Source organism: Amblyomma maculatum, chromosome 1 (assembly GCF_055883805.1).
Source record: "Amblyomma maculatum isolate TAMU_Amacu chromosome 1, ASM5588380v1, whole genome shotgun sequence".
In the NCBI taxonomy this organism is placed as follows: Eukaryota; Metazoa; Arthropoda; class Arachnida; order Ixodida; family Ixodidae; genus Amblyomma; species Amblyomma maculatum.
Window position 1 is genome coordinate 444765783 of NC_139344.1, and position 144179 is coordinate 444909961.

The 144179-nt window shown below is 46.5% G+C and overlaps 1 protein-coding gene, 1 long non-coding RNA gene and 2 pseudogenes across 2 annotated transcripts; 2 read left to right on the forward strand and 2 right to left on the reverse strand.

Moving 5' to 3' along the window:
• The first annotated feature begins 21267 nt into the window (after positions 1 to 21267).
• Positions 21268 to 21885, forward strand: LOC146209600 (uncharacterized; annotated as a pseudogene).
• A 28846-nt stretch (positions 21886 to 50731) lies between these two features.
• LOC146209601 (uncharacterized) lies at positions 50732 to 67493 on the reverse strand. Its single transcript, XR_014706707.1, has 4 exons — positions 67465 to 67493; positions 64373 to 64495; positions 60170 to 60266; positions 50732 to 51074 (listed from the first exon to the last, which is right to left on the reverse strand). It is a non-coding gene; the product is annotated as an uncharacterized LOC146209601 (long non-coding RNA).
• An 8621-nt stretch (positions 67494 to 76114) lies between these two features.
• Positions 76115 to 100329, reverse strand: LOC146209602 (4-vinylphenol methyltransferase 2-like). Its single transcript, XM_084587429.1, has 5 exons — positions 100269 to 100329; positions 93115 to 93308; positions 87374 to 87719; positions 83772 to 83928; positions 76115 to 76423 (listed from the first exon to the last, which is right to left on the reverse strand). The coding sequence occupies exons 2-5, from the start codon at positions 93306 to 93308 to the stop codon at positions 76254 to 76256; spliced, it is 867 nt and encodes a 288-aa protein (XP_084443555.1). The 5' UTR covers positions 100269 to 100329; the 3' UTR covers positions 76115 to 76253.
• Positions 100330 to 110285: 9956 nt separating this feature from the next.
• Positions 110286 to 116908, forward strand: LOC146209603 (uncharacterized; annotated as a pseudogene).
• The last annotated feature ends 27271 nt before the right edge of the window (positions 116909 to 144179 follow it).

Here is a 144179-nt window from a genome sequence, read left to right on the forward strand (position 1 = left end):
GACAGCCGACAGAGAACCGGACGCACCAGAGATCGGCGCCACAGACGGCTCACTGTTACCCTCCAACGACGAAGGAGAGTCAATGACGAAGGAGGATAGGCGAGCATCTACTGGCAGTATCTTCTCCATTGACTCCACAGGAGGCATATCCCGACGTCCTTCAATGACAGGTGGTTCTCGGGCAGCAAGCGCAGCACTCTGAGTGGCACTCACAGGCGGGCCCGGATCCGGCGGTTTTGGCTCTGGAGACGATGGTTCTTGATGGCCAGTCACTGCAGATTCTTCTGAGTTGATGTGAGGTGCAGAAGGCTGCTGATCCCCATCAATTTGAGGTTCACGACCTAACTCACCAGTTACATGAACAGCCTCTGACACATTCATGATATGTTCGGACGCCACGTCATCTTCTCGTGACCACTGGCCTTGACTCAGTCTATCGGCATAACTTAATACACAGTTCTCCACAGTATGGCCAAAGCGCCGGCATTGGGTGCATCGAGGCGTTCGGCACTGACGCCGCACATTACCTACCCGGCTGCACCGAAGAAACAGTGGAGGTCTCCCTGAGATAAGCACTAATGCCTGCACCCAATAAACATTAAGAGTGTGAGGAATTGTACTTGCTGACACTCCGTCCTTGAGCGTGAGGGAGATTTCACGGTTCGCCGTTTCCATGTGCTCCATCCCTGGGCACCGCCACTTTTCACGCTCCACAGATTGAATCGTTCCATAAGGCTCGAAAGCTTCCACAATCCTCCGGTGCTTCATATAGCGGGGAAGCCAAAGGAGCTTAACCTTGCCATTCTTTGTATCCGGGTCGAACACCATGCACCGAAGTCCTTTCACAGGGAGCTCTGCTTTGTTAATTAGCTTCTGCTTTGAAGAACTACTCTCGCAGGTAACCATCCACACGTGGCTCATTTGGTATTGACCAATGCACAAAATTTCCCGGAGGTCCAAAATCTCTGCAAGTGCGTCTCGAAAGTCAGGTGCCCAGTACGGGCGACCCTTAAGGTCGGCATGCAGGAAAACGGTATTAAGGACAACATTACCGGTGGGCAGGCGTGGAAGGACAACTTTGTACGTTTCGGTAGTGTCCTGAGGAGTCGAAAGACCTCGGCCAACGGCCGATGCGCTGTTTCCAGCAAGCAACATTTTCAGGCTCAGCCACTCGGGGAACTGGTAACGTTGGTAACGTATTTGCTTCTTATGTCTGGACTGCATTCATAAGATTGGGACTTAATGTTTTGAAGCATGTTACGAAGTGTACAGGCCATTGCGGCTACTCTAACAATTACAACTTCTTGACCATTAGAACTTGCATCTTATGTTCTGGATACCTATGCGCACTATTTTGTCCACTGGAGTCATTTATCATGTCGAGTTTGGCATCGCTGGCAAATTTATCAGCGCTGCCTCTTCCGTGGTTTCTACCTTGGGCGTAATCTTCGCTGAACACGGAGCTGTAGCACGAACCTTTAAGGAAAAAAACTGCGACCAAGCTTCAATACCGGCAAGCGCAGCAGCGCCAACACTATTTTACTGGCAAATAAACCTTATTTGTATTGTGAGCACTGTGTGGCGCTTCATCTTCCACACTGCTGAACGTGCTGCTTCATCTTCATCCTGCTCCCTCTTGTAGATACCCATCGTCATCGCGGAGTGTGTTTGGCTGCAGTGTGCGACCAAGGCTTCAGGTCTGTAATAAAGCCTGATTCCCCAAGTCCGACCTTCGCGTTACCTTACACGTGGTGGAGGTGCGCCTTGATTTCCCCGCTGCTTCGTCACCTGCATCCACCTGGAGCTTCGTTCTGGCCGCCGTTTGACCCCGACCACCATCGTCATGACACAAGAGGGCCACTCCGCTATTCCGGCTGCTACCAACTCGACTCCAGCTCCCCTTGCCACTTGGACTGTCAGTAGCCGTCAGCGCGACCCGCAGATGTTCGCCGGTCTCCGCGGCGACGACGCTGATGACTGGCTCGACAGCTACGACCGGGTCAGTGCTTTCAACCGATGGGACGATTCTCTTAAATTAATTAATGTCTCCTTTTATTTGACGGATGTGGCCAAAACGTGGTTTCTAAATCATGAGTCGACGATTCCGGACTGGGCTACCTTTAAACAAAAGTTACGCCAGATTCTCTGCGCTCCTACTGTTCGCACGGAGTCCGCCAAGAAGAAGCTAGAAGCCCGACTTCAGCGGCCTAATGAGACCTACACCTCTTATATAGAAGATGTACTTTCACTTTGTCGGCGCATCAATGACACAATGCCAGAGGCCGAGCGGGTCCGGCACGTCCTTAAAGGTATTGGGCCACTCGCCTACAACGCCCTGGCCGTGCAGAACCCTACCACAATCGATGCCATCATATCCACTTGTCAACGCCTTGACGAACTACAGTCAATACGCCTGCAGCCTGATCCCACTTCATTTGGTTTCACTGCCGAAGCTGACCTCCGTGTGCTTATTCGCGAATTAATTCGTGAAGAGCTCTCGGCTCAAGGTAATTTGTGCCGCCCTGCATCTGAGCCACATAATTCAAGTGCCGGCCTGCGTAGCATTGTTAAAGAAGAGCTGGCCTCAATGACCTATTCCCCGCCAACATCGGTCGCTCCTACCATTTGTCAGGTGCCAACGTACGCCCAGATCACGTCCTTGCCGCCCGCAGTTGGAGCGCCTACGCCACCGGCGCCTACCACTGCTCATGTCGCTGCATTGGCACCACCTGCCGCAGCGCCGACATACTACCCCAACTGGCGCCCAGCCCGCCCTGTGTGTTATTACTGCGGGTACCGAGGCCATATTTCCCGCTTCTGTCGTCGCAGGCTCCAGAATGAACGCCGCGGCTACGAATCATTTGAAGCAGACTACCCTCCTCGCTTTTCCGGCTCTAACCACCGTTCATTCCCCGATTATCCCCGACGTTCATCACCCCCGCCAGAAAGCCCCGCTCCGCCTGCTGGTTACAGGCCTTCAAGACGCCGTTCTCTTTCGCCTTTTCGCCGCTGAGCCTCGCCTCTCCGTCAAGCTTCTCTGACGACCCCCCGCCTGTCGGAAAACTGACCACTGCAGTTTTAGGAGGGAAAACTGCACTCTTCGGCCATCCCAAAAATCCTCCGGAACGTCCCTGGAATATTATTTTAGTGCGGGTTGAAGGATTATCTGTTGAAGCTTTGGTTGACACGGGCGCCGCTGTTTCTGTGATACACACTGACTTGTGCTCCCGCTTGCGAAAAGTGAAAACGCCTTATGATGGACCTGAACTCCGTGGAGCTAATGGTGCAATAATTCGGCCTTCTGCTAAGTGTACTGTGCGAGTTTTTGTTGACGGTGTCCGCCACCATGTACAATTTGCCGTGATGTCACCGTGCGCTCACCCAATTATTTTAGGCTGGGATTTTCTGTCTGCCGCATCAGCCAGCATTTCGTGTCGCGACAGGATCATTTACATGAACGAGAGCGATCCGTCTTCTGAACATCCCGAGCCCCGTTATCGCCTGCTTGCCGCTACTAACTCAGTGTTGCCCCCTGGATGCGAACAACTTGTCGCGCTTACTTCTGCTGACATTGATAACGGAGATGTGCTAATCGTGCCTTCTGATCGCCATCTGACCCGCGGAATCGCGCTACCACCAAGTCTTGTTCGGTTTGAGCATGGCACAGCGCTTGTCGCTGCTTCGAACACTTCCCCAGAGCCCATTGTGCTGACTAAAGGGACATGTTTTCCTTGTGTCCTGGACATTCACCCGGTGTCCCTCACCACCCTTACCGCCCCCTCTTCCTCACCAGCAGCTTCTTCCGATGCTTCTCTCTGTGTTCTCTTTGGCACCATCAATCCTGACCTTCCTGCGACTCACCGCCAAGCTTTGCAGGAATTACTTCGAAAACACCAAGCCTCCTTTGATGTCACTTCTCCGACCTTGGGCCGAACGTCTTCTGCACAGCACCGCATTATTACAGAAGGTACTTCTATTGTTAGCCGCCGCCCTTACCGTGTTTCCTTATCAGAACGTAAAATCATAGAAGATAATGTGAATGATATGCTCCGGCGAGACATTATTCGGCCATCAGCTAGCCCCTGGTCATCTCCGGTCGTCTTGGTCAAAAAAAAGGATGGGTCCGTGCGTTTTTGCGTTGATTACCGCGCACTTAACAAAGTCACTCGAAAAGATGTTTACCCTATGCCACGAATTGACGACTCCCTCGACTGTCTTCAGGGCGCCGAATATTTCTCCACTTTGGATTTGCGTTCCGGTTACTGGCAGATACCGATGCACGAAGCCGACAAAGAAAAAACAGCATTCGCTACTCCCGATGGGCTTTACGAATTCAATGTCGTGCCTTTTGGACTTTGTAATGCCCCCGCTACGTTTGAGCGCATGATTGACACTGTTCTTAGAGGACTTAAGTGGAAAACATGCTTGTGCTACCTGGACGACATAGTTATTTTCTCTGCGACTTTTTCTGATCATTTATGCCGCCTTGATCAAGTATTAACGTGCCTGGCATCCGCCGGTCTCCAGCTGAACACAAAAAAGTGTAATTTCGCCAAGAAAGAAATCAAGATCCTGGGCCACCTCGTCAGCCGCGATGGCATTCGACCCGACCCTGACAAGCTTGCTGCAGTTTTGAACTTTGCACGCCCTCAGCGGACTAAGGAACTACGCAGTTTCCTTGGCCTGTCTTCGTACTTTCGCCGTTTCATTCGAAATTTCGCTACCATTGCTGCACCGCTCCACCGCCTCCTTACAGACCGTACTACTTTCAATTGGTCCGAAGAATGCGAAAAAGCTTTCCAAACCCTAAAGAATGCCCTCACTTCGGACCCTGTTCTCGCTCACTTCGACGACACTGCTGCCACCATTCTTCACACCGATGCCAGCAGCCTCGGTATCGGCGCCATACTTCTGCAACGTGATACCGCTTCTCGGGAAAAGGTAATTGCGTTTGCCAGTCGAACTCTAACACTAGCGGAACGCAACTACACCATCACTGAGCAAGAGTGCCTAGCCGTCGTTTGGGCAGTTCAGAAATTCCGCCCCTACCTCTACGGCCGCCATTTCACGATCGTTACTGATCACCACGCTCTGTGCTGGTTATCAACCCTCAAAAATTTGACTGGACGCCTGGGCCGTTGGATTCTGCGTTTGCAGGAGTACCACTTTGATGTCATATTCAAATCGGGACGCAAACATCGAGATGCCGATGCTCTTTCCCGCTGCCCGCTATCAGAATCGCCACCTAGTGCTTCCTCGAGCCTTCCTGCGCGCACCCTCGACGTCCCAATGTCGTCCAGAGCCCCAACCTTAACCTGTGCTACTCTTGCCGCTGCTCCAGATCGCTACGCCATTATTTCAAACCAGCGAGCAGATCCCTACTGTATTTCCCTAATCAACCTTCTCACCGGTGCTTCTCACCCTCCTACCGCTAGGATGCGCAGGCAACTCCAAAAGTTCAAACTTGACAACGGCGTGCTCTCCCGTTATATTTATTGCTCCGAAGGCACCCGTTGGGTCCCCGTTATTCCGAGAGCGCTTCGCACCCGTATCCTGGCGGCTTTCCACGATGATGCTACAGCCGGTCACTTAGGCTTTCATAAAACTTACCACCGCGTGAAAGCCCGTTTCTTCTGGCCAGGCCTCGCCTCAAGTGTGGCAAAATACGTCGCCTCTTGTCTGCCATGTCAGCGCCGCAAACGGCCCACTTCTCCTCCTGCTGGCCTACTACAGCCGCTACCTTGTCCTGCTACTCCTTTTGCCGTTGTTGGCATAGACTTATACGGGCCACTTCCATTGTCCGCACGAGGTAATCGCTGGATCGTCACCGCCGTCGACCACCTAACACGCTACGCTGAGACCGCTTCCCTGCCTAATGGCTCAGCACATGAGGTCGCGACCTTCTTTTTGGAATCGCTCGTACTGCGCCATGGGGCCCCTCAAGTGCTTCTCAGCGATCGTGGTCGGACATTTCTGTCGAAGATTGTAGCCGAAGTTATTGAAGCCTCAACCACACATCACAAATTGACCTCCAGCTATCACCCACAGACCAATGGGTTGACTGAGCGGTTCCACCGCACGCTTTCTGACATGTTGTCTATGTATGTCGACCAGGACCACCGAAACTGGGACGTAATACTTCCTTTTGTTACGTTCGCCTACAATACGGCTGTACAGCGGACCACAGGTTACACCCCGTTTTTCCTTGTTTACGGCCGTTCTCCCGCTACCTTTCTTGACGCCTCTTTTCTTTCTACACATGCCAGTTCCTCATCCTCTCTTCCTGACCAGTTCCTTTCCCGAGTGGCCAAATCACGCCGGCTTGCTCGCGTCAACACGGAAGCTAGCCAGGAAGACCGCAAGTACCGCTATGATGCAACCCATCGCCAAGTTTCGTTCCGTCCCGGCGACGAGGTGTTACTTTGGACCCCATTACGCACTCCTGGCCTTTGTGACAAGTTACAGCACCGTTACATTGGTCCTTACACAGTTCTTGCAAAAACCTCCCCGGTCAACTATCGCGTCTCCCCTGTTTACCCTCCTCCGGACTGTCGTTACCGTGGCACTGAAGTTGTCCACGTTTCACGTATGAAACCTTTTGTTCGGCGCATTCCTGCGGACTAATTGCGGCCAGGCTGGCCGCTTGAACTGCGCGGGCGAAATAGTGTGAGCACTGTGTGGCGCTTCATCTTCCACACTGCTGAACGTGCTGCTTCATCTTCATCCTGCTCCCTCTTGTAGATACCCATCGTCATCGCGGAGTGTGTTTGGCTGCAGTGTGCGACCAAGGCTTCAGGTCTGTAATAAAGCCTGATTCCCCAAGTCCGACCTTCGCGTTACCTTACAGTATCTAAACATTTCGGGAAGCGAGGCGATGACTGAGGGTTCGGCTAATCTATACGCAGAGCAAGAAGGAGCTCGAAAGCTTAAGAAACACGCAAAATATCATGCATTATAAAGAATTCATTGCTTCTCGTGCCCTGGTCGCGCACATGCTCCCAGGACGGTCCAGTTCCGAGGCAACGCACGGCTGGGGTACGTCCGCGCGTCGTCGTCGCCGCAGGCAGGGTACCCCTGCTGGTCTTTCCGAAGCGGCCTGCTCGCAGGAGCAAGGAGGTATTGGAAATGGAGCGGCCGTGCTTGTAGGCGGTGTGGCAGTGCGTCGCTTCGCGTACACAACAATATCCTTGCCCGTAACACCCTAAAGCATATTGTCCAAACATAGCACCCCTTCGCTTCGCAAGAAGTGATTTGCAATGGCACAAACACCTAAGACTCAATGTGTAAGCGTGTTTTGAATGAAACAAATGTCCAAAAAGTTGTTTTTCTTTTTACAGTGCATGCTAAACAGAAATGAAAACATTGTAAAGTATATACATTCGCTTAGTGATGTATACTTTCTCTCATTTGAGAAAGTCAATGTATTTCCACATTAGCTCCTATACAAAAATACTGTGTTTTCCAAGCACAAAACTTCTTGCGTAATCTCAAATGAAAGTCTGTTGCAGATCTCATGTCAAAACAAATAAAAGTTGTTTCTTAGGCAACATACTACATATGCTAAACAGAAATGTTAACATAGGGCTCTGAAAGTGTGCAGTTAACAAGGAAAGAATATATATTCACTTAGTTATGTATACTTTTCCTGATTTGAGAAAGTCAATGTATTTCCACATTAGCTCCTACCCAAAAATACTCTTGCGTTTTCCAAGCACAAAACTTCTTATGTGATCTCAAAGGAAAGTGTTGCGGATCTGATGTTAAAAGACATCTAATCTTGAATCTCCTTTGAGTGATTGATGACTCATCAAAAACACATTACGTGCGTAACAGAAATTCAACATCTATTTTTGTAAGGGTCCACTCTGTGAGAAGGATAGGTACGAGATTGCCCGATAAGAGAACGCGCGTACGGTTACGTCTGCTACCTGGTTTCCTCCTCGTACCAAGTGGGCCGGAGCCAAGACTGTTAAGCGGCAAGGTAGACTTCCTGCGTAGGAGCTCTTTTTCAGTAGCCGGTAGGCCAGGTGCGAGACCCAGCCCTGTTGGACGTTCCTATACGCTCCTCCAGAGCCCATTATGATTGCCTTGGAATCGCAGTGTTAATTAGAAGCCCTAAACTATGGCGCATGTCAACTATAGCACATCTTTCTTATTTCACTTGACACTTTTGTTCCTTTCTTTCCAGCTCGGTTTAGGCGTCCACCGAGACGTGTGATAGATACTAGGACGTTTTTATTGCTAACCATTTTAACTTTATATTTAAGCCCCGTCGCAGTGGCACACTGGTTAAGAAGCCCGACTACTGTGCCTGAGTGCAGAGTTCGAACCCGACCAACAACAGCTGTGTTACGATGGAGACGAAACGGAGAGGCATCCGTGTGCTGTGCGATGTCACTGCACCTATCTCCTTTGCCAAAAGTAACCGAACATCCCCGTCGTTAGGCGGAGCAGGCACAAGGCCGAGGGGCGGCGATACCGTCGCCGTCGCTGGCCCCTGCTCTCCTTCGTCGAGTGTAAGCTGACAAGCATAAGCACGTTTTCTCGCTCTCCTTCTTGGGATGATAAAATTTAAGCGAGTATCATGTGCGGCGTCTCATTATTCGACTTAGGAACGCTGTGCTACTCAGGAAGTGCGCTCCGTTTAGCATTAGTCGCTCAACGTTACTTTTTGGTTTGCGCACCGTGGTTGGTGCTGTGAAGCTGCGCTCTTCGTAAGAATGCCTTGACGTTTAATATCAGTACAGTGTGCCCATAGTTGTAACGAATGGACAAATATATGCCTTTCTACTAGTTTGATTTGTCGGAAAAGTAATGCATGGAAATAATTTCGAAATCTTGGTGCGCATTTAGCGCTGTTTTCAATCGTCTGTTGTGATCACGATCGAATTTGCTGGGACGCTCCGTTAAGCTGAAGGATTGAAAAATAAAAGATTTTCATCTGTTTCAAGTGCTCCTCTTGCTTCAGGCCATATTTCGCGCTTTTTGGTAACGTGCAATAGGTGCGTAGTGTTTTCCGCGCAGGTAATTACGTTCTCGTGTTAGCTTGAGGCGAATCTCTTCGTTTAATGAGAGCACTGCATGAAAATTATCATTATCCCACCTGAAACATACGTCGCTCTTTTTCTCGATAAGTACGGCCGTTTTTTATTTTGTTTTTCGGGTCACCATGCGACCAACTTAAATGCAGTTAGTTCTGGAAACGAAAAAAAGCGGAAACGCGGCATTTGGACTGCGAACTATTTTTGCTCACTCGTTATTGCGTAACAATTTGATTGGTAGTTTCGTGCCCGCCGGCAAAGTGCAACACAAGATCATGCAAGCGCGCAAGCCTCAGACTTTCGCTTTTCCTGAACTCTGGGTGCAAACAGATGAAGCTTCCGAGAGTTTCAATGCAAGTGGAAGCAAAACTTTTCAATAGCAAGAGGCTATTGTTGGATAATATGCTAGGGAACATATACATCACTTCTTCGCTATTTCCAAATATTTTTGTGCCATTTAGGATCTCGGCTCAGATTTCCGGCCTTCACTTTGGTGTTACAATGGAAAAGAAAAACGTTACGCGCAGCTCTCCCTTAACAAGCGGCGGCAAATGCGACATTGGTGGATGCGCTTCATTACACAGGCAAAAATAGCCGCACTTGCAACACCGAAAAATATTGCCTCGTTTTTCATTTCTCTCTAGTTCGTCGAAGCGAAGCCATTGAAGACTAGGAATGGCGGGAAATACCACACCGCGGTTTCGATCGGGTCCTATCTATGAACTAACACTCAAAATGAGACAAAAACAACCGTTTTCTAAATCGCTTTTAACGAATAGCTTAGCTACACGGCTCCAGCCCAAAATGAGCGTTGAGTGAGGTTTGCTGTGCACAGAGCCCTCCATAACAAGCACAGTGCTCTACTGGCACGAAATCGATTGCCGTGCATGCTACCCGCCTATATTTTATCATCCCTAGAAAGAGCGAGGGAGCAGCCTTACTTCAGAACTCTACACTAGCAGCCGTGGAGCAGCGGCCACTTACGGCGACTGCCAGGCGGCTGCTCGGCCCAGCGCTTGCTCCGCCGGGTGGCTAGGCTGCTCGGTTACTTTTGGCAAAGATGGTGCGTTAAAGATCCCCAGGTGGCGAAAATGACTCGTGAACCCTCCACTACAGTCCCTCTTTTCCATTTCGCACCCACCTGCCTCCCTTCCTTTATGGCGGAGTAAGGTGTCCTCAAAAAACTCCATGACAGATATCGCACATTTCTTCTCCTGTCAACTTATGTAGCGAAAGCTTAGCATGGCTAAAAGCTCAGCTAAAAGCTGCTAGGTTTGTGCATTTTGTCGGTGCCTCTATATTCCGCTATTGCGGATGCGCAATTACCATGACAACAGGCTCAGTAAGAGCCGAGCGCTGGCTGCCCGACCCCCGGCTCCTCCTGCGCTCGGTGCGTAACGTGGAAAAACTGCTACAGCGCATGCGCCGTAACCATGGCAACCAGCATCGCCGTACCACAACTGTTCCGCCGCTGCTCTCGCCTAATTAGAGGAGCAGCGGAATCACAGCAGATGCAAGCGTGTACGCGGAGAGGAGCAGAAGGGATATTTCTGCATGGGCATGCTCGCGATTCCGCGAAGAGCTGACCGAGTGTAGGAAGAGACTATTTCACTCCATGTTACTTTTCGGCACTTTTGGGGCGTCTTTAGAGGTTTCTCCTTGTTGCACCGCAGAATTCCTCTCCGTCGAGCTCGCCCACCTGCAACAAATGGTCGGTTGCCTCCGTCCAGAGTTCGATTGGCTACTGCCGCCCGTTGAGCTCCCTGTACCAGGCATTGCTGGTCCTCGCAGCTGCCGCTGGACAGCAGTCTCCCATTGCTTCGCAGTCGTGGTTTCTATTTTCGGGACCACATCTAAGGACATGCATGCATACATACATACATACTAACATACATACATACATACATACATACATACATACATACATACATACATACATACATACATACATACATACATACATACATACATACATACATACATACATACATACATACATACATACATACATACATACATACATACATACATACATACATACATACATACATACATACATACTGTTACGTGGGAACTCGATGTATTTACAGTATATTTACAGCACAGTTATAACTGGCACAGCAGCGAACAGCAACACGGAACCAGTTCCACTTCTTCACCTTGTCTCTTCCGCGAGGAAAGAGGACGCACTTCGTCGTCGTCATCGCGTAGCATGGCCCCCCGGCGGTGTAAGCGTCGTCCCGGCGCTAAACTGGTAAAGAAGGCATGAATTTGTATGGCTTCAGGCGCGAAACATGGACAATATCAGTTGTGGGGCGAGAGGAGGAGGACGCAGGCACAAGAGGGGTAAGTTCATACGTCACATCAGTCACTTCGCGCACCACCCGATAAGGGCCACTGTAGGGGGACCGAAGTTTCTCCGAGAGACCGATGAGGTGTGCAGGAGACCACAAAAGAACCAAGGACCCAGGGTCATGGGTTACGTGGCGATGTCGCCTATCGTAGGCAGACATCTGAGAAATCTGAGAGGCAAGGAGCCGACTACGGGCTACTTGGCGCGCTTCAGTGGCTTGCGCAATGGCGTCACGTGCGTAGGTAGTTATGGGGCGGCCAGCAAGCGGAACCAACGTGTCCAAAGGTAAAGCGGGGTGCCTGCCAAAGAGCAAGAAGGAAAAACTCCTCATGTTGTGCTTAGAAGAGTTGTAAGCAAAGGTGACCTATGGCAGTGCTAGGTCCCTGTCGTGGTGATCAGGTATCATACATAGATAACATGTCCGTAAGTGTGCGGTTGAAGCGCTTGGTAAGACCCTTGGTTTGGGGATGGTACGCGGTTGCGAGCTTATGCTTCGTAGAAAATGAACGCAGGATGTCAACAACTCGCGACAAAATGTAGCGACCGCGGTCGGTGATTAATTGACGAGGAGCGCCGTGACTGAGAATTACGCTGTGTAGAAGAAAGTCAGCGACATCCGTAGCGCAGCTCGTGGGTAAAGCTCGGGTGCTGGCATAGCGTGTTGCATAATTGGTTGAAACTGCGATCCAGTTGTGACCCGACCGTGACGTCGGGAAGGGGCCAAGAATGATGTCGTGAGGACAATGCTGCAGAACTGTGAAGAGGACGGTAGTATGGTGGCCAGAAATCGTTACGCGGGCAGTGCACAAGCCAATAACCTTTGAAGTTGCTCCATCTGCAACACGCACAACCTGTATAAGGGCAGGGGTCAGCACTTTCCGCAAGCGAGAACGGAGTTCTGGGCTCATGACAGAAACTTTGCGCACCAGTATCAATGAGGGCTTGAACGGCTGTGCCAATCGAGAGCACGGTGAGCAAATTACGGCGTGCACGAAGAGATTTGAGATCGTGGTCTCTACTGTAGCATCACCACTAGACGTTGCAGCGCCTAGTTTTCCGCCAGAGAGCGGCCATATGGACTGGGAGATGAAAAGTGACTGCGGTGGGGCGAACGGGACTGACGGCGGGGGGGGGGGGGGGGAGGGTGATCGGTTGAGGCGTGAATACTCGGTATCAGCGGCTGTGCTTGAAGGGTCGTGACGAGGTGGGATAACGTAGATAGAGGAGGATGGCAGGCGGGACCTTTGTGGCTGGAACCAACGATTTCGGCAATAACGGGCGACATGGCCGACGCAGGAACAAGTCGGTTATCAGATGTGCGCCATTCGTCAGAATTGCGTCTACGCTGGGCCACATAGGCAGGTCGGACAGAATAAAGGTTGCAAACGTCAGGATTATAAGCAAGTCGGCCAGGATAAACTCTGCGAACGTCGGCGTCATAAGGAGGTCGACCAGGATAAACTGAGCAAACGTCGGCGATAGTGGGCGGGCTGACGGCAGCAACGGAGTTGAGTCCGAAGGTGGCGAGCTCTCGGCGGACAACGGCCTGAATTAGAGGAACGTCCGGGTGGTGGCCGTCGGCTAAATGTGGCGGCAAGGTAGCGGGAGCTATGGCCTCGAGTTCGCGGCGCACGATACGGGTTACATTTTCGGTCGACATTGGCTGGTGTTGGGACGGTAAATCTTGATACGAAGAAGTCGGAGCAGTATTTGGAAGGCGGGCGAATGGGCTATGCGACGACGTTTGGCGTCTTCAAGACGGTGGCATTCTTTGATGATGGCATCAACTGTGTTGCAATCTTTGTACACAAGCAGGTTGAATGCATCGTCTGCGATGCCCTTCACGATATGACCAACTTTGTCGGACTCCGACATGTTGTATCTGCTTTGTGGCAAAGGGAGAGGACGTCCTGGATGTAGGCCACGTATGACTCAGTAGCTGTCTGGAGACGGGTCTCGAGGGTGCGCTGTGCTATAAGCTCTCGACCAAGGGGCTTTCCAAAAAGCTCGTGGAGCTTCTCTTTGCAAGTATCGCAACTGGTGAGCTGATCTTCATGAGTCTCGTACCAGGCGAGCGCAGTTCCCTCGAAGTAAAAAACAACATTCGCTAGCATGAGGGTCGGGTCCCAGCGATTATAGGTGCTCACACGTTCGTCCGTGCGTGCGTATCCATTCGTCCAAGTCGGCCAGTATCGCGCAGGTGGGTGAGAATGACCGATGGCAAGGCCCCTGTTGGTGGGGGGACGGTATTTTGAGGCATCTTTGGGCAGGAAAGCAGGCGACCGCTGTGGAGTTCCGTCGTGCGGAGGCTAACGCCGGGATCAACGGCCGCACCTCCACCAAGATGTTACGTGGAAACTCGAGGTATTTACAGTATATTTACTGCACAGTTACAACTGGTACAGCAGCGAGCCGCAACAAGGAACCAGTCCGACTTCTTCACCTTGTCCCTTCCGCGAGGAAAGAAGACACACTTCGTCGTCGTCATCGCGTAGCAGTTCATACATACATACATACATACATACATACATACATACACACACACATACATACATACATACATACATACATACATACATACATACATACATACATACATACATACATACATACATACATACATACATACATACATACATACATACATACATACATACATACATACATACATACATACATACATACATACATACATACATACATACATACATACATACATACATACATACATACATACATACATACATACATGATCAATTATTTACAGACCCATGTGATGGGAGTAAGGCGGATTTTTCGTCGCACGTATGCATGTACTGTAGGTTACTTTCGTTTAGTAGGTGTAGGTTTGGGCATCAACCTCTCTGTAATGGTCTATAAATTACAGCTTACCTTGAGTAGAAATCTTGTGGAATTCTTTACTGGGCTCCGGCTCCGCTCTCAGAGCAAACAACGCTCCGCAGCCCAGACCACTGTGGTGGCCCCAAGAACAACACGAACACCGAGGACCAAAAGGTTAACCGGTTTAATGGCTTCCTCGGCCGCGCGCGCGCGTGATCAAGAAATGCTATTCACCTGAGCAAGTCCGTCTCTCTTCCTGGGCGCGTCCGTTGAGCTGGCCCGTCCGGTCTGCACTCTCGAGCTCGTTGTATACACCACAAACGCACTACACTCTCTACCCGAAACCACACCCAGCCAACACACACAGCGCGCGCCTCCCTTGCCACAGCAGTCGAGGGAGAGAGGGGGAAGGAGGCTGCCATGTGATGTGGAGAGGAGAGGCCGCGCTTGACCCTCGCCGGCGCGTCGTAGCCAGGAGGGGAAGGGAGCGGTGATATGTGCCTTCCCATAATCTGCGTGGCGATAAATTTTCACATTCTTTTGGTTCTATAATGTTTGTTATGAGCAACTATCCTTTGCCTGCTGGCGTGGTCTCTTCCAATGATCGGAAAGTACCATATCCTCCAGTTATCCGGCCAGCCTCTTGGTTCCTTGCCCCAACCTCCCACCCCGTGTGGCCTAGTACGCACATGTTCTGTGGTCATGTCGTTTTCTTCGTGGTTTCTGAGTATGTCTCGCTTTGAGTAGTATACTGACCATGTGATGATCTATCGTATCTTTCGTGTAATTTCGCCAGGCGGTTTCAGGATCCGTAAGTATTGTTAGTGACTACCCGGTTCAATAGCCCTCCGCCACCGCTAAAGCGAAGGCAACATCCTCGTTCTCTGTTACAGTGCAGTCTCGCATAGACGCGCTGGTCATTTCACGTAGGGACGAATCGACTCACATGTTCACTGAAATTCTGGTTTTCATTGCTCACCGGGAAGCGTCTGAATACACCGTCTTATTTTGAGGCGTGTGTTTTCTCAATGAATTCGGCACTCGCTTCTATTTTGCCTTGGTGGTGATAGGGTGCATGTTCCTAAGGATTGGAGCTACCATGAGGGACCTGCGAAGCTCGTCGGAGATAATTTCTGTCCTCGCCATTTATCGCATTAGAGTCTGTGCATGAGCGCTTTTCCAGTCGTTCTATGCAGTAGCCGGCTTTCTTGCGACTTAGGCTGCGCCTCGTGTAGCTCCTGGAAGCTGTTTTGTAATCCAAGGGCCATGAGCGTTTTTGTACTTGTGTTGCGCTGTAGTCGGAGCGCTGTCCTACGCCCTTTGCGTACGAGGGCATCCGCTTGATGCATTTCGCACATGCTGAGGCCCTGAGAAGGTAGGCTTTACGTGAATTGTATAACTACCATATTTTGACTAGTTCTAGTGTGTCCTCTTCGCGCATGCAGAGTGGAGGAGGAAAGCTTCTGTAGGCTTCGCATGTGCAGGACACGAAAGTGGATTCGATAGGAGTAATTTCGACAACCTGGAGATCATAAAGGGGCAATAAAGAGAAAAATAAAGTGGGCTTGATAGATAGAATGCCAATTCCTGATTACAAAAATCTACTTACTGAAAACAGAGCTTTTATAAGGTAGTAGAAAGGAAGAACCGAAATACAGGTATTGCCAACGCAGCCGAAACGGTCGAGACTCGCAACTACAAATCACGTGACGCGCTAGGAATTCCGGAGGCTGGCAAATGCGAATTGTGTTGCCCGATTGAATGCATTAGTAGGTTTTGTCTCGATAAAGATAACGTGCTTTTATCATACGTAAATGACGGCGAAATGACAACGTAAACGTTGCAAGGCAAACACACAAATATACTTGCAGGCGCAACAGGCGCCCACTTCAGTTTCGGTTATGTTCCGATTCCGGCACTTCGTGCGTTCTCGGAGTTTCGTTTTGGACCTGCAACGCTTGAAATAGGAGCTTGGAGCAGCAAATGCGCCTGGCTCGTTCACATTTGAGTGTTCGGAGGCGACAGTGAGAGAAATTCGCTGCCGCTGATACGCTCCTTCATTCGCACTTCTGAGCCAACTTATCGCCGCAGTCGCCCCTTCGACTGCGAGCTCCTGTTAACCCTGATCTGACCGCTCGACGGCAGCTTCGTACGCCACGAAAAGCATGCATTTGCTAAGCGCCGAAGGAAAAACGCAATATCATTCAATAGTTCACTACATCATGGCTTATCTGAGCCACATACTGTGGCAACAAGAGCTTCAACGTGCTATTTGCAGGCATCGGAAAAAAAAGGGGCATACCTACCACCGATACCAAGGAGAGCGTCAATGTTATTCCAAATGTCATTGTTCCCCATTGCGCTCGTCGCACGGCGAAAAAAGGACCTGGGATAAGACTTAAAAACTAAAAAATAACGAAGCACCACAAATATAATAAAAGGTAAAAAAAATAATTTTGTAGAAAAAAAAAGCGACACCACCAGTGGGATTCGCACTCACTACTACTTACTCCTTAACGTTCCGCGCTAACCACTCGGCCATGCCGAGGATTTTTTTTTCTGACATGGTATTTATTACACGTTGTTATGTACAGAAAGGATTATGTACACAGGCTATTTACAAAGCACTCAGCTGTTGCTGCGCTTCACAACGGAAAACACAACTAAAAGGCAGGCAAAGATAAACACCGTGTCACCAGCGGAAACCAATCAGGTTGAAAGTCATTTTCATCATAAATGTCCTTCAGTTGCAGCATCATTCTGCTAAAATGGAGTCTAGGTGGAACAACAGCTTCAGCGTTGCGATCCAACATGCGTGTCTTCCACAAGCTATGGCGTCCTATAAGAAAAACATACCATATGATTCGTAATCAGATAGTGTAACAGCAAGATACCGCACACTGTACAAATTTAGAACAAAGTCTTTCCTTAGAGTTCTTTGCAGCACTTCCCACAAGAGAATTGTGTCTCTGCAATTAATGAAACAGTGCTCAATTGTTTCAGGCACATCCCACAAACGGCAGTTTACAGAAGATACAAAAATATTTTTCCTAAAATGTTTTCGTGCAAGGAGAAATCTGCATTTTACGCACCCTCTTTAACACATCATGACCCTTAAGACCAAAGTACAAAGAACGATACAGTGGTGGCGGAAAAAGCTTTGCTGTCAATTCCTTGTATAGTATCTTGCGCGAAACAGGCTATAAGTACTCATTCGAGAATCGTACTGTCAAAAACCTCACCGAAGCATAAACTTCTTGTCTAAATCCTAGTGACTGTGGGCGGTCAGTAAAATCTGAAGAAACCACTAAGTCGGGAAGCAGATTTATGAAATAACTTGTAGGAATGTTCTAATAATCAGACGTGAACAATCATGAAAAAAAGAAGAGGTAACATACAGATGCACTACACATGCAGCCTGACATACAGATGCACTAAGCCGAGCCCTATTGCCCAAACAGGTCTGAATAGGTCATCACGCCGAATTGGTTCAAAATTTGATGACCAATTAAACGTCGTCAATATTCGGTGAAAACGCTGGATGTAATGTCTAGCACAGTTGGGGACCTGAAGCACGCAATAAATATTTGTCGCCAAAAACATGTTTCAGGCCGGAGCTCTACCGAAGATTGAGGGCTGATAGGGAACAAATTTATTAGCGTAACGTTGGACAACTGGAACTCGCTCTATACAGTAATTTGCCTTGACTTAAATGCATGCAGTGAAACGGCCAGGTAGTTAGGGGCACATATGACCATTCAACTCCTGCATAAAGGGCGGTCGGTCCAAAGGTCGGAACTGTTGAAGTGATTCATCTGAGCACCAGAAACAATGCCAAATTGTTCTATGCTGGATATAGCTTTTTCTATGCTTGGTTTGCCAGTGCAGAAAAACGCAAGATCAGCCGCATATGCAAGCACTTTAACCTCAAGGAGAGGGAAGCCATGGATGCTACTGTTATGTAAAACACTCTGACACGGCTCCCAAGTAAAGAGCAAAAAGCAGCCAAGACATCGGACAGCCTTGCTTCACAGAAGAGCTGATTGGTACGGGGCTTGATAAGTGGCCATTTACAATTAGGCGAGTCGAACGATTTCTATAGCAAAGTTGCACCTCCTTCAGTACTACAGAACCAACATTCGCTCGCTCCAGAAGAGAAAACAGGAATGAATGACGAATTCGATCAAATGCTTTTGCGAGGTCGACCTGAAGTAATGCAACCTGATCATGAGAGCAGAAGTACGATTTGAGGATTGTGCGCGCAATATGTAAATTACTTTGCATGGCACGGCTCCTCAAGCCACACGTCTGGTGAGGGCCAATGAGAATTGAAATCGCGAACTGTATGCGATTGGGTAAAATTTTGGCGAAAATCTTGTAATCCACATTTGCCAGTGTGATCAGTCTATAGCCTTCCACTCAGCGTAATTTTTCTTCATCAGTGCTCTTTGGAACTAGGACTTTGTGGGCATTTTGTAAAGGTCTCGGGAAGGGCTTCTAGAATCAAAACTCATCACCAATACATCTAGCAGGATCGGCGCAAGAACATTTTTAAAAGCTTTGTAAAAGTCAGAGGAAATGCCATCAGGACCAGGCGTTTTCGATAGATTTAGCTAATCAATAGACCCCTTGCAAAAATACGCCTCTTGTGGCTGCCACTGGCACTAAAGCGCGCCGCCGCCATGTTGAGGGCACGCCGGAATCCGGAGGAAGGTGCGTTTCGGTGACCGCACGGATAAACAACGAAACGCCACGCTTGGCTGTCGAAATTGCTGGAATCCGCTGGCTTTCACTCCATATCAGAATGGTCAACTCCTGCTGTGTTCCGCAATGTCACTGAAAATGGCGAAAAGGTACGTACTACGTCTGCGCTTTTCCTGCCGCTGTCAACCGATGTCAGTTTCCGGATATTGTGCTTCGTCTCGGATAGTGATGTTGACTCACGTCGCTTTGTTTTCTGAGCTATTGCAACAAAAGTTTCTGGATTTGTGTGCCCCGAAAATGAAAGAAATGCACCTGATTCGCGAAAGCAACAAAGATACCAAAAATAAATGGCTGACGAACATTGTCAACTGGCTGTGCAGGAACGTATTAGGAAGCAGCCGTGCGGTACTTCACAGAAACATTAATTTGCATTTTAAACATAGCACACCATTGCGGTGCCGATGGAAACGCCCCTGAACGACCCTGCGCTCGTTCGTTCGTGCGCAGCCGAGTATACACACCGATGAAATCGCGCGCGTGACCTCTCGATGCGATGGTGTTTTGTTAAAGCATCCTCCTGTCTCGGGCGTCCCTCATAGCCTGAGTCGCTTTGGGACGTTAAACCTCATAAAAGAAAGAAAAAGAAATGTCTATGGACTCGCATCACATAGCACACTTGTTTACGCCTCGCTCGAATCGAAATGCGGTAACTGCAGAAAATATTGCTGAGGCTGCCCGGAGATTGTAGCAAGACGCTTTTGCCACACCATCGCCGCATGTGCTCAAGCGCGTGATTTCGTTTATGGTACTGGGTTTTAACGTCCCAAAGTGACCCAGGCTACGAAATACGCTGTAGTAGGGGGAGGGAGGAGGCTCTGAATAATTTCGAACACCTGGGGTTCTTTAACGTGCACTGTATTTCTCCTTCATCGAAACGCGGCCGGGTTCGAACCTGGGTACTCCAGTTCAGTAGTTAGCGCCCTAACCACTGAGCCACTGCGGCGGGTACGGCCGATTTCATCGGTGTGCATTTATCAGCTTGATCGATCGAGTTAACTTGTCATAACCTATTTAACCATTCATATGAAGCCAGCAGTCATTGAAACGAAGGAAAGCATAAGAAATGCTCGTTTTATTCATTTACTAATAAGAAGTGTAAACATTTCTACCTGAAATATTTTAGGAAAATTGTTGCACTGCCAATGACCCGTTGGCAAGCACCATAAATAAAAAAACACATTGCCTTACGCTTTCCTTCGTTAAGGGCTGACTTCTGTCATAACACTCTTTTGTCTACTATTGTATGCATACCAGCTAACAAGCCAAGTCACTCACAGTGTCATTCATACCACCTTTTGCAGATCTTTTACCACAAGTTCCCAAGAGACAAGCTGCTTCTCAAGAAGTGGATAGTGGCTATAAAGAGAGATCTAGGCCCTAATTTTGTTGTAGATCAGTCGACTAAGGTGTGCTCCAGACACTTTAAGCCAGATGATTTTGTCAACAACGTAGCAAGTGGAAGGCGTTTCCTGAAAGAAAATGCTGCTCCTTCTGAATTCCCATTTTCCAGGGCAGTGACCAAACGGCGGCCACCAAAGCAGCGCATTCTGCTGCGCGTCAACAGTGACCAGTCGCCTAGCACAAGTAGTGCACAGTCAGAAGAAACCTGTGCTCATGGGAGTACTCAAGATGACGAGGATCTGAGAAGCCATGACGACACTGCGGACTGTGACTCTGTACCCATGGAATTGGGAGAGAAACCACTGGACTCTCAAGATTGTTCTGCATGCCCCAACATAAGAGCAGAGCTTCAGGTCAAGTGTGAGGAGCTGAAGGGCCTCTATGCTTATGTAACACATCTCAAGAAGTGTCTAGAAGACGTGAAATGTGAACTTCAGGAAGAAAAAAAAGAAGAGTTCTGAGCTATCAAAAGCGAATGAAAATCTCCAGCAGCAGTGCGAAATGGCCGTGCAGCAAGTGGAAGAACGTCGAACACTGAACGAAAAACATCAGCCAAGAATATTCACTCTCGACAGGTTCAAGAATGACGATACCAGTATGCAGTTCTCTACGGGACCGCTCAGCTACTAGCATTTCCAGAAGTTGCTGATACTGTTAAAACCGGGGGAAAATGCATGCAATGTGTATAACAAGAAGCAATGCCTGTCCAATGATGTCAGAGGTCGTCCTCGCAAGCTTTCTCCAGAGGAAGAGCTATTCCTCACACTGGTGAAACTCAGGACAGAATCTTTCCACCCACACCTTGGGCACATTTTTGGCATCTCTGTTAGTACGGTGTCAAGAGTGTTTTCTAGCTGGGTGAGCCTCATGTATGTGCAGCTGGGAAAAATTCCTTTGTGGGCGCCTCGAAGTGTGATCGACAACCACATGCCTACTGCTTTCCGTGACCGCTACACCTCTACAAGAGTGATTATTGACGCCACCGAGATTAGGTGCGAGGTATCAAGTTCTCTCGTAACACAGTCAGGAACATATTCAAACTATAAATCCGCAACACTTTCAAGGCGCTTTTTGGTGTAGCACCGGATGGTCTGTTGACTTTTGCATCAGAGCTTTTCATGGGATCTCTGTCCGATAGAGAAGTAGTGATAAGAAGGGGATTTCTGGACCAAACATTTTCTCCTGGGGACTCTGTTATGGCCGACAAAGGCTTCAAAATCAACGACCTGCTTGAAGAAAAAGGCGTTGGCCTGAACATTCCCCCATTCCTGAGAAAGGGCCAGTTTGAAAAAAAAAGATGTTCAAGAAACAAAGGATATTGCATCAGGTCGCATCCACGTCGAGCGAAGAATACAGCGCATTAAGTGTTACCACATGTTTGACCGCCCCACTCCGCTATCCCTTTGTCCACTGGTAAATCAGATATGGGAAGTCTGTGCAGTGCTAAGCAACATGCAAAGTCCTTTGATTATTGAATGTGAATGATTTTTTTTCAAGTGTTTACTTCAAGGATGCCTTAAGTAGATGCATTTATTCAGACCTTCAGCTTCTTTACGTAGAAAGGCAGCAGAGTGTCGAAATAGAAATTGTCCAGCACACTTGCCATACTCTTCCACTTGTGCTCACAGAAACGTAACCGTTGCACAATGAGGAAGTGTGGGCCAAACACTACAAAGTCTGCCCATTGTGTATGGGTTACACCCATCTGACCGTGAACCTGCATGAAGTAGTCGTGGGCCTCCTTGAGAGCAGGTGTGCCGTTTTCATCAAACGTCATGAAAAAATCTTCACGCAGAAGGTCCTCCTCCTTGGCATCTCGCAGGGAATAAGGGCATTTGACTTCAACAGTGCCCCACGGGAAGGGCTCATGGGGGTCGAAGGCAATGGCATCAGGTGATGCACCAAGCCACGGTTTGCCTGGGTCAACGAAAATGCCGCAGTTCATCAGTTCCACTGGATAGCCTGCTGAAGCCATTGTTTCCTTGTATCGAAGCATTGCGTCGCTTTCGTTTGCGATTCCATACCTGAAATAAAGCAGACAGGTGACATTACGAATGCAAACATCTTTCTCAGGTTACTTATGTAAACAGTTGCATAGGGCACATGCTCTGACAAGTTAACTTCAACATATACACATACCTGACAGCCCTAACACGAGACAAGTCCTTTACAGCAGTCAAATTGGCCAGCCCCTTCTCGGTCCACTGTTTTCGGTTCATCACCACTCCAAAATTGGATGCTGTCAAACGGAAGGAGCGTGCATGCATCCATGTTGGGCTTAGCCGTTGCTTTCTTGACGCCTTCTCCAGTTGCTGGGCCTCGGCTGGCGTTACAACTATTTAAAAAAAAAGAAAACTTTTAGCATGCTGTGCAAATACTACAGAGAAACCGCATGCCACAAATACTCTATTATGTGCCACATGTTTCAAAAATAGTGTCCAGTTTTTGAGAGACGGGACATTTTTATGTCAAGAAACGAAACAGAGGTCATAAGAAAAGATACCTCGAGTACTGTTGCAGTAGGCCCATCCACTCCGCCAGGAACAACCCAAGGTATGACGTCTCGGAAACACTCAACTGGTACAAAAACACGTCACGTGTTTCAGGGTCCCTCATCTATTCGGTTTTAACAGCCGTTAACGTGCCAAAACAAAAGGTTACTTACGTTATGCTCGAATAGTTTGCCAACACAGAAGACGCGACGACGTAGCTCTCGGTGAGAAGCTTGTAGGCCCTTCGTTGACATTTCGTCGTCGCCGTCAACCGAGACACATACGCATCAATATGCGCACGGCGAAGCGGCGGCAAGTCCGCGAGGTTTTTTTCCCACGCACACACTGGATAAACGATGCCGGTCATGGTGATGGACACATTCACAAAGTATCTTCTTCGCAGCAGCAGCGGCTTAGCGCTAACAGCGGGCGGTGTATTCGACTCGGCAATCAGCAACCGGCGCGCGCAGGGCTAACAAGAGAAATGAGAGGCTGCCCCCTACATGGCGGAAGTCTTCCCAGAGTGCTTTGCGAATCGAAATCGAAACCAAAATCACGGGTAGGTGACGTATCTTTGCAAAGGGTCTATTGCGATGTCTACCTCTTGCTGCGTGAAGGAGCTACTAATTACAGAACAATCATCTTCTGATAAAGGGTTCAACAGGAATGTGAAACGCGAGTTAATGTCAGAATTTCTCACACGAGGATTGATACTAAAGAACATCGAGTAATAATCCACGAAAGACAACGTAACCTCATCCGTACTCGTAACAAATGTCCCATTACGCATTAATCGCGGAATCAGCTTTGCAGTCGCATGATGACGTTCATCCAAGCAAAGCTTGCCGCGTCGAATGTTCGCAGTGCGAAGCACGCTTGACATGAGATCGATTTAAGGCACGCATGTATCGTTCCGCATCATGCCTTTGTAATTCCCTTTTTACACTAGCAATTTCGTCAGCATATCAGCCAGGGCATTCACATTCTGGTTCATAGAGGTTACACAAGGTTTTGTGAAGTGCCTGATCCTGATGTTTTCTGTAGAAATATTTATAGAGCCAAGTTCGATTGCTATCGCACGTACTTCTTGCTTTACCATTTCCCAAGCGGCGAACAATAGTAGACTTTCGGAAAAAACATGATTGCAGCTGTGAGCATACACAAATGACCAATACTTGATTATTTACCAGCGATGAGTTTAACTTCCAAAGTTTCCACTGCGACCTTAACTTTGAATGGTCGTTGCCACCAAGCCGGGCCCCTAACATGCACTGAACAGAAAATGAAACCGGTATAGTTTCGCATATAAACCCGCGGGAAACTACTATGCAAGATGCATAAATCCGGTCCTCACGAGCGTGATAATGCCCCTGAATGCGGGTGAATGTAGAAGCACAGCAGGACACCCCTGCATCAACCAGTCCTGCATCTTCTGTAACAAGGAGCAAAGGTTCACCGCTTCTGTCAGTGCGTGCGTCTGGCCTAGAACGATCTATGGGGTTGCAAACACAGTCGAAGTCGCCCATTAACATAAGATGTCGGTCACATACTTAACCAGCCAAAAGACGAGACACAGGATCAAAGAGGAGACAGGACAAGGCTGGACTATCAACTGAATGTTTATGATCGGAAGAAAACAACGAAATTCAATTCAAAACAAATTTCGAAGTTGTTGGCGGCAGGCCTTCCAACTATCCATCTCGCTCGTCTGTCAGAACGTGTTTTAACGCGATCGAGGAAGAGTAAAACGGTACAGGGTGACGTTGGTGTGGCGACGCGACGAAATAAGGTGGCTGCGATAACTTACCTCCACGGCGTTTCTCACCGACTTAAGAAACTGGCGGCAAGGTACGACGTTGACGTTGTATTTACAGCGAGAAACAAGATAGGAGGCTTGTGTGCTAGAGTTAGAAAGGGGCTCGACAGTGTACCTCGTGATAGTTTTCGTTGTGCAGTGTCTCATAAGAAAAAGTTCACCACCTGCAGAAATAATGTGGTCTACCGCATTGCGTTGAATTGTGGCCGGTGCTACTACGGGCAGACAGGCAGATGTCTAAATGTGCGCCTGACGGAAAACTCTAATTCTCTGGGAGGGAAGGCGAGTTCCAATCTTGCGCTACATGTGCAATCCCGAGAGTGTAGGTCGAAGCATGACCCGTCCCTTTGTGCGCCTGACTTCAATAATACGGGTGTAGTTTACAGCAATGGTAATCAACTCTGCAGGGAGTTGGTTGAGGCATTTTACATTGCTAAAGCCGAGGACAAGTGTGTGGCTAAGGCGTCGGTTAGCCTTCATTGTAAAGAATTTGACCTTTTAGAAAAGTCGTTAGTTAGGCCTTGACTTTGAATTGGCTTTGTATTTTCGTCTTCATCTTCTTCCCAGTGTCTTGCATTCCACCGGTTGGGTTGTGCGCGAGCTTTTCGGAAGGACTCTTCGTTGTTTTCTTCCGATCATAAACATTCAGTTGATAGTCCAGCCTTGTCCTGTCCCGTCTTTGATTCTGTGTCTCGTCTTTTGGCTGGTTAAGTATGAACCCATACCAACGTGCCCAGTCATCAACCTTGTTGAATGTCGGTCACATTCAAGTAAGCTGGCTATGTGTTCAAAGAAACTTATGCGCGGAGTCACAGTATCGAAAGCATAAAAGTTAATTATCCAACATGGCTTTCTACAGAGTAGAGGATCGCAACATATTGTTACGGGGATGCACTTAATGTAACAGCACTGCGATGGGCTGAACTCGGCGCTGAGACTTCAGTAGCCGTGCAGTGTCCACTCTGTGAGCGTCGTCGTCTTTCTCAACGCTTTGTGTCGTCCTCTTCGTCAGTGAGCACATCACTTTGGTACCGCGTTTCCAGGTAACACTACCCCCCTCGGCAAAAGGCAACGTCCCGGGGCGTATTAGGCGTGCGATGTGGAGGGGGAGTAATATGGCTTTAGGCGGGCGACATGTACGATTTCGGAAGTGGGTGTAGCAGTCGGTGACTTTGGGTGGAGCGGTGAAATCTCATAGGTAACGTCGGTCACTGGGCGTAGTACACGGTAAGGACCTGTGTAGTGGGGCAGAAGTTTTTGACACAACCCCACACGACGGCACGGAAGCCAGAGCAACACTAGAGATCCGGGAGGGTAGTGCACATCGCGGTGGTGAGCGTCGTAGCGGCGTTTTTGAGTTTCTTGAGAGATGGTGAGATTCTGACGAGCAATCTGGCGAGCAGCGTCGGCTCGGGCGATGGTATCGCGGGCATATGTTGTGACGGGGCTAGCGGCGGAGAGCAAAGTGTCGAAGGGCAGTAAGGGGTCTCTTCCAAAGAGAAGATAGAATGGAGAGTACCCAGCAGTGTCATGACGCGAAGAGTTATATGCAAAGGTGACAAATGGCAGACTAATATCCCAGTCGCGATGACTGTCGGATACGTACATTGCGAGCATGTCGGTGAGTGTGCGGTTAAGACGCTCCGTAAGGCCGTTCGTCTGAGGGTGATACGCAGTGGTGAACTTGTGCCGAACGGAGCAAGAACGAAGTATTTCCTCCACAACTCGGGAAAGGAAACAGCGGCCACGGTCGGTAAGGAGTTGACGGGGAGCACCATGGTGTAGTATGACGTCGTACAAAAGGAAGTCAGCAACGTCTGTGGCGCAGCTGGTTGGAATGGCGCGAGTGATCACGTACCGCGTGGCATAATCGGTGGCCACAGCGATCCATTTGTTTCCCGACAAGGACTCGGGGAAGGGCCCTAGGAGGTCAAGGCCAACACGAGAAAATGGCTCAGTCGGGATAGCAATCGGCTGCAGGTGTCCAGGTGGTAGCACAGGGGGTTTCTTCAGGCGTTGACAGAGGTCGCAAGCAGCTACATAACGTTGGACAGAGCGGTAGAGTCCAAGCCAGAAGAAACGCCGGCGCACGCGGTCGTATGTGCGTGAGAGGCCAAGATGACCAGCTGTAGGAGCGTCGTGCATTTGTTCGAGAACGGCGGAGCGTAGGTGTTGGGGAACGACCAGCAAGTACTCAGCACCATCAGGTCGCATGTTGCGGCGGTATAGCGTATTCCCATGAAGGAAGAACAGGGCGAGGGAAGAGTCACGGCTGTGTGTGCGGAGGCGGTCGATGAGAGAACTGAGGGTTGGGTCCAACCGCTGTTCGTCGGCTATGTGGGAAAAGTCCGATATAGAGAAGACCCAGGGGTCCGACTCAAGGTCAGTACAGGAAGGGGGATCGACGGGATAACGGGACAGACAGTCTGCATCCTGGTGAAGCCGACCGGATTTGTATTCAACGGAAAAGGTATACTCCTGCAAGCGCAGTGCCCAGCGGCCGAGGCGGCCAGCAGGATCCTTCAGGGAAGAGAGCCAACATAAGGCGTGGTGATCGGTAATTACAGTGAAGGGTCGGCCAAACAAATAGGGTCTGAATTTTCCAACGGCCCAAACGAGAGCCAGGCACTCCCGTTCCGTAATAGAATAGTTCTGTTCTGCTGATGACAGGAGACGACTGGCGTAGGCAATAACGCAATGTTGGCCGCGTTGTCGCTGTGCAAGAATGGCACCAATCCCGTGGCCACTGGCGTCGGTGCGAAGTTCCGTCGGGGCAGACGGGTTGAAATGGGCCAACACAGGAGGATTGGTGAGAATAGCGATGAGGGTGGAGAATGCGTTAGCCTGTTCTGGTCCCCATGAGAAAGGAACGCCTTTCTTCAGCAGATTGGTGAGAGGACGAGCAACAGCGGCAAAGTTTGGGACGAACCGGCGAAAATAAGAACACAGTCCTATAAAGGTGCGGACATCACGGGGTGAACGGGGACATGGAAACGCACTGACAGCGCGAACTTTGTCGGGATCGGGTTGCACGCCGGTGGCATTCACCAAATGGCCAAGCACTTTAAGTTCGCGGCGACCAAAACTGCACTTCTTTGAGTTCAGTTGAAGTCCGGCACGGCGGAAAAGTGCCAAGATGGAAGAAAGGCGACTAAGATGGCTTTCGAACGAGGGCGAGAAGACAATCACGTCATCCAAGTAACATAGACAAGTCGTCCATTTGAAGCCGCGGAGTAAGGAGTCCATCATGCGTTCAAACGTAGCAGGGGCGTTGCAAAGTCCAAAAGGCATAACCTTAAATTGGTAAAGTCCATCGGGTGTGACAAAAGCTGTCTTCTCGCGGTCTTGTTCGTCAACAGAGATCTGCCAGTAGCCGCTACGAAGGTCGATGGAGGAAAAGTAGCGGGCTCCATGTAAACAGTCCAAGGCATCATCTATTCGCGGCAGCGGGTAAACATCTTTCCTTGTAATCTTGTTCAGATGTCGATAGTCGACACAAAAGCGCCAACTGTCGTCTTTCTTTCTAACGAGCACGACAGGAGATGCCCAGGGGCTGTTCGAAGGTTCGATGATATCGTTGCCCAACATCTTGTCGACCTCCTGCTGGATGACTTGGCGCTCAGAAAGGGACACACGATAAGGCCTCCGATGTACAGGCTTTGCATCGCCGGTGTCAATGCGGTGAGTCACAACTGATGTTTGGCCCAGAGAACCGGCAGCAAAGTCAAAAATGTCGGAGAAGGACAACAAAAGGTTGCGCAGGTCCTGAGCGTGTTCGGGGCTGAGGTCAGAGGCAATCATTGCGGAAATAGGGTCGGTAATTGTGGTGGAGAGTACGGGTGTTGGAAGGACGCTTGAATGTGGGCCAGGAGTGAGTGCACAAATGGTGCAGTCTGTGAGAGGGGACAAGGTAGCAAGGGATATTCCTTCGGGAAGAACTTGGGGTGACAGACTGAAGTTCAGGATAGGAAGGTAGGTGCTGTTCTGTGTAACGCGTACGATGAGATGAGGAAGAACGACGTTGCGGTCAAGAAAGACCTCGGTGATAGGGCAAGCAAGATAGTCACCGTCAGGCACAATATTAACCGGCCCTCGGCGTCGCTATTATAGATTAGGCCCGAACAAGGCAGTGTCTTTCGCAGAAACAGAAAACAGCCTGCCGACAAGCCTACAACATCCGCAACAATGACATTCAAATCTGCCAAAAAGGGCTGTAACGCACATTCTGTCTCCTCCTCGCTCTCTATCATCGTCTCTTTGGCTGCCGCAATATCTAGACGCCTTCTGTGCGAAGTTGCATTTGTCTCTGGCAAGACCTGAGACCGCGTACATTGAGAGTAGCAAACACTATCTCTTCAGAGACCGCCATGGTGACAGCATATAGTTTTGCCTGCAAATACATTTGCCTGTCGGAAGACGGCTAATCCGCCTGAAGCCACCGCCAGGCCTCCTCGACCGCGAACGCTGGCACTTCCCTTTATGCTTCGACGCTCGACCGCGACGGCGATGCTTGTTGCCAGCTTGATCGTCGTCCTCATTGGACTCGGAGGAGCATGATGCACCACGTTTCAAGACTGGCTCGGCGGCAGCAGCCAGCCCGTCAGCCACAAGAACCGGGCACTGGTCTGGCCGTTGTTGCACAGCAACGGCCAACGCGGTCACAACATCCGCAGAGGCACACGCTGGGTGTTCAGGAGCGAGTGGTGGCTCTTCGGCTGTTGGTTCCTTGTCAGAAGCTTGACATGGCATCACGTCCAAGGCCTGAGACGCTGCGTTGTTCACATTACCCTCGGACGCATGAGCAGCATTTTCTTCCTCAGTAGCCTGTGGAGTGGCACTTGAACACTCGGCCACAACACTAGCAGGAAGGCCGCCAGACGCATCAGTTATCTCAGAGGCGTACATGATGTGCTTCCGTAATGCATCTTCAGGAGGCCGGACTCGGTGCCGAAGCTTGTCCGCGCATGTAACCACATATTCCTTTGCTGTGCGGCCGAAACGCCGGCAATCTTCGCAACATGGCGTATGGCACTGCCGACAAATGTGTCCTACACGGTTGTAGTGGAGGCAGACAGGTGGTCGGCCAGATATCAAAACGAGGCTCTGCACCCCACACACAGTTAGCTTATGTGGGACGTCACCAACGCTAACCCCTTCGGCAAGAGCGAAAGTCACATCCCGACGGAGCATCTTCATCTGTCCCATGTGGGCAACTGTCCAGTTTTCCCTCGAAATCGAGATGACGTTGCCATAAGCTTGTAGTGCATCACGAATAAAGGAGTCATACAAGCGTTCAGGCAGCCAGATAAGTTTCGCCTTTAGCTCCTTCTGTTCCAGATCCACAACTACACAGCGACGGTTCTTAACCAGTAAATCTCCACATGGGACTAGTTTTTTCTTTAAAGGGTGCCGATTTACATGTAACCATCCAGACATGCGATATTTGAACTTGTCTGATAGAGCTCATTTCTTTCAAATCCACTACGTTCCGAAGCACGTATCTGAAGTCTTGGGCACGGTAGGCGCGGCGGATAAGGTCAGCATGCAGAAAAACACGGGACGACAAGCTTACTAGTGGGGAAATGGGGAAGGACAACAAGGTAATCATTACTGCTGGCAATAACCTGCGCAGTAGCTCGGCGAGAGGCCGATTGAACTTTTGCAGCGGAGAGCAGCGTGAAACGCTACCACATGGAAGGCGGGAACTATTTCTGCATATTATGTCACAGCCGCATTTATAATAGAACATGATGTTTCGAGCTGTACAGACCATTACTGCCGGTCTGAAAATTACAACTTCTTGACCATCGGAGCATGCTGCCAGCTCTTATGACTTGCAAATAATGTTCTGGATGCCTATGCGCAGTATATTGAGCACTGAAACCATTTTAACATGTGGAATTTCACCGCGCTGGCAAATTCAGGGGCGCCGGCTCTTTGGTCATACTGTAATACCGTGGACGTTTTTTCTGAGAGCATGGAGCTGCAGCACTAACCTTGAAGAAAAAAGTGTGACGAAGCTTCAAAACTAGCAAGCGCAGCAGCGAGGACACTATTTTGCTGGTAACTAACTCTTATTTGTATGTAAACATTTCGGAAAGCGTTCCGATCACCAAGAGCTCGGTTTGTTTATACGCAGTGCAAGGAGCGCAAAAGCGTGAAAAACACGTAAAGTACAAGTAAACTATTATGCATTACAAGCGCTCTGTTTTTTATTTATTTATTATTTAAACTGCAGACCGCTAGGTCCAAGCAGGAGGGCACAGATGCATATGGACCAGAGGAAACAACAACAACAAAAACTGATACCAGTAGTAATTTTATGCTCGTTCGTTGCCAATCTTCGGAGCGGCTGAAGCCTCTCCAAACGTGGTCATTCGGCAGCGAAGCAGTAGACGATGATCAGATGTTGGTCAAAAAGAGAATTATATTTACAGAAGAAAAATAGTATACATTGCCAAACTGGCAAAAATAGTATACATTGGCAAATTACAATAAAAAGAGTCACACAGACGACTGTAACTTAAAACAAAGTAGACTCTCACACAGAGAAGTCACTCTACAAGCACTTATTTTTCTACCGAGCATTTCGGTTAAAGCCTAGGAACTGTAAATGCGTGCTAAGCACGGAGCCTCAATCTTGACTGCCAAAACATGGTCCGAGGACCGCTTTTTGATGACAAACATCAACAAAGACCCGAGGGCGGTCACCTTAGGTGATCCGCCCCGAAAATAAAGCAGCCAATCAAATTATTGAAAAACATGCCACAACCCCCGTGGGTTGGGAATAATCTTGGACCCAGGTCCCTAATTACGCCAAATAAAAATACAACACTCAAAAAGCACACTCTCTCCACTCGCCGGTCCTCAAACCCTCTCACAAGGCGCCTGTCTTTCCCTCTCCTCCTCAGAGTGTTTGCGACGCGACCTTACACCTGACGCCTTTGTGAAAGAAACGCCGCGGGGAATCTGGAGACTAGGCCACCCAGTTGTCCCGTTCGAGGAAAAGGGGGGGAGGGGGCACTGTCCCAGAGCAGTGTACAGTCGCAGTTGCTCGCATCCGATGTCTGGCGACACAGCGGGAGGCCGCTGGGCTGATTCCCTACTTGGGAGGGCCAAGGGTCGCGCCTATTGTCGCCTTCTGCAGGACATTTAGTGAGCGCTTGTGGCTGTGCAAAAGGCTTCATTAACGGCGTCTCCCTGCACCCATGCTTGGCGCCACGGCGGGAGATCGATGGACGAGCCAGCCGTGTTCGCAGAAGCGTGCCGCTGTTGTTCCCGGCTGATAAGGATGAGTCTGCCGTTCGCTTCTTGGCTACGCCTCGGGGCAAAGGGGCGAAACAAACCAAGCCTCTCGCGCGCCCGCACCCCAGAAGAGGGGAGAAAAGGAGAAAAAACAACAGCGCTCGCTTCTTGGCCTCGGCGCGTGGGGGGTTCGACCGCCAGCTCGACTCCACGTGCGAGTCGCTTTTCACTGCGGCCTTACATCAATTTACACAATATTAGTCGCACTGCATCGCCATCTGCAAGATATTCTTCTAGTCTCATATTGTCTTACTTTATGGGACCATCGCTCGGTAAATTACTCTGTTCATCGTTTTATTTATTTCGGCGGTGGCTGTCACTTATTGTGAGTAGAAGGCCGATTGCGAGTGCACTGTTGTCACGTTGACCCCTGAGGGATGCTAACCGGTCGACACCGCGGGCCGCGCCGGCTAGCCACAAATCATGGAATCTCCTCTTGCGTCATAGTGTGCGTCATTCTGCCCTACTACGTAGAAGGAGAAAACAGTTTGAATTCCACCGGCTGGAACAAAAACAACTTCAACTTCTTATCTCAATATCTCAGCAGTAATTCGATTTTTTGTTGTCGGATATGCGCAAACAATGTCACGAAATGCCGTTTATTAGATTTTCATAGCATATTTTGGTGTCTTTAGTGTCCCTTCAAAGGTGCACTGACATCGCACAGCACCCGCATACCTCTCATTTGCTTTCATCGAAACACATTCGCCGGTGGTCGGGGCAAACCCGGGTAATCAGGAACAGTAGTCGGACATCTTAACCACTGCGCTTTTACATTGATGGATTCATTTAACTAGTCGGTCATCTTAAACCAATCTACCACTTTACAATCTAGAAAAATTTAGGAATTCAGCATAGCATGGTATTCTATTCCAGAGTTCAGCGCCATCAACGCCGGCACCGAGCAAATGGAAGGGTAAGCGAAGCAGGGTTTCTTTCAGATCAGCCGTAAGGAAGTCAGTCAAGGTGCTTTCCACTATTGTTATTCACAATTTAAATCATTGCAGATGTTTACTTTAAGTTGCCGCATTTGCGTTATTTGGCGCCGCCTCTTTAAAGACGTCCGCGCATTAGCCTGACGGAAGGGAAGGGCAAGGAGCTCACGCGAAATTTTCATCACAAATTAGCATACTTTTGACGTTGAAGGCAACACAGTAGTTTATTTTATTATGAGCATATTCGACGACTCTAGCTTTAATATTTCAATGCATGCTTCATTTGTCTGAGATATCAGGAAAGACGCGAGCAATTTGGAAATGATATCAAATTTTTCATGTCTGTTTTACAGAAACATGTGAAGTCCCATCAGGGTCCTCCCTGTTATTTTATAGCATAACTTACACAAGCATTTTAGGAAATGTAGCGCAAAGAAGAAAAGGACAAAAAAAGAAGGATACACACACGAGCGCTTTGTCTTCTTTGCGCTACGTTTCCTATATTGCGAATGCACCAACTCGCCCAATTCAGCATTCCTGGGCAACTTACATAAGCATTTCCATTCAGCCCGTAACTGAGCTGCATAGTTCAGCGCAGAGGTAGCTTCATAATGCAGGTACAGGCAGAGCTGCATTCTCTATCTTAGTTTCTGCTTGGATTAGCGTGCTTCCCTTTTTGGCGGTAGGCCCAATTGAACACCTTAACTTCTCTATCTCGGAGCAAGCGGGTGGAGAGCCCTCAGGTACAATCAAATGGCAAACAATAAAGTGCTAATAATACGAAAGCGTTATGCGCGTCACCAGCGGCGAAATCTCCCACCAAAACTTTGCCCTAAAATGATACCGGAAATGGGAGCCTATGTAGTTATAGAGCAAAAATGAGAACGCTTTCGAATCATATTTCGACTAAGCGTGTTAGCTGTCTTTCGGTCTATACCATCGGACGGTCTCTCCCGAGGAGATTTAGAGTAAGGAGATGTACGGTACCGCCTTCACGTCCATCGTCGTGCATCTGATATGACGCGCTCGTTGCACGCATTGTTTCACGTTTCTTCAATGCGACAAATGGCACGTCTTCCCGAAAAAAAACAAAATAACGATGTTTTCTCCTCCTCTTCTGCGACTACTGGTTCGTCCGCCATGACCCTTCGATGGCCTACGACAAAAACTGGTTCGGCCGCCAAAGACTCCCAAATTATAGTTTTTAGGAACTCATGTCGTCAGTCCGAATCCCTCGAAAAGGTTGGGTCTTTGCTCGACTAATACATCTATGCTTCATATTGTACCTAATCGTCTTCGACCATTGCGATCCTCTGTGTTCAACTGCTGGATGAGACCTTTGACATTGATATTCGCTCTGAGTGGCCCAATCACGGCATCCGTCCGGCAGGCATATATATAGCTTAACGAAAGCATAGTGTGTAACTGTACACAATTTGGCCGCTAGCGGAAGTGAGGAGCTGTGGTGATGTTGAAAGATGGCCACCAAATAATCTGATATATAAATCTGCTTATGTGATGGCGTCACAGCAAAGCTACCTTTACCGTCCACTTGTTGCGTGATAACATGCGAATAAATATAGAGGTAAATTATAAATAGCTAAGATACCGTCGAGAAATGTTGAGGCCAAATTGTTCATGTAAACCTTGCTTGAAAGTCTGCAACATGGCTACCCTTGTCATGATACGCGTAACGTCACAACATAGCTTCTCATGGCGCTTAGCCTTGTTGTGTGATGGCGTCACAACATGGCTACCCTAGATCTGTGATATACATACCCCAAAACATGATGCGGGCACATTATACGAGAGGTGGTCACCTGGCTAAAACTGCAGAACATACACTTCAATGCTGCGACAATTTGATCCTGTTGTGTATCGCACAAACCGACAGTCGCAAAATGGACGAACCGGATAAGTGCTAACAGTTTTAAAAATATGGGAACGCTCACGCTTCGCTGCTCGTGGTACGACGCGATGGTGTTTCACGCGCACACACACAGATGATGAAAAGAATAAAAATTAGAAATATATAAATTGAAAAAATCAATATATTTCTAATTTTTATATTTTTTTTCTCTAACGGCTTGCAAAGCGACGACGTCGCCGCTAAGCTGAGACGTCGCTCCTTGAAACTTGGTGCGTCCTAGTGTGCGTTCCGCAGTACGAGCGGTTTTGCAATAATTCGAGTCTCCAGCCCGCTTCTGTTGCATTCCCGCTGCCTCTCATGCCCGCACCTCGGCATTTTCGCTCGGTCTAACCCCCATCGCCTCTCCACGCCTATGCTCCGTCTTCGTCTTCTCGGGTTCACTTTGTCGATCCTATCGCCAAGGATGCTTCGTAGTACCCAGGCCCGCGGCGCAACGCACGCAAACACGTGGATAGAGACGCAACACAGACGCACACTTGCAACTGTAATATAAAACGGAACTCGCACTTCCTCTTGAACACTCAGCCACAACTTCCTCCTCTACTCCCAAGTACATCCTACTGGCACACCTCTTCTTTCCCAAGCAGACGTCTGGCCAACAGTAATGTTAGCAGCACAATCATCCCAGTCCATCACTCACATGGGCCAAGCATGACAGCCACAACTTCCAACACATAGACACAAACTATACAAACCACCATACATCTGCAGTTGCCACGTAGGACATTCACGTTCACTCCTAGAACATATTGCCACACCGCTGTCCGTCATCTGGCGCCACCAAATGGCCGAACCATGTCTTGTCACGCGGCTGAGCGTCGTCTTTGTCTCTCCAGCTTCGATTCATTAAAAGGCCCAGCACGGTTGTTCTGCTATTTTATACACTTGTTGATGACATTTGGTACATTGTACAGGGTAAAAGTCCATGTACGCCGCCCCCGAAGACGACAGTGACGCTTTTCATCGACGCGCCGACGCCACTCCCGTCCACAAAGCGAGTTGTCGCCTCCGAGGCCTTCAACCCGAGTTTGAACCACTGACCACACCTCTGGGAGCCATGAAATCTACCACGGGCAGCCAGACAAGTCAGTATTCCAGCAACGCCCCACCGTTCGTCATTCTCGCACCTCAATCACCGCCATCATTTCACGGTGACCGGTTCGAGGATGGGGAGGACTGGTTGGCCAGTTTTGACCGTGTGGCCGCGTTCAACCAATGTGATGACGAGTGGAAGCTACTGATTGTCTACTTCGCGCTGCAAGACTCGGCCAAGACGTGGCTTGAGAACCACGAGGCATCCTTTGTCAACTGGGCAGCCTTTCGCCGTGAGCTTCTTGCAATGTTTAGCTCAAGTGCGCGCAGGGAAAACGCAGAGATTGCCATTCGTTCGAGGTCTCAGCAGTCTAATGAGAGCGTGGCCATGTTTGTGGAGGAATGACGCGACTTTTTAATCGGGCCGACACTACCATGCCTGTGGCAACGAAGGTACGGCACCTCATGCGCCGGGTGAAAGAACAGTTGTTCGCCGTCCTCATTCGCGGCCCTCCAAGAACTGTCGCAGATTCCGCGAGAGAAGCTGCTAGCATGGAATGTTCAGTGCAAGAACGAAGTACCCAATATGGCCGTCAGGCAAGTGTAGCGGCCACACCCTACTGCGCGTCCATGCTAGCAGTCAGCGACGAGGCATTGCGGGAGCTTGTGAGGAGCATTATCCGCGAAGAGCTGCAAAACCACCATTTGGATGCTCAACCTGCAATGAATTCTACCCGGGACGTCATCCGTAATGAAATCAGGCGAGCGGTGCAGCCACCACCAGCACCACTACCGGAACCATGCATCATGACTTATAGTGATGTGCTACGTCGACCTGCGCCCGAGCCACACACATTCCGCCTCGTTTGCGGACCACCGCCTCGCTACCTGCGCCCCGTCGAGCAGCAATAAGATCTGCGCCCCGTCGAGCCGCAGCAAGACCAGCGTCCCGCTATCAGCAAGGCGCACTTGTGGCGCATGCCCAACAGACGGCCGCTCTGTTATCACTGCGGCAAGCCTGGCCATATTCTTCGCAAATGCCTATACCAGAGAATAGGACACAACTGCGCTGTTGTGTCCTCCTCTTCTTCTGTGCCGTCTTTACGCTGTAATAATGATATACGTAACCAACTCGCCCAAAATGTATCAGAGAATAGGTTTACGAGTATTTCCACCAAACGCGTCTCGACCCCGCTATGGCGAAAGACCACAAGAGATTGAGGAATACCTGGCTGCTAACGAGATGCACCCGACGTCACCGCAGCGGCCGTCGCGATCGTCATCTCCGAGGCGTTTTAGTCACCCAGTCGATACTCCTCCTCTGGGCAATTCAGAGGCACGTCGCCTCGCCAGGAAAACTAAACAAGGCTACCTCCGGGAGTGAGGCCGCCGCTACAGCTCAGATTAAACAGCCTTCGCCCGCCGATTTGACGCGACGGCCCAAGCGGCGACGACCCGACCCGACGAACTTACCGACGTGCTGCGAACGCATTGTTTCCGGGGAAATTTTTCTAACTGCTGACAGTTATGATGTGACCCCACTCGTGGGTACCGGTGCCGATTTTTCTGTCATGAGCAGCCAGCTAGGGACGGCACTCTGTAAGGTTCGCGCGCCTTGGTCTGGGCTAATGATGCGCACCGCCGGCGGCCATGTGATGAAGCCAATTGGCATGTGCACTTGCCGCGTAGAGATCTGCGGTTTTACTTTCACCGGCACCTTTGCCGTATTACAAGAGTGCTGCAAAGTTGCGATTCTCGGAATGAATTTTCTTCAAGAGTATGGTGCTGTTATAGACCTTCGGGAGCAGCTCATGGTATCGTTTTCAACCAAGCGAGCCGTTGATCACAACACGGACTTCCGGAAAACAATGTTGCGCGTCTGTGACGACCACATAACGATCCCTCCGCGTGCGAGCAAGTTCGTCACAGTCGAATGTGATCAAAAAACCAGCACGCGTGGCATTGCTGAAGGTGACATGTCACTGCTTCTCACTCGACAAGTTTGTATAGCTCGGGGCCTTGTCGAACTTGTACGTGGGCAAGCCGAAGTGCTAGTGACAAACTTCACGTGTGAACCTCAACATTTGACGGCGAACATGACGGTGGCTTATTTTGAAGAACTTGGAGATTGTACAGGCCAGTGCGCTTTATCCAACCCGTCACACCTCAACAATGCGACGTCTACAGCCATTCAGACCGATGTGAACCCGCACCTCTTGCCCAGTCAGAAACGCTGCATAGAGAATCTTGTCAATTCGTTCCGCGATTGTTTTGCACCAACCCCCAAGGTCCGACAGACACCACTAACGAAGCACCGAAATATATTTGCCGCCGACCAACACCCACTGTACGAGCGTCCTTACTGGGTGTCTTCAAAAGAACGTGACGCCATCCGCCACCAAATAACAGAAATGTTCCAGGACGATGCTATCCAACCGACAACGAGCCCCTGGGCTTCGCCGGTTGTCCCCGTCGCGAAGAAGGATGGAACCTTGAGGTTCTGTTTGGATTACAGACGCCTCAATAACGTCACGAAAAAGGATGTGTACCCCCTGCCGCGCATTGACGACTCCCTCGATCGCCTTCGCCATGCCACTTACTTTTCGTCACTTGACCTATGTAGTGGATATTAGCAAATAGAGGTCGATGAACGAGACCGTGAGAAGACCGCGTTTATTACGCCGGACGGTTTGTATAAGTTTAGAGTGCTCCCGTTTGGCCTGCGCTCGGCCCCTGTCAAATTTCAGTGAATGATGGATACCGTACTCTCTGGCCTGAAGTGGCAGTCATGCCTCGTATATCTCGACGACGGGATTTTCTCGAACACGTTCGACGAACACCTGAAACGTTGGCGCGCTGTTTTCGAGGCCATTCGATCTGCCGGTCTCTCTTTAAACCCGAGAATGCCACTTTGCTTTTAATGAACTGAAATTTCTCGGCCACATTGTCAGCGCTCGAGGTGTTAGTCCAGACCCAGAAAAGACGGCCGCTGTAGCTTCATTCCCCAAATCAAAGGATAAACGAAGCTTGCGTCGATTTCTCGGCCTCTGCGCGTACTACCGTCGCTTTGTCCACAATTTTTCCAACATAGTGGAACCTCTGACCCGCCTGAGAAAAGACGTTGACCCGTTGTTTTGGGGCCCTGACCAGGAAAAAGCCTTCACCAAACTCAAGTCCCGCCTCCAATGTACGCCTACAAAGAGGCCGACACGGAACTGCACACGGATGCCAGAAACGTTGGCCTCGGTGCCGTCCTTGTTCAGTGGCAGCACGGTTCGGAACACGTCATTGCTTACGCCAGTCGTACTTTGTCCCATTCTGAAGTTAATTATTCAACTACGGAAAAGAAGTGCCTGTGTGTTGTGTGGGCAGTCATGAAATTGCGTCCGTACTTGTACGGCTGCCCGTTTCGTGTCGTGAGCGAACATCACTCGCTCTGTCACTTGGCAAACCTGAAAGATCCATTGGGTCGGATTGCTCGGTGGAGCCTCCGGTTGCAAAAATTTGACGCTACTATCGCGCACAAGTCCGGCCAGAAACCCAGTGATGCTAACTGTCTGTCCCGCACCCCTACTCCCTGCCACACAGACGGCTCCAACGACGATTCCGCTTTCCTCGGTGTTATCACGACGCCCACTTTAGACCGAAAGCAGCGAGCCGACTCTGAACTTCTAACCCTCATTGAATACCTCGAAGGCACCGTGTCGTCTCCTCCTCAGCTATTCGGGCGCGGACTGTCCTCATTTTGCTTGCACAATGGTGTGCTCAGCAAGAAGACCTACGGTCCAACAGTAACTGCTTATCTGCTCGCAGTACCCTCAGCGCTTCATGACGAAGTTCTTAGTGCGTGCCACGACGACCTTTCTTCCGGCCATCTGGGTTTTCTCGCACATTGGAACGGATACATTTAAAGTACTATTGGCCCAGGCTAGCTGCCGATGTGCACCACTACGTCCGTACCTGCCATGAAAGCCAGCGGCGGAAGACGCCGCCTATTAAACCAGCTGGGTTCCTGCAGCCTATCGATTCCCCGAAATTCCCATTTCAACAGGTCGGCACGGACTTACTGGGCCCATTCTCGGAGTCCTCCATGGGTAACAGACATATAGCGGTTGCGACTGACTACCTCAGCCGCTACAGTGAGACCAAGGCCATTCCCCATGGTACAGCAGAAGTTGCTAATTTCTTCATTCAAAACATTGTGCTTCGTCACGGTGTCCCAACAGTCATCTTAACTGACAGGATAATCTCGTTTACGTGTCGGCACTCACGAGTGAGGTCCTTCGCCTCGGTGCGCCACCCACTGCAAGTCAACAGCCTACCATCTTCAAACTAATGGACTGACTGAGCGGCTTAACAAGACAATTGCCGCTATGATTTCAATGTATGTAGACGACGATCATCGGAACTGGGACCGTATCCTGCCGTACATCACGTTCGCATACAACACTGCGCTCCAAGAAACTACACGCTTCACTACATTTCATTTGGTTCATGGACGCGAACCATTGACTATGCTGAATGCCATGCTTCTTCCGGATTCCGCTCCCACCACTGTAATGGGGGCTGTTCAATTTATTCGTGACGCAGAAGCCGCGCATCAGGTGGCCCGACAGCGAATTCGGCACCAGCAAGAACATGACGCTCAGCGCTACAACCTGCGACACAGAGAGGCGATTTACACGCCAGGCAACCAAGTCTGGGTATGAAGCCCAATACGGTTGCGAGGGCGCTCTGAAAAGCTTCTGCGGCGTTCTTTTGGACCCTACGAGGTGCTGCGTCGCCTCTGCGCAGTTACCTACTAGGTGCTACCACAAGGAACTGTCCGCTCCTCTCGACAGCCGAAGTCTGAAATAGTTCACGTAGCCAGAATGAATCCATATTATAATCGTTAAACCGTTTGTAGGGTCCCAACCTGAGCCAGAGACTCCCTCGTATTATTTGCCCCGCTTATCTATCGTTCCCCTACGTTTGAGGCATCGGGTTGATGCCTCTTGAAAGGGGGGCAGTGCCACACCGCTGTCCATCTTCTGGTGCCACCAAGTGGCCGAACCATGTTTTGGCACGCGGCTGAGCGTCGCCTTCGTCTCTCGAGCTTCGATTCATTAAAAGGGCCAGCTCGATTGTTCTGCTGTTTTCTACGTTTGTTGGTAACAATATAAACAACGAGTCCAGTTCTTGAGAATGTAACGACCTAACACATAAAGGCCATCCTTCTTTCAAACACTGGAAACATGGGCCAACCTAACCAGCAGCGGTTCATTACATACCAGAATGGGTTTCTTCTTCACGGGCACAAAATCTTTCTTATACCTGGGTCACCTTCCCTTCAGAAGGCCAGTCTTCCGAAACGTCCTCAGTAAAACATCATGTAAATCGAAAAAGCACCTTGAATGAAAAAACATCCCTCGCCACAACTCAAGAGCCTTCCGCAATAAAGGAAATTTATTTTCTCTGTAAGGACAGTAAGGCTTTACCAACACATGTACTATCTTTCTTTTGTATCCAAAACGCCTGTAAAATTTTCCCGGCAATCTTGTCCCTACAGACACCTAAAACCTGAACCTACTCAGCAATAGCTCACACTTGCACTTTTGACAACGAAAAGGTACTTTACCCCTTTTCATATTCTAGAGATTGCTCCTGCTCCCTTGACCTATTATAAATACCCCTCCCGGTCTGGCCTACATATACTTTTCTACTCTTCAGTCCAATGTCATACACCACTCACAATACACAGATTACAAAACGCTTGGCATGCCTCTTATCAAATTGGTCTTTCTTACTCTTCTTATTGAACATAAACAACCCAGTTGCTTTGGCGCAGAAACCACAACCGGAACGTAATACCTGCCTCACACCTCCATCAAGTCAACGCGCCACTCTGTATATGTAAAGAACTACTTGTGGGTGTTTATTTCCAAACTTTGCTGCATCTCTTTTTTTTGCCTCACAGTTTTTGAAGAAGAGTCTCTGCCAGTCCACAAATAACCCCACCTGGGAATCCGGCCACCTATGGTCTTTGTATTTGTATATAATGCTAGCTTCAGCTATATAATCACAGGCCTTTAACGGAGCTGACTCCAGACAAAGAGCAGCAGTATCTCATTTAGCAGTTTTTAAATGGACTGACCCGTAAGGAAGTAGCTATGTTTTAGTCCGAGAAAATTACTCCCAGTACGCTTTACCATTACAAATATTTATATTAAAATCTAGGAACTGCAACGTGTTATCCACTAGTAGCTCATAGGTAAATGCAAGCCCTTTTTCTTGTATCCTAAATATATAAAGGCAATTTTCCACTCCTTGCGTCAATTTAGAGTCCTTATTTATGATCCCTAAGAAGTCATTAGCATACTGAAACGTTTTACTACCGGAACCATTAAAGAATGCAGAAATCGCTTTGTCAACTGGTTAAAAAGGATGTTGTATAAGACTGAGGCAGCACATGGCCCAATACAAATGCACCTTCTCTGCACATACATATCTGTCCGAAACGACATGACATTGGACTAAAGTAGAAATTGAAATGGGAAAGAAAATTGTCAACATTAACTTCAGGAGAGTTCTGAAAACCTAGAGTACCATTACATTAAATACATTCCCGAACCAATTCAAACAATTCTAGATGCTCCATCGCATAGAGCAAAATCTCTACATCTACAGAAAAAGTCCCCAATATTAGTTTGATCTTTTAAAATGTGGGTCACATCAAAAACATTTTGGTAGCAAAGCCATTATCAAACTCTAAACCTCTATAGAAAGCGGCTCAGCGGCTGCCACGAATCAATTTTAGTCACAATACATATAAAAAGCGAGTCCGGTTTTTGAGTCTTAACCGTAAAAAAAAACTTCAAGGCAGCCCTTAGGATACGATTATATGTGGGGTGGCAGACACTCTTCAAAAAAATGAAAGGCAAAAGAAAGGGTTCAGAAAAGATGGGAAATAAACGCCCACAAGCTGTTCCTTAAATTCATAGAGTGGCGCATTGCCTGAAGAAGGTGGCAGGCAGGTATGTTGTTCCAGTTGTGTTTTCTGCACTAAAGAAACTGCTTGGTTTGTGTGCAACAATAGGAAAGACCAAGAAAGCACGATATGATGAGAGGCATGCCAAGCGTATTGTAGTGCGGTGGTAGTGGTTCATGAGATTCCACTCACATGTGGAAAAGTATATATAGGCCATACTTGGAGGTGTGATAATGATAGAACAAGGGAGCATGAGAAATCACTATAGTATGCGAAGAGGTCAAATTTGCCCCCTTCATTGTCAAAAGTGTAGGCATGAGCCGTTGCTGAGTAGGCTTAGAAGAAATGTTCATTCTTGAGGAATGCCTTTGAGATTTTGCTAGGGATTTTTGTTCCTTAGAGGTGCTTGTTGGATGGACATGATATTTTAACTGAGGATGTTTCAGAAGATTGGCCTATATAAAGACAAAGTGGCTCTGCTATAAGCAGAAATTGTCCCTTTGAAGCAGAAAGCCATTTTGGTATTTAATGAACTGCTGCTGGTCAGATTGGCCGAGGTTTCCAGTGTTTGAATGGAGGGTTGCCTTAATTATTTTTGGCCGTTATAATCTAAAGAACCGGACTAGTTTTTTAAAAGTTCTAGAAGTGAACGTGAACGTTATACATGGCCGCTGCAGATGTGTAGTTGTTTGTCTAGTTTGTGTCTATGTGGTAGAAGTTGTGGCTGTCATCCTTGAACAATGTGAGTGATGGACTGGGATAATTTTGCTGCTAACGTTTATTGTTGGCTAGACATCCTCTAGTGGGATGACTTGGGAGTACAAAACGTTGTGGCTGTGTATTGAAGAGGAAGTGCATGTTCCGTTTCGTATCACAGTTAGTAGTGTGCGCCTGTGTTGTGTCTCTATTCACGTCCTTTTGTGTGCGTTTCCCCGCAGGTCTGGGTACTATGCAGTCCCAACTTGCCCCTCAAGCTGTTACGCATCGTATATCCACCATCCGCAATTGTAGAATGTTGCCAAGCTAGAGAGGCTTAGGTTCACCACCCGCAGTATTAAAAGACGACAAGGATTCATACGGTCGCCCTTCATTAGTAGAGGGCAGCGCATTCATCACATATGTAGTTCAATAAACGCGCTCGCTTGATGTCTATTTATACACCAACAGAGTGCTTGTAAAGTGACTCTCGCGGCGCCACAATTGAGTGGAGCTGAAAATCATGTATAGTCTTTGTACTGTGATAGTCAGCACTTCAGCCATCGACATGCACCAGTGCGTTGTGCAACGAAGACAAAGAAGAAGTACGCTGGGCTCGCCGTTGCAAGGTCCTCTCCTCACAGCTCTCCATCTGAGCGTCAATAAACACCCTATTACAATTGGCGGAGGTGCCGGAAACGATCCCATCCAAACTGGAACTGCGAAGCCGTACACTACCCTCTACAACCGCCATGCAAGACGAGTCCACTTCTACGCTGCCGGCCGTTCCACCCACGATCATGTGTTCTGGCGTCGTGCGCCAGCGTGACCCTTGCCTCTTCAGTGGCACGGCCGACCAAGATGCCGACGACTGGCTGTCATCGTATGAAAGAGTAAGCAGCTACAACAAGTGGGATGACTCATACAAGCTCAGTAACGTCATATTCTATCTGACGGACGTGGCGAACCTCTGGTTTCGCAACCATGAGGCTGACCTGTCATCTTGGTCGACATTTTAAAAGAATTTCGCGGAAGTGTTCGGCCGCCCGGCAGTGCGTAAGCTTCGTGCCGAACAACGTTTGCACGATCGTGTTCAGCGCGCTGATGAGACCTTTACCAGCTACATAGAAGACATCGCTGATCTCTGCAAACGAGTCGACCCGGCCATGCCGGAAGCGAACAAAATCCGCTACATCCTCGAGGGTATTTCTGAGGACGCCTTCCAGATGCTGGTAGCGAAAGATCCCACCAGCGTTAGTGAACTCTTGAAGCTTTGCCAGAGCTACGACGAGCTCCGCAAGCGGCGCGCTTCTAGGCGCCGCTCCAGTGTGTGCGACGAAGGCGTATCCGCATTAGCCCTGGGTGGTTCGCCAACCTCTGAACGGAGCCCGCTGAATCAACAGATCAAAGATTTTATTCGTGAAGAGTTCAAACGTCAAATCTCACTCCTTCCCCATTTTCAAGACTCGGGCCGCCTCGTTCCTGAACTGGCTCCATCTTTGGCCCCTACTATACGCCGTGTCGTGCAAGAACACGTCGCTGATGTCTTGCCGTCCAACCCCGTGCTGCCGCCTGTGACGGCACCTCTCACGTATGCCCAAGTAACGGCTAGGCCACCACCTTCGCCCACGTCTGGCTCCTATGTGCAGGTCCCTGCCTACCGTTCACCGCCGCATGCTGAGCCTTCTTTCCAAGCCCCACCCTCAAGGTTCCGCCCACATCCTATGAAACCTTGGCGTACTACGGACAACCTTCCGATTTGCTATGCCTACGGTCGGCCGGGCCATGTTGCACGCCTTTGTTGCCAGCGCCTCCAACCTTCACAGCCTGACATTCGACTTTACCCGTACGATACCGATTCACGCTCGCAAATGATTCCGCCCGGTTCTCAATTTGTCTCACAAGATCGCCAAACCTATGCCACTCGTCGATCACATTCTCCTCGGCGCCGATCGATTTCTCCAATGCTGCGACGTTCTACTAGCACCGTTGAGGGAAACTAACAGTCGCAGTTCCGGGGGCAAGAACTGCGCTTGTTTCGAAGTCCTCAAGTCCTCCGTGTCGTCCCGCTAATGTTATCAAAGTTTCTGTAGAAGGCGCCACAGTTCTCGCTCTCGTCGATACGGGTGCAGCCGTCTCCGTCATCAGTGAAGCGCTCTGCCGTCAGTGACCACTCCGATTTCCGACTTTTCGCTCCGCACCGCCTCATCACAGCACATTCACACCTCCTCATCTTGCACAGCCCGTGTGCTCATTCAAGACGTCTTGTACCCCATCGAGTTTATTGTTCTGCCGAACTGCTCGCATGATATCATCCTCGGATACGATTTTCTATCGACTCATCAAGCCGTTATTGACTGTGCTCGTGCGCAAATTGCCTTCGCCCCACTCGGTGATGCCCCCTTCTGTGATACCCCTCCCCGCACTGCAAAACTTCTCGTCGCCCATGACACCGACATTCCTCCGTTCTCTGCTGCCCTCGTACCACTGTTTTGTGAGGGGGTAACTCCTTTGACTGCGATTTTTACACCTTCCGATGCCGCCTCCCATCATCCCTGCCTCCTTTTTCCCTTCGCAGTTCTCGAAATTCAAGACGGCAAGAGTGCACTTTACGCCTCGAACCCATTTTCTTGCCCAGCAGTCCTGCTCCGTGGCGAATGCATTGCACGTCTTGAAGAGCTTGATCCCGGTCATATCACCACTCTTGCTGACTCAACCCCCTCCTTCGACGTTAGTCTGTGCTCTTACGATGCTGCGACCGCTTCGACGCCCACCGATGTTTTCCAACATGCTATTGATGCTGATCTTCCACTTGCGCAACGTGATCAACTTGTCGCCCTCTTGCAGAACTTCGCTTCTTCATTCGACCTTCCTCAAACTGACTTGGGTCGCACGTCTGTCGTAGAGCACACCATCGACACCAGCAAAACCTCTCCTTTGCGCCAGCGCCCCTATCGTGTGTCGGCTTCGGAGCGCTAAGTAATTGCTGATCATGTGGACGACATGCTCCGTCGTGGTGTCATTCGGCCATCCCACAGTCCCTGGGCGTCTCCAGTTGTTTTGGTACCTAAGAAAGATGGCTCCTTCCGGTTTTGTGTCGACTACCGCCGGCTCAACAAGATCACGCGCAAGGACGTCTATCCTCTGCCACGCATCGATGACGCACTGGACTGCTTGCAGGGCGCCGAGTTTTTCTCCTCGTTGGATTTACGATCTGGCTACTGGCAGGTGCCAATGGATGACGCTGGCCGCTCTAAAACTGCCTTCGTCACACCAGATGGATTATATGAATTCAACGTCATGCCCTTTGGGCTTTGCAACGCCCCGGCCACATTTGAACGCCTCATGGACACTGTGCTTCGTGGATTCAAGTGGCGAACCTGTCTTTGCTATCTCGATGATATCGTAGTCTTTTCTACCGATTTTCAATCCCACCTGCTCCGACTGAAGGACGTTCTCACTTGTCTCGCTACCGCCGGCCTCCAACTGAATCTGAAGAAGTGCCGCTTTGCTGCTCGCCGACTAACTATTCTAGGTCATGTCGTTTTTAAGGATGGCATTCTTCCCGATCCCACCAAACTTCGTGCAGTTGCCGAATTCCCACGCCCAAAATTACTGAAGCAGCTACGAAGTTTCATCGGCCTGTGCTCCTACTTTCGCCGCTTCATCTTAAATTTCTCCTCTATTATTGCTCCTCTCACCCAACTCCTCTCCGGCAGCTCCGACCTCTCCGCATGGACACCTGCTTGTGATGACGCCTTCAACACCTTACGCCGTCTTTTGGTTTCGCCTCCCATCCTCCGCCACTTCGACCCGAATGCGCCAACTGAGATTCACAGTGAAGCTAGCGGTATTGGGATAGGCGCCGTTCTCCCCCAACGCAAACCGGGTATCCGAGACTATGTAGTGGCGTACGCAAGCCGCACCTTGACCAAGGCAGAGTCAAATTATTCTGTTACGGAAAGAGAATGCTTGGCCATTATTTGGGCCATCGGCAAATTCCGTCCATATGTCTATGGCCGACCATTTTATGTGGTCACTGATCATCACGCTCTGTGCTGGCTGGCGTCCCTCAAGGACCCGTCCGGCCGCCTTGCTCGCTGGGCTCTTCGCCCAGAGTATGACATTCGTGTCATATATCGCTCAGGCCTCAAGCATACTGACGCGGACGCTCTTTCGCGCTCACCGCTGCCTCCCTCTTCGTTGTCTGATGAGACCTGCCCCTACGATTTGTCTTCGCTTGCCACTATCGACATGGCCACGGAACAGCGGCGCGACCCGTGGATATCTACACTTCTGGACTTTCTTTCAAGTCCCTCTCCAGGTCGTTTGTCTAGGGCGCTTGCCCGCCAAGCTCACCATTTTTCAATTCGTGACGGGCTGCTCTATCGCCGCAATTATCTTCACGACGGAAGGAAGTAGCTTTTAGTCATCCCCCGTCATCTCCGCGCCGAAATTTGTGCTGCTTTCCATACTGATCCCCAGTGCGCCCACGGCGGAGTGTTGAAAACCTACACGCGCTTGCGTCTACGCTCCTTCTGGCGTGGAATGTACCGCTTTGTCCGCCATTTTGTCCGCTCTTGCCAGTCTTGCCAACGCCGAAAAACTCCTCTCAAGTCTCCTGCTCCATTGCAGCCGTTGCCCTGTCCTGCCCGTCCGTTTGATCGTGTCGGCATAAATCTATATGGTCCCCTTCCTACAACTTCAGCTGGCAACCGCTGGATTATCGTGGCAGTGGATCATCTGACCCGCTACACTAAGACATCATCACTGCCCTCTGCTTCTGCACGCGACGTGGCTGCGTTTATTCTGAAAAACCTGGTTCTTCGCCATGGTGCCCCTCGCGAACTGCTCAGTGACCGCGGACGCGTTTTCTTATCAGACGCTCTTGAGGCTCTCCTGAAAGAATGCCGCATCATACACCGCACCGCTACCTCGTACCACCCTCAGATGAATGGACTGAAAGAACGTTTCAACCGCACTCTCGGTGACATGCTGGCTATGTGCGTGAACACCGACCATTGTAATTGGGACCAAGTTCTACCGTTTGTTACTTACGCATATAACACCGCGGCACAGACCACTACTGGATTCTCTCCATTCTTTCTCCTTTACGGGCGCGAGCCACCCTGTACCATGGATACACTTTTTCTCTACCGCCCTGATGTTCCCGAATCTTCCCCGCTATCCGATGCCGTCACATACGCAGAAGAATGCCGTCAGCTCGCCCGCTCCCTCACAACAGAAAATATGTGGCAACAAAAATACCTCCGTGATACCGGCGAAGCTTCGTCATATCTCCCGAACTCTCTGGTGTGGCTCTGGGTGCCCTCCACAATCGCTGGCCTTTCAAAGAAATTTCTTGCTCGCTACCACGGGCCATATAGGGTCCTCCAGCAAACATCTGCAGTCAACTACGTAGTTGAGCCCGTCACGCCCTCTGTGACTTGCGTCGCCGTGGTCGTGAAACAGTTCACGTGAACCGATTGAAGCCATTCTATGACCCGGCTGTGCTTTCCACGCCATAAGTCGCCAGGATGGCTCCTTTTTTTAACCTGGGGGGAAAATGTACTGTGATAGTCAGCACTTCAGCCATCGACATGCACCAGTGCGTTGTGCAACGAAGACAAAGAAGAAGTACGCTGGGCTCGCCGTTGCAAGGTCCTCTCCTCACAGCTCTCCATCTGAGCGTCAATAAACGCCTTATTACATCTTATCCCTACTGGAAAAATTGTACGAGATTTGTACAAGACTGCTGTACGCAATTATTGCTGCGTACAGCCTAGGTGAACGTACAGCCTAGGAGAACGTACAGCCTAGGAGAACGTACAGCCTAGGAGAACGTACAACCTAGGTGAACGTACACCCAACGTGGCCGTACAGCCTACGTGAAGTGTACGACATACATGGCATGCATGACTGCGTAATCCCATCACAAAACTAAACGCGTATATATGCAGAGCTGTATGTTAAGAGCTGCCACTGGTCTGTGGGCCAGATGTTTCATGTCCTATTTTCTTCTGCTCCTTGAGGTCTGCTGCATGCCAAAATTTAATCAGTTTATCACCACCTGATTTGCCCGTCCCCTTCGCAGGTTGAATTGGGAAGTTGCGCTTTCTTGTCATGTATTTGACATCGTCGATCAAGTGCAAACCTTAATATGTAGCAGGAGTGTAATGTCACACAATTTATGTTTGGAGACTCTTCAGTCTGCGTTACAATTCTTGTATTTGCATCAAAATGTTTTGAAAATATGTATCATAGTACTGTTGCATGACAGGTGTGTAAAAAATTAGAGCAGTGCAGAATCTGCATTGGAGTAATATGAAAGCACGGATGCTGCTGTTGGTTGCTTAATTCACTTCTTGTTTACCCATTTTAGTCTTTGGTACTTTCAAATTGCGTGCCAACACCCTCCTATGCCCCTTTCCGGCTCTACTTCCGGTTGCGTGTCACATCCTTGACGTCACCCTAATTGACTGATTTGACTATTTTAGTCTTTGGTACTTTCAAATTGCACGCCCAATCCCTTCCTATGCCCTTTTTTTGGCTCAACTTCAGGTAGCGTGGCGTCAGCTTGACTGGTTTAATTAACATGTATTTGATACATCTCGGCCGCACCCTAACTGACTGACTTAACTATATTTTAGTATTTGATACATTCAAATGTGTCGCCAAGCCATTGGATCACGGTAGACAAGCGGAGTTGTGAACAGCGTTTAACGATCTGGGGGTGGCACAGTGGTAAAGCGCTTGGCTGGGGATCCAAGGGATGGAGGTTAGATTCCCGGTGGAGACAAATTTTTTTTTTTTTTTGAGGAGGAGTCGCACACCTCTTAAGCGTTGCTAGGCAATGCTGGCAGAGCTTGGCGAGGAGGCTGCACAGCTGGCCTTGGCTGTGACGTCACACGCATGCGCAGAACTAGGCTATGTGAAGCCACGCGAAGCTGCAGTCTGATACGCGTAGACAAGCTTTCACTTCAAAAGGTACGGCATGCAAAAACCTGTGCGTGGTTACCGACCCGCACACAGCGTGAGGATTGTTCGAGACTCAGGATTCAAAAGATGCAAAACAGCAGTGTGATCTTAGAGGACGAGAGACATTGACATAGGAATGCTACCATGCTATAGTGATACTCTGCATGGTTGCAAGGCTCCTACACCACTCCTCATGTTTGTCTTGCGCATAATACTAATATCCCAGCTTTAGGCCTTGTGCAAGGCCTCAATCAGTGTTTGCTGCAGTTGTGACAAAATGTTTTGCCGAAATGATGCCCTCCATGAGATATGCCTCATGTGTAAAGCATGCATGCTTGGAAAAGACACATGTGGTCACCTGGATTGGCTTTATTCATGCCATGTCTCAGCATGGCTGACACACTGCGGTCACAAATCATCTGCTTTCGGTCCACCAGTTTGGAGCTTGGATATAGGTTCCCTTGTTCTGCTGCTGTTGACCTGTTGGGTTCGCGCTTGGATACAGGTTTTCACTGTGCGACGTCTGCAAAATGCAAAAAAAAAAGCAGGACTATATCCCAGATCCAAAATTCAGCTCATGTCTTTCCAAACATTTTGGGAAAGGGACAAGTAGGTGCTATACTATTATTTGACAACAATTCAATTCAAAAAGATCGATTCTGAACTACAGAAATCTGAGGAACTGACACGAGCACACAGACTGTTCAGCATCAGACCCCCACAAAATTTAATACCTCAGTCGAACAGATATTTCAAGGGCCTTCGAACCATCTCCTATCGATCAATCAGATAAATGAAGGGGAAATGAGGGTATTCGTTATAATACATGAAGAAAAGAAGCCAACAGTCGGCGAGGCCAAGGAAAGCACTGGGGATTGTACTTTTTTTTTTCAATTTTTGCTTCGGTAATCACACAAATTAGTAATGTAATCTGTTTAGGGCAAAGATAAACACAAAGTAGAAGCAAAAACAATGTGCCGATGGTGGGGACCGAAGCCACGACCTTCGAATATCGCGTCCGGTGCTCTTCCAACTGAGCTACATCGGCCGCTGTTCCACCTGCTACTTTCTTACGTATTAATGTTGTCTCTATACGAACCTTGAGAGTGTTCACCAGCGCCGCCCTCAACCATAGCGGTGGACGTGGAATGTCCTGTGTTACCGCCAGCGTCACATAGAATGTGATCAAGAGCGAGGGCGAAAGCTGTGCTTTATGCTACCTATGGCTTCAAGACTTCCAGAACCGAGACCCCTGTAGGCGACAAGCAGATAAATGAAGGGGAAATGAGGGTACTCATTATAGTACATGAAGAAAAGAAGCCAACAGTCGGCGAGGCCAAGGAAAGCACTGGGGATTGTACTTTATGGGTTTGGTCCCCACCATCGTCACATTGTTTTTCCTTCTACTTTGTGTTTATCTTTCCCCTAAACAGATTACATTACTAATTTGTGTAATTACCAAAGTAAAAATTAAAAAAAAAGACGAGTACCCTCATCTCCACGTCCACCGCTATGGTTGAGGGTGGCGCTGGTGAACACTCTCAAAGTTCATATAGAGACAACATTAATACCCAAGAAAGTAGCAGGTAGAACAGCAACCGATATAGCTCAGTTGGAAGAGCACCGGACGCGATATTCGGAGGTCGTGGGTTCGGTCCCCACCATCGGCATGTTGTTTTTCCTTCTACTTTGCATTTATCTTTCCCCTAAACAGATTACATTACTAATTTGTGTGATTACGAAAGTAAAAATAAAAAAAAACACACAAAGTACAATCCCCAGTGCTTTCCTTGGCCTCGCCGACTGCTGGCTTCTTTTCTTCACTATCGATCAATGACATTTGTACACCGCTTCATGAAAAGCTACAATAACTACGAAGTCAAGAGAGCAGTGCAAAACTGGAGATTTAAACGGCCTTCGAGAAGTAGAAGTGTGCACTCTTGGATATGGCTCAGCATACACGGCTAAAGAATAAAAATAAACCTGAAAGATTATGCAATCCTACATATATGATCATATGAAGATGCACCTCGACTCAACCTTCTGCCTCTGCTCCAGAGTGAAGGAAACAGCTGTTCCTCTACTCAAGGCTTGGTTAGAATTCATGACGGCCTCCGAGCATTCCTTCCAACAAAGTCTTCTTGAGAAATACCATGCGGAAAGAATGCATGGAGACCTTGACTGAAACCTTCAGTCCCAGCGATCCTCGAGGCATTTTTTTTTTAGAAATGAAGCTTTACTTTAATCGCTCCTCGAGTGCAGGAGAAAACTCAAGTTTTCTCACGAATTTCAAAGTTGCAATGACGTTAATATAGGGCCACTTCGACCTCCACTTGCAAACATGAGGCATTGTAGCGTTCACACGCTGTGCGGACTTCATTCTACTGCATACAAAGCCTTTCATTAAAGCGGATACAATAAGATTCACAGACCCACTCTTTGAAGCATTGGCTCTGTGGGAACCTCAATCTGACTCGAAAATACTGAAACATTGTTTCAAGTACGACCAAGACAAGTCTCCCGAAGTCCATGCAGCTAACGATGAGTATGGATAGCTGTTGTCAGGTGCAGCTTTTAATGCTGTAGTTGATCACCGCATTATACTGCTGTGGTATAGGCATATTTCAAGTTGTCACCGGATGCCTCAGCAACATTTCAGAGCGTGCCGAGTGCCAAATTGCAGCAAGCATTTGACGGCTAACAGCAAACAAAGCATGTGCAGGGGTTTCTATGAACCACTGTGAACAGTGGTGCAATTGTAGGGAATGGCATATTGTAAATAGGAAGAGGGAGGTACCGGAGGTGCAGTTGTGCCATGGAACACCTGTGCTGCACACATCGATGGCTTGCTGATTGCCTCGGTGCATAATGTTTTAGACGCACGGTGCTGTGGGGAGGGGGGGTCAATTCTGTCTTCAGAGTGGCTCAGGGATATTCGCAGTCAAGTACATTTACAATTACAGATCCTAGCTTGCTTGGAAACAAGCGGCATTTGATTCTGGAAAGCCAAATTTCTTGGCTGGGGTGCATGCGCTGCAATATGCTTCTTTGCACTTTACATGTGCTCAACGCTCACCGCCGAGCACTTCGAGTGCAAACACGCAACTAGGTCACTAGATTTCACAGCAATTCTAGCACTTCTCAATGCCTAAATCCTGTTCTACACAAGCTTTATGTCAATGACAGAAAATGTTGCCAGACGTGAATTGTTTTCAGCCATTTTTCACAGCTGCCTTGTTCATGCAGTTTGCAAAACATATTTTTGTTCTGTTGTGGCCAAAGAAAGACACAAACGCAGGCAGCCAGGAACGTGAGTTTTATTCACGAATGTCTTTGCTTATATAGCCCTTGTCTTGCGCATGCGCCTAAACTGACATCTGATATTGCGTAAAACAAGGGCTATATAGGCCGAGGCGTTGGTGAATAAAACTCACTTCCATTCCCAGCTGCCTGCGTTCGTGTCTTTCATCGGCCACAACAGAGCAGTTTTACTAGGCTGGGACTTTTTTTTATGCAATAAAGCAACTCAGGCTATGAGTAGTGAAGTGCTCCAGAAATTCCAATCACCTGGGGTTCTTTAATGTGCACTGATGTTGCATAGCAAATGGGTGCCTTACATTTCGTCGCCATCAAAAAGTGGCTGCCGCAACCTATTAGGCTGCGACTCTTGAGGCAGCTTGTTGATGTTGTTCAGAAGGACTTCACATTCGAAAATGACCAGGTTACACGTAGTGGCATGTACTTTCCAGGCCAAATTTTGGCCTTTGTCTTGTCCCTGTAAGCCATGTGTGCTGCCTAGAGTGGAGGGATATTTCTAGAGGATACGAAGTCATAAGAAATGCTGAAAAGCATTCAAGAATCTCAACTGAACCTTGAGTAGAGAAGACTGTTTTCTTCACTTTATAGAGCTGAGGTAGTGTCAAGTCGAGACATGTTTGTGAATTCGACCCCAAGGGCAAAATTTGAATTAAAAACTATTCCACAGGCATAACAGACTCATGCCCTAATGTCAAGTCCTCTGAACGTTCAGAAGCAACCTCTATATCCACAGGCTAACAGAACATGTTTCCCAGGATGCATGAAAAGGCAGCTGTGAAAAACAGCTGAAAACACCTCACTGCCGCTGTGATACAGTTCATGTAGAACATGACATATGCATTTAGAAATGTGAAATTTAGTGACCAAATTTGTTTATTAAGGTTTGGTTTGAAGTTGCTGCTACACTTGCTCTTTGACCTTGCAGGGCTCAGGGGCAAGGGGAGAAAACATGCATGCTGCTTTGCAACGTATGCACCCAAACAAACAAATTGAACTCCCTGATTGGTTTACAAACAAAGCTGGGAGCCACAATGGTCACTGTGCTTGAAAAGCCATGCCTTCTGCCTACCGTGAATGTGTCTCCACAAAACGAGTGAGCCAGCCACTTAGACAGCACCGCGAGTCTGAAGACGTCTGTACTACCCTGATATGACAACTAAGCCATTGATGCCTCTAGCACAAATGTTCATTGTTCCAAAGGCTCAACTGCGCTGCTAGTGGGCCCCCAGCTTCCTTTATACGTATGTGCTAAGACCAAAAATGGGAAGACTGCCCCAATAGGGGGTGATGAAGAGGCCATGTTTGATGTTTAAATGTCCGAAAGGGGGGGGGGCGGGGGGCTGCCACTTTCAGGCAGTGTCTGATGAGTCCTAATCTAAACATCCTGAGCATACACACATGCAGCAGCAAGTGTGCAATACATGTCTAAAGGTGTACGCCGAGATATCTACAGGCCGTCACCGAGTGTTCTCGCTATGTCTCCATAGCTAAAGCAAAACTGATCTGCGTGCCCACCACCGCAGTTTTCTCTCAGCACCATCGGAGTGCTGTAAGTCTTCAACTCAAAACCATTACTAGCCCTTTTACACGTAATGTCGTCTGCGACCGTTGTTGGCTGTGATGGTTCTGAAAGAAGAGCAATCACGCCATTGTTGTGCATAGAGCAGCTTGGTAAGATGAGGCATGCGGCTGAGCTCAATACAGGAGGATCAGATGGCGTGACATTTGGAAAAACCCTTTAACGTGAAGTGCACCGAGCAGCTGCCCTTAGTTCAGATCGAAAGCGAAGCCAGCAAAGCATCTATATCTACTGTGGCTGCATTAGCTCTGCACCGCTGCCTACAAGAAACGCAGTACATCAACTGTGTGTGCAGCCAGCCACACCTACTCTCGCTCAGCTAAAGTCTGCTTTGATTGATTTCCTGCTTAGCCAATGATGCCAATGGTGCTAGTGGGGCCTTTGATGGAGATGCTGGCAATTAAGACGTGGCTGCTAATTCCGCAGTGCCGGTTTTGCAAAAGCCATTCTTTGCAGGCAGAAGCCCTTTATCAAAACATTTAGGGCAGTGATCGTGCAATCAGAAAGTTCGGTCAAAAATCTGGTTTTCTGGAAAATCAAAGGGTTGGAAGGTATGTACGCAACATGCCTTTCCCCACAAGTGTGTCCCTGTCTCTGGAAGTCACCATGCAGAGCAAACTTGCTCTTAGTCCTCAAATGTGTATCATAGCTCTGCATTAAGTAGGTTCTGAAACATTGCTCCCATATAGTGACAATTTGAAATGTGCAGCACCACAGAAGTATGTGATGATCAATTACAGCATTGCAGTTTGTGATAGGCCATGGTTATGCATACTTGGTGTCAAAAGCTGGGATGTCAGGAGGGTAGCCAAAGCTGTATCCACGAAACAATATGCCAGAAGTTCTGGGTTGAACAGGGTTGACCTGGGCCGTCACTCAGCCAATGCTTCACAAAACAGATCTGTGCATACTCACTGCATCCACTTTTGTGAAAAGCTGGATAAACTCGCAGAACAAAGCACAAATAGCGAGCAAATGATATAATGTCCCGTGTTTACAAGTTGAGTGGCAGTCGATGAGCCCTCAAGGTCACCTAACTGCCAACAAATGAAAAGCAGGCATTGAGGGCTGCATGGAGTTGAAGTTCAAGTGAAAGTATTTTTTGTGAAGTGCTAATTTCCTGTCACGATACTCAATCTCACAAGCTGTACGCTGCCCTGCGAATGCACAGGAGCCCTGGCCCATTCAGGATCATACAGATTATAATAGGTAATCGTGCTCCTACGTGCCTCTTGCTCCTTGAACTGACCAGGGTGAAAATGGGGGCACAATTATCTACAAAGGCTCTTTGCAAAACTCAAGAGTATCAGCTATCCTGCATAGCGCAATTCCTGTGGGAAAATATTTTTGCAGGTCCTGGGTGCACAGTCACGTCACACATGGATGACGTAGCCTATACGACACATATATGTATCTCCTAGATATTTTTTAACAGATGCGCACTGCTCAGTCAAGACGAGTTGCGCGGGAATGTAGTGAGCACTGATTCTGTGCGTTTGCAATTTTTTGCTTTCGTTCTGTTTCTTTCGATAGTTTAGTGTACAGCTTGTATGGGTATGCAAAGCGACGCGGGGACTCTGGAGTTGAGTCGGCTTTTTCGCATCATGTCACCGGGATGGTGCGTTTGCTCTCCACAGTGTAATGAATATGTGCAAGAGTACTTGCCGTATGTGGGGCTGCATATATTCAGTACCAGAGCTTGAGTTATTTGCGTTATACACATGCAGTTTTGTAGTGGCGCAAAAAATTATTCTGTCAAGACAGAGTATCTTCTGAACGGTGCATAAACATTGATGTTTGGATTAAGCCATGAAATAGCATAAAAGATGTTTCACATAAGGTTTGGTTTGGGGTTTAATGCCCCAAAGTGATTCAGGCTTGTATCACATAGCGGGCTTAACTTAAGGTACAAAACCTGCCCCAGTGCACGGGCACAGAAGCAGCCAAATCTTCAGTGCTCCCTCCACTGCCACTCAGGCTATCGCAGCGCACACCTCACTGCTACGGGAAAAAAGGAGCAAGCGTGCATACTGCTCTGTGCTTTGCCAAGGGCAGCTCCAGGCGGTCACTCGTTTGAAACAGCACCACCTGCCTGGCCAAGCCCCCCCCCCCCCGCCCCCATTTTTTTATCCTCTCCGCACTACTAAGTAAAAAAAAAAGGAAGAAGCATACATGCTGCTGTGCGCTTAGCTCGGAAAACAGCTAGACCCCCCTCCCACTACCTCCACTCCCCCTTCCCACCCACCCACAATTTATTGAGCGCCCCGGGCAGCTTGAAGCAGTCACTCGTTTTAAAGCACTTTGACAGCCAACCTCCCAGTACCCTTTCGTCCTTCTCGCATAGACGAGAAAGACCTTGCAGCCCTTTTCTCACTCCCTCCCAGTAGAATGAAAAAGGAAAAAAAAAACCGCCACGCAGGATATGCAGGAATAATACAGACACGTCACTTTTGTGTCAACAAGGTATGAGTTGCTTTGGCCTGAGCAGAAGATAGGGAGGACTAAAGATTTGACTGCTTCTGTGCACAGTGTGTTAGAGCACAGGGCTCAATCGGCCACCTTTGTACCTTAAGTTAAACCCGTTACATGAAACAACTATAGTGCTAAAAAATTGTTAGTTCAATAACTAAGCAACATCTTGTATAAATTCACAGCTTAATTTCAAACATCAACATTTATGTGCCCTTAGAAGATGCTCTCAGTCTTGACAGCTACTTCTTTTCACCACTACAAAACTGCAAGTGTGTGGTGTGCATGTGTGCAAATAACTCATGCGCTATAAATATGTTCGCAGCCCCACATAGGGTCAGTACCCTTGTACATTTTCATTACAATGAGGAAATCAAACGCACGATCCCACTGCGAAGAAGCAGACTCATGACTCAGTTCTTGTGTCGCTCGAATATCAGCAACCCTGCCAAACCACCAGAAGAAAAAGAACGAAAGCTAAGCAAAAATTGCGAACACACAGAATCAGTGCTCACTCCACATTCCCCTGCATCGTGCCTTTTGACTGAACAGCGCTTTTCTCTCAAGAAAAAAAAGAATACATACTCCACGAGTAATGTGTAGGTGACATATAGTAGGCTATGTCAACGAAGTATTATGTGATTGTGCACTGAGGACCTGCAAAAATATTCTCCCAATCCCCGTTGCAGCAGAAGTTGGGTGCCATGCTGAATATTTCTGTATTAAGTCTCATGTTATGCACGAATCTTGGGAGGAGCATGCCTTCTCTATTGAAAACCAGAAGGGAAGGGAGGGGGGTTATGAATGGTACCTGTAAGGTTAAGGTGCTCTTAAGAGCTTAATCCCTTTAATAGAGAGAGCAAAGCAAGGCAGAGTGGAGCAGGTAATGGATGTGGTCATTGTCACAAGAGATGTCTCTTGGCAGCACCCTATTTCTGCCCCCAAAACAGGTTTTACCGCCACATTGAAGGGGTTTTCGCTGAGGAGAGAAGCACTGCAGAAGTATTCTGCTAGAACAACCCCATACCGCCATTTACATTTGCTGAAACTTGTGAGTTCTCCCTCCTCACTCACAAATCATGAGGATGTGCTTTGGTCTACTCTCCATGGAAGGGGTATGGTATCGGTTACCTTTAAGCCTCAAAACAATGCTTTTCACAAACACGCACATATTTCAAGGTGGAAGCAAGGCCACCTGTTTCTTGCCACATTTGTTATCAGCAGCTGCATTTCAATGAGGACAGAAGCCAGTAACACTTTCCTCAGTAGTTTGTAGTACCTCCGCCGCCAATACAGCTAGCCGAGAAGTAATAACTGCTTGACGTGATTCCACATGCACAAATTACATCAGCTTAATACTTAAAAGTACAGATAACACTGAATTGTCCCATCCGATTAAACGCTCAACCACTTCCTTCTCAGTTGCTGCAGTGCTACTGGCATCCCGGTACGTGGCATTCCAGCCATGGCGGTATGGTGAAAATCTGCAACCAGTATGCACTCAAGAACTCTTATCACATGTGGCCGGCCTGCCACTACTCAGAATACTGTCAATCATATTCAAATGAAAGATGGTAGTACTTATGTGAAAGCAGTGCAATGTCAAGACTACTGAAACCTATATCGACTGCATTGCCCCTACTGTACTCTGCTAATTTAACTTGCAGTCAGAGGAATATAACTAGCCCAACAACTGCAGCAACCACAGTGAAGGTGCATGAGCTTCACTTCAAGGTGTACTATCCTCACATCTTATAAAATCAGCTGGTAATGAGATTTGTTTCAAAACTTCTGGCTTTTCCTACCTTAAAAAGAAACTTGCATTTTCTGTAAAATAGCATTTTAGTGAATAGAATGCAGAAATGTATAACACAAGCTAGCTTCAGCTTGTCCTCAATGTCCTTTTATTACCCTAAAGCTGAACATGAGCTATGAGAGACATCATGAAAGAGGGCTTCTGGGCTAATTTCCAGAGCCCTCCCTCTTCCACACAAAGTTCTTTAAACTGTGCACTGGCACTGCCCAACATGTAGGCAAATTTGCATTTTGCCTGTATCGACAGGCCCCAGGCACCATTCCATTCCATATTCTCAGGCTCAGCAGCCAAATGCCATAGCCAGTAAGCAATGGCAGCAATCAAAGAAAACACTAAAGAAACCTGAACCTCAAAATAAACATAAGGAGCCACAAATGCAATAGTAGGTTAGGCAGATAAGAAACTACACATGCTGAAAAATGTCTTCAGCACTTACATCAATGTCCTACTTGCCCATCATAGCACTGTGTGATTCTGGCAAAGGGTATTGTAGAGCTTGAAGAAGCCATTGCTTTGAAGCCACATGGAGCTTGCTGTAAGGTAAAAAGTACCATGAACCAACAAATCAAAGCGTAATATAGTGCAAGACCTACATGCAGAGGCTTTGTGAGCAAGAAATAAAGGCATAGAATAGGAACACCACAATACTTTTTTTTTCTTGAAATGATGCGTGGCATACTGGTGACAGTCACTGTATGAATTCGCCTCTGCCTGCTAAGTAATCCTAGATTAATATTTTTTTGGATTCAAACTTTCACTTTAGGATTGAATTCGTTGAAGGGCGACTGCCTATAAAGCCAGAGAAGAAACAATGTTGACATCACCAGAGACATACCAACACTGAAATAAATCCTTTCACTCCATCTCGTCGCCAGCCTGGCAAAAGAACAGGTCAGGCATCACAGTGCCCCTAGTTACAAATAAAGCATTTACTTGATTTTAACTGCAAGTACATTTTAACATCAACCTATCCATAATCCACTAATGCCCACTAGGCCCAAGATCAGACAAGCTCTCCCTTTATGCTTTATATCGAGCGAGCCTCTTAATTTGTAGTGCAGGGCCTTAATACATGCCTGTAACTACAATACTACTTTTCTAAGAGATGTGGAACTTCATTAGAATTCATTTTATGACCTAAGTAGCAGAGATTGTATTTTATCTTGAAACAAGCAGCCCGAAAAAACAAGGCTGTGAAAGGAGACAAGACAGGCGCTAACTTGCAACATATAAAGGAGTCAAGCAACAATGCAAACCACTCAATCACTTATAAGCAGAAAGCAAAACATGAGTCACTAAAATTTAAGAGCACTTCCCTAATCTAGATATCCCAACTCACTGCATGTTAACACGATGGACGGCTCACTAGCACATTCATTACCTAGTCGTGAAATGCCTTCAGCTTCAATGATTTTTCAGCTGATTTGAAATGGATGACAGCCAGAATGTGCGCAGCTGAAAGAAACTGAAAGCAACCAGTGCATTCTTTACAATGCACAGCCAAGTTGGTACCTCTACCTATATCTACATAAATGGAACCGCTGGAATATTTTAGTGATTGATGTTTTGCTGTCTGCTTATCAGTGACTGAGCAGTTTGCGGCGTTGCTTGGCTTTATATATTTCATGTTTGCATCAATAAAATTTAGTTGCGAGTTACTGCCTGCTTGCCTCCTTTCACATCCTTGTTTTTTCGTGCTGCTACTTTCAAGATGACGCCTTACCAACTCATGCAAATTGCTATCCTTCTCAAAGTATGTTAGTCAAAGAAATTTACTTCATTTGGTACTGACCAACACACATGACCAGGTTTGATGCAACTTAAAGGCGATCAAAGAGAGTATGATCATAAAGCATGAAAGTTGGCTCAGAAATGCACCTCTCCATGCCAGTGTAGCTTGCACAGACATGAATTTCTGTGGTAAACAAAACACTGGGCTGCTGCAAGGGTGGTACAGCAGAAGCAGAGGGTGCTCCTACAGTAAGAGGAAATATGGCATTGAATCTTGCTATACACGGAGACATGTTGTGGGCTAAGCAGCCAAGGTACGAATGGAAAGGAGACAAGTTTTAGTCTCTTTGCCGAGGAGAGTGGTTGCTCACTATTTGGGCTAGGCATGTGCAGGCTTGAAGTGAAGGGAGAAAGTTGGAGAGTTAATGCAAGGTCACTAGCGCTGAAGTAACCCACTCTACATGGCAAGGGAAGAGAGGTATGTTGCCTTCACTTTCTTGCCTAGCTTCAGCTGCCTAGCCAGACATTTAACCCTGAGTATAGTGATGTGCTACCGTGTAGAATTGAACACTGAAAGTAGCACAGGAGTACAGCATCATTATTCTATCCATGATAAACAGGTAATACAGATAAAGAGCATGCTGCGCTCTAAGGTTGCTGACGGCGTATTTACTTATCTTACATTAAAAAAAAAAGTTACTGACACATAAATATGATACTTCTGCTATTATGAGAACTCCACAGCTATGTAAATTGCATGAAGAAAGTGAACCTATGGATAGCTTGCACTGACGACTCACTAGGCACCCACTGGTGAACCAAAAGTAGAGCAAAAATCTGTCTAATTTGCATTCACCATCTTCATCATGCAGGTATTGCAGACACTAAGCACAGTTCACCATCATAGCACTTATGATATCATCCAAGCCATCTATAAAAGCTACCCAGATTATCACATGAACATTTCAGTAGAGATATGACTTTCCAAGGGTCATATTATGACACTGACCAAATTCTCATGAAAAAAAATTATGACCAAATCAGCACCTTTCTTGGAGTTCAGTGCATGGGCGTGAGATATGCTTTTACACTTCTTTTCGTCAACTGCTACTGTTTCAGGAAAAGGGGTCATCAAACTAAGTAACCTGAGTAGAGTTGCAAACAACGAAATTTAGGAGTGTGGTGAGGGGCAGACTGTGGCATTGCGAAGGTACTCTACTAATGCTAACAGTAGGCAGCCTTGATTTGATCATGGTGTTCAACATGCCAAAGAAACTGACTTCGAGGGTCAGCCATTGTAGATAGCTCTGGATAATTTCGACCATCTACGCTTCTTTAATGTGCACTGACACTATAAAGCACATGGGCACCTAGCATTTTTCCACTATCGAAATGCAACCACCCCAGCTAAGACGGAGCCCGCGTCACCCAGCTCACTAGTCAAATGTCCTAAACGCTGAAGCTGCCCCAGCAGGGTGTAGGCAGACTTGAGGCAGGGTTGCATTTGCAGGCATGTTTTGTACAAGTCAAGCTTATATAAGCTAGGTATGGCCAAACTGTGGCTCATGAGTAGCATGAGGCTCCTTGCAAAGTCCAGGTGCAGTTCACGACTGCTTGGCACCTGTCCACCTCTCACCATTCACAGTATTTCTGCATCTAGAGCCAGCTTCTTTTTTTTAGGAAAAAAAAAACAAAAATACAGCCAGCTTCTCTGTTCTTTGCCCTTTAAGTTCCAAACCACCTTTTGTTTAGTATTCTTTTGAACAATGAAACAATGTGCCACCCTATGCACACACATCTAACAGAGCTGCTCACAACTGTAAACATGCTCATTCGAGAACTTCAATCTGCTTGCTTTACAAATGGGGCAGTAGAGGCATATTAACAGTCGTGGCATGAGTTCTTCACTCTGACCACCTGCTTTGTTAAATAAAAAAAAAGTCATTATCATCATTTACTTTGCTCTTTGTAAAATTGCCTTTTTAGTCTAGAGTTCTCATTAAAGGTATGGCAGCTGTTGCTGTAGGCCCATAGTTAACGAGCTGTCTTTCATATGCCCGCACTGCACTCGCTTGCTCATACATGGAGCTGAGCCTTAGCAACCTTCGTGGTGATGCAAAGAGATGTTTGCCCATGCTAACATCTTGGCATTTCCATAATGGCGCAGATCAGTGTCTCCACTCCCACTTGTGCTGTGAGCATTCCTGTCACTAGCACATATTGAAACCAAAAGCGATGGCAGCAGGCAATGTGACATATGCCAGCAGAGAGATGTTCACTTGCTTTTCCTCCACACATAGTGAATTACAATCCCAGAACTTAAGTGGATTGCCCGCTCCACAACAGAGCACCTGCATCCAGCACAGATTGTGTCCCAACTGTGTTTGGAACTCATGCTAGCGCAAGTAGGTAGTGCCCATGGACTGACAGAGGAATTGCCAGTCATTCTGTGCGCTAGCCTGTGCTTCGTGTACACATGTCGTCTGTTTTAAACCTGTAATAGGTCTTAGAATGGTGTTGACCTCAACAGTTTATGCCATTCTTTCAGATAGTCTAGTGCGGGCAAGCACGGTAAGATTTCTTTGGCACTATTCTAAAAAAAAAACAAAGGTTCAGATTACTGTTTTCACTGTTTCAGAGTTGAGGAATGGCTTCGAGTTCACAGATAGCACACAAATATTGTTTCTGCACATAGTTTTCCAGTCACACTCTGAGCTGAGGTCTTTAAAAAAGATTATTGCAGAATACTGCTGCTCTCAGACTTGCTGTCCTCAAAAGTGAGCACTAGTTCATGACAGCAATTTGCATTCGTAGCAGCGGCAAGTACCAATAGCCGATTATTGCAGAGGGCACAGCAAGCGCAGCAGAGGCAATCTACTGGAAATGGTAGGTGCAGCTGAACACATACTCAAGTAAATTTCCAGCCGGTCCTGTTGATTTCGGCAGAGCAATCCAGACTGCTCCATGGAGCGATCTTGGCTCAGCAATCGCTCCTCATCTGCATTTGGAAGATGAAACCTGTGTTCCGGATCTGCATTTTGAATACAGTTGGTCCAAAATGAGCAGAAAAGAATGTTCTGTAAGTGACCACAGTCTGTTATTGGAATTCACCATTAACAGAGTTTTACTATCTACCACCTCGATCTGCTCATAATTTAAGTAGCATTATAAGTCTGTGATCCTGCAGGGACCTCCGATCTCACACAAAGGATTCAGCGGCGTAGCAGGCACAACACACATCAAGAGGTGCCAGATAGTGTAACTTGTAAGAAATGTTATGCTAACTCTTCGTTGCTTGCTAGCAGAGCAAACAGTATGTCCGTCATCAAACCTTCTTTTAAACCCTACTTCATGGCAATGGAAAAAGGCATTTCGAGTCCACTTGAGGTCTAACTTAGTACAGTGGCGATGAACAAGCCCCTGAGCCTGCCATGTGCCAAGGCGTAAATGCGCTTCACTGTATTGCACGGGTGAACAACCGGAAGGCTGGAAGCTTGAACAATCTGTTTCCAGAAAATGGTGATGTTGTTTGAGCAGTTAGGTTGGAATAATAAGCAAGCATTCTGCCCGTACCTTCATCTACTGGATTTCCTCTCAAAGGTATGTATGCCCAGCAAACAATGTCTGCAACTTAATCCAGGAGTAAAATCACAGCATGTTCTGAGGACTTCGATCATAACATTGAGTTTTTGATCATTCCAGTCACCTCAACATCAAATCCAAGACATATGTGGCAGCTTATGGAACATTCGCACATACAAAACACACCGAGAAATGCAAGCCAGTCAGTCTAATGGCAGCCTATCATCCTCATATTGTTCATAGCCTTCTTAGTGCCACCAAGTTTGCTTCCCTACCACCCTCTGAACATGCAATGTTCCACCCCAACTCGGGTTACACACAAGCAGTGCACCAAGAAAGGCAAAAGTTCATCCCTAGCTCCCACTACGTCAACTCGGAAGAATGTGCAGAGTCGGACCAGATATATAAATTTTCACAAGAGAATTCAGTCAAGTGCCATCTTTCCATCTTTCAACTTTACTTGCTCTCTAGCAGATCTAGCTTGGATTCATTTTGCACTCAAAGCTCAAGTTATGTTTCAACAACTTCAACATATTTATCAGGACTGGAGTGCAACTGCCTCTATTATCCAACCCTTTTTTTTTTTTGCTGAAGTTGACATGGTGAGTGAGCAGTCTAGTTATACAATAATTTTTTCCAGTTTTAACAGACAATTAGAGAAATAATTTTTGTGAGCTTTCCTTTTTAAAGCTGCTTTGCTGACAAGTTCCTGCCTGCAAGCCAGTGAAGAAAATGTGGGATTATAGCTATCTGCACACTTCCATTAAATGATCTCAACACTGACATGATGATCAAGTGATATCTAGGAAGATATTGGCACCAGCGCAGCAAGCAGTCTGCTGCTTGTGCATCATGACGGGCCAATGCTATCGAGCTGCCAAACCTTTCATCATGTCAAAACACGCTCACCCGATCAATTATGAATTGTGAAAGGCTACGCACTCAAAAGTGGAAACACATCCATCCAAAAAGTAAAAAGAAGTAAATTGCAGAATGTAACGTGACTGTTCAAACCATGTATGGAAGTGCATGCGGCCACCAAACGATTCATAAATGTGGTAGCCATTCATGAGCTAGATCCAGACACACCACCACTTGTTGTTGCGACTAAAGGAAGAAGATAACGAAAATGCATGGGCCTACTACTGGCTCTGTAGCTGAGCCACCTCTACTGCCTCGTGCGGACAGAAGAGAAAATAGAGAAGAAAAAAGTGGGAGAGAGAGGCACGTCGCAACAGCCGTCGTCCACCACTGAAACGGTAGTAGGTACAAAGACTGCCTACAACAGATAGAAATCCAGTGGCAGGCTAGCCCGCGCCGCAAGCTGCGGTGACCTACCAATCGCAGCACCGTAGGGCCAGGAGCAGCCACCCCCCGAAACCACTTCCTTATCAACATCTACAGTTGTTTCTACAAAACATGCATAAATTTAAACAAAAACACCACACTGGAATGATACCTTGAGCAAAGGCTTGTTTTGCTTGGAATCCTGCATGCACTCAATTTAAAACCTGCATGAATTTCATACACTGAGTACAAAAAAACCTGCACACATTTTGATTCACATTTCATATCAGGGAAGATGTCGATGGGGCATCTCAGCACAATTAGTTCAATTTTTTTGCTTCATTTGTAGATAATTACACAAGAAAATCAATACTATTGGTACTGTTGAATGCATAATTAACTTTACACCTTACTGCTATTTTTGGACTGAAGGCCTGAGTTTGGTGTCTGTCATTTATATGCACTTTGTAGTTTTTGTGGATTACTTCAGTCAAAACAAATTATGCAAAAGAAAATGTGAAGCCAATACAGGTGAAAAAATTCAAAAATAGCTAAAAACTTTTTTTTTACCTTCTACTTGCACCCAAGGCTCGACAATGGTGCTTTAAGTACGATTACAGCTGAATCATACTGCCGTCGCGTGTTCGCCGGCTCCTTATCCCATAATCCGCAATATTTATAGAACATTTGAATAATGAGCTAGCCCTGTCGTAACGCAGGTAGGTTTTACCGCTTATTCAGTCCGTGTAAATTCAATGCACACGCGCCGGAGCTTCAACTGCAGCACAACGTAAGGACCGGGTCGAGGCACTTACATGTTGCCCATACTAAATTCTTGCCGAAGGCTGAATCGCAGTACGGCACCGGCATCATGCACCCCGCAATGAGCTTACGAATGATGATTTGTACGGCATATTTTACTCCAATCGTGCAGCCCACGACACTGTCTCTTTTCCAAGACACTGCAAAAGCATTAACACCCCCCCCCCTTACTTTGTCAAAACCAAACAACCGTTTGTTATGAACGCGTCTTGTTGTTTACGAACTAACAAACTAGCATTGTGTTGGCATGCATGACCAGTTCTGCGCTGTTTTCAGAAGAATGTGCAGGACAGAAGGAAATTTACTTACATCTGAGATGCCAAACGCGTCCCGTGTGGTGACCGCCCTCCAATAGTCCCGCCGTCAGCGTAGTGTTTCCAGTGAAAGCGCACAAAGGAAGACGCACTATCTGTTGGGCACGCCGGCACACTTTTTGCACAGGTTTACACAGAACCTGACGACGCTTCTGCACATCGCACGAGCTATTTTGCTGCGCTTTGTGCCTCGCAAATCTCGAGAGCATGACGCCGCCAGCAGCACAAAAGAAAGCGCGACGCCGCGACGCCGCCACCAATGGCTATGACTAGCACTACAGCTTCGGCTGCTTCGGCTGGTTTCGACTTGTTTCGGTTTCGGAAGTTGCCGACTTCAACGGCTTTGCTGTTCGCCTAACAGCGGCAAGCACGATGTCAAGTGTCTACGCACTAACGCTACATGTTTGTCGTGTATGCGCGCCTGTAGTTTGCGCATTCAGAAATGTGGCGGTGCTAGCGAAAGCTAGCGGTGGCGGAAAAGACCACCGTGAGTTTCGCTTCTTTTTTTGCGATGCTGGAAAGACTATGCGTGCTTGTCATGTACGTCGGGTTGACAGATAAGAAATGCGTTGCGGTGGTTCAGCAAATCGGAGCTTTGGCCCAATGCATCGCCAAGTTCCTTGCGAAAATTCCTGATCATAAACAGCGACAGTGGCCATTGTTTTAGTTGTGTGTTTATATTGGAAGATCAAGTGATTTGTTTGAAAACAGACGCCGAATCCTGCTCGCACACTGTTCCACTGGTCACCCGCGAGCGATACTTTCTTTTGTGATGTGTGCATCACTACTATCAGTGTTCGACTCTTGAATGGTGATGAAATTTTAATGGCTCTAGCTTATAGCAAAAGCAAAAACAGTTGTGTGAAAGCATGGCGCTTGCAGTCAGGCAAGATATGCGACATGCAAAAATAGCTTACCGGTCAAGCTTCAAGCGAGACAGTGTGGGGTGTTTACGTGGGGATCCGGTAAAAACGTCCCCGGAAAAAATGTCCCTATTGGCGAAGTAGGAAAAAATGTCCCCGAACGGGGCTGGAATCTTGCGCTATAGGACGTAGACTACGTTTCTCCGTGGCGAACTGCAATGATGAATGATGCATGTAAACTTTATTACAGCGGTTTCACCTGTCGGCTTGGAATTGACCGCGAACATCGAATTGATGCGGGCATTCATGACAAAAAAAAATTATGGCAGCGGTAATACAGTGACAGTGACATGCTTTAATTTACGCAGTTCTTGTAAACATTTCGGGCCCCCAGAGGACGCAGGTTCCATATGATGATTACATTTAACTTAAAGTCGAGAAAGAATGGCATAACATTTGTTGGTTTTTTTCATGTGTGTTCCAGAATAAATCTTTTTTAGGGCCGATTTTGGCCTTGGGGACGTTTTTTCCTAGTTGCCGCTTCTTCAGGGGACGTTTCTTCCGGAGACGTTTTTTCCGGGGACGTTTTTACCTACACCTGTTTGCGTGCACGTTACTTCAATTAGGCACTAATGAAACTGACCATACAAATATTTCAACTTGTCTCTGTGGCCTACAGCATACATGCAGTAAAGAAGCAAAAGCAGCCAAGCTGCTTGTTCCATGCAGCATAAATAATTATGCACTGCTGTTGGAAACTGCGCAGCATATATTGGTGGACGATCGTTGAACGTGCAGCTTTCTTCAATAGGTTACGCGCGTGACGCAGCCTACAGTGACACTGAAAAATATGCCATCTAAAAGACATTTCCTTGCAATATTATGCTGCAGCATATATGTGTATAGTATGCATAGCTTCGAGATGCAACACATATACTGTTGGTATCGCCCCTCATAAAGTACTAGGATTTTTGCATCTTTTCATCAGTCTAAGATCACCGACTCAATCGTTTCTTTTTTTTTTTCTTTTTTTTTTCATTTGACAATGAGACTGACAGCATTTGCAAGTGTCATTATGCAGCAGAAAGCTTCAATTCAGAGTAGTTCAGTTCAGCAAGGGTTTGTTATAGTCTCAGGAAACTTAAAAATGGCGTATAGATGTAGATGTGCAAGTCAAAACTCAAAAGGCTGTAGCAACTTTTTTGCTCGGCATATCCTTGCGCTGAAAAAGAGAGTCAGTCCGGTTGTTTATAATCAGCCAAATGAGTGATGTAGAGAAAGAAGCAGAATTGTTGTCATCTTCTCTCCCACCCCATCTGTTAGTGCTGTTCAGTCGTTTGAGAATTGTCTTTATGTGGTCTTTGCAAGGGATTATGAGTTCGTGAAGTTCAGTACTGGAGTTGGCTTTCACATTTCTGTTATCACAATTACTTTTCCTTCTACAGATGAAACTCCAAGCCAATTCTTCATACAAACTTGTGATGCCTGACGGTGGTAAAGCTGTGCAGTTATAGTGCGTCACCTCCATTCATATGCAAAACACAATATAAGGGTGATTTATACTGCCAGTTTGACTATCGTATACATGGCAGCGGCAACACATCAACATTGTGCACACAGCATAGTGGCAGATACAATGAACGAAGGGCAGTGCTAGTGAAGGTGTGCAGCAGGAACATCATTTACTAAACTTTAAGTGAACAGTTCTCATTCGACTGAAAAGATTCTGCACAATAAATACCAAAAAAATCCCGATTAGTCGACATATTGGTCATGACATCACAGTTACATGACCTCGTGTGAGAATTTCAAACATCTCATAGTGAAATAAAGCTAACAAAATAGGGAGGGTGCAAATGAAGCCAATTATCAAGGAAGCTCTTCTAATGAGGACATTTCAGAAAATAGTAGTTTAACAAAATAAATACATTGATACTAAAGCTCAACCCATGTGTGCCCTCTGCATGCAATGTCTATAGCCATGTAGGGTCAAAGGTGTGTTAGTGGGGCATTTAGGGAATGCTGTTACATTGGTAATAATTTTGAAAAGTAGATAACTTTAAACGAGAAAAATTATATAAAAATTTGCAGAATGAAAATGCAGTTCATGTTTAAGATGCTGTCACGTCTATTATTGAGGTAAACTAGCTGAAGCTCCAAAATTATTTTAACTTTGTATAACTACTTTCTCTTCTTATATTTTGCACTGATCATTATAATTAATCTTTGACCTGATTATAATTAATCAGTGGCATGTTATGCCACTGATGTGCGCTCAATGAATTAAGTTACAATGCTCAAATCTTGTCTTAGTTCATCTTATTTCTTCCGCATTTCTTTCATGCCATGATATATATATTGCGGATACATTTTTTTTTGTGATATGTTCATGCTGAACTCTGTATTTATTAAAGAATATGTATTCTATTGCCTATATTTTGCATTCAATGTAAGCAGCGCGCCCATGTAGATATACGAAAGCATTAGACTTGAAATATATATGGCATATATATCAATGATTATTCAGGAATTAACATGTAAATACAATATGGTTCGCCAACCAGATGAAGGAAATTGGTATCAACTGTCTAACTCGGTGATAGACTGTGAAACTATGACACAAACTTTAATTCTCTTAATGATCTTTTCTATTTAACTGTCAAATATGAGGACATACATGCGGATGATACCACTAAATGGCAGAAAGTGAAGTGGAGCTCAAGAGACTTCTGATGCGCGTACAAGAAGAGAGTGAGAAGTTTGGACTTAAACTGAACATTAAAAAGACAAAGATCATGGCGTCTTGCCCCATCAAGTCCTGGAGCATAGAGGGACAAGAAGTAGAAACCGTGACAGATTTTCTCTTCTTGGGCTCCAAGGTAACCCCGGAAGGAGACTGCAGTCATGAAATTAGGAGACGCCTACTTCTGGGAAAGAGAACCATGGCTAGCCTTGACTGCCTAGTAAAGAGCAGAGACATTAGTCTGCCAACCAAGAGCCATATAACTCGTGCTATGGTCTTTCCAGTTGTGATGTATGGATGCGAGAGTTGGGCTGTGAAGAAGGCTGACCGCCGAAGAATTGACTCGTTTGAATTGTGGTGCTGACGGAGAATCTTGAGAGTTCCTTGGACGGCCAGAAGATCAAATCAGTCGATATTGTCGACCATAAACCCTGACTGCTCATTGGAGGTTCAAATTCTAAAGTTAAAGCTCAGCTACTTTGGTCATCTGATGAGAAGAGAGGAGTCGCTCGAGAAAGATTTGATGTTGGGAAAGGTTGAGGGTCACCGGAGAAGGGGTAGGCAGCGAACGCGATGATTAGATGGCATCCTCGAGGCGCTGCAGATGAAGTTATGTGATGCTAGGAAGATAGTGAGAGACCGGAAAGCGTGGCGTGATATGGTTCATAGGGTCACGAAGAGTCGGACACGACTGAACGACTGAACTGAACTGAACGGATGAGGACATACGCCTATGAATAGCTTCCAAACCAACTAGAACATCCAATTGAGAACTATATGTATACCATATGAAGTGCCATTTGAAATCCCGGGAACCAATTCAAATTTTCAAAACCACTTTGAATATCCAATAGGGTAGGACATATATGAATTGTAATCCTGTATAATATGGAAAATCCAGTTGGGATTCTAAATGATCAATATGAACGTGAGAACAATTGGGAGTGCCCATTGTTTGCAAAACCATTTGGGTAATTCCGTCACCTGCCAAATTGGTCGTAATTTTGTGCCCATTTGAGCTCATATATGGCTGTATCTAATTGGGTCAGTGTGGGGCCGAATGGAACCATGTTATAACTGGTTTAATTTTTTACGGGGAGGCTTAGTGAGCCAACTGAACTCGCATGGACCCTGAATGAGCACTGCGAAATCGAATGCTGGTGCTGTACGAGCATCGTGATTTTAAGCGAGCATTACGATGTCTCCTACAACTGAGCGTACGAGCTCTACGAGAGTGCGTACGGCGTCTGCGGGGGTTTTACGTGAACTGTACGAGATCTTCTACAAGCTGCTTGAGCCCTCGTACATCTGTACAAGACATCCTACAATCCTCGTACAACCCTACGAGACATCGTACACGCTCTAGGAGACACCGTAGACGCCCTACGAGACATCGTACAATCCTCGTACAACTCTACGAGACAACGTAGACGCTCTAAGAGACCTCATAGAATTCTTGTACAAATCGCATAGCTCTTAGAAATCTCCCACATTTCTCGTACACATCGTAGCAATCTCGTACATTTCGCATACACTTTTTCAGTAGGGATGTAGAGCACTCATAGAAATACATGAATGCAAAAGATTTTAAAACAGCTTTCTAGTTTCACAGGAAACTTACGGTGAAGCATTTGGTACATACTAAAACAGATGATAGCATGAAGCGCCATTTCAAAGAAGACATTTGTAAACATCGCGAAAAATATGATAAAACTGCATACAAGATAATCACAAAACTGGCGGAAAGGTGCTTTGTGACTCGATAAATGGTTAATCGCGTAATAATTTGTTTCTAGTGAGACACCTGTTTTTCGCACTTCTCGAATGTAGCAGCGTTGTCTGAAGAGTATTAGTTAGATTCTCCGCACGTAAAAACACTTTTTATTTCTTTACCCCCTCGCCGATTTCCGCCTCAAAACGTAGAACAATGCAACACTGACTCTTTTATGCGACGCGGAGCCTTTAACGCTATTTTGTTAAATTAAGTATGTTGTAGTGAGAAAGGAGTTAGACAAGGCTGCATACTGTCGCCCTGCCTATTCATCCAATATGCTGAGTGCATCATCAGGAACGCCGGTCTAGACGAGTATTCAGCTGGAGTGAAGATCGCTGGAAAACGTATCAACAACCTTAGATATGCAGACGATACCACTTTAATAGTAGAAAGTGAAGTGGAACTCAAAAGACATCTGATGCGCGTATAAGATAGTGAGAAGTTTGGGCTTAGACTGAACATTAAAAAGACAAAGATCATGTCGTCTTGTCCTATCAAGTCCTGGAGCATCAACGGACAAGAAGTGAAAGCTGTGACAGATCTTATCTTTTTGGGCTCCAAGATTGCCCCGGAAGGAGACTGCATCCATGAAATTAGAAGACGCCTGCTTCTGCGAAAGAGAGCCATGGCTAGCCTTAGAGACATTAGACTGCCAACCAAGATCCGTATAACTCGTGCTATGATGTTTCCAGTTGTGATGTATGGATGCGTGAGTTGGACTGTGAAGAAGGCTGACCGCCTAAGAATAGACGCGTTTGAATTGTGGTGCTGGCGGAGACTCTTGACAGTTCCTTGGATGGCCAGAAGGTCGATATTGTCGGCCATAAACCCTGACTGCTCATTGGAGGGTCAAATCTAAAGTTAAAGCTCAGCTACTTTGGTCATCTGATGAGAAGAGAGGAGTCGCTGGAGAAAGATTTGATGTTGGGAAAGGTTGAGGGTCACCGGAGAAGGGGTAGGCAGCGAACGCAGTGGTTAGATGGCGTCTTCGAGGCGCTGCAGATGAGGTTATGTGAGGTTAGGAAGATAGTTAGATACCGGAAAGCGTGGCGTGATATGGTCCATAGGGTCACGAATAGTCGGAAACGGCTGAACAGAACTGAACTGAGTGAAATGTGGAACTCAAACCTCGGCCACTGCACGCGATATGTGCACGCTGCCACTATGCCACAGTGCTTGGACATTTGAATCTGAATAATGGGTCACCTTATAAATGCAGTTGTCCTAAAAATATCCCTTCTCACGTATTTGAATTTGTAATTACCATGCTTTTAATTACTCATGTACGCCGCAATAAATGCGTAAATTTATTTTGCATATGTATTGAGACGCATATGAGTAAGAGTAGGGATTTCAATTACAGGCGTCATAATAATATGACGACTAGCAAAAATGTCGCGTGAATAGATGGCAAAATGATATCAATAGATGAAGGGATACAAAAAAGGATAAATAGTATCAAAAACGAATAAATAGGGGCAAAGAGAGACAACTGAGGCTCCTAGTATTTGTAACGGTGCATGCTTTAGCATTTTTACAATGCGGCAGACTGCAGAAATCTGAACGCTTTTTGAGAGCTCCTCGAAGATATGATGCCCTTGACTAAGCTAGCTTAGTGTTTGTCGAATAGGAGTCTGCGAAGCCCAGCGAGTCCATAATGGGATTTTTAGGGTACGCAAAATTTACGCCCAAACAGATAAAAATATCCAGTGATAGCTCTGGCAAGGCTGGGTACAGCTTTGTACCGATAAAAGCACACAGCTTCAAAGCCATCTTTAGTTGCTTCAAGCGAAAGAAACACGAGAGAGTTTGGCAACGGAGAGCGTGCGCTAGAAATAGAACAGCTACCGCGTATGTTGGTACTTCCATTTGTGAAATTCTACCAATGGCTAGATTCATGGGCGACGCTGCAATACAAAGGGCCTCGGCCGTTCAACGAGCGAACGGCGCGCTGCTGTTGGCAGGAGTTGAATCCGTTCTAGCAGCATGCATACCGGGGATGACACATCGCCTCTTCTTCACGTCCTCTGCAGGCCGTGGCGATCTGGCTTGTCGATTTCGCGTTTTTTAGAGTTCAATTTAGTCTTGACTCAATTCTAATTCCACGACCTGCTCCCGCAACAGCAGCGGCACTCCGCAAAAACTCTCTGCACAAGATCACCACCACCAGTTCAAGGGGTCTCCCAACCATAGCCCCGGTTCACAAAGGGTCCCCGACACACATATGGCTGACAATCACTAATATAACGAATACACTACCTTTGCTAAGAGGCTTTGCAATCTTACCTGCGGAACACTGTTCTGCACTTACCAGTTGTCGCATATGCCATGCTTATACTTTCTGATCCCTTCGCTGTACTCCTGATTTCTTATGTATTCATGAAATACGTTGTCCAAAGCATGCATAACAGACGTTGACTATAAATGCGTGATTCGCGAAGATACGCGTCACTTACTGCGGCGAATACACAGATAAATCCACCACCATTAACCAATTATTATCATTTTCATTCCTCTCTCAAAAGAAATTCATTGCAAAACAAAACAAAACCAAACAAAATTTCTCCGTATTGCATGATGGACAACTGAATTTCCCTTAGCATCCATATTCGAACAAAAGGGAAAGAATAAGTGAGCTACCGATGAAGGAACGGAAGCATCGATGAATTCAGCACAAGTTGCCTGCGCATCTCTCCGAATTGCGACTTCGTCATGGATGCTGAAGGGTCATACGCCCCGCCTGCAGCACACCGCGGTGTATACTGCCGCTTCCTCCCTCGCGCCCAATGCCTGAGGACTGCACTTGTCTATTTCAGCCAACCTATACGTTAGTTAGAGCCGCATTACCGTAAGACAAAAGAGTAATACTCTGTCTATTGTTTCTGAGCACTGCCTATTGAGGAGGCAGTCTTTTGTGGGGTGCGTCTCTTTCACTGCTGCAGCGTGGTAGTCGAGTAAGCGTCACAACAGGCACTTCTGGCTTACGATCAGTTTACCTCGAAACCTCGCACAAGGCAAATGTGAGAATGATGACGAGGCTGTTCTTCCGTATAGTTTTATATGCACGCTTCCTAACCAAACCAGATGCAACGAAGAATACCGCGAACATTTTGTGGCCTACTGACCGTTTATAATGTTCGGTATTGTAGGTAGCGACACGGTCAACGTCCAATCACATTGCACTAAGCCTCTACATTGGTTACTGAAGAACGTTGTGTCGCAGTCATGTGTGATTATATATTGTTACAAAAATGTTTAAGGGTCATTATGATTGACAAATGTTTATTCTGGGAATAAACAGATGCCCCTGTTCTCCAGCACATATTAGTCAATGGTTTTAATAAATGTTTTTGACGTCACTGACGCAGTTTGCTGAGAGCAAAGAAAGTAGGATGCACTCAAGCCTAATCGAAAGGTTTCTGCGCGTGGACAACCACAACCTTCCGGTCCATGTATTTTCCTCCTTGGGTGTCGGCCCAAATCTTCTCTGTGTACTCAGTCACAAACTTTCGGAGCGCTTTCTTCTCTTCATCGTTGATCAAGGGGTAAACGGGGTTAAAGGACAGAAGGTTGCCTGAAAAAATATGGACGAGATACGAAAGTATTTTCAATGCGTTCACACTTCCATATTCTCTTCTAAATCTAGTTGTGCTTTCCCTCCGGTACCCTGGCCAGTACGGCCTAAACTGCCATAAATTCGGCGAAAGAGCCAAGTACGACCACAGTCTGGAACTACGCAGATTATCCGCCCCCGGATAACCCGCTGGAATATCCGCCAGCGGATATTAATTATACAGCTTCCTCTTCCTGAGCGATGGGGAACCGGGCTAGTCGGCTCGGAAACAAAGTTTTATTTACTGGCCAACGAGGTTGCTACCAACCATTGGCAAGCGGCCATCAAGCGCGTCTCTCTTTCTACTTGCTCTGAATGGCGAAAAAATGTTTTACAATGAAATACATACTGCAGTTTTCGTTTTCCGTTGAAGCTGTCTTGGGAACAAAAAATAAAGCTTTGATCTTTAAACCACTTTTCCGTGCATAATGCACAGCGGGGAAAGCATTTCAAATATTTTTTTCCCATAATTCAAACGCTTCCTGCAGCCATTGAAGGAAGTCAAAAGGGGAAGCTTATGAATACCCGTTTTTTACTGCTTCGTCACAGGCATGATGCACGATACATTTTGCGTCTAACTAAAGTCATTACTATTGAGAAGTCTGCCAAAGACAGCCATAGAGGGAAAAAAGGTTAAGGTAACACCCGTTAGCACTTGTAATATATTTCCATTCTGTTGAAAATAATTAAACCGGGACAACACTGAACGAGGATTGCAGACAGGAATTATTTCTGTTACTGGTTGTTCGAGACGTCGTTTTACGCTTATTGTGTATTAAACTAATAATGACTCGTTACTATTTGCTTGCTTCGAATGATATCCAAGTTGAGAGATAATGCCGGTTCTTTTTTGCAAACCTACTGAATTCAACGTAGCTACCCTGTACCGATGCAGACAAAAGTAAACGGAGAAGGCTTTTTCCCACTAAAGCTTTTTCACGCGTTGCATAATTGTAACTGGCACTCATGTTATGTTCGAACAGACAGTAGACGTCCGTGCCCTTTCACTTGGAGAAATTTTCTTATCTCCTGAATAGAAGGCTTGATATAGAATTTTAACGGAAAAGCGTGCTCTGTTTACTTATGTCCGCAGCTGTACCTATTGTGCATTTAGTATCTAAGGTGTGAGGATGTCAATCTGCGTGCAAATATTTCTTTTTTATTGCAAGCCCTATAAATAAGCTTTACAAACTCCTATTTGTTTGTTTCATACACGGGGATATATAACCATTTTTTACAGTTTTGCGAGCATTACTAACTGCTAAATATAGCATTAGCTATATAGTGAATACTTGAGAGAACACTTTCAAAAATACTTTATTATAGTAATTTTATTATCGATGGAACGGACTAATATATCTTTTCTTGTGGCGTACAAAGTTATCGGTTATAATAAGCAATCTTATTTACAGCGGAAAGGTAAATGTATTGGTTCCTGTGTCCCCCTACTTTATGCGACATTTTTTTATCTGCTCTGGATAAGGAACTTGCACAGTTGCTCTTATCAGGACCTATTTTTTAAATTCTAGATATGTGGATGACTATCTTACTATTTTCTCCACTGGAGCTTGCAACCCATTTCAAGCTGATGTGTCCAGTATTAAAAATGTACTTTTAGCCTCATAGATCGTGGCCTAGGTTTTGCGCATGTGCTCTCAGGTGAGAAAAACCTGCGTTGTTTAGACCTACGATTAGTGTTCCGTGTGGACCATTTATGCTGTGGTTACTTGCTCCAAACTGCCAAGGAGCTGTTTCCTTTCAAATTGTCACATTATAAAATTTTAAAGCGCCCATCGCCTCTTCATGCATTGAGTCTTATCTTTGAAAGTCCTCTCCCCACCAAATGCTCCCTAGCCTAGAAAGTAAGACTGCCATCCATTTGGATGCTGGCTCTATTAGCGAGTGTTCATTGCCGTCGCTGAATACCCCCTTCAAAAACACAACGCTGCACCAGTGAGAACAGGTGGCTAACAGACTCAGTGTACCGCTGGTTTTTCAGCCCCTAACGAGTTGAAAGCTTATAACCCGTATTTGTGGGGATGAATGCCCAGAGTGCAGGTCAAACCTTCAGCGTACTTTCATCTACTATGTGGAAGCAGGCTATTCCAGATACTCCTGACCTGCAGAAGTCGGATGGTTGCTTTTGACCCTATAAGGTTGGAGCTGGTAGGTCCTCGCCGTTTGAGGTGGGGCTAGCCTGCCACCGGTGGTTGTACCTGTTGTACGCCGTGATTTCAACCGCCACCATTTCGATGGCGGACGACGGAAGTTGCGATGCGAATCTTTATCTCTTTCTTATTTCTTTCCTTTCTATTTTCTTCTGTCCGCACGAAGCAGATGAGGTGGCTCAGCAACAGAGCCAGTAGCAGGCCCGTGCAGTTTCTTTTCTTTCTTCCCACAGCCGCAACAACAACCCGCAGAATGTACTATATATTGGCCAAATGTGGAGGTGTATAATAGGCGCCTTGCAAAATATGCCACTTTGGTCAGTCATGTCACCCCATGCAAGCTCGAGGCTCGACTAGGAAAGGCGAAAATTCTGTGCAGAATTAAAAACAAAGAGGCCAGGCTATTGTTGGGAGCCTTTCATATAGCGAAAATGGCCGACATATGCGTCAGCGGTACGGTACGGTACGCCAGTCAACCAGTGTGCGGCGGAGTACAATTTTTTGTGTAAGGGTAGTGCGAGGCGATAAGTCACGGCTTTGATAACGCACGTCGAGTGAATGTGAGAATATGTTTACCTTATGAATGTATGTGCCTTTCTTATGCAATAAGCAACAAGTGGAAGTTGACGCCTGTCCCTTGTCCGTTCGTTGCTCTTTTGTGTATTAAAGTTTTTCGCCAAGAAGTTTTCCCAATTTGCAAAACATAAAATTAGCAAAGACTAGATATCTACCCTGATAATCAATCCACATGTGTGATTAGCTACACTTGATTCTTGGAAACTTCACCATCAATAGTATGCGATCAATTTTTAGAGGAACTCTTATGTGACCGTTCAGTGGCTTTGTCGTGTCGCCGTTGGTGCTGTTGCCGGATTGACCGAGTAAAAGAGTCCCGAGTCATGCTGAAGTCACGAGTCAAAAAGATTTGCTCAGACGGCAAGAAGAACCACGACCTATGCGTCACTGACTCGTCGCTGTTCATTGCCTTTTCGGAAAAATTTTGTTTGACTCGCTAGAAAAATAAATGCTGATTTGTAACAGCACACACATATACGCATTTTTCAAATTCATTGCTGCAATACTCAAAGTCAAAGTTTATTTCCCATCTAACACTACAGATGGAGGGATCGTAGAAAAAAGCTGCCTTTGGGCAGCTTGACGAGTCTACAATCCTAATTCTTGGCAGGGAGTCAACACAACAGTTCATACAGTTTTAAAAACAAGCACATCAAGAAAGCATCAGAGAATACACGAAACAGCAATATGTATACATAATGAAACTTACACCATGTAATTCAAAAACAAATTATGTAGTTCACGACATGGAAAAGAAAACAAATCGAGGTTAATGTGGATATATTTATTTAGAAGAGATGGCAGAGTGTATTTTAGGCATTCCCTACCAAGATTTAGTCGATGTGTTGACACTGTCCATTCTTCCCCACGTGTTGTTGGATAGACTGATTGTTTTTCCTTACTTCTGCTAAATTCTTAAGACTTGTAACATTATTCCTGGTTTGTATTTTAAAAGTAACACTGAGGCGATATTTATAAAGATTATGTGCTTTAATAACTCTGGAATGACAAAAGAAAATCCATAATCCATAATTACAGCGCAAACGATAGGACAGAGATGAAGGAGAGACACCTTCATCTTCACAAAATGTTGCACAATCTAAAAAGAATTGGCAAACATGCAAACGTTGACGTCATATTTTTGGCGCCCATACGATTGCCCAGCCTGATTAAGGATGTAAGTTAAGAGAATAAAGAATCGCTCAAGTGCCCGATAAAGCACGCTTAACAATTAGTGCCTTGCCAGGAAGGGGTGGTATATTCGCTGTCACTGTCTTATGGTAAGCGATACATCTGCCAAACTGGCCGCTATATTAACGAAAGACTAAAAGAGCATGAGTATAATGTTTCACGTGTCGCTATCACTGGCCACGTGGCGAAACACTGCAGGCACTGCAAAGACAATGAAGATGACGATGATACCAACTTCTGTGCGCCAAACTATAAGAAATGTACAGTGTTACGAAAGAACCGTGACTCGTTAGCAAGGGAGATAATAGAAGCTCACTTAATATAGAAGGCTCTCAGAAGAATGCATCAGTGCTCCATCTGTCGCGTTGTCAGAAAAAGAAAGACGGTACCTTGATTGCGAATATTGACAAGTGCCTGCTCACTGATTATGTTGTATTCACTCGCACGTGATTTGCATGCTGACTCGTGCCTGGTGTACTAGTTTGTCATTCACCCATGCAAGTGTGAACTGTATTCTTTCTGGCCGTCAGGGAGGTATTTATACCTGCTGGCATCCAATAAAACTTTAGTTGTGAGTCAGCGCTGTGTGGTGTCCCTCCTTCATCTCTGTCCTGTCGTTTGCGCTGTAGATATGGATCATCAAAAATACCAACTCGCTCAACAAATGCTTTTGTCGAAGAGAAAGCTGCACTTGGATGTCGGAACGGTAAATTATATGTATTTAGGAGATATCTTTTTGCATTAAATGAATACGTTCAAGGTTAGTGAATGTTGTAGTGCCCCACAATAACTGGCAATAGTTTAAATGCGAGTTGATTATTGAATTATATACCAGCATCTTAGTTTTTGTGGGAAGTATGTATTTTAGACTGCCTGTAACAATAGTGATTTGAGCTATTTTTTTCAAGATATAATAGACACGATAATCTCATGACATACTGGCAGAAAATGAAACTCCGAGGCATTTAAACTGTTCAACTATTTCTACAGCCCGTGAGTTTAATATAATATTATCGTGCGGTGGGATAACTTTGTTTCTCGGCCTAAATATGACAGCTTTGGTCTTACTCTCGTTTATTTGCGTCAGGTTAACTGCAGACCAGACCTGAAGAGCTTTCAGTGTGGCATTACATTGTTTGATTATGTCATGAAAAAAATACGCTCATATCGTTGGCATGGATGAAAAACTTTGTATTATTACTAATGTTTACAACATCGTTTAGGTAAATATTGAAGAGTAGAGGCCCTAGCGTACTGCCTTGGGGGACACCGCAGAAGAGCGGCTTCGGTTCAGACCGTATACCATTTATGAACACCACTTGCTGTCTAAACGACAAATAGGAAATTAACAGTGAGAGCGCTTTTCCTCGAAATCCATAGCAGTGTCATTTATTTAGTAATATTTTATAATTAACCAGGTCAAAAGCCTTTGAGAAGTCCACAAGTCCACAAATACACTAATGAGAATAGTTTTGTTTCCAAGTTGCTTTGTTATATATTCCTTTTGTAGGAGTAATGCAAGTTCAGTTGATTTGCTTTTGCAGAAGCCAAACTGAAATGATGTTAGCAAGTGAAATTTATGGATGAAATTTGACAATCTTAGATGGAGCATTTTCTCAAATGCTTTCGAAAAAACTGGCAAAACAGACATTGGTCTGTAGTTGGCGAAGGCGTTGCGATCTCTTTTTTTGTAAAGAACAACAACTTTTGCTAATTGCATTTTTACCGGAAAAACTGCAGTTTCTAAAAACATTTTAAAGATGTGAGCAAGTATGGGAGTAATTATATCAAAAACATGCTTGACTCGCCGTATTTGGTTATCATCAATGTCACAGCTACTGCTATTGTTAAGGTTTGTTATCACTGACACTACTTCGCCTACTATGACTGGGTTCAGAAATATTGTTTCATCTTTCTAAATTCGAACATATTTGGAAGCGTCAGATCCGGCAGCACGTGTAGCCAAGCTCGTTAAAAAAGTACTGAATACATTAGTCAGTTCAACGCCAGCAACTTTCTTTCAATCAATATTTAATTTTGTTAATGCCGTGCGTGAACTGTCCCGCTGCAGAAGTGTATTTAATCTGGACCATAGTACACCATTTCGAGCATTCTTAACCTCTAGAAGTGACACGTGATAGGCTGTTCGTGCAGACCGCAGTTTTTTAGTCAGTTTAATCCTACATTCCTTAAATACCGCAAGGTCCTCAACTTTCCAGCTGCTTAAACATTTTCTATGCAGCTTGCCTTTCACTTGTATTTCTCTGCGAAGCTGTGGCGTTATCTATGGCTTGCGGATTCCGCGTCTTTTCACACGTGGTACAAGAGGAAAGCAGTCGTAATAAATTGCAAAACCGCTCAAATGTAACTTGAATTGAGCATTAGAGAGTGTTGTATTCTTCCTCAAACGTTTCTTTCGATACGGCAAAAAAAAAAAATCATTTTCTGAAGCCTTGCAACATGAAGCAACCAGGCTCGTCTTCCTGCCCAGAATCATAAATGAGCGCTTGAGGGGCGAAGGAGGCTTGGCGCAGGCGCTACGTAAGCTGCTTGCATTTTCCGTAAGGAGAGGGACAAATTCGAACTGCATTTTCTACTTTACCGTGTCATGCACTCTGTCTCATAAACACAACGATGGCGAAGCAGACAAATATTGTACTTTTCCTTCCATTAGGCAGGGACGCAAGCCGGTACTTGATGCGGAAATGCAGTGTGACAACCATGTAATCTATTCCGCACGTCATCAGTGGCCATGCCGCTTACAGTCAGTTTCCTAGGCATTATAGACACTCACGTCCGTTTTGTTTGGATAATAAGGTGCCATGTTTTCTAAAGCTGCAGGCTTTCGGGAAATGAAGTTTTTTTTTTTTGTTTCAAAGGCTGGGGAGGGGGGGGGGGATAGCTTACTTTCTGTCCATGGCTTGGAGCTCTGTGTTGGCCGTGTCCAACCTTAGTTTTTAATAAAAATATAATTAGTGAGTTCTTAACAGCTGTTAAATACATTTTTTTTATTACATTATCCCAGTTGCTGCTGATATTATGTTCCTAGACATATTTTTTTACCTTTCAAACTCCCCATTTCTCGGAATTGTCTAAAACGTTCACTGAAAACAGGCGATGTTAGAAAGTTTTCGTTCGAGACATTGGAAGCTTTGAGGTGGCCTGCTTAGTATTCAGACAATCATTTCAACGAGTAACTCAGCAGACTGGAGAAGTGTGTACAAAGGCGTCTGCCACCTTTTTCTTACCTGTTTTATTTCGGTTATATTTAGCGCTCTGTAGCTAATAAGGGTTCCGAATTCTGGCTGAAAGAATTTGTTTTCGCATTGCTTATAAGGACTGCTTGTAAAGTCGTCCAGGTGTAGGATACTCACGGATCAACTCATCCTTAGTGCGCTTCATAGGAGGGTAAGCGAAAACCTCGCAGGCCAGTGGAATGAGGTCGGCCATCTTTACGAGGTCCCTTGCGTATTTCCTCAAACCTCGTACGTCTCTGGCGCTAGTTATGGCAGGCAAAAAGTTTTCGATAGCCTGCGCAGAACAGAAGGAAGATAAAAATAACAAGCTTTAATTTTGGCTGAAGAATATGAACATAAGAACGGGTGAAGCAAACGTGAGCAAAAACAAAGTACCCAGCGGCCAACTAAAATGGCTACCAAAAATTATTCGTCCAGAGTTTATGGTCGCAGATTGCCGAAAGCCATTTTAGTGTTTATAGAACACTAAGCAAAGAAAAACGAAAGTTCAGTCGGGGCGTAAATAGGTCTGGTGGCAGACTCTAGAAGTTTGTCACCAGCAATTTTAGTATTCCTTCCGTCTGCTATCATATGAGCCGCCTAAATGCTCGCTTGCTATGCGGTTTTGCATCGTGCACTAATGCTTTGCAACTTCTCTCTTGAAAATGACGCTTGTTTTAGCATTGAAAACGTTATTTTAAAATATTTTTGTTATCATTTGCATTCTGGGCAAATTGATGAGGGCCAAATAAGCAGCAAATTCAAATGGTAAGTGAGTTACCATCACATGTCTCTACGCTATGAAAAACATCTCTGAAAGTGGGCCTTCAAACGCTGTCCATTAGGAATGCCTTTTTGTTGGAATAAACGAAAATTAATAAATATTCTCATGAAACCTTACTCGTACCTGATTTTGCAACTACAATTATAGTGTCAGTGAAAAATAGTACAAAGTTTCATATGACAGATCCCACAGCTGCCTATGTTTTCCGTGTGGATTAAAAGGACAACATATACAGAAAAAAGGGGGACAGACTGTTTATAGATTACACATGTGCGAATACACGGACTCTGTGTGTCCATGTGGAATTCATATGCCAAGTATAAAGAAAGACCACAAAAGTCACATGGAGAAATATTAAAAACATGTGGATTATGACATATTTCTTCATATAATACGGACTCCACATTCCCATCATTTCCTCCCAAATTAAGACGCTAACATGGAACTTGCGATTGTAATGTCACATAGGTCATCTGACAAAATCTCCAAGCATTTCTACGTGACTAAAGGGCGAGAACAGCGCATAGCACACCACAGATCTTGAGAAATGTGTCGTCATCGACAGAGCCACAGTTGCGTGAATAGTAAGGTTTTGTTCATTTTACTCTTTGTTGACTGGCAGTCTCCGCAGCTTTGCTTAATTCTTGCTGTAACGATGATACTGTATTGAGTAACGCTGTCGAAAGTTGATGTGAAAAAGTTGAGAGTGGCTTAACTTGGCTATGCCTGAATATATGTAGAAAAATGTACGTTTCCCTGGCTGAACTTGTTATGGTCACTGCATGTTTATCAATGACAGACGTTGTGTACAGACATTTTTTATTATTTTTCTTCACCAAGCCATAGTGGAACTGCTGGCAACGACTTAGCTGACGATGGCACTCAATCGGCTCAAGATAGAACCAGGATTGTAGAAATTGCCGACGCATCAAGGCTTCTTCGATGTATCGTCCGAAAAGTGTTTAGACAATCATGGTCAACGCTTGGAGGCTGGACATCCAGATCACGCCACTTTAACCAACTACTTCAACTGCATATGTAATTTCGCTTCCCCTGCTGCTATGCTACAATCTTGTGCCGCCTGTGGATTGGAGTGCCGTTTACAACGCCTATTTCCAACGCATCGGAATGACTCTAACGTGTGAGAAGTGCAGGTGTGCTGAACCGATTGCGTACATACTTTGTGAATACTATCATTTTTAGCGTAAGCCAGCCTTCCCAGCAAGATTCTGAGCCCTTGGTTGGACGAAACCTTCATAAGAAAGGAAAGCGGAATGGCACTTCAAAAGTTTTTAAAGGACTCGTTTACTTCCAATCTTGAAGTGTGCGCTCTCTACCTCATTTTACTATAGATCTCTGGACATGCGACCGACTCCTTTCCTTGTCGCTCTTCCTTTCCTTTTTCTCCCTTTGTTTCCCTCCCAACGTTTAGGGCGGCCTACTGGGCATCACCTAGATGTCCTCTCTGCCTTTCTATTATCTCTATCTCTGGCTTGAAAAAGACGAAGGCGTTCACTCTCTGTTCGGGCAGCTCCACTGCTCTCTTCGCTTTAATATGCTCGTTCTCTCTTGTTTGAGTACCCAATTGCCAGGAGACAACCTCAGCATCGGAAGAGCTACTCTTTCCTTGTCTATAGCCTCGTTTAGCAGCAGCTGGACTCTGCTACTCTGCGCCCACGTTAAATGCTGTTATAGAGCCACCTATTCTATCGCCTTTTATACGGAATGCTGCGCATGCGACCCGCGTATAGGGTGATATAATGGCGTGGTTGAGGCGGCGATGAAGAGCGCGGCAAACCTATAGAATCTCTCTGGATACCATGATATCGGCGGATGCGCGCAATTAGCCTCTCCCGCTCACTCGAAATACTCGACTGGTAGCGCAGTGTAGCTCTCGCTACAAAACGAACCTCAATTTCGGCTCATTCTAAGAAATAAAGGAATTCCTTAAATTTCATGCCTGATATGTAGCTTTCAGGAAGAGAGAATCCATGCTCCAATTAGTAACCAACGCGGTATGTTTTTAGAGGACGATTCGGTTTCAGTTCTTAAACATCGATTAGAGCAAGCACATTTACAGTGCTGCATCTAGTTTGATTCCAACGAGTAGTAACTTAAACAAGTTAGTTGAGAAATTCGTACGGCCTGCCTTTAATTGGACACTATGGTCTGGCAATTTCGTGTTCATGCGTCCTAACTACCGAAATAAAACTGCTTGTTCTAAAGGGCCACTGCATGGAAGCTGAATTTTTACGAAGCGCGTATACATATCCTTCGGTTCAAAATCTGTCGCCTTCATCTTAACAAATCAATTGCGCACTTGTCCTGCGCTTTAACGGAAGGGAAGAAGATCGGAGTCAAAGCGCAAAGAGAGAAAGGGGTGCCGTTGTGGCGGGCTGCGGAGCAACTTCAATCGTCTGGGGACCCCTAACGTGCACCTAAATCGGACAACACACGGACGCCCCTTCGTTTCGCCAACATCAAAACACAGCTTCTGGCGGTCGAGTTCGAACCCGAGTACTCCGGAACAGTCGGACATCTACACCTCTTCGACACCGTAGTGGAGTCATCGTAACCAAAATAAGAAAAAATGGCTACGTCACAATTTTTATATAAGATCGCACGTATTTGCTTCATTAGGGCACACAAGAGCTCTCAAGGCAAGCAAACGTCACAGAGTCGTCTTCGTTAACGTGTTCTTTCCCGCAAGTCCATGAGCACTGGTGTGGTCATAATAATGTTTCATAACAAATGATAATTATTAGGACCTTACCAGTGTTCATGGATTTGCGGGAAACAACACGTTCAGTTTTTAAATGAACTTTTCCAAGCGCAATATTTAGCTTTAGCTACTGGCGAAATACAAGCAGTCAATTTATTTCGAGCACGGAAATATATTGTAGCTTTACTCATTGTCTGTTTAGAGGGTAATATATTAGAGTAAATCGCAACTTACCTCCCTGTACTTTGCCCAATGCGTATGTTCCAGCATAACCTCGAACAAGTCGTAGAAGTAGGAAGTCGTAAGCAGAACGGTGAAAAACTCTCCCCCAGGCGTCATGAGTTTTCTGAAGTTCTTCATGCCCTGGCTTTGGTCCCTCACCCACTGCAGCATGAAGAATGAGTAGACCCTCTGGAACTGGCCCTGTTCCCGCACAAATCTATCGACGTCCCCCATGATGTCGAGCGGCAGATACTCAATCTGCGGGTGCGGGTATTTCTTGGCGGCGTACCTGAGCATATTTTCCGAATAGTCGGCTGCCACAAGCCGCCGACATGGAGGGAGACGTGGCAGCAAATGCCTGCAACAAGATGGTTACACTGGCAATGTATTCGCATGTTTGCTTTTTACTCAGGTCGAGCACTGAACAAAGGTCTTTCCGTGTAATTGCAAGAGAGTTGCGAAAAATCCCTTTTTCAACAGCAAAGAACTCAGGGAATATCCGTCGTAACATGTCTCTAATGACTCTAGGCGCTGGAATGCCGCATCCCATTATTGGCTTCTCTCTTGAACGTCTTGGACGAGCGCTTCTATCCTGAACGTAATCCGTCAGGAACTTTATTGTAACCAACTGAAAGCACTCAGCCAAATGCAAGCTATCGACTTCCAAGAATGAATTGCATTTCGCTGCAATTGCAGTCTGCCCAAGGAATGACAGGGCGCGGAACTAGAAGAGGGAATTGACGTGTAACCAGAAGCCAGCTTTACGACACTTCACGGCTGGGAACTCAAATTAACCAGTACAAGCAAATACAAAGCCCCTTAATGAGGCTGATGTCGGGACTGTCAGCACAACTATGGAGCAGTGCGGTTCCTTCGATTAGTCGCTACCAAGTCACATTGAAACGTCAGGCTTGTTTTAGGAAAGGAAGTGAACCCTTTGTGATTGATTCAATGTGCCGCTTCTGTTTAAGATTTGGATTCTAAGTACTAGCACTCTAGATCAATGACTTGAAGTTAGGGTGTCCAGTAAAACAAACTGCTATGGTAGTTTAAGCCTTAGACCTAATTAAAACGTTCTCAACGCTAAATAAAAACCAGCACACACAACACACGCTTGTGAACCACAGGACGCGGGAATATTTCCCGCTTCGGCCGCTGCCTTTAAGCGGCAGAGAGACATAAGCAGCCTGATGTAAGAGTAAAATTGCAAGTGGTCGACATTATTCTTGTGTCTTTTACTATGGTGTCCGTCTCTACCGATATCGCATTGGCACGTTCAACCTCTTATGCCCTAATCTGCCGCACAATACTGACTTTTACTTTACACTAGCAAAAGCTGTCTTTTTAGCGGTTGATTAGCGAGCGCACTCGAATTGCATGCTCCGATGACATCTCTCCATCATGTCACCTTTAACAAAAACAAATTAATATATTTCGTAGAACCAAAAATGAACATACAAATGAACGTACAACGAATGTATGTTCTAGCGAAAATCATGTTTAGGCTCGCAAATGAGAAATATGACCCTAATAGGCAATAATTAATAACAATTATTTAACAGGAAGGCCGAGGCACAGTATGTCACACTTTTTTTCTTTATTTCCTGTTAACAATGAAAAGTGCAGTGCGTCAAAGTGAAAGTATAATACCACGAAAAGCTCTAGCAAAAAGTAAGGTTTCACAGAGTTTCAGAACCGCTTTGTGTTAGCCAGCTCACTCAAACTGGCATCCATTCAGGTTTGTTACTTTGAGGAATATATAATGGGTTCAGGTAGTTTATACTTTCAATGAAATACTCTCTCGCGAACCGAGTATCCTCGTCCTCGTGTATCACAGCCACTCTCGTTTTGCATACACTTAGGAGGCAAAGACACATGAATAAGTCATATGACACAGCCCCTTGATTATGGAGAGGCAGGAACCGTATACCATATGGTGTAATTAGCAAATGCTTTTGAAAGTCCTCTGCAGGTTATCCCACAGAAAGACTGCGCTCTAGCAGTCAAGGAAAATCTGGTCTATGGTTTCCGGTTTATGGCAAATCAAGCAATTCATCGAAGACGGGGAAAAAAATACCATTTTTCCTTCACCACGGTTCAACAGCTAATATACCACTGTGTTAAAAGAAGCAAAAGGTTTTTGCTAACGACCATACTGCCATCTTTCTAACTCTTTTTAGGACATCGTTACCTTCTCCTCCCCAGTGTAATGATCGATAAAAGGGCACTGACGTCACTGACAGGTGCTCTTTGGTTATACATTGAGGTGGTGGTGGTATAAACATTTACTGCCAATAATACAGACGGCGAGGCCTTGCCCCCTACATTGCATTTGAGAGCTCCCTCCATGTAAGGAAGGCCCTCTTAAAAGCTATCCGAGTGAGAGTGCATGAATGATCTTTTGCTGGTCCTTATCAGAGTTACTGGTGAGTAGCTTCTCCCAGTAATCTAGGGCAACCTTTGGTGAAAGAAGATGAGGGAATTAGAGGCAGGTAAGTAGTGTGTGTAAAAGTCACCAGGTTTGCCACAGAGCTTGCAGGAAGAAGAAAAATGGTCAGGAAAGCGCGCGTGCAGAAGGATGGGGTGTGGGGCTGTGCGCGTTTGTAGGTTGCGCCAATGGGCAGCTTGGGTTATTGTGAGATTCGGGGTAGGGGGTGCGTAAGTCCTCCTATTTTCTCTGTGGTAGATAAGGATATCCCGAAAGGACAGCAGGCATTCCCCGTAATCTGAGGAAGGCTGTTCCTCCCCAGCTTGGAAAATGAGGCCTCAGGCCAGGGAGTGAGCCTCCTCATTACCGCGAAGGCCTGCATGCGAAGGTGTCCAAATAAGGGTGACAAATTGTCGGGTTTGCCAAAAACGCAAATGGCGGTGGGTTTGGGGGGACACTAAACTATTGGCAAAATTTAGGATAGCGGTTTTAGAAACCAAAATTAATTTTGCAGCGGGTGTGTATGTCATGGCTAGTGCAATAGCTGCCTCCTCCGCCTCTGTTGTAGAATTGATGAGAATCGAGGAAGCAGTATTCCATTAGGAATCTCGCTTTTAAAATTTTGTTGTTATTGTGGCTGTAGGAAGAAGCAAAAGAAAATGCACGGGCCTGCTACTGTCTCTGCAGCTGAGCTACCTCCGCTGCCTCGCACGGACAGAAGAGAGAAAGTAGAGAAGAAAGAAAAAGAAGCGGCAGAAAAAGCCGCACGCCACAACAGTCGTCGTCCACCACCTAAGCGGTAGCGGGTGCAATGAAGGCCTACAACAGAGAAATTATCGGTGGCAGGCTAGTTCCACCGCAAGCGACGTTGACCGACCAGTCCCAGCCCCGTAGGGCTAGGAACAGCCCCCTGTCAGGAACAGCCACACCTTTAAAATGTTAAAGGAAGCCAAAACCTAGCGCAAAAAAACACTCAGACTTCTAATCAGACTTCTAAATTTGATGTTGCTAGAGGACATCAAAAATTCGGGTAAGTCTTGTCTCAGTCTAACTTGGAAAACCGTACTCAGAAAAGGGTCAGTTTGGTTACGAAGAACGTAACTGGATACTATTTGTTGTAAAAATAAATGGGTCAAACCAAGTCCTCCACTTTTCACCGAGCGAAACAAATTTGTACGACTCGTTGTCTCCAAACCGAACCCGAGACGAAAACCGCTGGCAATCTATGAAATGTCTGGACGTAAATCCTTGACATGGATAATGATTGCTATGCATACCAGACTTTGGAAACAATTATCAAATTGCATACAGTCGAACGCGCAAACATTGATAAATCACTTGTTCCTGCCGACGCTTGACCCGCGCCCTAAGGGAAGGAAAGGTGGGAGTGAAAGTGAATAGAGAGAAAGAGGGGCCGTAGTGGAGGACTGCGGAGTGATTTCGGACACTTGGGGAGCTTTAACGGGCGATTACATCGCACAACACACGAGCGCCTGTTCGTTTCGCCTCCATCAAAACGGAACCGCCGGTGGTTGAGGTATGCACGTGACGTCATTCGCTAGGGGCAATAGCGGCCGGAGCGGCATTCGCCATATACGTGGTCGTGACTCGTGTGCGGGCGCCGCAAATAGCCGGAGCTAGTGCTCAACTCGTGATCCGGGGTGCACTTTTCACGTCTTTCTGCCTGCGCCAGCGCAAACCACGCGAGTGAGTGGATACGTACTTATACCCGTGGACTTCCTGGAACAAGAAAAACATTAAAATATTCGACTTTGTGAAAACATCGGCTCGTACAACTGCGGTAACTTCGTCGTGGTGTGCGGCGTATTACATCACCACTGCTGTGCGTTGAATTCATCGATATCGGGGCCAGCTTGTGAAATGCGCTCGTACGTTTGTGACAGGTAAAGAAATTAAAACGTACAAATCTGAAAGCGTTGTAATTTTTTTGCCAAGCGAGAGAAGCCGAGAGCCACACGTGCGTGAGGGCGTCGATTGCCGGCGTGCCGTTTTTAGAGGTGAGTAAATTGCGACGTGTGCGTTCCTTTAGCTATCGCTCGACTTGCAAGTTGCGTATTACAGCAGTATCAAGTGTTATCGCTGCACATCACGTTGTTGCGAACCTAAGTTCCATGGGTTATGTGCATTTCAAGCAGAGCTATGTTGCCGACAGTAAATTTGTAAAACATGCTTGGTGGGTGTGCCGTTTATGCTGCGAGCGCGCGAGAGTATTTGCACGACCTTCTGTCATCCAAATTAAGCAACAGCGTTGCTTCGCTTTACTGCTAGAACAGCGCCTATGCAAGATTCGATTGGCAGTTTGCAGATTACTGCCACTAGAAATGTGAGTTTCGCGGCCATGTCAGCTTTGTAATTGGGGTAATTAATGCGCTTTCTCGTCAAGATGTGTTCTGCTATAGGGTTTTAGAGTTCTGCTGAGTGGCACCTAACAAAGGATTTATTGTGCTGCAAGTTGTGTTGTGCGCAATGGTCAGCCGGTCATTGTCTCTGTTTGGCTGTTGCTGCTGCGCGGGTGAATGCCTAGTTGCACCCCGAACAGGCATTGTTATGTCCCGGAGGATCACGAAATTAGCGCTCCAGACTCCATGCGCATAAAAGGCGCCACAAAGAAAAGTGGATTTGGGAGTATTTAACAACTTGATAAAACTTTACGGGTCCCTTCCATTATAGGGCGGGTACATGATACTGCGCGAGCAGACTCGCGCCAATGCCACCAGCGACCTCCGACATGGCGGTTGATGCGTGACGATTCTCGAGCCATCTGGTAGTACGGCCTCAGTGAATACCTCCTATAAAACCCGGGTACCCCTGCACAGTTGTCGATCATCATAACAACTGCACCACATCGGCGGGGCCGGCTTTATTTTATGTTTCAATTTCTTTATTTCACGTTATTGCAAAGCTGAAAATAGATATGTAAAAGATGCACAACAACGTTATCTATCTAAAATATCGTCTGCTCACAGGAATGCTGAGTCATCTATTATACTACAGAATAAGAAAGAAACTGGTTTCTAAAACGCTTGTAATTTAAAACGCTTGTAATGAAAGTGAGCCTACTTTATATAACGAAACTGCCATGACATACTATATGTCCGATACGGGAAGTCTTTAAGGAGACCTCGCCACGTATAGGTCAGCATATATAAATTGTAAGCTTGAAAGCCCTTTGTGTCTCAAGTGTTGTCATTTTTGTTGTACCGGCGCCAAATAAATCGAGTTTACAGGCGCACCTTATATTTCTGTTTATTGCTTCTCACTATGCACAACGTTCCCTTCGTGTATCATCGACATCGTTCCATACTTGAACGTAAAATTTCCAGGCCCGCATCCAACGTCGATGAACTGCTGCTGCGCCTGGTCATCGCAGATCTCGAACGCATTGTTGAAGGCGTCCAAAATGGCTGCGTTGGCAGTCTCGTACCGCTCGGAACGCACCTCGAACATTTCGGCGTCATCGTGTTCCGGACACATTGATTGCACTTGCTGCTGCGCCATCTAGAAAGAATAAAATATAGTGAAGCGTGAGGCTCTAAATTCGCTATGCCTATAAGCTTAAGAGGTTTTTATGAGACTGATTTGTTACCTTTGCTTTTTACATTCTGTCTTGCTTCTCGTTTTTATATCAAGACTAAATACTTGCTGTTTATTGCGAGGACAAGCTAAAAAATCTAGAGAGCGAGCAGCCAAATATCTTGTCTCATATTATTTATATACGCTCTTAAGCAGGGAGATATATTGGGTATTTTGTTAATGCGAAAGCGTTACTTCGCTATGCTCACAAAAATGTGTTCGCTGAACGTGTCCACAAAATCGTGTACGCCGCAGTTGTGAGTAATTGAGAAGAGGCAGAGGTTACTGAGTGGTTCAATCAATAGCGGGCAACGTGATGTTGTGTAGGAAAAAAATATTTAGGCCAATAAGTTATTTAGGTAATTAATTAGAATAACTAGTTCACAGGAAAGGAACGGATCAATATCTGCCTCTCTTGTTATGTAAACACCTGAACCGCACCATAAGGGAAGGGAGGAAGGTGGGAATGAAAGTATGAGAAAAACGCGTGCTGTAGTGAATGTTACGTCACGCAACCGGAACTAGAGCTGAAACATGGCATAGGAAGGGATTGGTGCACAGTTTGAAAGTAGCAAAGACTAAAAAGGGTAAGCAAGAAGTTGATTAATGTGACATAGAGGATGGGAAGTCACGCAACCGGAAGTAGAGCCGAAAAAGAGCATAGGAATTGGAAAGTACCAAAGACTAAAATGGACAAACAAGAAGTGAATTAAGCAACTAGAACAACCAGCAGCAGCATCCGCGCTTTCGAACTACTCCAATGCAGATTCTGCTGTGCTCTTGCCCTGCTTTCTTTTGTTTTCCAGATCGTTATTTCAAACCCACGAGAGATGCTCCAGGACGGTCTGTACAGGTATGTGGTGTGTACAGCAAGGAGGACATTATTCACGTAAGGAAGCTAGCCGATAAATTCAAAATATCAAAAATTAACTAATCACTCTGATCAATTTTAATACTTTTGACATTAAGGGCAACATGAGAAGAACAAATTGAAGGTCATCAACATAAATGTTCAGTCCTATTATATTTTTTTATCGGCACTTCTCTGCGAAATATTTGACATGAAATAAATGCATTTTAGTTAGTGAAATTTGCTATCCGCAATGAAAAGAAGCAGCTAAAGTGACATCTCATCATTATCCTCATCGCCAGCCTGACTATACCCATGGCAGGGCGAATGCCTCTTCCATTATTCTCCTATTAACCCGGTTCTGTGCTAGCTGCATCCACTTGACCCCTGCGAACTTCTTAATCTCATCCGCCCACCTACACCTCTGCCGTCCCCTGCTACGCTTTCCTTCCCTTGGAATCGAGTTTGTTAGCCTCAGTGACCATCGGCTATCCTCTCTTCGCACTACATGTCCTGCCTATGCCCATGTCTTCTTGATTTCCACCAGAATGTCAGTAACTTGAGTTATTTCTCTGACTCAATCTGCACGCTTCCTATCTCTTAATGTTACCCCTGCCATTTTTCGTTCCATAGCCCTGTGCGTTGTCCTAAACTTAAGTAGAACCCTCTTAGTTAGCCTCTATGTATCAGCCCCATAGGTGAGTGCAGGTAATTTAAGAGCGCATTGTTGGGTTAGTCGGCCATACATACTTAAAAAAAAGGGAATTGCGCTAAAAAAGACACGGACGAGAAGAGGACATGGACGGGCGCAAAACTCTTTCTTTTAGAGTGCAGGTAAGATGCAACTTTTGTATACTTTCCTCTTGAGCGATACCGGTAAGCTGCTAGTCATAATCAGCGAGTGCTTGCCAAATGCGCTCTATCCCAATCTTATTCTTCTTGTTATTTCCTTTGTATAGTCCGGATCTGCGGTTACTGCTTGTCCTAAGTAGACATATTCGCTACTACTTTCAGTGCTTCGCTACCTAACGTAAACTGCTGTTCCTTCCAGAAACTGTTGAACATTACCTTTGTCTACTGCATATTGATTTTCAAGCCTACCTTTCTATCTTTCCTGTCTAGTTCATCAATTATTATTTGCAGGGCATCCCCCGAGTGACTTAGCAAGGCACTGTCATCAGCAAATCGCAGATTACCGAGGTATTCTAACTGCTCCCATTCCAAGTCTATAAGCTATTCTATTCTATTCTAAGTACTATTCTAAGCAAGCTGTGAATAGTACTGGAGAGATCGTGTCTCCATGCCTAACACCTTTCTTTATTTGAATTTTCTTACTTTCTTTATGTAGAACTATGATTGTTGTCCGGCCACTATTTATACCTTCCAGCACTTTCATGTACGGCTCCTCTGCCCTCTGATTTCGCCATGCCTGCATCACCGCCGAGGTTTCTACTGAGTCAAAATCTTTTTCGTAATCAATGAATGCTACGTATAAGGGCTGGTTATATTCCGACCATTTTTCTCTGCGAAAGTGATATCTGCGACATTTATCGGTTCAGTTCAGTTCAGTCGTTCAGTCGTGTCCGACTCTTCGTGACCCTATGGACCATATCACGCCACGCTTTACGGTCTTGAATATCTTCCTAACATCACATAACTTCATCTGCAGCGCCTTGAGGATGCCGTCTAACCATCGCGTTCGCTGCCTACCCCTTCTCCGGTAATCCTCACCCTTTCCCAACATCAAAGCTTTCTCCAGCGACTTCTCTCTTCTCATAATCTGGCCAAAGTAGCTAAGCTTTACTTCAGAAGTAGACCCTCCAATGAACTGTCAGGATTTATGGTCGACAATATCGACTGATTCGATCTTCTGGCATTCCAAGGAACTCTCAAGAGTCTCCGCCAGCACTACAATTAAAACGCGTCAATTCTTCGCCTGTCAGACTTTTTCATAGTCCAACTCTCGCGACATTTACAATCCTAGCTAATTCATTTTGAAGATGTGCATTGTGAGAAGCCAATTTTACAAGCTAAAATGCGCATTCCAGAAGTTTAATATATTGAAAAACGTTGCAGATGAAAATAATTTATAACTCTTCAATAAATGTTTGCGTCGACCGCCTAAAAGTTTTAAACCAAAGATGGCCCTTGAAGCCGAAGGCAAAAAGTTAATCGTTAATTTTAGTAAATAACGTTTTCTTTAGTGCGGCCTACCACGTACATATATATAGTGCTAAGCTTATGAGACTACCTCGGTATTCTGCGATTTGCTGGTCACATTGCCTTGCTAAGTAACTCAGAAGATGAACTGCAATGAATGATTGGTGATCTAGGCAGGAAAAGCAGAAAGGTAGGCTTGAAAATCAATATTCAGAAGACTAAGGTAATGATTAACAGCCTCGGGAAGGAACAGCAGTTTACCTTAGGTAGCGAAGCACTGGAAGTAATAGGTGAATATATGTCTACTTAGGACAGGTAGTAACCGCAGATCCGGACCAAGAGAAAATAACAAGAAGGATAAGATTTGGGATGGAGCGCAATATGATTATAACTAGCAGCTTACCGGTATCGCTCAAGAGGAAAGCATGCAACAGTTGCATCTTACCTGTACTAACCTACGGGGCTGAAGCGTGTAGAACAGACGGTGCAGAAAGAGAAATTTGTAGAGGGAAGACAGAAGGAAGAATAGCGACGACTGAATGGGAAAAGTGGGAGGAGCCCATCGTGGTTTACTTTTATTGCTGGATCGAATCCGGAGAGTTGAACACCCCTACACTGTGTCAATCTGTGAAAACAAGCCGCATCACATCACCAGATAGCACAGTCTGAACACGCCAGCCGCGATCACTGCTCAATTTACAGGGAACAATAAAGGAAACTATATCGAAGCGCCTGCAGGAGGGTTACACGCGTTTTATTTTTATTTTCGCTGCATGGTATTTATTCGGAGCAGCTTGTACAGTCGGTAATGCCGAATTCACAGCAGTGAGTGGCGATTATCTTTTTACTCAGCGAATTAATTAAACTGAAATGGTTTTATCATTTTTTAGTTTATATCATCGGCATACATTTCCAGGTTTCGTAAGATAAGATATAATTTCAATTTCATATTTTGAAGCCCACATCTGTCTTATATAAGATAAAAACATGATTATTAGAAATTACAGGCAATCTTTATGAATTTTTACTTGATATCCTAATAAATTTGCCAACTATAGGGCAAATTTCATTTCCCCTCCACTTAGGCCACGTGCCAGCGAGTGCTTCAGAATGTACGGGCAGTAGGGAAATAAAGATGGATAACATATATGAATAATCAGTATATATGAAATATATCACAGGCGCAATAATACAGTGGAATATTGAGCTAGGTGATCTGCCCAAATGATGAAACACGAAGCTGAACAGACACCAATGTTTTCCTGATTTTTTCTCCTTCTTATTCCTCTTCTCCTTCTCCTCCTCCTACTTTTTAGTGTTCTTTTTCATCATTATTCTTCTTCTACCTTGATAAACCGCACAAATCCACGAAGTGGAATTGGCCAGGGTTCAGTGAGGACTGTGAAATGTACTACAGATACTGCATTAGTGTAAGAAATCAATTATCGAAAAAACAAAAACCCAGGATTTAAGATCAAGGACTAGAAGATCAAGGAAAGAAATACTGAGCAAGGTATCTAAAATTTTTAAATTTGATTGTCGTGGGTACGAGGAGAATTTAGGAACGCCGGCAAGGACCTTGCCACAGTGATGTAGTTAAGTAAATAATTACACTTATGACTCAACGCAAATCCTTGGGCACTCGCACCTAAGGAGAGAATCGGAACAGGCAAAGTAAATGCAAATTGTGCTATTAGAATTTCCAAATGTACAATTATTTGATGTGAAAATCTTCGCTAAGGGAGAACAAAACGCTAAATAGTTTCAATCTCTCCGCAAGCCACACAAGTTGTCGGAGTGAACCCGTATCTACATCTGTAGATATTAAAAAGGGCAATCCTGGCTCCCCATTGCACATTCTTCTTTCTTCACTTCTATGTACACATAACTTCTTCTTCACTCTCCTGGCAGTAAGCTAGCAATTCCATCTCCTTCTTTAATAAAGAAACGGAAGGCGTCTTCTACAAGGCTTCCAAATTGTCTCGCGTCAACATGTCCTTATTCTTTTTCAAACCTTCAATATTATAAAGGTAAGCTGAGCATTTGTTTCCTTGCATACCTTACAGCCTTCGCAATGCACCGCAGGGTAATGCCAGACTTCTCCGATATTGAGGGGGCTCGTTCACTAATCCTGTCGTTCACATATCTCACCATGTGGCCAATGTACTTCCAAGAAGACATGGGAATCTGGTGCCCTATTCTTTGAATGATTTCCGGATACCTCTCTCCGTGCGCATCTTAATAGAGAGTTTAGCTTACCGTGATCCGCCATCCACTACGGTGATCCGCCACCAGGGGTTCCACTGCTCATGCCCAGATCCCTTGACGCCGATAGATGGCGCCACATACGGGATATCGGCACATAGACCTGCCGCGTCGGGACCAATCAGCTTGTGCGCCCCGCCCACGCACGATAGCGGGTCACGGTGGCGGATCGCGGATCACGGTAAGCTAAATCTCTCTAATATATTGCCTTTCCCATTCGCCAATGCACACATACCTTTTATTTTGTTGGAAGGCTTAGAAATTATTTGAATGCCGTGTTGCCGAGCAATCTTCAAGTTGTTGGCAAAGCCATGAAGATATGGTGCCAAAAATAAATTCTTCCTCTGCGCTACACGTCCAGTCCATCTTAGCTTGTTCTGCAGCACTAAGCTTTCGCTATGCTTTATAGATAAGCCATCTGGAATCTTGTTTCCACAAGTCCTATCACTCTGGTGTAAGAGACTTTGGCTCATAAGCTGATTCACCAAAGCCGCCTTCTCAATGCCCCTTTTACTGTCTTGGAATGGTTCGGTTACACAAAAGTAAATGCTTGTTTGCTTCAGGTTTATAACTCGAACATTGATGCACTGCCCACAATTCGAGGCGTAAATGTAAGAGCGTAGAGTTCCAGCTTCTGGGAGCTCCCAGAAAAACCTGATATCCCGGCAACTTTTTGAAAAGTACCCAGTGGTATAACTCCAATTACTTCTGTCTCATTTCCTTTTTAAGTACGCACAGCATCAAAATTCATTGATGTAACAAATGATCATTACAAAGCATTTGCCTGTTAATTCTTCTCTAATCCTTCTATCAAAGGGCGGAAGGTATGCTTCACTTTGGACAGGTTCAACCCTTGAAAATATACAAACTTCACTCTTTTGAACATATTCCCTCATGGGCAGCAATCATTCAGTGCAGGTAGGATCCTATTAACTCCATAAAAGTATGCGCAGACACACCTACGCCATTAACAGGCACTTAGCAAATATTCAAAAAAAAGCAAAACTGAAAATTATTTTTGAGGAGTTCAATCACAAAAGAAAACTGAATGGTTCTATAATATCAACAAGTGTTTTTCATAATATCACCGATATTAATTTTTTACCTAATGACCCTCTACTATTATAAATCCATTAGCTGCATTTTGTCAAATAGTTGAAATCTAAGGGACGTAGTGATGCGACATACTGTTAAACATGCTATACATCCCCTGCCATTAAAATCCCCTAGACATTACATTTTCAGTCCTGCCCCTTCTAATAAACAAGATATCAAGGAATGCTACAGGTGTTCGGGTTATGGACGTAGTACAAAATTATTCGGTTATAAATATTTTGACTGAGATTTTACATAAATTTGGGCCAGATGTACAACCAAAACTTCTCACAGTGACCTGACATCTTTTTCATGCTTTTAAATAAACGCCCGTCTCTTAAGGCAAAATGAAGGACACCTCACAATCAGTGCATTCACAACTTTCAGAAGTTTAGTTGCAATTATATACTGCAATACATTTCAAATATCTTAGCTTAATCAATGCCAAATTATTTTCACGGTATATGCTTTCCTATCTTTACGATAGCCGATAGCTATTAAGAACCCCCTCTTACCTCTCGCAAAAGCGTGGTGGTAACGTTTAGTGGAAGTGGAAAAGTAATAGTTGCTAGGACTTCGATGCACTGCCCACCTATTATTGTCGAGCTGGAAAAACTTCACAAAACATCATACAAAGAGTATTAGCTTGACATCTGACTAGACGAACAAACAGACTAGACAAAAAAAGACAGGGACGTGACAGGCACACAGGACAGCGCTATGACAGATCAACTGACACAGCGCCATGACGGATCGACCCTGTCTTTTTTGCGATTCAGGCTTCGCCAAAAATGCGCCAAAACGATAAACTAGCACAAGAAACAGCTTTGGCATGGAAAAGCACAATTCTCGACGCTTCGAGGCCATCACCACTGTTTCAGATGCATGAAAACGACGGAAACCATGTCGATTGCTGCCACGGAGCTAAAAAAAAATTATAGTGCGCGCCAGCGGTAACTTACCTTCAGCGGTCCTCTTATCAAGCCTAAATACATCGTCATCATCATCAGCCCCACTTACTCACTGCAGGGCGAAGGCCTTTACCATGTTAAGGCCGTCCTCCAAGGAGAGAACTTTCACTGCTATGTTCTCTCGTGGAGCATTCAGGCGCAGTGCGTGAATTCTTTGGACGATCCTCCAAGGATCGAATCCCGCTGGCCCGCCTGCATAGGGCGAAGCGCCGTTTGTTGCCGTTCGTAACTTGCTGCTCCCACGTACGGCTCACAAACTGATGCACTCTACCATCGCCACGATGCGGCCTATCTGGTCAGCGTGAAAGAAACTTCCACGGCATACTACGCGGTAGCACGTATACTTATTGACAAAAAGCATAGAGAAGAGACAAGAAAAGCAACAGGCTACGGCATCGAACCTTGTATGCTTGGGTTGCAGCCGGACCAAAGGGCTGCTGTACCGGCCACAAGGTTCTTTTCATTTTCGTCGAAAGATTTTCCTTGGATTTAGCTTTACAAAAACTTTCAATGGAGCGGTATATCTGGCATAGTTTGAATGTTTTTCGTGCACACTTACATCAGCAGCAACGCGGGATGAACTCCACCACCAGCCATGGCAATTTAGATCATTGGTGCATATTTACTCGAATTGGAATATTGCAAATGCTTCGGCATCGCAACCGATGCGACAACAGTGATTCTAAGAGTTCTGTATGTTTCTTTTTGACCAATTCACTGAATCGTTGCAGCAAGTAAACACTTGCATTTACTTATCCTGGGAAGCCATGGCTCTTCGTCTTTTCCACTGCAATGACATGAGCTAGCTCCGATCCGAGGCTTGGTTATGCTTTATCAGAAAAGTGGCGATTCATTCTCTACGAAACGCTTCTTTTGAATAATGCGTTTGTAACAGAACCAATATGGCTGATGGCGGCGGCCATTGTGTAGGACGGAGCTACAAGAACCAGTTCTGCGCACCGACTGGCTTACTTTAAAGGACACTGCATGTCCCGGCCATGGCCATTTTTCATCCTGATTCGAATAATATATCAGTAACTTTGGTTATTTCTCTCACTCACTCTGCACGCTTGCTATCTCTTAACGTTACACCTACAGTTTTCCGATCCCTAGCTGTCTGCGTTGTCTATAAGTTCTAAAGAACCCTTTTCGTTGACCTCCTCATTTCAACCCCAAAGGTGAGTACTGGAAAGATGCAACTGTTCTATACTTTCACTTGAGCAATACCAATAAGCTGCTTGTCATATTCTGCGAGTACTTACTAAATACGCTACTTCCTAATCTTATACTCCACGTTATTTTTCTTCCGTAGTCCGAATTTGCGGGTACTACCAGTCCTAATTTTACATATTCGCCTACTTCCACTGTTTCGCTATCTATTGTAAACTTTTGCTCCTTCTTTAGGCTGTTCAACATTACCTAGTCTTAGTTCTGTATAATAACTTTTAGGCCAATCTTTCTTCTTTATTAACTAGGTCGTCCATCATTATTTGTAATTTATTCCCCAGAGTTACTTAGCAAGCCAATGACCTCGGGGAATCGCTGATGACTGAGGAATTCTTTATGAATCTTTATCGAAAACTAGATAGTACTGCAGAGATCGTGGCTCCTTGTCTAACACTTTTCTTTACGGGGACTTTATCACTTTTCTTATGCATAACTATGGCTGCTGTGCAGCTGCTATAGACAAGCGTCATGTTTGTAAACAAAGGTGGCGCTGCGATTAGCAGCGACATGGGTGTAGGCAGAAACGCAGCGTGCCTACAGTGTGCCACGCAACGCTGCCTCCGAAACCAGTTTGAGCGTGCACTATTTTCAAGCCTAAGCTTCGCATGTGTGGAGAAATTTTTTGGTTTTCGATTGTGGAGTAGTTCAGCACATTTGGAGCCAATAAGCCCTTTAATTACCGAGCGAAAGGCTGCATTGGCTTCCTATTCGTCGTTGCTTCCTGCGCGCGGCTACGGTGGCTTGCTGTAGTGACATTAAGCTAAATGAAAATGAGAAAGCGCAATGTATATGAAAAACTATTAGTTTTACATATCCATTGCGCCAGCATTGTTTAACTCCTAGGCCTATTGCTATAATAGCGCATGAATGAGGTCGACGATTGAATGACTGAAAGTGTGTTTTTCATATATGACGACTCTTTTGCGACTTCAAGCACCTTCAATCAAAATAACAATATTACAAATAAATATCGTGAACTAGAAATCACATTCTTAGCTCTGTGTAGCGGAAACTTAAGTCACAATTTCACTGAATAACAAATCAATCATTTAGTTTTTTACAACATATTCGCCTGGGGCTCGCTGCCAGCTTGTTTTATCCTGCTCGACAAAAAAAACGTTTGACGTCTGTTTCATCGTGCAGACGTATCCAAGGTCATTCACAGGCTGATATATACATGAAGGCCCGTAAGAATGCTTTCATTTTGTTTTTTTTTCTCTTTAGAAGAGATGCATGAGCGCAAATTTTGCGACGTCCTGCACGGTCGCTTGCAGCGAACTGAGCGAACTGTTGAGCTTTTTAACACACTTGGAAACATGTTATTCAAAAAACGCGTTATATTTTTTCTCATTTTGCACACCTCATAGCCGATTCTACATTGGGACATAAGTCCATGTTTTATATCATACATAAGTATCCTGCTTGATGACACGTACGTCAATATTTAGTTCTTTCGTTAAAATCGTAATACCTTCAAAACGAAAGTTTAGTAATCTATGAAATAACGCTGCGTGACTTTGCCCGGATACTCACGATGTTTACTCGCTTTCTAGGACCGGTGATGAAAAGTACATCCCTCGTTGAAACTCGCAAAAAGTGATATCAGTGAAAAGACGCTTCGCAAATTTGGGTCTGCTTAGGAAATACCGCGCTGGAGTGACCACTAGAAGCAACAGCAGTTACTTTCACAGCAGCTTTGTGTCCTTTTCTGTACGAGCATATGCACGGGCACAAGTGAACCGAACTCACAGCGTATCTTCTATTATGACTTGATATATTATATACAACGAAACGTGCGCGAGCTGCAGGTGTTTGTTATTGCGCCATTCGTCATGCGACTGAAAATTAGTCACGACAATTAAGAACCGCAAATAAAGTGATCAAGTTTCAGTACAGAAGTGAAACGCAAGTTAGCCGCGAAGCAATCCGTCACCGAAGTGTCTGCTTGTCGCGCTCAACGCCGTTGCCCATCGCTCTCATGTTTATCCGACCACAGCAAACATGTGGAACCAGGTGCTATTTTCTTTTTTGTGCCTTGGAAGTTGTTATACTCGGTAAGTACGCTCGGTAAGTATATTGGTAAGTATGCTCCAAAACACAGCAACTGCCGCGCATCCAATGCAGACCGCGCGAGCTTTCGCCTACACCCCGAAAATCACTGCTGTCGCCAGCGCTGCCGCATCTTCACTGACGTCACGGGCTGACGCTTGTCTGTAGGGAGTATGCACTTGTGTGCCGTGTGCGATGCAATGAGGATAATTAAGGCGCCGCCGGCCATGTTCGGGTCGACGGAAAGAACAGGGTGAACGTACTTAAAAAATGCTGCCGTGCGGTTTCACAAGCAGTGGCTTCCGCAGATATGGGTCACTGCGCTGCCCTAGACTGTAATAGAGCAAGAAACGGAATCTCAAGAGCTGCGCGAAGGATCCTGATCAGCAACCGAATGAAAAAGATCTCGAGATGCGACGTCACATATCGGTGTAAATGATCAATCATTGACCATTATAAATTGGGGCGTAGACTCGTACCCCCACCAGATGCTAGCCTAAATAGTAGAGACGCTTTCGCGTGCAGGCGGCTACAAACTAATACGTTCATGAACTCGGTCTGGGCGTTTCACACACTACCAGACATTACGGACAATGATCTTAGCAAACGCTGTGAGGCGAGAGGGACCCTCGACCACATAATTTGGGAGTGCCCACAATCTACACGGAGAGAGGAAAATATTACAAGTAGAACTGCCGGGGATAACCTGCTGCGAAGCGCGGACCCAGCGATTTAGCACCGCACCGTCTATCTGGCGGAAGAGGCCGCAACAAGCCAAGGGCTGCCTTCCAGCCTCTAAACCGCGGGCGCACGACCTCCCGTCTTCCCCGGCACGCGTGCAGGGGAGGGGAAGATGACGCCCATTTCCGATGGAAATAAAAGTTGTGCAACCACCCAAATCAATGATCAACCGCCTGTATATTAAGGAAGACGTGAAATTTTTGTCAACAATGGAGGGGCTCAAATCTTCCGGATATGCCCTGGCAGCCAGATGATCCATGTACGACTGTTCTTCAAACATTTGTCGCCGTATTTGAGGAAAAAGTGTAGCTTGACAAAGTATATGCGGCAATATACTTCACCGTTTCCAGCCATGCATATGCAGCCCACTGCCAACACTTCATGTCCTGTTTTGCGACAATCGAAGACTTATTTGAAAGAAAGGTACGACAAACAATGAGCGTTGTTGATTATCGCGTTCCATAAAGTGAATTAGCAGTGTTTTATGTGATTCGGGACAAAGAAGAAGAAGTGGAGGTTTCCAAACGTCCGAAGCTAGCGCTTTTCCACTTTTCTAGATTTTTTATCACTGTGAGCTATTTGTGATCTCGTCATCCTTCGGGATGGAGGGCGCACGACCCCTGATCCCACCTGACACCATCGAACAGGCTGCGGCTACTCGACGCGTCACCTCAACGTCGCGGACGTGGAGCTTCCAGACTCGGCAGATGACTCCACGGTGACTGAGATGGATTCTGACAGCAGCTGCACGCCTGTACAGTCGCACCGCCTGAAAAGGAAGCTGCGCCAAACACAAATAATGAGTGAGACACCAAAGAAGAATGCTGAAAAGCAAGGAACCTTTTCCGTGGCGTTCGTACCAACAACGGCGACGGCGAATCTGAATGGTATAAACAGATAGCATCTTACCCAGTTTTTCGACCGGCTGGCTCCAGGTGATGTTGACGAGGTCAGAATTAATCTCTGGAAGAATGTCCTGACCCTGGATGTCCAATCGCAGGCTACAGGGGACAAGCTGAAAGGCATTGGTACGATTGGCAACATGCCGGTCCGTTCTTTTCTTGCACATGGGAAAAAGTCTACTGCATGTGTATTCACCGACGGTGACCCCGAGATAAGTGAAAGCAATCTCTGCACGCTGACAAATCTACGGAGCGCATTGTGGATGTTCATCGTTTCGGCCGCACAAAGTGCGGTAAATTAGTCTTTGAAACTGAATCCCTCTCATCTCATGTTAAAGTGGGCTATGTGAGACACCCAGTTCGGATGTATGTTCCAAGACCTGTTCAGTGCCACAAATGCAACAAGATCGGAAATGTGAATGCCGTTTGTCGAAACGAGGTATCCTGCCGTCGATGCGGTGGTACGCATCCTCATGAGACATGCCAGACGGAGACTGTGAAGTGTGCAAACTGCTCGGGCGCCCATGAAGCGATGGCTAAGGAATGTCTTAAAATTCGGAACGAAAGACGTATACTAAAGAAGATGGTGCGAAATAACTCGACTCATCAAGAAGCGGCTGCGTCTATTCGTCATCGCAAGCACCGTTCCCGACGCCGACACAAGGAATCGGAAGGCAAACCTAGCCTGGATAAGTCAGCTGCACAGTTAACGTCAGCTCAGGTGCTACAACAGATTGAGCCTAATCCCGTTAAGAATACTCATGCTGTAATGTCACAGGCAATGTCACAGGCCAAGGAACAGACAGAAGCTGTTGTATTACCTGCTGCCTCTGATGTTGAGTGGCCTCGTCTGCCATCAAAGGCCAACACGAGGCCTCACCCCAGTTTGGTTGCCACACAAGCTGGAAATTCCGAGAACCCCAAAAGCCAGCAAAACAAAAATACCGAAACAGCTGGTTCGTACAATGCTGGTGCTGCTCTCTGGTATCAACATGAAAATAGCAAAGTTTCCTATTCAGTTTTTGGATGCATTTTAGCAGCTCTGGCGGCATTGCAATAATTTACAATGGCGCAACAAACTAACGCCACCTCTGTGACGATGCACTTTCGCCGCAATGTAGTGATGCAATCGAATGCCCGAGGCCTGCGTGGTCGGCTGAGTGACAGCGGGTACAGAAGTACCGCTTTACTGTGATTGTGATCTGTGAGCCCAACATGCCGGCTGCTTTTCACCTTTCTGGATATGTTCTGCTATGGTCTCGGGAAGCAGACAAAACAAGCAAAGTGCTGGTGTGTGTACGTCAAGACATTGCGCACGTCCGCTTTGCTCTACAGCCCCACAATACGAACCACTACATTTGTTTGACATTAACCCTGAAAGGACGAGTACGTTCATTAATTGGCGCTTATATTCCACAGAGCGATGGCTTGGACAAGTTATATCTATTTTCAACATCCAATGTTGTGCAGCTCCTCGTATTACTGTGGGGGACTTTAATGCTCACAACCCTCAGTGGGGTAGGGCCATAATGAGCAATCGAGAAAAATACCTAGCAGACGTTATGCATACGCAAGATCTCGTCAATATAAATGACGGCCCACAGACTTTTCTATGCGGAACAACCTAGAGCAGCTGCTTGGATGTGGCGTTTGTTTCCAGAAGCCTCCATCCCTCTGTTTCTTGGTGTAGTGATGTGGAAACGCATGGGAGTAATCACAAACCAACCTACGTATGCATCAAGTGGTTTGCACCTGCCACTTCGCCTCATGTGCAATACACAGACAGAGCATCGGTGCCGACTTCCAGCGTGGACCTCTAGATACCATCTGAAATAGAGGGTCTGGTTACTTTCTTTCTCAGAGGAAATACTCGCTATGTTTGTGTGCCGGTATCAGTGTCGAGCATCGGCGTGGAATTGGAGCGGCTTCGCATGATCCGCCAGCAGGCTGAAAGGAAGTACAGAAGATCGAAATCCGCGCAAGGTCTTGCACTTTCTTGCCGAGCTAAACGACAAGTTTTGCGCCAGCTGGAGAGGTTAGGAGGACAACGTTGGAGACAGTTCCGCTCATCACAGGATCCCCTTAAGCCCCTGTCGCATATCTGGCATGTTGCGAGAAGCTTTTGCTCACCTCCGCGAGAAAGGCATCCTTTTCGTGCCCTGGCCCTTTATCAGCGCCGCAATGAAGTTGACGTAGCTGAATATTTTTGTAAAATGATTGTGTGCACAAACCAGGCACAGTTAACATTTTCAGATGTTTTTGCGCCACCTTCGCCGAATGATCATTACGACGTGCCCTTTATAATAGCTGAATTAGACGCCGCTCTTGCTTCTTGTCGGCATTCATCTGCACCTTGTCCTGACGGGATTACTTATTCAACTTAAACAAACCTAGGCAAGGATGGTAGAACTGCACTACTTAATTATTTCAATAATATATGGGCTTCTAGTATTGTTCCTGAACACTGGAAGATTAGCCTCCTGGTTGCTCTTTTGAAGCCTGGATAGCCTCCTCTCGAACTTACCTCATACCGGCCAGTTGTCCTAGCAAGCTGTTTTGGAAAAGTTATGGAGCGATTGCTGCTGGCAAGACTTGAGTGGTATCTAGAAGGTAATGATCGTTATCCGAATATGATGACTGGATTTCGCCGGGGACGCTCTTTCATTGACAGCGTCATCGACCTTCTGGCGACAGTTGAACACGAACAGCGTCACCGTCGACTAATACCTGCTGTCATTTTAGATATAAAGGAAGCTTACGACAACGTCCTCCATGATGCTATTCTTGATGGACTTGACAGCGTGGGAGTTGGCGGTCGGCTGTATTTGTGGATTGCAAGCTATCTCAGTGGCTGCTCTGTTTACATGATAACGCCTGAAGGGGATACTACCCGCTTTCATTACGGTCGTGGAGGTCCACAGGGTAGAGTTCTCAGCTTGCATTCCGGCCACAAGGCAAGAACAAAGCAATTGTGTTTCTCCACTTGTGGAAATTCAATTGACCGTATCACATGCAATAACTTCGAAAAAAGACTATTATTTCAGGCCAATTTTATGGGAGTGGTGTAGAAAGCAGAGAGAGAATATCAAGCAGGACAGTGCACTCTGTAAGCAGGGTGTTGCATATAATTGTTTATTCATAGACAAAATCGTCGGTGTATATTGAGTGCAGTAGAGATAATGATTCCGCTCGTTTTATCATTAGTGACGTTTCTCTAATGCTTGGTGCGTAGATATGTTTACGCCGGGGCTCAAAGTAGCGAAATCCAATATAAGCATGGTGGCGTCTGGTAAATAGGAAAGCAGAAACGAGTAGCTAGTTTTGGAAGAAACACAGCCTTATGTGGCGCCGTATGCTGTTTGAGTGCTGACGCTGTTTCTCTGATCGAATATTTCTAAGGGCTGCTAGACAGACATATAAATGAATTGTCTGGCCATGTTAGAATACGAATATGCGGTGAAAGTAGGAGCTCAGTTACATTTTCATCAACGTGATTACCTTGTATATAAGACTAATGTCAAACCTTTTGAGTGTGTTACTTTGTCACCATTGTCAGCCTCTCTGCCCTCACTGCAGTGCAAAGGCTTCTTGAATTAATTGCCCGATGCGATTCGTATATTCGCGCTGTATGCAGCAGCGGTGAACAAAAGCAAGCCGCTATTCTTGCAATGACGTTGATGGCGCCATTGTGGTTTGATTAAAGCAGCATAGACATAGATATACGCTGAAAGAAGGCAGGGGAAATGTGAGCCGATATATTTTGTGGAAGGCTTGAATACTTTCCTGGAATACTTTATCAGTAAAATATATACTTCGACTAAAGTTCCACTGAACACGATGACTTCTTTATTTTGTAGAATTATGGAGGACGCTTAGGACTTTCTAAGAATGTGAAGCTGAAGCCTAGATGGAAATTTTGTAGCCAATTCTTTCTTACCGTTCCGAGCTGCGTAAGGAGTGTTTTCAGAGGCACATAGTCCCATTTCACTACCTATGTGCGTCTTATATAAAAGCGCGTCACATACATAGAACCGAAAATGCAGTAATATTGCCGCGTGCCTCTCGGAACCGAGGAAAAAAAAAGAGGACGAAGCTTTGTGTGTGAGACTGATCCGTTCATATGTTGCCGCCTTCTACTAAGTGGAGGTGCGGGGTGCGATTCGCCTTTTGCTGAGTTCCATCCCTCAGCGGCAACCGAGAGCCCCCACGTATTTGACACAGGTCCACCGCAGTACCAGCCGCCGCCTCCGAGGTCAGTCACCAGAGTTCGGGCCTTTGACCTGGACGCCAGTGCCCACCACGCATAGATCGAACACGAACATCGTAGCTAACGGAGATAGTTCACCCCAGTTCGTTGTCCTCCAGTCTAGGACGCCACCGTTCATTCATGGTGAGCATTTATGAGGACGCTGAAGACTGGCTAGACGAATTCGAAAAGGTCGCCAACTACAACGGCTGGGATGAGCAAAGGAAGCTGCATACTGTGTACTTTGCTCACGAAGTCCGACACGGCGGTACGGACAGAAACTCAACATGTGACCGGCCACGCCACAGTGGTAACAAAGGGACCACTGGTCATGGGCACGCCATACGTCACTCTTTCGAAACCGTGCCTCGGCTAGAAGAAGAGGACGACGCGGTCATGGTTCAAGTGGTGGGGTGTCTACTCTGGCTCTAGGGGAGTGGGTACCACTGTGGTGCTGCCTTGGCTAGAGGATGAGGATGACGCGGGCTTGGTTCAAGTGGTGGGGAGTCTACTCTGGCTCTAGGGGAGTGGTACCCACTGTGGTGCTGGTTTGGATTAGGCACAGTAGTGTTCGCTCTTGAAAAATTTCAAAGGGTATTCTTCTGAAGCACGGATGCATACGTAGGCACATTCAGTGGCGGTGGTTGCACAGCAGGCACAGACGGCTCCGGGACGACTTGCCTAACTTCCTCACGAAGGACCTCCGCGAGTGACGGAAGCCTCAATAATGGCGTTATATTCTGTAGCTGAATGCGTCTCAGAAGCCCAAACGTTTTCTTCGTGCAAATCTGCTGGATGTAATCGACACTAATGAGGGTGATTTTTCTGCTTATGAGAGAAGTGAAGTGTCTGAAGACAGCAGTGACGAAGAAGAGGACGGCTCAACTGTGGTTGACGAGGCTGAAGCAGAAGGTCTGATCACGACAGATTTTCCTACAGCTGATGTGAAATCCAGTAACGCGAAGAAGCGGTACACATGGCTGAAAAAGGAGTTCGATAACGAACTGGTGAATTTCGAGAACGACTTTCCGTTGCCACCTGCACAGCCGCTGTGCCCTAAGCACTACTTTGGCATGTTCATTTCTCGGTCCATGTTGAAAGCTGTTGCAGATGAGAGCAACAAATACTACCTTCAGAAACATGGAACGCCCCCAAACCTCACAGTTAAAGAAATGACATCTGTGCTGGGGATGTTCTTCAGGATGGGACTCGTAAATATGCACAGGGTCCCTGCCGACTGGGAATATGAAAGCAGATACGAATTGGTAGCCCAGGTTATGGCGCGAAACAGGTTTGAAAAAATAATCAGGCACTTGCATTTCTTTGATAATGAAGCTGCCACTGAACAAATTAATGAAGACAAGTGCTGAAAGTACGTCCATGGCTCACTTCCTTACACAGCAGCATGTTTGGCTTGCCACAAGAAAAAAAGTCAGCAGTGGACGAAATCTTGAACTCTTTCCGTGGACGGTGTTACATCCGTCAATACATGCCTAATAAAACTAAAAGCAAATGGGGCCTGAAGCTTTGGGCACATTTTGGAGAATCAGGTCTGTGCTACGATTCTGATGTATATTAATGCTGCAGGTTTTTATGGTTTTATGGAGGTTTTTATGGATGGAAGGAAGGTTTTTATGGATGGCTATCAGCTTGGGTTGGGAGCTGGTGTTGTGCTTCAGTTATGTTCGAGCCTTCCAAAGCGAGACAACAATCTAGTGGTTGCTGGCAACTTCTTTACTGGCCCTCACCTTGTAGAAGAGCTCACAAGAATTCGAATCTCCTACATTGGCACAGTCGGCGAAAACAGATTCAAGTACAGCAAGCTAATGGATGACACACTGATGAAAAAGCGAGGTCGGGGTGCCTGTGATACTTCAGTTGCCTCCTGTGATCAGAAGGCAATGGTGGCCGTGAAGTGGTACTACAACCGCTCTGTAACTCTCCTTTCCAACTGCAATGGTGCCAACCCATTTACCTCCGTGAAAAAATGGAATATCGAGGAAAAAAAACATGTCTTTGTAAATTGCCCAGCGATCATTCCTGCCTACAGCAGATCGATGACTGGCGTGGACCTTCTTGACAAAATGTGCTTATCATATCGTTTTCCCGTAAGGTCAAAGCGCTGGTATATGAATTTATTTTGGCATACGCTATCGCTGCCGTTGATGCACGGCTCATGCAGAAAAGAATCTTTCATCAGCAAGGATCGTCGCCCACACCCTTGAGAGAATTCCTTTCCGAGCTCGCTACAAGCCTTATCTTGTACAACAAGCGACCGCCAGGGCGCCATTCAATTCAGAATGTTACAACACTCATGAAAATGTGCTTAAATGTCCCTCGCGACGTCAGAAAATACAGCAAGGAACACGTGCCTATATGGAATACACGGTGGAACCACTGCAAGGCATTCCCAGGGGGCTACACCTATTTATCTTGTTCGAAGTGTCAGGTGATGCTTTGTTTGAACAAGGATCGCAACTGTTTTGTAAGTTACCACCAGTAGGCTGCGGACAGCCTTGCTTATGCTTTTTATTATTCTGGAAATGATATGCACCAAAAGGGACGGTGCTAATAAAAAGTTTGTTCTCTTGGCCTGACCTCAGTCTTTTACATTACTGCCCAGTGTTGCATATATGCAACACTCCATATTTAAGTCACAAACTATACCTTCGAATTTTTTATTGAATATTCATGCTCCCAGTGACTCTAAGAACACGAGGAAGAAATATTTTAAAATTTGGAACAGTGTTTCTCATACTGGGAATTAATGGCGTCACCAGAACCGTTGAAGCCGGAAGCATAGACGGCCGGTGACACGGCGAACACGTCACGGTTATAGTCCTGTGTTGAAGTGTTTCTTTCATCGTGGTGGCCTTCGCTAAAAAATCTGATGTCGTGCCGGGTGGATTGCGCGCGAGCCCAGTAAACAATTCTTGTTTCACCCCAAGCATTAGGTGGCACACGATCGTCTCCTCAGACATATTTGGATCAACACGCCTAAAAAGGTGAACCCTGTCCTCATAATACATTCCAACTCTTTCGTTCGTGGCTTGGCAGCGAGATCGCAGTGCCGACTCCGCACGCTTCCTTCGGCCATTGGCGCTGTAGGTCGCCAACAGCTGGCGACGAAAGAGGCCCCATGATGGTAGCGTCGTTTCGTGGTTGACGAACCACGTCCACACCGGACTTCGTGGTTTTAATCCGCATGCACGATGTCCTCGGAGAAGTGAACGACCACCCCAAATCGAAGAGTACCTTTCGGCGCATACGGATCCCCCACGGCGCATACGGGTCCCGCGTCATTACCTCTTCCCGTTATTGTTCCCCAAGTTCACCTCCCTCTATATACCGCACTGGCCGCCTTCCAAGCCCCCACTCTCCGAGCCGCCGGGAAAACTAGGAACAGCGACCAGCGGAGGTGAGGCCGCTGATGAGCGAACTGCCCAACATCATCCATCAGGTTTATTACAAGATAATGGCTGTCAGACGGCCAACATCATCCATCAGGTTTATTACAAGATAATGGCTGTCAGACGGGGTCTGTAACGATGAACCTGAGTGCGCAGCTTCGGACATAACAGTTTCTATCGATGATTTTCTCATTATCGCGTTAGTTGATACGGGGGCGGAGTATTCAGTTATGAGCAGTGGTTTGACAGGAAATTGAAGAAAGTTTTAACCGAGTGGACTGGGCCTCAGATTCGCACGGCAGGGGGACACCTTATCATCCCGGCTGGAAGATGTGTTGCGAGAGTTGCAATTGACAGATTTGTTTATGTTGGCGACTTCGTTGTTCGTGCCCACTGTTCGCAAGACGTCCTATTCTGCTTGGACTTCTTTAACGCTGCGATAATAATTTGCAAGAATCACGTGTGATGTTTTCGCCGAGCCAAGCCATTGCGAGATCTAGCGTCGACAGTTCATCAACCGCTTTACGTATTACAGCTGAAGACGTTACGGTCCCGCAAAGGTGCAGCATTATGGTCATGGTAGAAAGCGACTCATCATGCGACCGCGACGTACTGGCAGAGAGGAACGTGGGCCTGCTTCCTGAGAAAGGGGTCTGCGCTGCAAGAGGACTTCTTCGCTCGCGCGATGGTTGTGCGAAGCTTTGAATTACGAATTTTGGGGACCGAGTTTCAGCACATTGCTAAAAGAACGGCCATCGCCTATGTTGCCGACTTTATTGAGCCAGCGAACATTTGTACTCTAGCGCCGCCGTCGCCAGCCGGATGCGATACACCCGACATCCTATCAACTGTGGACGTTAATCCCAATCTGCCGGTGGTTGAGCGGCGGCGACTCCTAGAGCTCCTTCGGGATTTTGCTGGATGATTTGCAACGTCTTCGAAAGTTGGGCGCACCCCAGTAGCCAAACACGGCATTATGGTTGACGTGGAGACCACGCCGATTTCACAACACCCATACCGCGTGTCGTCAATGGAACGTGAGGCTATTTGAAGCCAAGTGCAAGAAATGCTTACCGACGACATGGTGCAGCCGTCTACCAGCCCCTGGGCTTCGCCTGTAGAGTTGGTGCAGAAAAAAGACAATACCTTGAGTTTCTGCGTTGATTATTGCAAGGTAAATCAGGTAACGAAACGGGACGTATACTCACTTCCGCGTATCGGTCATTGGACCGGTTACGCAATGCCAAATATTTCTCGTCGCTTGACGTCAAGAATGGCTGCTGGCAGATAGAAGTGGACGAAAGGAAGAGAGAGAAAATAGCGTCCGTTACCCCCGACGGCCATTATGGATTTAAAGTGCTTCCTTTCGGTCTCTGATCTGCGCCAGCAACCTTCCAAAGAATGATGAACACCGTTCTCTCTGGACTGAACTGGCAAGCGTGCCCAGTCTATCCGGACGATGTCGTCATTTTCGCGTCTAGTTTCGAGGAGCACCTCAACCGGCTGCGAATGGTACTACCGGCGTTGCGTTCAGCCCATCTGATGATAAAACCGCAGAAATGCCATTTCGGATTCAAGGAGCTCCTCTTTCTTGGCCCAGTTATTAGTGCTGAGGGCGTAAAATCAGATCCCGATAAGACTGCTGCTGTAGAAAACTTCCCACGCCCATCCGACAAAAAGTCTTTTAGAAAATTTGAGGGGGCTTTGTGCCTATTACAGGCGTTTCGTCGAGAATTTTTTAACGATTTCCGAGCCTCTTACTCTTCTTACCCGAGACAATGTTCCTTTTGCGTGGCAAGAAGATCAAAAGGATGTCTTCAACGAGTTACCCCGGTGACTGCAGGCCACCCCGATGCTTGCGCAGTTTAATGAAAACGCTGCTATGGATATTCATACCGATGCCAGTAATTTTGGACTCGATGCAGTTCTGATTCAGTTGCGAAATGGCACCGAGAAAGTTATCGCTTAAGAGAGTCGTTCTCTTTGAAAAGCAGAGGCAAGCTACTCAACTACGGAAAAGGGATTTCTCGCAGTAGTTTGGGTGATAACTAAGTTCCGACCCTATATTTACGGACGCCCTTTTAGGGCTGCGAGCGACCACCATTCGTTATGCTTGCTAGGCAGCCTCAAAAACCTCTCTGGACGGCCTGCAAGGTGGAGCCTGGGTCTCCAAGTGTACGACATTACGGTTGTATACAAGTGCGGCCGTAAGCACAACGACGGCGATTGCTTGTCGTGTGCACCAGTTGACGCTGCCCCTCCCGACAGGGAAGACGACGAGTTCCAGTTTCTTGCTATAGTCATGACCTCCGACATGGCTCAGCGTCAACGGGCTGACCCCGGTTTACGCCCGCTTATTGAACATCTCGAAGGCCTTGGTGTAGTGTCCCACGTGCTTTTGCGCGGGGTTTATTCTCCTACAGCGTTCGCAATCGTGTCCTATATAAGAGAGACTTTCAGCACAACAAGGAATCCTTTCTTCTTGTTGTGCCGTCCGACCTCCGGCAAGAAATCTTGCATGCATGCATGCCATGATTAGCCTTCGGCTGGTCATTTAGGAGTCACGCGAACATTAGCATGGAATTGACAAAAGTATTATTGGTCTAAGTTGCTGCTTTCAGTCCAGCACTATGTGAGAACATGCCGAGAATGCTAGCGGCCAAAGACACCTCCGCTGAAGCCTGCAGGGCGTCTTCAGCCAACAGCCCCTTTCCAGCAATTGGATATGCATCTTCTGGGCCTTTTCCCAAGGTTCTCATCAGGGAACAGATGGATAGTAGTGGCGACGGACTACTTAACGCGATATGCCGAGACACAGCCACTTTCCCGTGCGACTGCTGCTGAAGTAGCCCAGTTGTTTCTCAATACCATCTTACTACGCCACGGTGCCCCATCGGTTATTATTACTTACCGCGGTACAGCCTTTACGGCCGAAATAATGCGGGCTCTCTTCACTCTTGCCCGCACAAGTCATCGTAGGACTACTGCTTACCATCCGCCAACAAGTGGACTGACTGAACGCCTCAATAAAACACTTGCAGACATGATTTCCATGCACGTCGACGTTGAACATCGCACGTTGGATGAACTTCTTCCATATGCAACTTTTGCATACAATACGGCTGAACAGGAGACGACGCGTCTTGCGCCATTCCAGCTAGTATCTGGTCATCCCGTGGCCACAATTTTTGACGCTGTGCTAATATCAAGTCACAGAGACGATGCCACCAACGCCTATGTGGACGTCGACATATTTCTGCAGCGGGCCGAAGGAGCGCGCCAGCTCACACGGTGACGTATTCAACATCAACAACACCGCGATGCCAATCGGTACAACCTCCGACACCGAGACGTTCACTACCAACCTGGCAATCTTGTATGGGTGTAGACACTAGTGCGCCGCCGAGGACTCTCCGAGAAGCTACTTCGTCGTTACTTTAGGCCATACGAGGCCATTCGGTGTCTTAGTAACGTAACATACGATGTTGTTCCTCGGGGTCAACGACCCTCAATAGCGCGGCGCTTCGGATGAAACCGTATTATGAGAGGAAGTGATATTTTGCTTGCGTGCAGCTTTGTGTTTCCTGCTTCTGTGTGCATCTAGTTTGAGGACACCCCCAGCGTCGAGTCGCCGCTCTCGAAGAGGGGGGGGGGGGTAATGCCGTGTGCCTCTCGGAACCGAGGAAAAAAAGAGGACGAAGCTGAGTGTGTGAGAGTGATCAGTTCAGAAGTTGCCGCCTTCTACTCCTTACAATATATTTATACCCTCATAACTCGTGAAACCTCGACATGCGCCAGTATTCCGTAGACTTTGAGGGGCATTATTTTGAACTTCCCTGTGTTAATTCCGGTGTCATGCAGGATTGCCGTGTAGACCCGCTCCTTTATTAATATACTTCCTTGACTTAACATTCTGCAAAAAAAGACTGTGTGAATATCCGATTGCATGCGCAAGACTTCTTTCTATTCAAGGCTGGTAATAATACTAAGGATGAGATTTTGTTTAATAAAGGTCTGAATGTTGTTTCTGAGTGCTATGGTATTTTGAATATGAAAATGAAGTCTGACAAATCTGTTTTCATGCGCACTACAAACAAAAAGTCATCTTTTACTTACCACTACTATATCAAGCAGACCCGGTACTGACTCTTAGAGACACTTAGGCATTCCTTGTAGAGACCATTTGAACTTGACCGCTCACTTTGAAAACTACTGCGATTCTGTCATCGCAAACAGGTCAAGCTAAGACACAGGCTGAAATACTCTCCTCATATGTAAAGCTTTTGGTCAATAACAAGCTGATTAGATCTCGAGTACAATACAGCAGCGAAGTTTGCATCCTTTTATCTAGAAGAAAATACCAACTTTCAACAGATGAAAAGGTCCGCAGTCTTTGTTATATATATAACTGCTTCCGACAACACGATTTCCTTCTAAACAAGTATTATCAACATGAAGTCCTTAGAGTACTGTAAAAGACTAGCTAGAATGGCATTCCGCTTTGAAAGAAACCATTTGCAGTTACATTTTGACCGTTTCGACTTTGCACAACCTTCTCCATCTAGAGTCGCAAGGCATTATATCACCTTCACAAATTATGTCCATTGCTCAAAAATGGCGCTTTTCTGGACTAGATGGTATATTTATTGTGTGTTCCAGCCTAAAGTTTGAAACGAGGGTGACACAGAAGACACCGAACACAGAGTTGCGTTCTGTGTCTTCTGTGTCTCTATCGTCTCAAAGATCAAACTGGCACCCACAATAGACCAATTGTTCGCCCGCGCGAACAACTTTTTATAATCCTCCTGGCTAATGGAAACCGATGAGTGGAATAATCCATCCCAAATCTGTCAACACCTAACAGTTACTGTAAAAAGAAGTGTAGAATGAAGGGAATTTTGGTAATGGATATACTTAGAACTGCTTAGTGCGTATGAGGAGTGTTCTCGACCAGGAACCCACGTTTTGAATCAATAAACATTTCCATGTCCGCATACATCGTGTCCACTTGCTCCTTTTGTTTTGCCACTTTCCATTTTCTCGTTTTTAGCTGGGGAGGGTCTGAGTTCAGGCAATCTTGAAGCCATAGGCATAGCGCAAGAGGGTTCTCGCACAGCGATGCTCTAAGTTCTGTAGCACACAATATTAATACCCAAGAAAGTATAAGGTTGGACTACCGTCGGTGCAGTTCTGTTGATAAGAGCACGGGACACAATATTCGGAGGTCATTGGCTCTGCTCCCACAATCGGCGTGTTGTTTTTCTATCTACTTTGCATTTAATTATCTTTCCGAATAAATCAATAAAGCACTAATGAAGGTTATTACCAATTATAAATAGATAATAAAAAAATCACCTACGCTTTGCTGGGCCTCGCGGACTGCTGACTTCCTGCCATTAAGGATGTTTTAATGCAGTTGTTGGGCAGCTAGCGCTCAGATTTTATGTCGGAGGCAATGAATATCGTATTACAGCTTTCTATTGAAACAAAAAAGATTGACACTGTAATTAATTACCACTAACATATAAACATGTCGCAAAAAACAATCACCCTGCATTGAACTCACAATTCTCAGTGAGGTTTTGAAGTAAAAAGTAATAAATGTTAAAGGTACAACCATGTGTATTGTCTGAATACAAAACTTGCGGGAACATTCTTGTTAGTGTTAATTCAAATTAGATTAAATGAGATAAAAAAAGACGTCGATACATTCTCTCTTTATGTAAACTGTTTTCTCTGTGTTACAATTAGTTGCATACATGCGCGATCTCCCGCTTGACTCTGTATAAGGTTCATTATTGGATACTACTGGCGTAGGGGATGGCAATAGTTTCAGCTCTGCTGATGTACATTTTTACAGGTACATCCTCGAGCAGGAAAAAAGCTGAAAACCACAAAATACAGAAAAATAATTGAATAGCAGCTGCATTATTCTATTAAATTCGTGAGTTCGTTAGGGAAGCAAGTTCTGCTCCATTCCATATATCAACTGGCAAAAACTAATTTCACGGAGCGTCAAACACATGACGGTATAGCTGCACCCGAAAAAACGCACAAAAGAAACACAAAACAGGTCGGCGGCACCGCAGCGCAGCCCGTGCAAGCTACAATCTGTCTTTGTAGAAGTTTCAAGAACTATCCACACATGGTCGCTTTAGTCGAGTACAGATCTGCGCCAACGCCTATTTCTAAAGATATCAGCCACCTATGTGAAATATATTAGATTTATATTGAATATATAGAATAAAATATAAAACGAAACATAGTCACACTCTCTAAAATTGAGAAAAAGCATTTTCTACCTTAAAGACAGCATGCATATGTTTGCAGTAATTTTAGTGTAAAGTGTGTAGCATTTTGTCTTGCTATTGTTAACAATGTAGAAAGAACATCTGTGCCCGCAAGACCTCCTGTCCGTTTCCAGCTGCTCTCTTTTCGATTACTGAGCGTCGCATTATTGCGGCAGCATTATTTTAATTTTTTTAGACAAGTGTATGTTGCCGGAGGGCGTACGTTTGTTAGATCACGTTTTGGTAGATGGTGTGGGAAAGTTGGACTAAGTGCTGAAACGCACTAAATTCCTTGCGGTTGATATGGCTACTTAAAGCAGCCTTCCCCAGATGGAGCTATATTTACCTCTTTCGCAATAGAACTGTGAGTTGAGCTAGTTGGTGCTTCATGTTTTAAAAATATACAGCGCAACAAACATAGGACAAGCGAGTAGACGGGCGCTGTTCCCGTCTACTCGCTTGTCCTATGTTTGTTGCGCTGTATATTTTTAAAACATTTACCTCTTTGTTGTCTGTCTCTTGCTGTGATTGTTCGCGACCGACGCTGCAATGAATGCTGCAATTGAATACGCATATGAACAAATACGGGATGAAATTTTATATAAACACTAGGCATCCCGGATTTCATTAACGAGCAAGCACGAGTAGCCACTGCCTCACAAACGCTTCTCATCGTGGCTCTCCGTACGATGATCAGCAAGAAATAAAATCTGAGCAGGATAATTGACCCACGTACTGCCGGACAGCCACCGCGGATTACATGGTTGTGATTGCTGCAAACTGCTATAGCGTATTTGATTTCTAATAAAAGTGCGGAAGGACATCTTTTTGTAAGTGGTAAAAAGCCCATTTGAATTTTGTGTTGATGTTCTAATATTTCTGCATTTTCGAATTAGCGTTGCGGTTATTATGTTCGCGTTTTATGTATGCGTTTTGATTCTATGGTGCGTCTATGAAAGAAGAGGCCCTTTTCACAATCCAACAAGTTCCATCGCGTTTCTTTACAGATGCTACATCCAGGCTGATTTCATTTTCAGCAGGTTCTGCATGTGAAGACTGCTCACCTACGTAGAGTTCAAAATATGATTTCTACATATATCGATGGAAGATTGATGTGCAATGTAGTGAGTTCATAATGCAGGACTTCCAATGAAAGAAAAGATTTGTCGGTACTGCTTATTTGTATTACTCCCTCCTAATGTCATTTTTCAATTAAGGCGATGCCCTCAGAAACCAATCCTGCCATGCCGTAACTGCTCACACGAATACTAGGCCTACGACGACAGATGTAGAACCAGGTTTGAACTAGTCGGCTAAAAATAGGTCTTTTTCGACACTGTCATGAGTTGTCTTATTTACGAAGTCAAATTTCCTGCCATCCTAAACCGCCTCTAGAGAGTTGTGGCAATTTTGTCGGCCTACTTAAATGAGCACCGTTCTATCTTTGTCGTTATTCGCCGGCCTTCTTTTTCATTGTCTAGAAAAGGAAGACGATTGGGATTCCACGCCATATCCATGTAACGTCCGTCTAACCTCTTTCGTTATATTCGTTATTTGTGCCATAATACGTATGTGCAACGTATTATGGCACAAATAACGACTGCATTAAACTTGTTCTACACACAGTCATCACTTCAGTGCCTGATAGGAGTTGTGCTGCAATTTGATATACATTGACCAAATTCTTGAAATCGGTCTGGCCCTATCATGCCAACCACGCTGCTGAACGATGGGCTGTCGCCGCTGGCCTCTTCGAATCACACGACGAAGCTGAAACGCATGCGCTCAGGCGTCGACGACACGGCGCGGTGGATGGAAATTATTTGAGGGGTATATTTAGCAGATCGGCAGTTCAGCTAGCATGGGCGTTTATTCGTACAATTGATCTGCCTGGCGCGGACAATACCGACTGTTCGTCATGGTTCTAAAACCGTAAGCTGTTCTCGCTGCTACATGCTCTATGCTCTTTCTTTCTGGAAAACCTGCTCGAAGATTGGGTGAACCTACCGTGATGAGGTTTGCAAGATAAAGAATCGAGAGACGGCTAGCGGCCGAAACTGCCTGTTTTTAAGGAAGACAGAGCGTACCTCCGATCTAGAGATTGGAATGGCTGTAAAAGTGCATTGACTAATACATATATGACGTGTGTGTCAAGCGGAGAGGTTTTCAATGATAGTAAGTGGCTTCGCGGGCGCCAGCCGCCAGGGGCCGCCCGCTTTGGCCGCCAGGGGTTCTGCTCGTCGTAAAGGTTCCATCAATGATCCCAAGTGTGTTGGCATGCTGCTAATAGGCTTACAATGGCTGATGATGCCTCGTGCTTTCTGATTCCTCCGCTGTTTTTTTTCTTTTTTCGCGCTTGTAATTATTAGATCCCATGAAAGGAAAGTTCCACTGAATCGGTAGCTTTCAATAGCACGGCTATGCACGTCTCATGCGCGTTGCGCGAGAACAGGGAGCTTGTAGAAGGCGCTGGCTTGGATTGGCAGCTTACAATGCGCAGCCAGAGGAAGCTGTTCAAAACTATGGCGAGGTTAAATGCAAAGCACTAGGGATTGAAAAAAACTTGCGGCATGCTGCTGTTTTAGGGCGGCTACATTCTTAGCTCGGACGAAGTGCATTTCTATGTTCGGCACGCCATCGAGTCGAGTAGAATTTGTAGAATGAGAGGTCCAGACCCCAAGCGGTGTCCTGAAGTTGGAGCTGTGGGTTTTGTGAATGCCGAAATTGTGTGAATTGAAGTGATTTAGGCTTTCGATTTTAAACAATTATATAAATATTCTTATGGTGTTAGTTTTTTTAGTTCGCTTTTTTCGACTTGAGTTTGCATAGGTCGTGTTCGGCGCACTTTTCCTTGTGCTTTATTGTGGAACAGTATGATTTTTGGAGATAAGTACGATCTTTGGTGGCATGCTTACTTTATTAGAAACCTTTTACATTGAACCTAGAAAAAAACAGTGCAAAATACCAAACAAAAAAGCAATTGGACGCAATAGACTTGGACTTGCAAATGATTATTCAATCAAGACATGGATCCCTCGTCGCAAACAGTGGTGATGCGGGCTAAGCAGTTCCATGTTCATGCCTTACCAACTTGCTTCTCATCCTATACTGTTGCTTGTAGTGGCGGCGGAATAAAGATTTTTTTGTTTATTACTGCAGCATTTCTTAGAGTTAGCATTACTTGGCATAATACAATAAAGTAGATTTTGTGCTTATTAGAGGACATTCTCTTTCAGGTTTTGCCATTCTTTCCTTGCGTAATCGCAAGCCCACATACACCTGCATTAAATGCAGTTATCTTTATTGCGCGCTGTCACATCCAAATAAAGCGCATCAATAATGACTCCTATTTAAGCTCCACGCTTGTCTTGTTTATCACTGTCGAACATCAAAGTCAGCTGCGAAGTAGAGAACTATTAGAAGTGTACTTGTTTTTTGCTCCATATTCGCGATGCGGCAAGCATAGACTGACTCACATGTCAGCATTACATCAAGCAAGGTTGAATTGAAATTGTCCGCATCCACTATCCAAAAGCATGCATGGTGCCGGTACTGATATCTGTAGTAGTTGGGTGATATAACAAGAAAGATAGTGAAAGGCGAATTTTATACTTTTAAACAGAAAATAACTATATTTCATTGAAAGGGCAACATGGCTACTACTCCTTTTGAACCATTCCTAACATATTTACGCAATGACTATTCAAAATGACCTGCACAACATATTCTAGCCACCCTAACGCAGCTGGTTGAGCAGAGATGAGAATGTGTACTACAGAGATGTCCACTGAAATTATTGAATCCGGATCTGGTAAGAACGCCTATATAAAATAAATTTGACAATTGCTTCAACCTCAGTTGCTTCCTATTGGCACGCTAGATGCCCTGTGGGGCGTTGGGTGGATCAAGAGAAAGAAGCCAGCACAGTACGAAAGAGCACAGAAGAATGGTAGCTGGGAAGCGGCAGTTCGCAATTGGAGCCAACGTTTCGAAAACTGGACTCCTCTTCTCCTTTGAAGTGCGATAATCGCTGGCGGGGTTTAAATACTATTTGGTTTCCGAATAACAAAATCCAGGGAGGGGCGGAGGATGGAGGATGAAGGAGAAAAAACGTGGAGCGGCGAGGAGATAAAAAGTTTCTTCGGTGTGGATTTCTCAGTCTGGATAAAAAGCAGCAGTTGCAGTGAAAATCACAATGCCGGGTGGATGATGAGTCAGCTCTTAAAGTACGTTTGATGATGACAGGCCGATCTTGAAATTTCTAACTCACCACTGTTGTATTTTTTTGTACTGCTGACGGTTATCTTTTCATTTTAAGGCGACTGTATCACCAGTTCGTTGCTAAGGAATACATACCCAAGTCACATTTTTTCACCTATCCCCCCCCTTTCCTGTTTTCCGGAACTTTTCTTCTTCAGTAGTAAAAGCGTATATAAACCCTCGCTAGTGATATTACTGCTGCCCAGACGAAGACAAGTCAATTTGGTGTAACGTTGACTCGGCTTGCGAGCTGACACTGGCCCTCTATCGTTGTTGAGGTCTGTTTCATACTTTTGGAGGTTAAGGATTCAAAATGGCTATGCTGCTCTATTGTGTTCGTCAGCGGTTCAGCTCAACGAACGAGTATTAAGATTAGAAGTTAATTGTCTCATATAAAACATTTTGCTGCCATTGTCGAGCTGTATATATTGTGAGCCACTGGTCGAACAAATGTCTTTATTCCAGCCACACTCTGAACGCTGCGCGTGATCTTGCGAACACCGGTGAATGATGACGATGCCTCGTATGTACAGGTGAAACAGATGAAAGTTCTGGCACCGCGCTCACACAAAAGAACAACAAAACCCCCTGGCAAGTAAGTGGCTACCCTGGTCGCTGCTTAGATGGAAGCGGGTCGGCGGGTGTACGGCTTCATACGCGAAACATTAACTATGCTTCTTCTGAGCGGCGACGCCGATCGTAGAGGGTATGCGATGGGATAACGTAGTAGGTCACGGGAGATGTTTGCTAGAGCTCGGTGTAAGGACCGATATAGCGATGGAGGAACTTCTCGCACAATCCAGGCGTGTGGATCGGCGTCCAGATTAGCACTTCATCACCAGTTGAGAGGCAGTGCGGTGGTGCTGGTCATAGCGGTGCTTCCGTTCATACTGGGCGGCTTCAGTGTTGCGGCGAGCAATTTGCTGATAATGGGCCATACGTGTAGAAAACTGGTCACCCAACGATGCAGATGGGGATGCAGGAGCACAGATGAAGGTGGTCTCTGTATTTTCTCTTTGTTCTGTCCTAATCCATTTTCACATATATATATATATATATTAAATATATATATATATATATATATATATATATATATATATATATATATATATATATATATATATATTTTCGATACATGCGTTCCAATTATGTACGTAATCATTTAGACTTGATTTTCTTTTCTTTTCTCTCTAATATTTTCCTTGAATCCATTGTTTGTCTTCTCAGATACCCTTTATTTCTCTCTTTTTCTTTTTCTGGCTGCCTTACTACTTGGGTGCATTTTTGAACTGTTTCCTGTTGTGGCGTGCACGCTGCTGCTCCCAACAGTCCATCCTTGGCTCTGCAAGCACCAGTGGATTTCCGTTAGACCCTGTACTTGAGTCTGGGGATGAGGGACTCCTCGGAGTATTCTGCCGACCCCCAACCACGCTCTGTACGGAGGAGGAAGATTGCTCTTCCTTTCAGCCTGCCTGATTCGGACACGCCTACATGCTTGCATGGAGGCGCCTATGGCTGTAGTGCGCAGGTCACTTATGCCTACTGGATCACGTTTCTACGTGTCGGTTGGTATTTCGCCCTGACGTGCCCTTCGATGCCGCCAACTCTCCATCTCAGTTTTTACAAGCACCAGCGGGTGACCAGCTCATTCTGTGCTTGAGCCTGACGATGGTGGGGGCGAGAGTCTCGTCGAAGGGTCCTGAAGACCCTTCGACGAGACTCTTCGACGCTCTTCACAGGAGGGGGCTCCATGCTCCTGTGTTGAGCAGAGTGCTTAAGGCATGCCTTTCAGTTTTCCTGGATGTGCCCATGACTGCAGGCACTCTTGCCTACAGAGCCATGCAGGTCCGCATGGGCAGCATGCGTACTGCTATGAAATGAGTGGTGGTATTATTTTTTTCCATTTCCTCTGTGATATGTGTTATTTTACTTTTTTGCCTTTCTGCTGCGGTTGTAACACGAGTCCGGTATAGTGGTGCAGTAGGTTTTTTTTTTAATGTATCTTTCTCCATCGTTTCTCTTACCCGTGTATTTTGCGGTTATTATAATCTGGTTTAGTGACGGACGTCATTCTGTAGGGTCACTGACCAGTTGTCAAAAGTGGTCAGTGACCCTACAGAATAACTATGCTACTACCTGACCAGACGGCGTTCCGTCAAACTTTGGATTACAGTGACGGACGTCCTTTCGCATCAGACTAGATTTATTAGTTTTTTTTCTCTCCTAATGTTTTGTCTAGGTTTTGCAATTCTTTCTCATCCCCTCCCTCTTGTCTGTGGTGTGGGGACTTTCTCAATTTTTTTGTTTGATTCTTCTGTTCGTAAAATCAGTATTGTTTCTCTCTTTGTGAATTTGTGGACCAACAATTACAATGCCATAGGAGAGTGCAATTCTCTATTGTTCACCCGATTTTTATTTCTTTGTTGGGGACTGTAATGATTAGTTTTCTACCTCAGTCTTCCTTTTTTTATGCTTTGGGGTTTGTACGTCTGCCTCTCTCTCCGTATTCTTATTTGGAATTTTGTATGACATTGGTTTTGCTGCTTTTCTGATCTTTTCGGGTTCTGGTTCCGGTTTTTGTTTCATTTGCAGGTCTGGATGCTACCTTCTGGGGTTTTCCTTTTATTCTCCTGAAGCCAGCGTAGACCACCTTGCGACAAAGACGTCGTCTTTTTAAATACCTTCTATCGCTCTTTAAAAAGTGTTTTTTTTTTTTTTATCTCGAGCTTCTGCTCTTTTTTATTCATTTTTATTTGGTTTTAATCCTGACAAAGCTTTTGCTGGTCCGGGCTCCCTCTCCTGTTTTGTTTTTATGTTGTTGTTTTTTTCACAGTTCGAGAGGACGAATAAAAAATGGTCTCGAGTACAGTTGTTGGTTGAAGGCCATAAACTAAGAAGAATGGGCTATAACCAGTGTTGTGTCGAACGGCGGAATTATAGGCATTGGTAACGAAAGGCAAAATGGTGTCCTAGTTCTGATGATCAGGACTGACGTATATGGATATCATGTCGGGCAAGCTGCAGGGAAAGCGTTCGATGAGGCCATTGGTCTGAGGATGATAACTAGAAGATGTCTTGTGGACGGTGTTGGCAGCGTAGAGTACTTCCGCCAGGACATTTAAAAGAAATGTCTTCCCACGGTCGCCAATAAAGATACGGGGAGCACCATGACGCAAGACGATTGCTCGCAGGAAAACCTCGGCAACTTAAAAGTAGCACCGGAGCAAAGAGGGGCTGTTTCAGCGTAGCGCGTCTGATAGTCAATGGCGGTTACAACCCATCGCTGACCGGCGGCCGTGAGAGGTAGGGGGCCGAATATGTCAATGGCGAAAAAATCGAAAGGCACGGACGGGCAAGGAAGAGGTTGCAGATGGCCGCTAGGAAGAGATTTTGACCGCTTACAATGTTGGCAAAACGCGCATAATGATATGTACTTGAGGACGCTGATAGAAAGCCCGGCCAAAAAGTAGCAGCTTTTTATACGGTCGTACGTCTTGTGGTGTCCTAAATGGCCGGCAGTGTCATCGTCATGGTAGCCCCCCCCCCCCCCCCCTACTCGATGATGGAGAGAGCGAGGAACAACGGGAACCCACCGGGGACCAGTCGTGTTGTATACAGAGCGGTAAAGCGTTCCGTGTTGAAGGCGAAGCTGACGACGCAGGCGACTGTTGGGTGCCGGTGATTCACCGCGGAGGCGAGCAATAATTGTGCTGCAGTTAGGATCATCTTGCTGCAATGCCCGTAAGTTACTGCATAGGACCAGCGGAGAGGCCTCGATGGCTTCAACATTTAGACGATTACCAGAAGGCTGATGTGCGGGGCGGATGTGTAGTGGCTGCATGGGAGATGGTTGGAGTAGACAACAGCGGGCAACGAGAGAGGGCGTCAGCATCGAGGTGTTTTCTGTCGGATTTGTACGTGATGGTAGCGGTAAACTCTTGTAAACGTAGCACCCAGCGGCCGAGCCGACCTGATAAGTTCTTTAATGACGACAGCCAACAGAACGTATGATGGTCGGTGACGATTGTGAATTGGCGGCCATACAAATACGATCGAAATTTTTGGACAGACCAAATAACGGCAAAGCATTCTTGTTCCGTAATGCTGTAGTTACGTTCAGCAGCTGTGAGAGAACGGCTAGCGTTTGCCACAAACTGCTCTTCGGACGCAGCGTTGCGTTGCAAAAGAACGGCACCGATGCCTTGTCACTGGAGTCAGTATGAAGGATGGTGGGAGCTGTCTCATCGAAATGTCGAAGCACAGGAGTTGAAGTGAGTGCTTGCTTGATGGATTGGAAGGCCTGTTCGCATTCATTTGACTATAAGAAAAGCGCGTCAGACAGGTTGTGCAAAAGGGTCGCTATAGAAGCCAAGTTTCGGATGAAACGTCGGAAATACGACGCCAACCCGAGGAAGCTGCGCAGTTTTTTCTGGCGTTTCGGCTGAAGAAAATTACTTACCGCTGCAGTTTTGTCGGCATCGGGCTGTATGCCCGCCTTGCTAACGGCATGGTCGAGGACTTTGATGCTTTTCGAGCGAAGGGGCACTTTTTAGTGTTAAGTTGGAGACCGGCTCGTGCAAGACATGTGAGAGTTTCTGTGAGATGGAACAAGTGCTGGACGAAGTCCGACGAAAAGGTGATAATATTGTCTAGATAACGCAAGCACGTCTTCCATTTCATTCTTCGAAGCACTGTGTCGATCATGCGCTCGAAGGTGGATGGCGCATTGCATGAACCGAAAGGCATCACATTGAATTAATAAAGACCATCGGGGGTAGCAAATGCAGTCTTCTTCTTGCCGAATTCATGCGTGGGAATTTGCTAATATCCCGAGCGCAAGTCGTGACTTGAGAAATACTCTGCTCCCTGAAGACAGTCCAGTGCGTCATCGATGCGGGGTAGTGGGTAAACATCTTTGCAGGTTATCTTAAGGGCCCGGTAATTCACAAAACAACCGCACAGAATCATCCTTTTTGTTGACGAGAATAACAGGGGACGACCAGGAGCTGCTCGATGGCCAAATGATGTTTCGCGCGAGCATTTCGGCAACTTGGTCCTGAATGATTTGCGTTCTGATGAGGAGGCGCATTATGGGCGGCGACGAACTGTGGTTGATCCCTCAGTCTCTGCGGTGGGAAGTGACACATGTTTGGTCTAAATTTGACGTACACACATCAAAAGAGTATTTGTGTTTCAAAAAGACTGCGAACAATGCCGCCGACTGTTCAGAAGTTAGGTCAGTGTGATGGTTGCCGCGAGTGCCGAGGATGGCCGCCGATGTAGACGATCAGACACTTGAGAAGCACAGGAAACCGTGGGGAGGGGAACAGGATCTGCTTGAAAAAGAAAGTCAACAGTTCCTCCCTTCATTAAAAATAAAGGCTGGGTACGAGTGGTCATCGCCGCAACAACCGCGCAACCGCGGTTGAAACAGGTGAGGCAGGAGGCAAGCGCTATGCCGTCGGAGGTCTACCGTGGTGCTAGCATCGCTGTCAAGTGCATAATCCAGGTTAACGATGATGAGGTGCTCACGGCCAGGGCTCAAAACATAGTCAAGGGCAGCGAGCACAGGTAGTGGGGAGGAGGCAGATTCTGGTTCAAACTTAGTGTCCGCAATGTGAATGAGGAAGTCGCGGCAGGAGTTAAGGGCAGACGCCGACGATAAAAACGTCCCGGCCTAAAATTAGTTCATGAACGCATGACAGAATCACCAGAAACTCAAAATGATGCCACTGGTCACCGATCAGAACGCACACTGTACATTGCCCTGTGGGTGTGATGGCAGTACCATCGGCTCCACGGAGAGGAGGACCAATGTACGGAGTTATTACTTTGTGACAGTTACTGCGCCTTTCCCTTCCTGTGAACCAATTTAACTTTTAACTATAACACAAGTTGCATATAATGATGGTATAAGCGGAACCCGTATCGACGAGAACGTCAACGTATACTCCTTCGATCAGTACTTTCAGCATGTTAGAAGAGTGTCCGGAAGGAATTCCAGTGTTCGTTTGTCAACCAGCTTTCCCTTCAAAAACTGCTTCAGTTAGTTTTCCGCGCTAGGAAGGGACGATTGGGAGAGCGGTCGAAGTGGGGACGGGCGGCGAAAAGGCGATGGGGAGCGGCGTCGGGTAGAACGAGAGGGTCGAGAATTATTCTGAGAATCCTGCGGCGAAGGAGAACGACGCAAGGAGGAGGAAAAACATTTATTATATAAACTTCCTTTTCTTCCTGAGTGGAGCCCTCAGTCCAGGGCTCCATGTGCCGCCTCAATTCTGCAGGCCCGCCAAACAGCTGTCGCTGGTCTTGCGGGCTGTTGCGAATAAAACGGTCTCAGACAGAAAAAATACATATCAGTCCATAAGCCCATGGGCCACGGCAATCCTCTCGGCCCGCTCGATTAGCCGGCGTTATTCGGTCAGCTCTGCGCGGGACAAGGCATCTTCCCCAGATGAGAGGGTGGGGTGAGGTACAGGTGGAATGTCGCTGGGTGACTTTGGGCAGGCCCAAAAAGAATGATATAGTGTAGGTCGGTGTTGTTGGCAGGTGGGGCATTTATCTGGGTAGCGGGTGGGGAAGAACAAGTGTTTGTGGTACAAATTTGTATACGTGTGAGTCGGCAGTTGTCGCATGCCACAGCTTCGGTCTTGGTGAGTGTTGGGTGCGGCGGTGGCAGAGTTCTTCTTTGCGTACGATAAATAGTGTAATGTGGGTGTAAGACTGTAGAACTGTGCTGCCGTCCTCTGTGTCTACTTCCCCTTCCGCTTCCGTCGACAGCGCCCGGAAGGTTGCTGCTCGGGCGAGCGCGTGCGCACTCTCATTGGCAGGAAGAGAGGAGTGACCAGGAGTCCAAACAATTTTAACAATGGGAAAAGTATCATAGTTTATAGGTGAGAGCAAGCGTGAAGCCTCGAAAGATAATGTATTCTTTGCGAAGTCGCGACACGCAGATTGTGAATCTGTGATTATTGTGTATGTAGGACTTGTGGGATGTTTGTAACATGTGTCCATGTGGTGCATGAAGGCGAGTGCTACCGCTATGGCAGTCTTCTCAGCTGTCTTGCTTGAGTTCCTACCACGAACGGAGCCCGTAATCTTAATTGAGCCGTTGGCGTCCGTAACAGCTAGTGCCATAGCGTCTGTGCCCGATGGATATCTCGCCGCGTCGACATATAAAACAGTTTGGACACCTCTGTACTGGCGCAGGAGTATCTTGACTCTAGCGGTCCTACGACCAGTGTGGAGTGCGGGGTCAATATTCTTTGGGACTGGCGCGACCCTGATCTTAGCTGCCAGTTTCGGCGAGATGGCATGGTACCTCTGTTGCAGCGGTGTTGTCGGCTCCGGGTAGCCTAGTCTACGGAGAACGGTCCGGCCCACTCTAGTGTCTCGAAGGCGCGTGTGTTGGCCATTCCTTTGGGCCTTTATCAGCTCTTCTGCGGTGTTGTGGAGGCCAACCTGAAACAGGCAATGCGTCGAGGTGTACCGGGGAAGTCCGAGGGCTGTCTTTATTGCCGATCGTAGAAAGATGTTCAGATGATTGAGTTCAGTTTGATTGAACTTGTGATAAGGGGCATGAAACGTCATACGGCTGATTAATAGCGCCTGCACGATTCGCATGGTATCCCTTTCCTTGAGCCCCCCCGTCTGTTGCAAATACGGCGGATCAAGTGCGCCACCTGCGCAAATTGATTCTTCAGCAGCTGTATAGTGTAGGTCCCTCTACCATTGTTCTGCAGATACAGGCCCAGTACCCTTAGTCGATCCACTCTAGGGATGGGAATTCCTTCGAGATGCAAGTCGATTTCCCGGTCGACTACTTGGGTCCTCGCTCGTGCACGAATCACAAGTAGTTCTGATTTCTCAGGCGCGCACGTAAGCCCGCGCTCAGTTGCGTACGGCTGTGTCATCTCAATTGCTTCTTGAAGGCTGTCTTGGATGTGGCCTTCAGAGCCTTAGGTGATCCATAACGTGATGTCGTCAGCATAGAGCGCATAATGCAGATCAGGAATTCTTGACAGCAGCGGAGGAAGTCCTGCCATCGCCACGTTGAACAATGTGGGCGACAACACCGAACCCTGTGGGGTGCCTCGACCAGTGAGACGTATCGGTTCAGAGCGTACGTCTCCGATAACCAGGTTAGCAGTTCGATCCATGAGGAAAGCCCTAACGTAATCATAAGTTCGTTGACCACAATGTGAACTCGCTAGGTCCTCCAAGATGGCATCGTGCGACACGTTGTCAAAGGCCCCCTTCAGGTCTAAGGCCAGGACAGCACGGGCCTGAGTCCTGCCGGGATGATCTATCACTTCCTCTTTAAGCTGAAGGTGAATATCCTGAGTAGAGAGATGCGGCCAGAACCCGAACATGGTGTCAGGGATTATGTTGGTTTCCAAGTGTGGGTGCAGCCGCCGGAGCACTACATGCTCCATCAGTTTCCCAACACACGACACACGAGATTCTTGAGGGCGAGCTGCTTGAATGGTTTCGGAATTAAATTTGCGTCAGCATGACGCCATTCTTGCGGGAGTGTACCGGTCTTCCATACGTCATTATAATAACTGGTCAAGGCAGTTATTGATTCGTCGTGAAGGTTCTGGAGCATCTTATATGTAATACCGTCCGCTCCAGGGGCAGGGCTCCTTCACATGCTCGCGAGTACTGCTCGAAACTCTGATTCCGTGATATCCTCGTCCAGGGGTGAATGCTCATTTTGATGGGGGTAGTCTCTATATTTCGGTCTGGGACCCGTCAGTATATAGCGCGCCTCCAGGCCATGCAGCAGTGCAGTGCTATCTTTCGCTTCCTTATGGAGGAGTTTGGCAACCGCTTTAGAGGTTTCCTCTCTGGTCTTGGATGGGTCGAGAAGGCCTCGGAGGAGTGACCACGTTTGGCCGTTCCGAGTGTTCCCTGCAGCCTTGTGCAGAGCCTGTGCCAGTTGGAACTCGTGAGATCTTCCGCATAGCGCTCTGCCGCAATTGTAAGTTCCGCTATACGTTTCCGTAGCTTGCGATTGTGTCGCTGCTTCCGCCATCTTCGGACAAGTCCTCTTCGAGCTTCCCACAGATGGAGGAGGTGCGGGTCGATCTCAGGTGACTTTTCTGTGGCCTTCATTACGGAGGTGTCGTTCTTTAAATCCATCTGAAGCTGTATCACCCATTCAGCCAAAGAGAGTCGCTCGCCTTCTTCCAAAGCAAGTCTTTGTGTTCGGAAGGCGTCCCAGTCCGTGAGGCGCAGCTGACGATCAGACACGCGGCCCACTCGCACTTGCATCGCCGTCGCAAGGATAAAATGGTGACTACCCAGAGACTCTTCGGTTGGTCCACGTGCACGGACGTTGCGTGCGAACTAGTGTCAGGTCCGGGCTAGTGTCCCGGTTCCCGCTGTTGCCCATACGGGTGGGATTTTCGGTTTCAGTCAAAAGAGTCAGTTGGGTGCGGGCAATAGCTAGGGCCAACTTACGGCCCTTGGGAGTTTCGGTTTTGTCGCCCCACGAAGGATGGGGTGCGTTGAAATCACCCATAATTAGTAAAGAGTTCTCACGTGGCTTCACAATGTTGAGGGCGTCATGAAAGAGTTCTTCAAATACGTCCCTTTTGCCCTTTTTGGGAGGACTGTAAACATTCAACACAAATACACTGCCATGGCCTCTTTCTCTAGGCAGGAGCTCGAGCAAAACGTGCGAAATTTGTGAGTGTTGTGTCATTGAGCAATCAATCGCGGTCATATCATTGTTAATCAAGATGGCTACGCGTGGTGTTTCGTAGGGATCCAATATTTGTTGCGTGAATATATTTATTCATTTATTTATTTATTTCATATACTGCAGGCCTTATGGCCCAAGCAGGAGGGGCATGACAGGTAACAATCACACACAGAAAAAACAAAAAATACAATACACACTACAATTCGGCGAGAAAAAAGGAATCATAATAGTAATAGTAATTATTAAACAATTTGACAGTCTAACAAATAAAAATAGGCAATAACACACAGCACAATTCGGCATGAACAAAGGAAACAGATATAAAGTACTGAAAAGTTGAGCAGCCTAACCAAACAAATGACCTTCCAGTGCCTTGTTAAAATTACTGCTTTGGAAAAGAAATTCTGGAAGCAAATTCCAATCAGAGATGGTCCGTGGGAAAAAACTGTACTAAATGAATTTGTTCGGGCGAAGACAGGTTGCAGCATATGTTCCCTAGTGTGTCGTGTTCGTCTGGCAGTAGAAGGTTGGACAAAGTTAGGTAATGGAATATTAACTTCCTGTGACAGAATCTTATGAAGAAACAAAATTCTGTTGATTTTGCGGCGGACTGAAAGGAGCGGTATGTCATTTTCTACCATCAGCTGTGTGGGAGAATCAGATCTGCTGTACTTGTGGAAAATAAACCTGACTGCTTTCCTTTGTATCATTTCAAGAGCAGTTATGTTCTTTTTTGTGTGAGGGTCCCAAATGATAGAGGCGTACTCGAGCTTAGTTCGGATGAATGTGTTGTATGCCAAAAGTTTGATATTAGAGGGGGCGCGATTAAGAGTGCGTTTTAGGAAGAGAGAGAGGAACAGAATGTTGAATATCCTGTGAGTGGTGGTGTGCAGTTCGTTTCTTGGAGGGCGATAACATCTGGTTTGAGTCCGCGAGACTCTACGAGTTGTTGCAGACCTGCCTTTTTCTGACGAAAGCCTCTGGAATTCCACTGCCATGCAACCATGGTAGAAGCCGGTGGTGCACTTTTTGACTGTCGTTAGTGCTTAAGGTGTCCCGTCATAATTAGTTCAGGCGCGAACACGGGCTACCTTATCCTTTAAAACTGAGCACGTTCCGTGGCCAGCAGGATGGTTCGAAATTTGCCCGCCTTCACGGCATACGGCGCAACAAACAGCGGAGTCCCGCACACGTACACTGCAAGATGTGACGCGGTGAGGTCCAGCACAGCGTGTGCAGACAGCTTTTGAGAGGTCGTCGGCATGCGGGCAGCGGCTCAGCCCATGACCATACTCTGAGCAGTGCGTGCAAAGGGGAACGTGCAAATCCTCAAAGACTGCGCTTGACTTCCAGCCTACAATGACACTTCTGGCTGCCATCAGGCGGCGAAACGCAGCCGGGTCCACTTCAATAATATGTGCATAAGTTCCGCCTATTTCTTTATACGAAACACGCACCTTACAAGTGGCAGGGCCCAGCTGCAGCGATGGGTTCCGGCAGTCTAGGGCAGCAATCAGGTCGTCCGTGCTAACGCCCGCGTTCACTCCGGCAAGTTTCACATGACGATTTCTCTGCTGTGGCACTCGAACAGCTATCAAAGTGCGGGTCACCTCAGTACGGTTGATCGCCTCTTTAATGCGTTCGAGGTCTGAGCGGTCTTTGGAAACGACTGTGACCCCGCGCCGAGTGTGTCGCAAAGTGACTGCTCCGATGCCTTCAGCCTCAGAATCGATGTTAGCCTTGAGCACGGTGTCCACATCACGGCCTGCAGAGTCGGAGGGCTGGATGGTTGACAAAAACATGACGTGATCAGGACTGGGGATCACAGAGGACAAGGTGCCAAAAGAATCAATAGGACCAGCAGACGGAGGTACAGGGACGTAGCTGGCGGCATCCGAAGTATCCTGAGTAGGCTGCTCGCGCACCACGGGCGCAAAGGATTGAGGAGCCGCTGTTCTACTTCGGAGGGCCCGCAAATCTTCCACAGCCTCCATGAGCCGCACTCGTTGCTCCGCAACCAATGATTTGAGGGCCTCAACTTCGCGGTCTCTTTCGCGTAAAGTGGCGAAAAGGACATCTGAACGTCCACGCTCGCCAACTGCAACAGCGAAGAACCTTGATGATTCTCGGTATAGCTCGCTGACGGCCGCGATAAGTTCTGCACGAACAGTGGGTTCAGGATCGTTGCTATTATACCCTCGTGGAGGGCCATGGCCTTCGCAGAACTGTCGAGTTGAATACGGTCCGGGAGAACAGACGCCGAGTCCGGAGAAGACTGATGTGTGTTACCGGCAAGTGCATCATCCGATAGAGCCCGCAGCTCAGAGCTCAGGGAAGAATGAGCGTCGTGATGATGCGCCTGCAGTTGTCCAGGTGGTAGAGGTCCGTCCCGAGAGCCAGAACTCCCCGCCAGGGCTAGGCCACCAGAGGCATTTGCAGGGCTTGGTGACTGGCCGTGTATTTCGTTCGAGGCGGCCGTGCTAGGCCTCGCTGGTAAAAGGCCCTGTGGCCTGCGGCCACCGGGGACGAGCTGCCCTTCAACGAAGCTAGGGCCGTGCCAGGGTGAGCCTTACAGAAGGTCCTTGTTCAGCGACAAAAGCGCCCAAGGCGAATAATAAGTTTACCACAGCGAATAAATCCAGTCACTGCAGGAAAAGACAGCGGGCTACCTGCTTCTTCTTCTTCCTAAGGAGTCGGAGTAGGGGATCGTAGAAGCTTCAGACTGGCGAAGGTGGGCATTCTCGAATGGAGCATAACCACGCTGCTCGTCTTGCTGGCGCCAGCGACAGACGTGGGAGATATGACCGCGGATTCCGCATTAATAGCAAAATGGGCGGGAAGGGCGCCAGGATTGTCGATAACGGGGCGGTTGAGAGCATGGGTCCACTGAAGCCAATTGACCATGCAGAGACGCTGGACAAGGAGAATGGACTGGGGCAGGTGGCTTCCAAGCCATTTCAGCGTACGTGGGAATGCGGCAGGCGGTAGTCAACGTGGCCGGTGCCGCGGCACAGATGAAGGCGGCCAGTTCGTCCTTGACGACGCTGTGCAAATCTGAAGTGGCTGGCGAGAAGTTAGAGCTTCCGGGAACTAAGGTTGCTTGATTAGCGAGCTCCCCTCGTATAATGGTACGGATAATGGTGCGTAGGTTGCCGTCAACAAGAACGCCGTCATTAATGTTGTCTTGCTGCAGGCGGCACGCCTGAAGTTCGTCCAGGCCTTGGCAGGTGGTGGTTATGTCCGACACAATGGAGGGGTTCTGAACCAGCAAGGCGTTGAATGCGACAATTCCGATGCCCTCAACAATATGGCGAACGCGTTCAGCTTCCGTCATAGCAGCATCGACTCGACGGCAAAGGGCTAAAACATCCTCGATATATGATCTGTAGGACTCACCAGACTGCTAAAGACAGCCTTCGGGCTTCCTTTTAGCCAGCTCAGAACGATCAGATGGCGTGACGAAAAGTTTCCGCAGGTGCTGGGTGAATGTTGACCAATCACGGATGTGGTCTTCGTGATTGTGAAACCACGGTTCTGCGACGTCAGTCAATTAGACGACAATGTTCAGTAGCTTGTGGGAGTCATCCCAGCGGTTGAAGAAGCTCCCTCTGGTGTAATTATGAAGCCTGTATTTGACATCATCGCCGCGAAGGCCAGCAAAGAGCTGGGGATTGCTCTGGTGGCTGGTAATAGTCCTTGTAGGGGTAGCCACAAGAGCAGGGGCAGATTTTTGGAGTGAGCGGGTTCCGTTGCCCTCGTTCATACCGAAGGGGTGTGAGGGCAAGCGAAGGCCGGAACGGAGCTCCAGGGGGAACAGTAGACAGGTCGAAAGCGAGAGGCTTGGGATATTAAGGGCACCTCCACCACTTCTGAGCCACCGCTCGAGCAAATGTCTTTATTCCAGCCACAGTCTGGAACGCTGCGCGTGATCTGGCCAACACCAGTGAATGATGACGGTGCTGCGTATGTGCAGATCAAAGAGATGAAAGTTCTGGCAACGCGCTCACAATACTGACGATTTCGTGCAGATAATGCTGCGGATTTTTCTTTCCCCATGAAATATTTCAGAGAAAAGCGCTAAGACAAGGGAGTGGTAGAGCGTTTTGAATAGAAATGACGTAAAGATAAGTACCACTACCACTTCACCTCCTGTCGATGCGCTAAGGAAGCATATCGCAAAAAAAACACTGAAAACTTCGTTTTGTCCTTTTCAACTGCGTCCACAAGCGGATTTATCACTCAGTTTGCAGCGCACGTAATGATCTTGTTCAGGCTCGTTTTCGCAAGACGCGGCTTTATCCTTAATAGGTAGTGCCAGACACGCCGAGACCTTCCTCGAGTGACCGCAGCGAAGCACAACTCTTTCATTATCGTTACAGGTGTTTCTAGGTTCCTTTGGTCGACTATATAGATGGCTCTTCACCCTATTTAACTATAGCGCCGACAAATGCAACAAATACTCTGAGTTCAACGACCGACGAGCACGATTCATGGGACGCTAGCCGTCAACCCATAGGAGCATCCAGTGGTTGCAATCCAAGAGGACCTCAAAAGAGGGTCTTTCATAGCAGTCCGAGTTCCTACATTTTTCTCTTTAGCATTATCACCAACACGTGGCGATATTCAAATCTTGTATAATCGTAGACTGATTCATAACATTCGATTTAGAAAGGGCAGAAATCTCAAGGTACGTGTATTGTCCTTTCGAAGTAGCCTTTTGATAGTTGTGTGCTTAATTGGTTCCGATACACCTCTGCAGAGCTTGTACCGTCATAAGATGAAGGCAGCATAACGGTCGCAAATGTGCTGCTCGCAGCAAAAGCATCAAGAGTGATAATTTTGATTGAGGTAACGTTTTCTGTGAGCGTCCTGGAACCTTTGATGTCTAAAACAGACGGCAACAGGAAACATTTATCGGGCAGGAACATAGACTAAAATGCTGCGTGCAACAAACTGAGAGCAAACCGCTCAATTACGAGGAGGCATCTAGTTCGGCAGCTGAAAGACATGTGACATAGAGACGAGGGGGTAAATAAAGCGTTGTAACGAAAACGTAAGCTTGTTGAGGACGGTATTGCCGTATGGAGTGCAGCATAGTAAAAAATTGTCAGTTATCCTGACAAGTTGAATGTAGGTAAACTCATACCACTCTCTACATACAAATGTTTTGCGAGCTCAGCGATTATAAAAGAACGAATACTTGTGCTGTTTGATTGGAATGGCAAGATGCGGTTTACTGAGAGATTTAGCGCCCGGCTTCATAATTTCTCATATCTAGATTATTTTAGAGTAGATATGGGTAATCAGTGTAACAGTAATCTTGCTGTTCTCAGAATAGCTGTAACGCCGGTGTCGGCGCTGTTCTCCGTGGTAACCAGAAAGTTTACAAAGAAGCGAAGGAATAAAAGATCTTAACAACTGGCGGAAAATCGAACTCTGAATCTCAATATTGGGGGCGGGCACGCAACCTATTCACAAGGGTTTAAGAAAGCTTTTAATGGCTCGTACTCGTGGCGTCCGTCCGTCCGTGCCTTGGAACGGTGCCAGCTGTGGCCTCTTCACCGCACATCAGCCAGCTCCTAATCTCTCCCTAGCAACCATCTTCGCCGGTGTTGGGCGCAGCTGTACACAGCAACCCTTAAGTCACATGTCAGTGGGTGGAGCTCGCGCGCATGGCGGCGGCCGCAGGTGCGGCGACCCTCCTTCGACAGACTTGTGGGTGCAGTTGAGTGAGTGAGACGCATGGCGCCGAAGCGGCCAAGTGACTGTGCGGCAAGTGGTGCGGAGAAGCGGCAACGGACGCCTGATTTTCCTAGCAGGAAATGTGAGAAGAATCTCCATGTCCGGTTGCCGCGTTTCCTTCAATCAGAAAACTTGAGGCCACGGAAAATGCGACACTTTCGATAAGGGCGCCAACTCGTAATATGGACCCAGAGGCAGAGGCATTTCAAACGCTTTCACCTCATCGCACTTTAGGAGTCCAAAAGTCCCGCAAAGTTTTTCTCTTCATTGCCTACTTTAAGATAAATTCAGTGCAGCCAGCAAACAAGACAGTGACGTGAAAACCATCCTTCTCAAACTAGCATTAAAACGTCTTTAATGCAGCCGTCTTGCTAAACACGTTTAGCAATCGGGTAGGTCGGGCTGAGCCCTGGCAACGTCTCACACACGACACACTCTCAGGGAAGTGGTATGGAGGTGCTTCGCAACCAGTACACCACAGAACCACAGTGCTCTTTTCGAGTAGAGGTGCGCTTAGTCTTTGCTATGTCGTACTACTGTGTGCCCCAGAGTATCTGTGTCATTGGAAAGAAGAATTTGTGGAACTATTATTTTAACAAGTAACAAATCGCAGCTACAGTGGCACCGAGAACATAACCCTCACGTGTAAGAGGACCGCGGCTTGAATCACAATGCGTCTGAATAAAAAATATCCCCTTTCTCCATAAATTTTCAAGAACAGGTTTGGAGCGGGATCTGATGCCTGCGAACACCTCCGGAAATGCTCCCTCTCCAGGCCAGGATTTGGGCACCTTGGTGTATTAATTGGCCACAACCTTCTATGAATACTCTAAAAAAGAGCCGGCCCTTACTTGAAAGTCACTTTGGAGCAACTACCCACTTCTGCGGTCAGGCCTCTGACAGAGCGGAAGTTGCTAGGTATCTCTAGCTCGGTACAGGCTGCCACTGGAGACTTACCCTGCCAACGTTTAACGACAGAGGCTTAGCTAGTCAGCCTAGACTTGCAGCGTTATTTTAAGAACAAGAGGGCATGAAATGAAATATTCTAGGCTAGGGAAGTTATGAGGCCAAATGAGGCATATATTGTAGTGAAGGGCTGACGTGTATTGTGTTATCGAAGTCTACTAGAGAGACGAGAACTAGGAGCAGCGTTTCTTGTCAATAGGGATATAACTGGTAACATAAACGGGTTCCATACCAATATTGACAACGGGGAGGCAGCGCAATTAGGCGGTATGAGCTGAAGGTTGCGCAGGCCTACATGCCGCCTCTTATACATGAACAAGCAATGTCATGATGACAGAGCACGAAGGTGTAAAATTGGCAGTAGACAAAGTAAAGACGCAGTATACTGTACTAATAGGCGACTTCAATGCAAAGGTAGGAAAAAGCAGATTGGAGACCAGGCAGTGGGTGACTATGGCATAGGTTTTAGGAATAGCAATGGGCTGTTACTAGTTCAGGTTGCAGGCCGCAATAACCTAAAATCATGAATACCTTCTCGAAAAAAACCGAGGAACCGGACGTGGACGGCAGCCCAAACGGGAGAAAAAAAATTAAATTGACTTCATACTCTGTTCTTATCCCAGGAATATGCTGTAATCGGAAACTTGCAATGCTGTCACCACAGGATAGCAAGGTAAGGATTAGTTCAGATTCGTAGAGGGAACGAAGCAGATTAGTAAGAAGACTCTCAGCCATGAATTAGCGTTGAGATGCACGGCAGGAGAATTCAGGATGCCTCTACAAAATTGATATTCAGCTTCAACCGAGAATGACAACCTTAGTGCAGGAGTGATAAATGATACATTCAGGTATATCATTACTGAGGCCAGTATATATTAGGACGTAGGATATTCAGAAAGGATAGCGGCAAATTATCTAGGAGACGAAACATTTGATAAATAAATGCCAAAGTATAAAAGCTTCCATCCTAACAGACAAGGTAGAAGTGGCAGAACTATCAATACAAATCAATATGAAAAGTGTCTGACATCAGGACGTATAACATGGATAAAATCGAGCGTGCTCTAAAGAACGGGGGCAGCCTCAAAACGGTGAAAAGGAAATTCGGCATTGGCAAAAATTAGACGTTTGCGCTAAGGGATAAGGCGGCATTGCTATCAAGGATATGGACAGTATAGTCAAAGTAGCCGAGGAAATCTTCTATACTGACATAATAGCCGAAGTAGTCAGGACAATAATGAGTTATATGCAGCAGTGCAAAGCAGTCAGATATACCGCCACTGACGAAGGACGAAGTAAGGAAAGCTTTAAGACGTATTTAAAAGGGGAACAAAGCTGGGGAGGATTGATAACTGCAGATGTGTTGAAGAACAGGAGGGATATCATGCTAGAAAACTGGCCACCCTGTATACGCAATGCCTAGTGATATCTACACTACTAAATCCATAGAAGATACAAATATTATTTTAATTCATAGCACACTTTTATGCTATCCAGAGCAACACTCGTGGCATAGAGCTCTTCACATAACCTGTTGAGTGTACTCCATTATTAATTGCAATGGGAAAGAAGCCTATTCAAAGCTTGTATATATCATAGAGCGATTGGTTTGTAACATCTATTTACATAAGGAAAAACTCCATTTACGGGACTTCAATTTTCAAAAGTGGTCGGCGAGCATATAAATTTCGTCCCAATACACGTGTGCAGGGCTTGTGCCGGGAAACGAGCTGTAAATTGAAAGTTAGAGGAAGGCAATACAAGAGTCGCCGCAGGTTATGCGCTGTGCACTGCAAAGCATCAAAAGTTATCATTTTTGTTCATGATGACGGTAACTGACAGTGTCCTTACGTTAAACTGGCGGTAACTGACAGTTGTGAAGTTAGAACACAACAGAAAAAAAATATCCGAAAATAACCTTAATTAAGTTCACCGGCTGAGTGCACTAAAATGAAAGCTAGCCGCCGAATTAGGACGCGGTTTGAATGGAAACAGCGCAATGACATGAGGCTTAGAGGACACGAAAAGACAAACGCAGCTCTGAACTGGCAACGAAGTTATTGAGGTTGATATTACCATTAATAATACAGATTAGAAGAAAAGAAAGAAAATACAAACCGGCTACATCCAGGGCAAACCAAATCACTCTGGGCATGCAGTGTTTTCTTCAGTTCAGCGATGGTTGGAAAGCATATAGTTATGCTTTTTCATCGGGACGGCAACGTGCGGTGCATTAACACTCTTCGCACTTATGTTCACAATATTATCTGGATCATTTTTTCTGTTATATTGATCTTTTTGATTTGTGATATCTGATGAAACCAAGAAGAATCGCGGCAGTAAATTCCTCTTTTTTAAGTAAAAAGATTACATTGTTGCAATGATCCCTAAGCCTGCCATTGAAAGAACATACCGCTTTTGTCTACCTATGAACCACCACGAGACAGCACCATATACTAGGCATTTTTGCAACACACTTCTTTTGTGGTCACTTTTGCTCTTAATAACATTTTTCATTTTATTCACTTAATTTAAACGCGTGCACTAGACACCTGATCTCAGAGGGAACGAGAATACCACATCAGCTTCGGCTCTTTTCCCTCTATTTTTTTGTCCTAACCAGAGGACAGAAAATATGAAGTAAGGATTCGCTGCGGCCTTCCTTCACAGGTATCAGCGGATGACAGCATTGCCAACCCTCATCTTTTTCAACATTCCTTCCCGTCAAGAGTAAAAAGCGGGTATTCTTCATCTACGACCTAACCGGAAAACGGCGCGAAACTATCGAATTACGCGATTATTCATTGCATTGCTGAAGCATTACGCCGCTATACCCCATTTCTAAAGTTTCCACTTGGTTCAGCAGCACAAAAAGAACTGCTTTTTACTGCTAGTTCAAAGTATTATCACACATTGACAGCAGGCAACTATAAGCTCAGGTCAACATACGTGCTGTGTTTATTACTCTGCACTTCCTGGGTTAGTTTCGGTCTCACAAGATGATAGAAAAAATATAAAAGGCAGTGAAACTTGTTGAATTGACTGTTATGTAGCGGATGCTTTTCGAATGGCCGCTACTTCTCTGCAGATAACTTTTGAGACCTACTTACTAACTTATAAAAACGTCTGCCTGTGCAGAATAAAAAAAAACGCGCTTGATTAATAAAGGGGCAATTTGCATGGAAAATGGTATCCCTTTATTGCTCAGTTACATCAATCTGCTGCAAGAGTGCGTTTTTTTGTATCCCTCCAGATGATGCCGGAACCAACACAGCGGTCGTCTTCACTGCTTCTGGCGCCGTGAAAGCTGGCGAATGCAAGCGGCATATGCGGGGCCAGTTTGCTCAGCAAACTTGAATGCTTGAGAGGACATTCGAAAAATGTCTCAGGGGTAGACATTTTGCATAAGTGTTCATTTTTGTGGATAATTACCTTATTTTACTATAATGGGATTCTGCTATTATCGCAACTGAAGGCAATGACATTTGGCCGTTTAAAAGATAGGATATTTTAGTTGTTATTCATTTATTTATTTCAATTGCTCTAAGGGTCCTTGCGGTCATTAAATAGGGTGGACTCATCAAATAAATGCCAAGAATTTACAATGCAAGCAAACAAACAACTGTAAGCAGAAATGGGTACACAAGAATCATCAACTTCAACAATGTTGACGACTGGGCGGGTTGGTAACGGCTCATTTTAAACCACCTGAAGGACGAAACACAATGAAGAAGCGAACAGGACAAGGCTGGACTGACAACTAAATGTTTATTGGGAGGAAAGAAGAAGAAGCGCCTGAGCTGATACGTGTCCGCTTAGAGCTTTGTGTTTTTATCTTGTTTCGCCTATTAACTGTCGTTTTGTGTGGGTAGGACAGTGCCCTACGTAAGAACGAATGACGAAGACGCCCCTGTGG

Excerpts from the sequence above, each read along its gene's own strand:
- LOC146209602 (XM_084587429.1), bottom strand. The coding sequence starts at position 93,308 with ATGGCGCAGCAGCAAGTGCAATCAATGTGTCCGGAACACGATGACGCC. Across the intron at positions 83,929-87,373 it reads ATTGGGCAAAGTACAGGGAG|GCTATCGAAAACTTTTTGCC; the intron begins GTAAGTTGCGAT and ends TGTTCTGCGCAG. Across the intron at positions 76,424-83,771 it reads CACTAAGGATGAGTTGATCC|GCAACCTTCTGTCCTTTAAC; the intron begins GTGAGTATCCTA and ends ATATTTTTTCAG.